The following is a 102,658-nucleotide window of genomic DNA, read 5'->3' on the forward strand; positions in this document are numbered from 1 at the left end:
GGGGTAAAACTATTAATAGAATATTAAACAATCTGCTCTTGTGTGATGCATGAAGGTGGGAGTGAAGCTGGCGGTACCTGGATGACCTGCACAGCTGCCTCCTGGTCCAGACAAACACCCCAACATTACCTTGCCAGTGCAGAGGGGAGAGTGGCAAGGATTGCTGTAACTAATTGTGAGCTGTGCCAGGAGAGGGGAGGGTGGCATCCATCAGGGAGTGGAGTTATTGATGGACTCCAAGGCTGCTATTACCTGCCAGCCCTGCTATTACACACACCATCACTCAGTGCGTGGCTGCGGCCGCCACGCCAGCCCCTTGGTGGTGCCTTGCACTGTGCTGGCCGGGAAAACCACTGCAAACAGATATAATTACACAGACAGTGCCCACCAGGAGTGTTTTTCAGCTGAAGCTCCACTACCTGTGCTGCTGACTATGCATTGCACTGATGCTGTTCAGTGCTGCCTGATTTTTCCTCTAGGTCTTGTGTCCCCAGCCCCACAACAGCACTGTGCAAACCCCATTGCACATATCTGCCCCCCCACAGTGCCTTCTCCACCTTCTGCAACCAGGTTGGCCCCACACAGCCTGGCTGAGCCAGGAAGGAGGCAGCTCCTGCCATCCTGGAGTGGGGAGCTGGCCTTCACCACCCGCAGGTGATGCCCTTGGGACGCACCGTGCTGTGACCATGAGAGCCCACCGCAGCCTGACTCATTCTGGGAGGATTAGTCCCTGATCCCCCCCTGCCCGGACCCAGGGAGGGCAGCTCTAGGAAGCGAGGAAGTGAAATCAGGGAGATTAACCCTGCTCCCCAGTGGGATGGAAAATGGAGGCACATCTGCTCATCCGAATGGAAGGAACAGCCGCACTATGGGGGAGCAGATAAAAATAGGTTGACATTTACCTGGCAGCCCCAAGCAGGGTGGGTGGAGGGCACCATGACCAGCCTGTGTCCACAGAGGGATGCAGGCATCCACTCGAGTGCCAAGCACTCATCCCCTGCTCTGCTGCTCAGGCTGCAGAGACAGTGTGAGGCATGCAGCAGCGTGGCTGTGTGACGGCAGGACGGTGTCCCAGGGCAGCACCAGTGATGGGGAGTCCTGCCAAGGCAGGGATGTCTTCTGGGCCCACACAAGCATGGATGCTGGGGCAGTGGCACAGCAAGTGTGTGTGAAAGTGGTTTGGTGTATTCAGGGCTGCCTGTGCATGGAGGTGGGCAGCCAGGTGGCTGGCAGTGAGGTGAGAAGCTGTGGCATGGGAAGGGTAGTGAGCTCAGATTGGTGCCTGAGTCGGTTGGGGTACTATTGCTCCTAGGAGGGAGGTAGAGAGAAGAGCAGGCAGAGCTGAGATCTGCAGTAGAGGTGCTCAGGTAGATGCTCACAGATGTCAAAAGAAAACTTTTACCTGGGCATGTTTCCCTGCAACCAGCGGAAATAAACCTCATCACCTACCCAAAGTCCTGCAGTCTGGGCTGCCAAGAGGGGCTGATGGCACTCTCTGCTCTGCTAAGAAGCCAGAGGATGCTACAGGAGCTATTATCACCTCTGCACTTGCCTGTAGCAGCCCTGCTTTCCCATGCACAGACCAGATCTGGGCATCCTCCTACAACGGCTTTAACAAGCTTTTCCTTGGGATGACACTTGCCTCTTCACAGCCATCTCCATGCAGCAGGGGCCAGCCACCCCACAGTCATAGAGGTCAGGATGCCTCCTCCAGTATTGCCAGCTTGGCATCACACCTCTGACAGGCACTCACCTTGATGTGTGCCCAGAGGCTCAGAGTGCCTGCCCAAGTCAAGGCACAGCATCATCCAGCCCAGCCACAGGGAGTCCAAGCCGAGGCACCAAGAAGGCAGCACATGGGTGGGAAGGGTTAACTGCTGTGAGAGCACAGCCTCCCCTTCCTCCCCCTGCACTGTGTTTTACAGGCCGGAGCTATTACCAGGAAATGTTCCCATCAGCACCATTGATCCCCTTGTTTACAGCCCAGTAATCCTCCACTGTTGACTCAGGAGCAAAAAGGGAAGAAGGGAGGGGATGGCTCCCACTTGGGCATTGCCTCTGCCCTGCATGCATCCCACCCAAATCCGCCTGATGCACTGGGGTGACCCTGCCACACCTGGCTGGGCACTGGAGTCCCTGCAGCCAGTGGGAAGGCTGTGGAGGGTGACACAGTGGCAGGAGCCCGACTGTGAGAGCAGCCATGGCCCTGCAAGGGCTGGCTGACACAGGTCCCCCCGGCCAGCACTGTCCTCCTGGCACACAGCTGTGCCCCCCACTCACTGCCTGACACCTGGTGGAAGAGCCCCGTGTGACAACCCCACTTTGTCCTCATTAGGGTGATGAGCAGAGGCGTCATGCTAGATTAGAGACCCTCCCAACTCACAGCTCTGCATATGCCGAGCTGGGGCAGCTGCCAGCTGGGACAGCCAGTGGCAGTGGGCATTCACACACTGCCCGGGGAGGCTGCAGTCCACAAGGCTGCCCACCAGGCAGCAGGGCTGGCAGGTGTCTTGGTGTGGTGTGCTGGCCTTGCACAGTCCTGCCTGCTTCTCCCCCTGTGTGTCAGCTCTCCCCAGTCCAGGAGGGCTCAGAGCACTAGGCCAGGGCTGTAGCTCTCCCTCACCCTTGGACCAACAGAGATCCCACAAACCTGTGCTGAGCATCTGAGTCCAGAGCACTAGTGCAGTCTTCTGTGAGCTTTTTACTTCTTCTGGCTCTGATAATACCAGGGGCTCAGCCACCTCCCTGTGCCCATGTCCCAGGCACTTCCCCATGCTGACTAGAAGGGCAGGATTGTGCCTTCCTCTGCTCACTTGCACTACTGCCTGGATTCAACCCATCTCCTGATACCTGCTCTGCTAGGATGGGATATGTTTGCTCCCTTTTAAAACCCTCCAGGCCCGGATTTACCTTCCCTCCCTCTGCAAGCCCTCAGGAGCCTGGCTTTCCCCCAGAGCCCAAGGTAGAGGTAAGGAGCCAGGCTTCCCAGTACAAGGCTGCAGGTCACAGCCTGCCTCTGCTGGGGCTGATCCAATCTGGGCAAATCCCAAGGCTGGGCCCCCAGACTAGCCTTTCTCTGTGCCTCCCAGCCCAGCTTCACAGCACAAGCACTGCCACAGCTCCCCCCAGCTCAGCCCAGTGCACTCCAGCTCTGCATGAGGCTCTGCCCCAGCCCTAAAAAACCCGAGGCCTTACAACCACCAAAACTGGTGGCTGACATCTGTCCCCTTCCCTGACCCTTGGTCACTGGGGACTAGGATCTCCTTATCAGCACCACAGCAGTGCACTAGGCTGTGGATGCCAGCCCAGGGCCATGCCTAGCCCTCCTTGTCCCCTGAAATGTCCCCTGGCCACTCACTGTCTGGAAGTCGCTGCTGTTGCAGTCCTCCTTGGCGTATGTGCAGCGGACAAGCATCTCGCCCAGATCCAGCTGGTGGCCTGCACGCTCATAAAACTCCTCCAGGTCGAAGGGACGGCTCTTCTCCTCCTCATTCACAGCCAATGTCCCCAGCAGAGCCTCCAACCTGCTCCTCTCGGGGCTTTCCGGCACCAGGGGCCGGCCAGCACTGTCCAGGATCCCCAGCATCTCCCCTGCCCAGTACAGATCGTGGCTGGAGAGCTGGGAGAAGCGAGCAGGGTTGAAGTTGCAGATGGTAACGGCGGGGAAGATCTTGTTGTGCTCCGTCTCCTCCTCCAGCTGGGTGCTGTGGGGGTACTGGAAGTACAAGCCCACACACTTGGCATAGGCATGGATGAGGAGGGCCAGAGAGCCCAGGAAGGCCAGCAGCCACAGCAAGTTGCGGAGGGTGTAGCGGCGGTGCCGGAAGATGTGATGGATGCCGTGCAGGGTGGTACGGCTGGCAAACTCCTCCAGGCTGAGGGGACTCTGCCGTGGGGCCGGGACACTGCGGGCTGGGTGCCCTTCAGCGCGCTCCCCCGCAGGAGGGGCTGCAGACGGCCAGGGGGAACCCCAGGTGCGAGGGGGAGACCTCTGAGCTTCCTCCAGCCACATGCTGCCGGCCGGCTCTGCCTCTCCCCGCCGAGTCCCAGGTGCCGGGAGAGGTTTGAGGGGTGGGTGAGGTGCCAGCACCGGCCGGGCTGTGCGGTGAGCGATGCGCAGCGGAGCGGGGCGGGACCGGGGCGGCTGTGCGCCCGCACCCTGCCCCGAGCGGGAAGCTCGCTGAGTGCCGGCATCACACAGCTACTTAGCGATCACCACATCCTGCAGGAGCTGGAGCCAGAGCCTGACATATCCTGGAAAGCTCAGGGCACTCTCACTGCCTGTCCCCCGGGGTTGTGGGCAATTACTTGGATTCCTGCTCACTTCCATGCTCTCTGTGCACTTAGTGTGGGCTCCCCAGGGAGGGGGAGACAGGCAAATTCCTCATTTTCCCCTGCCAGGACATTCAGATGCCACCTAGGCAGGGCTGCATGGCCCTGGGCTCAGGAGAGATTGGGGATCAACCCGTGTTTGGCCATGGAGATGCGGGGGAGCCCCAAGCTCTGCACCAGCGTTGCAGAAGCACAGCTCTGGAGCACAGCTCATCAGGCTGGCCAAGGAGTCAAGATGTCAGGTGTCACTCTTGCCACAGCTCCTGCACTCTTGGACTCAAACATCTCCTCTGGGATCCCCAAAAGCTGCAAGGGGTCAGATTGTCATAAGCACAGGGAAGAGTGAGGGGTGGCAGAGCACATGGGGGACAGTGACACAGACCTCAGGGGAGTGCCAGGTGCTGGCACTGCCTACATGCCACCACAGGGATGATGCCGGGCTCTCTAGTATGGTGCTGCCCCGAGGCCAGGACATCTGACATGGTGGAGGAGCCAGCACCACTCACATCCCTCAACTTCACACTGCACAGGAAGATGCAAAACCTTTTATGAGGCCAGTGTTGAAGATGAAAGAAACAGTTGCTTGTGAGTGGTAAGAAGCACTTGTGTACACGAGAGCTTGTGTCCCTTTCTGAACAATCTCAGTTGGTCTAGTAAAAGATTCTGCTTTTTCTTTCCAGGCTCACCACTCATGAATGTGTCTGAGCAGGTCCCACAGCAGCAGCTTGCTGACAGTGGAAGCAGAGCAGAGGCACAGAGCAGAGCTGTGGCTGTGAAGCCAGGGAGGGCACACAAGCTGGGATAGCAGGCTGTGCTCTCCAGCCTCCCAGGAGAGATGATGGGGAAATGAGAGCTAGGAATGCTCAGGCACAGGGAAGAGGTGTTTCCCAGGCCCAGTGGGGAACAAGAGGACTGGGCTCCCTCCTGCAGAGTTCTGCCCTTGCTGGGCACCCAGAGGGCCTCAGAGTGCAGCAAAAGGCACAGCAAGGCTCTGGTGGTGTCTGTAGCCAGGGGCTGGCGACACTGGCCCTGCCCAGCTGTGCTCCCCTGGCCTGTGCTCCCCAGCACAGCTTTAAATCCATTAGCTTTGCATAATTAGATTTTTCTCAATTACCAGATTATGATAATTAACAGCTCATTTGTAGGAGGCAGTGCCTAATCCCGGCATCACGCCTGGCTTGATGCCAGCCTGGCTCTTGGCTGCTGGTGCTGGGACAGTGGGCAGCAAAGCAAACACCAGGACAGAGGAGCCTCAAGAATGCTCCCAGGACCCCCCCAAAACCTCTCAACCACTGCTAACCTAGATCTCCCCTTCACGGTCTGGCCAACACAGCCTGCATGGACAGGTTGGTCTGCAAAAACAAGGAGAATGAGAGCCCAGGGAAGAACAGCATCCTCTGGCAAAGGGAGCCAGCAGGGTTTTAGAAATGGCTCAGTCACCCACATGGCTCCAAAGATTCAGAAAACATCCTGCAATGCCTCTTCCTACAAACAGCCACCAAGGCAAAAAACATGGGAGAGGTTAGCATTGTGGGTTGGGCTGGCACGGCTGCAGTCATTAGGAGTCTCATTAATGAACTTTCCTAGTCAATAATGTTGTGATGAAGGACAGGAGAGCAGAGAGGCAGCTGCTGGTAAGGTACCAATCTTCATCACGGGAAGGCAGGGCAGTTCAGGCAATTACTGCCCATCAACAGAGCTTCATCCCGGGTAACATAATAGAGCAAATATTAAGAGAAAAATGCTTCTGAGGACCTCGAGGGCAAGGGAACAGGGAGCAATAAAGATATGCTTGGAGCTCACACAGAATAAATCTACCCAGTCCAGCTTCGTAGCATTTTTTGGGGTAAAATTGCTAAAATAAATTGATGGTGAAAAGACAAGAGGTATGAAATATTAGGCTTTTATTAAAGCATTTGATATAGCATCTCAAGGAGCTAATTCCAATTGTTGGGACAGAAATTCCCCACTTGGGCTGGGTGCAGCTGAGGAGGCAAGGGAGATAGGGCAGCCCTGGGCACAAGGGGAGCATGGTGGCATCCTGTGACACCAGTGATTGCACTGCCAGCAGGGCAGCCCCTCTTCTCCCACCCAGGTGAATGTGCTGCAGCCTCTGCAGCCCGAGGTGGCTGTGATAGGAGCACCAGTGTTGCATCTGGATAATCTGGATGGATCCATATGGGACAGTGCCCACAGTCAGCCCAGTGCCCCTATTGCGCTTGTTTGGGGCCACCATCTCCACACAACTGAGGCTGATTCAGGGCTCTCCTGCCCCTGCCATGGGCTCTGCTTGCAGAGCTCTAGCTGGGAGGAGGCACTGAGCATGGGTAGCAGTCATGCCCAGCCAGGCATGACTGGATGGGATGTCTCAAGCTGTTCCCATGCGTCGACTATGCGTGGCATTTCTGCTGCTCCGCCATGAGCATCTCTAGGCAGGGGATCTGGTCCTGCCTCTCCCCCCAGCATGGGCTGTAATTTCGGCTCATGCAGGCAATAAATCAGCCTGCTTGCCCTGAGGTGGCTATGTGGCCCCTGCTGCTCCAGCTCACATTTCCCAGCCTCAAATTACCCCAGGCTGCCAGAGAGTTGGATGATTTTGTGCCGCTCCTTCAAACACCCCCTGCTCTGTTTTTGTTGCCAGATTTTGCCTAAGCCCCTCGAGTGTCTGCGTGCCCAGGCACAGCATATTCCAGCACATGGTTCTGATGGGCAGCCCTTCTGGGGAGCAGAGCTGCAGCAGCCCTGACTGCTCAACATCATGGGGAGTCAGACAAGCCTCGGAAAGGCAGCTTCACTCAACCACAACAGCATTTGCTCCTCAACTACATCAGGGTCAGAGGTCCCCTGACAACTTTTGACATGTTTTTCTCAGTGGGGGAGCAGCCCAGAGCATGGTTTTTGCTGGAAACCACCTAGGGCTTTTCTTCTTTAAAACAGTTTTTCTCAATAGGGTTCCTTTGATGCTCACACTGGGAGCACCACATGCAGCAGTTACGCTCTCAGCTAGAGTCTCCTTTCCCCTCACTGACAAGTCCCTCTTCCTGTCCCCTTCAGCCCTTCCCCTGTCCCAGCAGTGCCAAGCAGACAAAGACTTGAGGGGCTGGAGGTGATGGCAAGTCTCTGATGCAAACAGCCCTGCCACAGGGGAGTGGGTGAGGGAATCCTTCTGCTGGTAGCACTCACAAAGTGTTGGGGATCATGATGCTGAGGGAAGCTCGTGGAGAAGGGGCTCACAATGGCACAGTTCACCCTGGTGTCAGGCCAGCCAAGATACCCCATAAGAAAAGCACTAAATCCATGAGACTACTCAGACAACCCAAGTCGGTGTGATGCACAAAGCACAGCGATTCAGGGGCCAAGCAGAGAGATCTGTGTTTATGCAGCATCAGCAGATTTCCTCACAGCCCCCACTTTTGGGGCAACAGGGGAAGCTATTAAATGAGGCACATCCACAGTGGTCCCAGCAGGATCCTCTCCCCTGCATGTTATCTCCTGTGTCCCTGCAGCCTGGCTTCCTCTCACACCAGCCTCTTTCCAGCTCCTTGCACTGGTGCTAATCCCCTAATCTGTGCAAAGCAATAATTTTCTGCATGGCACAGCAGCTGCTTTCAGATCTGCCTCCCTCCTCCTCCAACAGCCAGTTCTGTTATCAGCAGCAGGTATCAGGTGAGCCAGGCACCATCTACTTCTGATAAACCGTGTTTTATTTTGCCCTATTTCCATTTATCTCCAAGCTTGTAATTATCCCTCATCTCACAAGGCACTGTGCTGCCTTGCGTGGCGAGGCGCGGAGGCGACGCGTGCTTTTCCGGGCAGCCCTGAACCAGAGCCTCCTGCCTGCGGGGTGCAAGGGCCCAGTGGGGTGATACAGGGGGATGGGTCCTGCCCACCACGCTGGCTGCAGAGCTCTGCTTCCCTCTCTCCACACCCGAGCCGCGTTCCCTTTAATCTCGCACAGCGGTGGAGATGGATTTTCTCCCTGTGAGCCAGATGTGTTGCACGGAGCATAAACACCCGCGACAGTTGTTGTGCTCCTCAGTGTGAAGGCATCAGATGTCTGCATTAAAACAAAGCTCTCCACTTAATTACTCAGGCTGATAATTCAGCGCGTGGAGGCGGCTCTGGCTGAGAGCAGAGGGCTGGATCACAGCTGGGACTGGAGAGCCTTGGAGTGCACATTAATCCCGGCTCTCGCAGCCCTGATTAACGGTGCTGGAAAGCTGCCCACCCCATTCATTCCCAGGGGAAGGGTCTGTTACTGCCCCACCAGAGTGGGCCCAGAGTGGTGCCCAAGAGGCCCTGCTGACCCCTTGCTGGGCCGAGACACTGCCTTCCCAGTATGAGGTGTGATGTACCATTGCCCTGAAGGTCCTGTGCTGCCCTGGGAACACCCACCCACTGCATCTGAAGGCCGAAGGAGCTGGGTCCAGACACTGAAGTTCAGGTAGGACCCAAGGATCACCTCATGCAGGGACCTGCTGCCAGAGCACAGCTGGAGAGAGCTGGAGACAGACCACAGCTGGTCTTAGAGTAAGACCGCTCAAGGCTTTCTCTTTGGGGCCAAGGCTGCTTGCTCCTGCTAAACTGAATTTCTCCTTCTAGGAGCAGCAAACACCTTCTGCAAGTTATCTTTGCTCCTCGCAATGATCACCAGGACCTAGGGGGACTCCTGGGAAAGTCCCTCACTCTGCCATGTGCCCTTGGCCCATGAGCACCCACCTGGCTCTGCCAGTCTGTCTGGATGTGATGCTCCCTTGGACCTCTCTCCCTCCTGCCTATTCCCCAACCCAGAGCCTCCCTCCTTTCTTCTCATCATCCCTCTCTCTCAGTGCCTCAGCATCCCTGGAACCAGGGCATCCCTCTCCCAGCAGAGCCCCAGTCACAGAGCACCCAGTAGATCTGCCTGTGGGGTCCTGTCTGTCCAGGGAGACTGATTTCTTCCAGCCCAGCTCCAGCCCTCTTATCTCTCCTCCCCGGTCTGCACACTTTGCTCGGTGGCTGTGGTGAGTGGGAGCGACAGACTGCATCCTGCCTGGGCTGAGCACCCACACTAGTGCTGGGCACGCAGGACAGAGGAGCCCAAAACAGGCAGCAGGCAGCAGGCAGCTGCAGGCAGCATATCCCAGTGGGACCTCAAGAGTTAAATTGTCATGTATTCAGGGCCATGCGCTGGCCAGGAATTACACTTTTATCGGCATGCGGTGCTGCCGCCACTTGAATTGGGACTGGGAACTCTATTTCCGAGCTCACCCAAATTATTCTCGAAGAGATAAAGCGCGGTGCAGAGCAGCGCCGGCGCTTCATTAACATTCCCCAGCCCATTCAGCTTTAAACGAAGATTGCCTGCCTCGGAAAATGATAAAATTGAACATGTGAAGCAGGGCATTATGTTCCATCAGCCGATATTATTTCCCACGCAGGGGCCGAGTGGAGACACAAACAGCTATTTATGCAGTACCTGGCCAAGCCAGGGTGGCTTGGGAGGGGGGAGCAGGCAGCAGCGGGGAAACAGGATGGGTGGCAAGTGCCCCCCACCCATCCCTGGGCATAGGAGGGGCTGCCTGCATGTTGCCAGGGCCACACTGTCCTCCTTGGGGTTGCCAGGCTTGTGCCTAGTGGGCAAGATGGGTCCAGGACCACATACCTGCTCCATGCATTGGGTGTGGAAAGGGATTCAGGGGTGTGTGTGTATTCCCATGGGCAGCATTGGCAAGGCTGGGGCATCTCCATCTGCTGCCCTGCTCCAGGAATGCATGTCCCCTGCTAGGGCTGACCAAGTAGGGTGCTGGCTCCATATGCAGGATGGGGTCCACCCTCTGTGGATGGGTGCTGGGTCAGTGTGACTGAGGAGCATCCACAGAGAGGGAGCACATGCCCCCCCAGAGGCAGGCAGGGAGGGTTGAGTGGGCAGGGAGGGCTGAGCAGGCAGGCCCCCGGGGCTGCAATTGAATTTTGCTTGGCCATGCTGAGCCTATCGATCCAGTAGTAATTAAAGTCGCTCCAAAACCTGACTCATATTCAACCTTGGGAGGAAGGAGCTTCGCTGAGAAACACCCTCTGTTCCCCATGGTCTGACACAAGATGGAGCAAAGCCTTGCCAGGGTGCTTCCAGCCTGTCACAGCCCCTGATGACTCTGTCCCAAAGGGGGAGCATGCCTTGGCACTATCTGGGGCCCAGGCAGCAGCACCCATCAGGCAGCATCCCAGCCAGTGTCCCTGGTACCACACAACCTTGGTTGCAATTGCTGATTAGGTTCAGCCCTTGGAGTGACACAAACCTTATAGCTATTTTATGGATCCTGGCTATTTTGTCACCAAGTGCCTGAGACACATCTCTGGCATGCAGTAGTACTCTCCCATACCTTTTTCTTGTCACTGTCTAGGGTCTGATTGGGCGACTGGCACAGCGAGGGGAGCCAAGAGTCACCAAGGTGTTGGGATAGACCCGGTGCTGTGTGTCCATAGGGTGCAAAACCTCTTCTCCAGGTCAGTGTCAGCCGAGGAGGTGTGAAGGCCCGCGAGGATTCTGCGAGCTGTTCGTGCATATTTTTATATGTGTGTGTGTATGTCTGTGTGTGCAGGGACTTGCACGCCCAGCCCTGCCGCCAGCCCCGCTGCTATTCCCGGTATTTGTAGCAGGTCGGGACAGGCACCGGGGAGAGGGAGCTGCCTTTCGCCGGCGCCCCCCGCACCCTGCCCGGACCCTCCCGAGGGAAGGCAGGGCCGCCAGGGCCCGGGCTGCGGCAAGGAGGGGGTCCGGGGCCGGGGGCAGCCCCGGGAACCCTCCGGGCAAGGGACCCGGGGGCAGAGTACGGGCAACGCGGGCAGCGGCGGGGCTTTGCGGCGGGAAGGTGGCTCCATCTGCAGGACACGGACCAGGCGGGAGAGCCGGTGCGGGGCATCCCCGCCGCCCCCGCCCGGTACGCGGGACAGCGCTGGGGACAGCGGACAAGGACATCGGCTCCTCCAGCCCCTCCCGCGCCGTTCCCGGGATGCGGCCGTGGGAAAGCGGTGCCCCTGCAGCACCCCTGCACCCGCAGCGCCTCCTGCGCCCGGTGGTGCTCCCGATGCCCCCTCACGCCCTGAGCACCCCGCACCCACTGCCCCTGCACCCCTTAAGCGCTCTCATCGGGTACACCAAGTGCCTGGGCATCCCTCGTCCCCAAAGGCACCCTTCACCCTTCTCCGCATCCTTGCAGCCAGTGCTGCCACCCGCATCCCGGGGCATCCCACGCCCTGGGATCCCGGCAATACTCCACCGCCCTGGGATCCCGGCAATGCTCCAGCGCCGGGCCGGCGGGTCGGACCCCGGTGGCGGCGGGAGGCGGAGGCGGGGCCGGGACGGGCTCCACCCCGGCCCCCGGCCCACATAGGCCGGCCGGGAGGGCCCCTCGCCCCCGAGCCTGCGCCGTCCCGGGGCCCTACGGAGCGTCCCGGCGGTCGGAGGAAAGCGTGGGGCAGGAGCTGCGGGCGGGTACGTGGGAAGGGGGTGTCTGGCTGCGGGGGCCCGGCCCAAACCGTCCCGGACGGCGGGATGCTGCGGCAGCGTTGCGGGCGGCTCCTGGTCCGGCTGGAGCGGGGGCTGCAGCTCCTGGAGCTCAGCAATGTGGAGGAAGGTGGGTGTGTGTAACCCTTCGGCATCCTCGCCTCTGCCGCCGGCATGGTCCGGGGAAGCGGGAGGCTGGCCCCCCGTCCCGGCTGAGCACCCGCTGCTGTTTTCCCCAGACTACATCCGGACAGTTCGGTGCTTTGAGGCGATGCGCCAGAGATACTGCAGGCTGGAGCAGGATGGGCGTCGTGCCCGCGAGCAGCTGGCCCGTGTGGAGGCCGAGCGGGCAGCACTGGAGGTGAAGCTCAAGCACGCCCGAAACCAAGTGGAGGTGGAGATGAAGAAGCGGCACCGGGCAGAGGCTGAGCTGGAGAAGCAGGTCGGGGGCTGGCCGCAGGGGTACCTTGTGGGGCTGGCTGCGGGGCACTCAACCTGCTCACCACCACCCTGTTCCACTTGCAGGAGCGCAAACTGCAGCTAGTTCTTGAGTTGCTGATGCGGGAACCGTGGGGCAGCGAGGCACTGAGCAGGGAGCAGTGCTCTGTTCTCAGCAGCCTGGCTGGCTGGCGCCTTGGGGCAGCCTTGGCACCCATCAGGAGGTGAGCAGGGGTGGTGTTCCTCACCCCAACCCTCGGGCAGCCCTGGGGGTGGGGTCGGCTGTGCCCCTCTCCCCATCACCTGGGGCTGGGCTGAGCAAGGAGGTGCTTGGGCTCTGCAGAAGCATCAGCTGTGAGCTCCCAAGAGTAGCTGCACAAGTAGGTGCTGGCTGAGGGGGAAATTGCTCCAGCTGAGCTCACTCTGCAGGTCATCTGCAGCAGAAGAGTCGTGCCAGTCCCTCCTGTCCCACTCGGATATCAGCTATGACCGCACTGAGGATGACATGGTAAGAAGTGTTCTGCTCTGAGTCTCAGGGTTTACCCCAATAATGAGCAGGTAGTTTTGCCCCACTTCTGCAGTGGCCCCTTTATATATCTGTGGTAAGGGGTGGGCTGCTATCACAGCTGGACATAAATGTTGGGGATGCCCCTGGCCTGATGTAGCCTCAGATTCCCTGCTGCCTTTCAGGATGTTGATATGATGGTGGTGCAGACCCTGAAGCGCAAAGTTCCCGACAGGCAGGTATGAGGAAATGCTGGGATGTGGCAGTTTTGGGGGCTGGTGTTGAGGCAGTCTGTGCCCCTCTGTGGCTGAGGATCCCCCAACTCTGATCACACTCCTTCAATGTGCCCTTTGGGTCCCTTTGCCCACACAGGTCCCAGTGTGCATCCCAGGCTGGGGTGCTGGCTCTGTGCCATGCAAGGTGAGGGCTCCCAGATACTTCTCCATCCCAGTACAGGAGGCTGCAAGGAGCCTGGAAGGGAATTTAATTTATTGATGCTGGGCTGGGAGCATCGTCTCTCGGCAAACCTCCCACGATCAATAGAAACTCCATTACGCTCCACCGTGGCCCAGCTGGGCTCCTCAATAATTCATCACCATGTGTGGGCATCCCACACCCCGCTCTGCTTGCACCTCTGCATTGCAGGCCTGACCTGGCTTCCCCCAGCCCCAGGGGCTGGCTCTGACCCAGTGGGGAAGCCTGGGTCCCCATGATTCCTGATGTGAGGCAGGCAGAGCTGGAGGAGTAGGGTGAGACGGGGGCATTTTGTTGGGCTGAGGTCACTTGGCTTGGGTACTCTGGGATGTGGGGAAAAGTCAGGGAGGGAAGTCTCTTCCTGCTCTTCACGCTGTCTTCTGTTTCCAGCGTGTGTCCCTGGCCCCTCAGGTTGGCCCTGTGATGATGGCAAAGCGGCACCGTTCTTCTGTGGTACCCCATAATGCTGTGAGTAGAGACCCCAGCGTGCCCTGGGCAGGGATGGGGTGCATGGGTTTTCCCAGTGCCAGAAGGCAATGCTGCAGCCCTCACTCCTGTGGATGCTGTGAGAACAGTGCTCAGCTGTCTCCTGTGGGTGCCTGTGTCCTTCAGCCTGTATCACCTTGGTCCCCAGCATCCCTGGCTATGCCAGATCACTGCCCTGAAGCCTGCATCCCCCTGTACCCATGGTGGTAGCATCCCTGGCTGTGCAGGACCACAGGGATGGCAATCAGGTGGCCCAGAGATCATGTGGGAGACGTTGGAGAACTGTGGGGCTGCAGTCACATATCTTACTGGTCTCCCATTTTGTCAGGTGAGTGTCCCCTCTATGCCCCCTCCTGCTGAAGTCCCAGACCCTGCTGAGAACCTCATGCCTGCTGTTCTAGTGCCTCAACGCCGCTCTCGCCAGGGACATCGTGTCTCCACACGTGCAGGTCACAGGAAGGGCTGAGAAGGGGGTTGAGGGGTGGTGTGGGGCTAGTCTCAAGGTGCTACTGTCACAAGGGAGGGGGGGAATCTGTTGGGGGATGCTTGTCCCTGCCATGGAGGTACCGGGGCCCTCTGGACATGCCGAATTCCACTGTCTCATGCAGAGACTCCCTGGGAGGTGGGAAGGCTCCAGATGATGAAGTGGCTTACCTTTCAGGTGTCCCTCCATGGCATCCTCCCTCTGCAGAGATAACCACGGTGTGGGGCACCAGTGAAGATCGAGGCTGCTGTACTGTGGGGCAGGACAGCCATGCTGAGGGCAGCTCAGTGGGACAACCAGCACCAGCCCCCTTCCCCTCCCCTCCACAGAGTCTCCCACCAGTCCAGCACAAGTTCACCTCCAAAACGGTGCGTGAGCCCAGCTCTCTTTCCCCTGGGGAGTTGGTCAGGTGAGAGAGTTATGAGATTGGGGGCCAGGCTGTCATTCATTTCCCAACCCCTTAGCTCTGCAAGGGGAATGGATAGAGACAGTGGGACCTGGCCGGGAGAAGATAAAGGATACCAGATAAAAGATAAAGGTATTGGATATCTGCAAGAAGGGGGGCCCCTGATCCCGTTCCCCCTCTCCAGATTATCCGCCCTGAGCCATGTCATGTGTGTGGCTCCCGCATCCGCTTTGGGAAGACTGCCATCAAGTGCTGCCTGTGCCAGCTGCTGCTGCACACCAAGTGCCGGGAGCAGTGCCCCAGCCTCTGCACACCCAAGCCTCACCACCACGCCTGGCCCCGCGAGGTGAGGGGGGCACAGCAGTGCTTGGGGGGACTCTCCATGTCCCCCTGAGGCTTCAGGGCTACTGGCCCTAGAATGCTGGGCCTCTGCCCACCCTGGCTGCAGGGCTGGGCGGTGGGAACAACGTATGTTGGCATTGTTCTCCCCAGGGTGTGCTGGCTGACTTTGCGCCCTCTACGCCGCCCCTGGTGCCCACACTGGTGGTGCAGTGTGTGACAGAGGTGGAGGCACGAGGCTTGACAGAGGTAGGGGCTAGGATGGTGCAGGTGGCAATGCTGTGGCTCCCACAGGGCTGAGCCCCTTTCCCTGTGCCCCAGACAGGGCTGTACCGGGTGCCAGGCGCGGAGCAGCTGGTGCGGGAGTGGAAGCGGAAGCTGCTGCGGGCCGGGGGTGCGCTGCCTGCCCTCAGCAGCGTGGCCGACATCCATGTGGTGTGTGGGGTGCTCAAGGACTTTCTGCGGGGGCTCAAGGAACCACTGGTCACCTTCAGCCTCCACCCTGCCTTCCTGAGGGCTGCTGGTGAGCAGGGGGTCCCAAGGTGAGGGAGGGAGAAGGGATTGCTTCTCCCCTAACAGTGCTCCCTGGCACTGCCACAGACATCCCCGATGATGCTGCCAGTGACACAGCCCTGCGCCATGTGGTGAGCAAGCTGCCCCCAGCCAACAGGGATACCCTGGCCTTCCTCATGCTGCACCTGCTCAGGTGAGTGGCTCATCTGTCACCATCTCCTGGCTCTCTGTCCCTCACCCAGGCTTTCTGCCCTAGAGCAGGGAAGCTGTGGATGAGGAGCCCCTGGACTGGACAGCATGCTCACACCCCCTGTCCCCCCTCACAGGGTGTCACACAGCCCTGACTGCAAGATGGATGTGCTCAACCTGTCCCGTGTGTTTGGCCCTACACTGGTGGGACACAGCTCAGCTAATCCCACACCACTTGCCATCATGGAGGATACGCCCCGGCAGTGCAAGGTGAGGGGTCCCTGAGGTGTGGGGTGTACCCTGGGCACTGCCAGTGTCCCCATCCTACAACTCTCACTGCCCAGGTGGTGGCTCGGCTCCTTTCGCTGCCACCTGACTTCTGGAGAGGCTTTGTGGAGACAGAGCAGGAGAACCTGGTGCCAGCGCCAGCCCCAAAACGTGAATGTGGTGAGCACAGGAGGTCCAGCCCCAACCCACCCTGGCCTTTGGCTTCTTTGAAGGGTCCTGGTTGTCCATGGCTGGGGGTGATAGCTGTCCCCACTCTGTCCTGCAGAATTGTTCTTCCAGCCCGTTGCCTCTCTGGAGCCCAAGGCAGGCCAGCTGAGCCCGGCTGGTACCTGCTGCCTCCCCAGCAGCCTGCGGAGCTGCGTGGGCACTGCCACCCGGCCCCCGTGAGTGTTGTTGGGTGTGGGTGGGGGCCCAGGGGAGCTCACTTTGTACCCCTGACTCATCTCTCCCCACGCAGGCAGGGGCTGGCCCCAAAGAAGGTGGGCCGGTTCTTCCCTTCTCCTGTGTAGCCTGCAGCAGTGGCTCCCTAGGGACAAGGAGCTGGAACTAGAGGAGGAGCAAAGACTGCAGGACCAGGCAGCTGCCTCTGGAGTGACAGGGCGAGCTCAAAGCTCTGCTCTGCTTCCCTGGGGACGGGGGAGCAGAGCTGGCTCTGTCTAGCTGTGGTGGCAGGGACGGTACCCTAGTGCTTGTACTTTGAATCAAGTTTAAAAGTTGTAATAAATGTTTGCAGCAAAACACACCTGGCTGTGGCTGCTGTATGACCTGCCCTGCTGCTGCCAGGGGTTGGGGCTCATTCGAGCCTGGCTGGGCAGCAGACAGGAGCTGAGCAATGTTCCACAGAACCTCTGCTTTGGGAAGGCAGGCAGAGCCCCCTCCCACCCAAGCTGAAGCCCTATTCTTCTGCTCTGGAGCCTCTGATGTGGGAGGCCCCTCTTGGAGCCCAGATGTTGGAAGTAATTGGAGCCGTTGCTGCTCAGGGCAGGACAACCTTAAAGTGTTTCCAGACTTCCTGGCACCTCAGTGGAGGCCTCTTTAACTCTTTCCTCCCTCCAGCCCGGGCAGTGCTAGTGGTGCACAAAGCCCAAGCAGGGCTGAGATGTACAGCTCTTTCCCTCCAAGAGGGGGAAGCAGAATCATGCTGTAATGGAGCAATGTCCCAGGAAGGGCTTGTCCCCCAGATAACTCTGTAGAAGGGGCAAGCAGTGCAGAGGGAATTTAGAGAAAAGATGCATTACACAACAGGGATAAGAACTGCCTCTATGCCCCATCGAGCAGCCAATAAACCTTTGTCCCTATTAAAAGCCAAACCAGATAGGACACATGAGAGAACTCATATGCAATCCTGAAAGCCAAGTACCTTGGCTCAGTTTTCCCCAGCACAGGAGTGTACACCAGAGGGCAAGGAAATTAACACATCCAAGGCAGAGGCAAAACTGAAGGAGTTTAATGTGCTTAAAGCTAGGGAACAGCTAATCCCTGCCCAGGACCACAGGAGAACTGGCACAGGAAGGCACAGGGCTGGGAGCAAGGATTTACTCCAAATCCATCAAACTGGGATGGTACTGGATGGATGAAGAATACCTAATACAGGGCCTTGCTGAAAATGAGAGATGTGATGAGGCCCTTGGTGGAGTGCAGGGCTTTAGCACAGAGTTTAAAACTAGGGAGGTAAAAGGATAAAGGGCAGCATTTGTTACTGCAGACAATCTATGCCATGCTCAGAGGAAACTGGCTTCCATAAAATCAAGTTTTTGAGGTAAAGTGAGGTGCTAAATCTCTTACTTGCACACGTGTAAATTGATTGCTCTGGTGCCCCGTGGATGTGGCTGGTGACAGGGGGAGATATACAGTGAGCCCCCCAAGCTCCAGCCATGCTGCTGTGAAGGAGGCTGTTGGCCCACCAGTGTAGCAGGGGCTTGCTGCCCTCACTCTGAGCCCTGCCTAGGGAGCAGGCACAGGTCTCAACCTGACAGGAGCAGGATTGGTAGGGCTGGCAGAGGTGGTACTGGGGGAAGGGGTGTTCTTGCAGCTCTCTCCAGGGCCAGCAGGCCACTAGTCTGACCCAGCCCTCATGTGTGTGCCAGTGCCTTTAGGACAGCCTGGCACTGCTGTTTTCCCAGAACAGCTCAGGCTGTTGCAATCATGCTGAAATCAAGAGCCTCAATCTACTGTGGGGTGAGCTGCCTACACATGACAGGCACATTCAAAACTCCCAGGTCTTGGAGATGGGCCAAGACCTTCCAGGGAGTTGAAGATAGAAAATGGTGCAGGGAGAGCCTGGTGAGGAGTGGCAAGGTGGTACTGGTAGTGTCCTTTAGTGGAGAAACACGAAGTTGGATTCAAGACACTGCAGGCAGCAAGTGCTCCCTGCATACAGCCGCAGGCTGGTACCAGAGCCACGTACTGTCCCCAGAGCCTTCACCCTGGCCCAGGGCTGTCCCTGGGCTGCAAGAGAAGCAGCATGCAAGGCTGATGCTCATCAGCTTTAATGTCTGTCTGGAGCAGTAGTCAGGCACTTGCAGGGCTCCTGGCCTGCACCCACCCCTCTGGGGGTACTGGGAACCTCCCAGGATGTGAGGTCTCAGTGCAGGCTCTTGTTGTAGGGCACAGCAGGGAGGTGGCAGGTGCTGCCCGTGACTCACAGGATAATCTGGTTTTTGTAGCTTCGGCTCAGCTCCTTGTGAGGAAGGACAATGGAGTTGAGAATAACGACCTCAGCAGGAATAGTGACACTGCAGCCTGAGGGGAGAACACAAAGGGTTTAGCTGGAGGGGGGAAGAAGTTTAGTGGCAGGGCCAGGGTGATTCCATACAGCAGAGACATACCCAGAATTGTGATGGATGGTGTGAGGCGCCCATCCCGGAAAAGGGTCTCGCTGTCGATCTTGGCATAGGGATCATTGGGGTTGGGGTCACTGGGTGTTCCTTCAACCCGGGCCCAGCGCCCAATTGTGCTGTCCCAGCCCACAATGGTATTGAGGACACAGGTGTGGTCCTGGGGTGAAAGAGAGGGGAATTCAGGGTGCTGCTGCCCCCCTGCAAGGGGTGGAGGTTGACACCTACTCCCTCAGGCAAACCCCACTTACATGGAGTGAGGCGCCGTGCAGGACGATGGACTCTCGCACACGCACACCGGCGCCCACTGTCACACCCTCCCCAATGGAGACGTTGGGGCCCAGCTGTGAGGACAGAGGGAGGTGATGAGGACAAGGACAGTGATGGCCTCAGCACCCCTGAGCATGTCCCTCCCCCAGCCTGCACTCACCACTGCAGTGCTGTCGATGGAGGCTGTCGGGTGGATGTACACGTTCCCTGCAAAACAAGGCAGTGGATTCAGGGGAGGCAACTTACAGGAGCACCTGCCTCTCAGATGGGCAGGTCTCATTTGTGGGTGCCACTGCCTCCCTGGGCAGCCCCAAATGCATTAGGGTGTCAGAATGGTACCTCGGATGACAGGGCCTCCAGGTTTGTTCTGGGCCAGTCTCTCTGGGTGGCTTTTGCTGTACTGGTTCAGGTAAAGGCGGCTGGCATAGATAGCAGAGCTGGAGGAGGAAAAGCAGAAGACTGTTATTGTCACTCTGGCACTACCAGGGCAGAGGAGGATCCAAAATCAGCACCGCTCACCCACCCCCAGGCCTCTGCCTGAGCACCCTCCACTCCCAGCCATGATATAGATCACTCCCATCCTTGGTACAGATCACTTGATGTTCCTGCTACACCAACTTTAGCTCCAGCACTTACCCAGCTGACTTTATCTGGCTCCAAAAGCCATCAGTTTTGTAGACATAGAGTTTGCCACTCCCAGCCAGGGCGGTGAAAACATCCTGCTCTAGCCGAATCACTTCTGCACGCTGCCAGCCATTGGAGCTGTCCTCTCTGAAAGCAAGAGTCCTGTTAGACACCCACCCTCATGTCATGGCCTCAGCCGAGGACTCCAGCAGACCTACCCTCCCCTAATTCAGGGACTCTGACAATCCCAGATTCCTACCTAGCCATGCACTTCTCCCCAAAAGTAGAGACAGCGCCAGCTGTCAGGCTAGGTTGGAACAGCCCCACTGAGCCCCAGAGCAGCAGAGGGACAGCCAAAATAAGCTCTGAGCCAGAAGCTGATGGTGCAAGAGCCCCACCTAGTCCAGGTGGGTGTATGATCCTGTCCCCCAGTCCAGAGCCTGTACAGCTGGATTTTAGCTTGGGTGGTGGCAGAGATGTGAGGTGACAGGCTGGTGCAAAGAGCTGGAGAGGGGAGGAGAGCATTCCCAGGTGAAAGGCTTGCTCAGCCTCTTATTGAGAGCTGAATGAGAATGGGGTGGGAAGAGAGGAAGGGAGACAGAAAGTCTCAAGCTGACTATGAACAGAGGAAACAGCAGCTTGGACAAGGGAGGGAAAGCATGCATTACCATTAGGATCAATCCAGCCCAGAGAGAAGCAAGTGCAGACACAGAGGGAGACTTACCCAAGGTAAGGACAGCTGGTGCAGGACCAGGAAACAAGTGAGTGATGGCAAAGGAGAAGAAAAGATAGAGAAAGAATGGAGGATGAGCGTGCTGCTGCAGCCCTGGGAAGCAGGGGGGTGGGAGGGATACAGAGCAGAGTGAGGTACTCACAGTGCTAGCTCCTGTTGGTTCCTCTGGAAGACCTCACCAATATGCTGGAAGATGGCAGGTGTGAAGAGGTAGATGCCACAGTTAATGATCTCACTGACAAACGTACTGGGCTTCTCCACATAGTGCTGAACCTGGAGGTGAAGGAAGAGACATGAATCCTGGGCTGCAGAGCATCACACCCTCTGCGGCACACTGGGACCACAGACCCACGCAGGCAGCACAGCACCTGCCACCCACACTGTGCTTGACTCCCCAAGGCCCTCCAGTACCTCCTGTGTCCCTGCATTTGCCACGATACAGCCATAATTCAGTGCCTGTGTCCTGTTGGCCTAAGAAACAAGGACAGTATTAGCAATGGTGGAGCAGTAGGCACTGGGAGGCAGAGCAGATGAAACCCGGACCTCACAGTTTGGCACCCACCCACCACAGGAGCTGCTGGCTTCTAACCCCACAGCCCTGCACTGCAGCTCTTCTGCTCCCCAGCACTGCCACTCACTGTGGTACCCAGAATGACAAAGCTGTGCATGTCCCCATGCTGCTGACGAAACTCCAGCATCTCCTGTAAGGGGAACTCTGAGCACACGTCTGCGTTGAGGACAAAGAAGGCCTCAGCACCACCTGACAGGATCTGGTCTCGGAAGTGGTAGATGCCACCACCCGTGCCCAGGGCTGCGTACTCCTGAAGATACCTACAAGCCAAGCAGGAAAAAGGGAGGGCTGAAGGAAGCAGGTGTCTAGTGGCACCAACTGGCAGCAGGGTTTGGAAGGACTAGAGAGACATAATCCTGCCAAACAGTGATGGGTTTCATGCAGGCATTGCACAGCAGGAGGCTGTGGCAGCTTAGAGCTGTGCTAGAGAGGCATCTCTGGAGCAGGACCGATCCAGAGCAGGGCCCAAGGCAAAGGAAAGGTGGTGGAACTGACGGGGTAACCAGGCTGTGCCCATCCACGGTGGGACAGAGCCCACCTGCCCAGTGCCAGAGCGCTGACTGGGAGCTGCCAGGTCAGGGGCTGAGCCAAGCTGTGCCCCAGGGCTGAGAGAGCTCCTGCCCACCTGATGGGAACCTTGAACTCCTGCTGCGCCGATACGAGAAAGCGGCTGAGGGCCTCGTTGGGCTGGTAGAAACCCATCAGCAGGATCTCCTTCATGCCGGGCACCTGGGGAGGGTCGGAGGACGGGGTCAGAAAGGAAAGGAATGGCACTTCTCCCTTGGCCCCACGGCCCCAGCCCCCCGGCTGCCGTACCTTGGCGCAGGCCTCAATGTGGTGCTGCACCATGGGCACTCCGGCCACGGGGAACAGCGGCTTGGGCACCTCGAAGGAGAGCGGCCGGAACCGGGTCCCTGCGGAGCAGAGCGGGTCGGCGGGGCACCGCGCAGGCGGGACACCCCGCGGGCGGGCGCGGCGCACTTACCCTTCTGCGGGCCACCGATGAGGATGACGGCTTTGAGCGGCATCGCGGCTCGGCTCCGCTGCGGCGGTTCCGCACCAAGCCCCGGCTGCGCTACCGAGCCCCGCAGCCCGGCCCGGCCCGGCCCCGCCGCCACTTCCGCGCACGTGGCTGGGACACGTCAGCGCCGCGCGGGCCCTTCCACCGCCAGGGGGCGCTGCGGGGCCCCGGGAGCCTGAGGCGGCGCCTGTGGCCGTGAGGGGGCGATGGTCAGTGCGAGGGCGATGGGCAGTGCGGGGGCCATGGTCAGTGCGGGCAGCAATGGTCACCACGGGGGTGCGATTGTCTCTTTGGGTGTGCGGGGAGCGGCTGTGGCCGTGTGGGTCTGCGCAGGGCAACGTGAGCATGCAGGGGAGGTGCTGTGGCTGTGTGTGTGCTTTAGTGCTTCAGAGCGCCGTGCGGCGGCACCGTGGGCTCGGACACGCCCCTGGGCACACGGGCGGGCGACAGGCACAGGTCTGTAGCATGCGTGTGTGTGTGGGGAAGCGTGTGACTGCCCGGTGTGGCCCTGCCCACGGGGGAAGGCACAGCTCGGGGTGGCTGAGGGGCCAGCGGGGTGTAACCGGAGCGGTCCCTGCCGGCACGGCCCAGCCTCATATGGGTAGCGGATATTTATAGCCAAGCATCAGGTCCCTCACCGGCACCTGCTATGCCCGCAGCAGGAGCCCTGCTCTGCTGTCCCGCTGTCCCAGCCACCATCGGGCCCTTTGGCACTCCATATTTTTGGTACTCCATGACGTGAGGGCCATGTGAATCAGCCCCGCTGCGCTCGGCCTAGTGTTTGATGGCTTCTCTGACTTTGTTACCAGGTTTCCAACATGAAAGCCCAGCCTCACATGGAACCCTTTCTGGACTCGGGTCCCTAGGTTTTGGGGCGAGGACCCCCCCGAGATACCAGGGGCTGCACTTCATACTCACACAATCTCCTCCCAGCAAGGCACTGAAACTGGAGGGCTGCTCAGGGTCTTTATTGCTGCTCTGGCATGTTACTTGCTCCAAACCATGGGGACATTGGCAACTCCAGAGCCCGGCAGAGAGGAGGGAACAGGAATGGGGACCGGAATGAGCAGACGCCTTCTCCCCAAAGTCAATAAATAAAGCCCTATCTCTACAGCAGCATGAGGAAGGTGAGTGCCCAGCCGCTGTTCCTGTCCCCCTACTCAGGGCACCCCGCATCATGCCACCAGCTGGGGAGGGCTGAGGAGGGGGCACAGGGCAGGGCAAGGCACCTCAGGGTCAGGTGGATGGTGTGAGGGGTCTGGGACAGGCGGCCAGGCTGGTAGTGGGTACACAGCAAGGTCCAGAGCTGGGTGGGCAGAGCACGAGCAGCATAAGCCTGAGCAGACACAGGAGGTGTGCATGGCACCTGGGTGCCCCCCTGCAGAGAGGCGGTGCCTGGCAGTCCCCCACCCTGGCACAGGGCGCAGCCGACAGCCCCAGGAAAGGCACCGGCATCGGTCCTGGAGCCACAAACCCACTTGCCAGGACCACAGCTGGGAGGAGCAGAAGGTGGGGGGCTGGCAGCGCCCCCTCCCAGCTGTAAGGACTGGGGCTGTGCTGGCTGGCAGGGGATTGTGAGCAAGGCCCTCTCTGCAGAAACCACTGGAGCAACCTCAGTCTTCTGGTGCTGGTGTGCAAACCAGGGGGAGCAGAAGGACTGCAACACCGTGGCCAGGGGCAGCTGCAGGCTGCAGTGTAAGGCACACGGCTGATGAGACCCATGTGGCCAGGGCTGGCTGGCAAACTGGCAGCTCTTTGCCTCCCACCTGGGGCTTCCCTTGTCCCTCTGTCTGCATCCCTTTCTTCCCCCAACCATCTGCCACATTCTCTGTTCCTTGCAGCAAGGCTTCCCACCACCCTCCCACTGCCGGACTCTGCTGCTGGTCTGGCTGCGGCAGCACCTCCTCTTCATCGGCACTGCCGTCATCCCTGACAGCAGCACTTGAGGTCCATGGACTCATCCTGGCGCGTCCCAGCTCCTCCTCAGCCGCCCCATACTGCGGCCCATGGAATGTTCCTCTGGCTCCCCGGCCCCTCGTGGCCGTGGCCAAGGCACCAGTTACTGTGGCCCTGGTGGCTGGCCACCCTGGTAGGAGCGGAGTAAGACCTTGTGCTTTGTGACAGCCTCGCCGCGGCGCCTTTGGTGATCCACCAGGAATTCCTTGAGGCGGTTGGTGGTGAAAGTCAAGGTCTGGCGGCGCAGCTTCATCAGGTAGGCGTCCTGGAGCCAGGCATTGGCGAAGCAGTCCTTCACTGTGGGGCGGCTCCTGAGGCAGAGACAGCTCTGCATCAGGGACTGCCAGGGGTGCCCACTGCTGCTCCACCCCCAAAATCCAGCCACCACCACTGCCCTGCAAGACCCAGGGGGTCCCAGTCGTCTCCAAGAGCAGTGATGGACTCCAGGCTCCCACTGATGATATCTAGAGGGGTCCCATGTGGCAGAGAGCTGGCTCAGTCACAGGCACATGTATCCTCCCTGGCTAGGCTGGACACTCACCAGGGGTGGACAGTGAGGACCTTGCGGATGAAGAGAGCAGCAGTCTGCGAGACGTTGGGGTACAGCTTGAAGGCATCAAAGCGTCCTGCCAGGATGCGGTTCTCTGTCTCAATGGGGTCCAGTTCAAAGAATGGTGACCGCCCGCTGAGCCTGTGGTGGTGGAAGAGGGAACAGGGCTGAGGGGACAGCAGTGGGAGGGTACTTGCTGTCCCACTACCCCACATCCCTGGTTTGAAAAGCCACAGCTTCCCAGGGTGTCTTCACCTCCCCATGTCCAACTGGGAAGGGTCTGCCAGGCTACAGCATCCCTCAACCCACCATCAGCTTGGTGTCCTCCATGGCACCGAGCCCTGGGTGGGGCTGACTACACTGCAACGTTCTCATCCCCCTGACCCCTTCTCTTACATGATGTAGGTGAGGACGCCAACACCCCAGACATCTGCTGCGGAGCCCACCGGGTCCCCCTTCACCACCTCTGGTGCTGTGGGCAGGAGAGCAGGTATGTCATATAGATAGAGACATCAGTCCCACGTCTGCAGCAGCCCCAGCTCACACAGCATCCACAGTATCCCCAGCACCTGCAGAAATCCCAGGATCCCCAACACCCACAGCATTTCCAACACCCATAGCAGCCAAGCACCCACAGCACTCTACTACTGCACCCTCCAAAACCCCTCCCTGACATTGCAGCACCCTGACAGAGCCCAGCCAGCCTCCAGGATAACCCAGCTGCCCCACAGCACCGAGTCTCCCAGTGATGACCCCAGTCATGCTATAGAAATTCGCAAACACACCCAGCACCCCAAAGGCCTTCCATCTTCCCCAAAGACACAATTCCTCCCCATTCCCAAGTTCCCCAGAGCATAGGCGTACATGCACACCTCTGGGAATAAGCATGCCCCAGTTCTATCCCTGTCCCCTTCCTCATGCCATTGCACTCCTGGTGCCCCACTCACACATGTACTCCAGGGTGCCAGCACGCCGCCCCAGTTGCCGCAACACAAGTGGGTTGTAGGTCTGGGCACTGCCAAAATCGATGATCTTGAGGGCATTTGTGCCTGAGACGATGATGTTGTCTGGCTTGATGTCTAGGTGCACAATGCGGCGGCCGTGCAGGTACTCGAGGCCCTGCAGCAGCTGCAGTACGTAGCTCACCACATCATCCTCCGAGTAGCGAAACCTGGGGGCAAGTGACATCAGCAGGTAGCCACATACCAGCAACTGGCCCCATTGGCCCTGTGCCCACCTGTACCTGTCCACAATGCTGTAGAGGATCTCCTTGCCAGCACAGTTCTCACAGATGAGCACCAGGTAGCGGGGGGTGATGTACGCCTCATGCAGGGCCATGATGCGCTCATGGTGCAGTGCCTTGAGGATCTCATACTCCTGCAGCACACTCTGCTTCCGCTCTGCCTCGTAGGGTACAATCTTGGCCATAAAGTGCTTCCCTGTGGCATTCTCCTTGCAGAGTCGGATCACCCCAAAACGGCCTCTGCAGAGCAGGGCAGGATTCAGCATCCCTGGTGTGGACTGCTGCAAGAACACCCCTGACAGAGCATCTTGTCCTACTGCTACTCACCTTGCTTTCTCGTCCAAGAAGGTGTATGGCTTCTGGGGGACACCCTGCCGCAGTGCTGTGCTGTCTTTTGCCCCTTGGACTCCACCAGCAGCTGGAGGCTCCTTGGAGGAAGGGGGAGTGGTGGTGGACTCCAGCGTAGGGGGTGATGTGGGGGGCATGGAGATGAAGGAGGTTACCATGTAGGGAGGCATCTTCCGTGCAGGTGTGGTGTTGGTGGTTGGAGATGGTGTGGGGGCTGAGCTGGGCGTGGTTGACACTGGGGAAGTGGTGGGGGACTTGGAAGGAGACGGAGTCTGGGGTGGAGGGGAAGTGTCCGTGGGGATTACGGGGGAGCCCTGAGTGGGGGTGTCTGTATGAGGAGGGGCAACAGTCCGAGGAGGGGTGAACATCAGCTCAGGGGGCACGTAGACAGTGATGTTGGGTGGAAGCTCAGGATCTGGTGGCACACCCTCTTCATGGGGCGCAGGTGGTGGAAGGACCCCTGTGGGGGCACCCTCCTGCTCTGCTCCAGCTGCCTTGTGTACCACTCCCTTGTGCTTGCGTGGTGGTGTGGTGGGAGGGGCCACTGCAGCCACCGGCACCGGCTGCTCCTCTGGTGTCTGGGTTGACCGGCTGGAAGCCACCTTCTCAGGAATGGGGACAGCAACATCCTTGGCTGGGGCAGCTTGGGCATCTGAAGGGAGCAAAGGGAGGTGTGAGCCAGGTGGGGGTATGCTAGGACTGGACTGTAAGTGGCACCTCATTTTTAAGTGGCACCATAGCCCTAGGGGAAGATGCTTGGGACTCAAGGATCCCCAAAGCACCCCAGAGGCCACAAGTGGCCCCATGGCCATCCCACACCCACGGGATAGGGCTTGCTCACCTGCTGCCTCAAGATGCACCTTTACTGAGGGGTTGCTGTAGGGTCCCTGTCCAGCCTTGTTGACACAGGCCACACGAAACTTTGCAGTGCTGCCAGGAGGCAGCTCGGTCACGTTGAAGTAGCAGTCAGTGATACCAGTGCTGACAATCTTCCACTCATGCTCCCCTGCCAAAGCAGAAGTAAGGTAAGGTGAGGGCAACCCAGGGACAGGGGCAGCCCACTGTCCCCTGTCCTTGATTCTGCCAAGCCACAGAGAACAGCACTTTGGGCATTTTTTCCTGGCTAGATGCCCCTCTGAGAGCCCATATTCCTGGCTGTGGCTCCCAGGGGATGGGAGGCAGCACCACATACCATCCAGTCTGCGTTCCAGTGTATAGGTGCAGGGGGCTTTGCTCTCAGCAGGCTTCCACAGCACCAGCACTGTGTTCTTGTACTTCTGGGGGATCTCCGGCGTGCCTGGCCGTCCAGGGAGTCCTGCAAGGGTACAGACAGGGTGGGCTGGGTGTTCTGCCAGGGGCAGAGCAGGACTGCTGCAGTGAGAGGGCATAACAAACCATGGGTTCAGAGATGCAGGAAATGTTCATGCAAAACCAGCCAGTCCTCTTTCAAAAGCCCCAGTCTCTTGTAGATGTGGAGAGCAGTACTCAAGTACTCAGCTAGTCCCCAGCCATGCACCTGATTTGTGCCCTTCCTGTCTCCTGAGGTTCCCCCTAGCCTCCTTACGTGCCACAGCCAGCGTGCAGGAGCTGATGGCTGTGCCCAGGATGTTGGCGGCTGCACACTCGTACAGCCCTGCATCCTTCCTGGAGACCTTGGCAATGGTGAGCATCTGACGTCCGTCCTTGCAGGAGACAACGTTCAGCCCACTGTCCGGCTGCAGGGACCTCTTGTCTGTAGAGGAAAAAGGAGAGGGATGATACGGTGCCCTGTCAGAGCCCACCCACTGAGGCAGTGCAGGCAGCCCCCCACCTTTCATCCAGAGGATCCGTGGGGTTGGGCTGCCAGCAGGAAGGCAGCAAAGGGTCAGCGCCTCGCCCTCCAGCAGCACCTGGTCCTTCAGCTTGATGTGGAAAACAGGGGGGAAATCTGGAAAGCAGAGTGGGAGGTTAGGCTGGGGTGGGGATACACACCCACCGTGTCGTTCTGGGGCTGCACCTACCCGATTCACTGGGAGTGTGTGGCCGGCCGGCGGCGAGTTCCTCCTCCCGCAGAATGCTGGAGGGGATGCTTGGCTGTGAGGACATCTTCTCCTTCTTGCCCCGGGAGAGCCCCCAGCGCTCCCAGCGGGACCTCTTCTGACTGTCACCCGCACCTGTGGGCACCCAGGGCAGGTGAGAGCGGGGCCAGGCCATGGCGGCCGTGCCTGCCGTGCCCACAGCGACGGGGCCATGAGTTGCCAACAGGAGTCCCCTGCGGGATCCCGCCGTCATCCCTCACCTTTGGTAGAGGAGCCTGTGCTGGCCTCGGAGCGCAGGGACTCGGAGGAGGGGGCAGGGGCGGGGGCGGGCCCTGGTCTCAAGCTCTCACCCTCGGAGCTGGTGCGACGGAGTTCCCGGGGCCCCTCGCCCTCCGGCCGTTCATCCGACACGCTGCGTAGCCGCGCCGAGACCCGCTCCATTGTGGCACTGATCTTCCTCCGCACAGCCACCGCCGGTGACTCGCTCACTCCACCGCCCCCCGGCTCTGACTTGAGGCTCTCCGAGTCCCTCCGCTCCCTGGAGTTGGCCAGAGCCATGCTCCAGGAGAAGCGGCGCCCACCAGATGGGGTCTCACTGCCTCCCTCCTCCCCCATGCTCTTCTTCCTCTCAGCAGGCGGGGTCCGCTTGAGGAGTATGGACATCCTCCGGAAGAAGCCCCCATCCTTCTCCACCTCATGCAGGTCCTGCACCGACTTGGACTTGGTTGCCAGCCCGGTGGGCCGGTCCCTGCGCAGCTCCAGGGGCACGCCGGCTGGTGTAGGACGGTAGATGCCCTCGTCAGAGACTGGGGGCCCGGCCAGGTGCCGGTCCTCGGAACGGGAGCGGGTGAGGAGCTTCAGCCCCCGGGTGAGGGATGATTCACGGCCCCGCTTGAACTTGGCCTCAAAGACCTCCTCCGAATCGATGTCCTGGATGACCAAGGAGCTGGAGGAGCCGGTGGGTTTCACCTCCCTCCTTGATGCTGGTGCTGGCGTAGGGGGCTTTGCAGGGCTGGCTGGTGGGGTCTCCTTGATGTTTGGTGGGGGCTCATTGGTGGTTGGTGGGGACTCCTCGGTGGCTGGCTCCCCACCTTGAATAGCTCCCATGGCTTGCATCATCTTGGCATAGGAAGACTTTATGTGGGTTTGGGGAACAGGGGTTGTGGACTTCGGTGGAGTGGGAGCTCCTGTCCTGGCAGCCCCCTCCCCACTGGCTCCAGCAGCCTTGGTGGGTGTCTTCTCTTCCTGACCCCTGTCCGTGGGCTTCTTCCCTGTGGCGGTGGCAGCCTTACTGGCCCCAGGTGGGCCATGTTCCTCAGGGATACGCCTCCTCCCTGAGGCAGCCTTTGCAGGGGGGGCCTGGGGAACAGTGATCTCTACTGGAGGGGGTGTTGGTGTGCTTGGGGTGTCTGGTGACACTGTGGGCCGAGCATCAGAGAGGGCAGAGAGAGAGGGGGACTCTTTGAGCCGTTGGGCCTCCAGGCAGGCCATTGGGATCTCCAGGGGTGCACCGGAGCGTCGGTGCCGGACAACAGGCTCAGCGTCCCCATGGCTGAAGGAGCTGCTCTTCTGCAGCCGGCTCTCAGTGGGGGGGAGGCGTGGTGAGGTGGCTTCACTGGAGGCTGCCCGCACCAGCCGTGGCACTGCTGGTGCTTCCAGCCGGGTTGACCGTGAGACTTTCTTGTCAGGGCTGACACCCAGGGTCTCCAGGAGGGGACCCCGCAGGCCACTGACCTTGCTGTCCCCAGAGCTGCCTCGCAGCAGCCGCTGGCGCATCAGCTCCAGGCGCTGGGCATGATCATCCTCCCCCCAGACCACCTTTCGCCTTGGCAGCTCCATGGAGGCTGCCTTGGCCAGCACCCGGCGGGGATCCCGGGCTGCCTCAGCCCCCTCCTCAGTCCCTGGGAGCTGTTGGAGCAGCAGGGCACTGTCTGCAGAGCTGCCCCTCTTCAGCTCTCCCCGACGGGCACTCCCTGGGGACTCCAGGCTGGAACCTTTCCTCATGGCTTTGCGAGGATACTCTGGCCGCTTCTGGGCTTCGGGGGCTTCCTCATCAGAGGAGCCAGGCGCCTCCACCTCTGCACATGGTCGCCGTGGCCCAGCACTCCTTGGCCGCTTCCCCAGGGCCACCCCGGGCTTCCCAGTGCCCTGGCTCTGCCATTCCATGGCTGAAGAATCCCCCTCCGGCTGCAGCCCCTCGGATATCCCAACGGTCTCATCATCTGTGGGGATCTCATTGAGTGACATGCGGGAGCCAGAGAACTCCACCTGATGTGGCATGGGGATGAAGGGCAACTCATCCAGGTCATCTGAGTCTGAGGAGGATGACAGAGCTGGTGACTCCTTGAGATGCCGGGGCACGGCAATGGAAAGGTGGTTGGACGTGTCCTCCAGCAGCTCTGGGATTGGCCGCAGCACCATGTTGCACTTGTAGCTGATCTGTGAACGCTGCAGCCAGCAGAGAGGGCTGGATCAGATCAAGGTGCATGACATGGCATCATCCTGCCATTACACATCTTCCTATCCCGGCCAAATCACAATCCCACCTGCCCCCTCCCTCCCCAGCCCCTGCCTTCACCTGCCATTTACGACGAGAGATGAAGAGCTTGAGGTGGTCGGTGCTGATGACCTTCCCCTTGGCCAGTGTCTGTGGGGTGGGGGAACAATGGTGTCCCTTGAAGCCTGCAGCAGGCTCAGGGAACCCTGTGGCGTCTTGACGTTGGGTCTGAGCCCAGGCTCACCTTGAACCAGGGATGCTCCAGGGTCTGTTCCGCATTGGGTCTCCTGTGAACCGACACCACTGGGTGAGAACCACCCAGGCTCAGGGGCTTTGGCCAGGGGAAAAAGGGCTGCAGGTTCTGGCTGCACCCATGCAGCTAGCCTTGCCCTGGGGTACCCCAATGCATGGGGATCTCCACCCTCCCTTGAGCACAAAGCTCATGGTGAAGGGACAGGGGATAGGGAAGGGGACCCTACTCACAGCTTGTCATTGACCAGCACTTTGATGACAAAGCCCTTGGCTTCCCGGGTGAGCCCCTGGAACATCCTCTCCTCAAACGCCACATTGTAGTTGCGGATGTTCATCAGCGTTGTCTTGTCATTCTCCCCCACAAAGGGGGAGATGCCTGTCAGGCTGCCAAGAAGAAGACACTGTCACTGTGCCCTGAGGCCATGAAAAACAGCATGGCAAATACAGAGAACTGAAGACAGGACCCCAGACCCCATCTCTGGGGCCATGGAGGCATGGAAAACAGCATGGCAAGTACAGAAGACTGAGGACAGGACCTCAGACCTCAGCCTTGGTGCTATGAGAAGGGCAGAGGTAGGAGCAGCTAGGAAGGAGGCTGAGTCTGTAAGGAGTCATGGGCATGGTCACAGCCTCAGCTCTGGAACTGGTGAGGGGGTGGAAAGGGTGTCCCTCCTGTGAAGACACACCAGGGCACTTACCAGAGGTATGCGATAACCCCCACAGGCCTGCAGAGAGGAGAACACAGTTACTGCACTTCACAAGCCTTTCAGGGTGCCCAGTCAGTCTCTCCCGGCATGGGAGGGAGCCCACTGACCACTCAAGGGCCACCCTTACCAGATGTCAGTGACGCTGGAGACAGGGGTCTGGTTGACAATCTCAGGGCCCACGAACTCAGGGGTGCCATACTTGCAGTACTGTGGCTCCTCAGACGTCAGCTCTTGTGCATTGCCGAAGTCACAGATCCGGATCTGCTCGCTGCTCAAATCTGCCATCAGGAGGTTTTCTGGCTACAGGACAGTGCAGAGCAAAGGGGAGCTTGGCAGGAGGCAGGGGGTTTTCAGGGAATGAATATTCCCTGTCAGCAAGACCACTCCCCGCCCAGTGCCAGAAGCCTTTCAGTGGAGGCACCAGGCAGGACAAATCTGCACTCACTTTGATGTCCAGGTGCAGGACACTGTGCTGATGCAGGTAGCAGATCCCTTCCAGGACCTGCCGCATGTACGACCGGACCTGCAAGAGATGGAGTGAGGAGAATGGGCAGCCCGAGCATGAGTCAGCTGCACACTGGCCCTGTACAGAGGACAACGTGGGCTGTGGCCCCCTTAGTAGCCTGATACAATGAGCATTGCGCATATCTAGGCTGGAACAGACCCCACTGTCCCTAGGATCCCTCCCTTCCACATCACTTTGTTCCCACAGCATTCACTTACCTCCGACTCACACACTGAGGGCTTCCTCACCATTCTGTCCAGCAGCTCTTCTTCAGAGCAGCTGGGCCCTAGTCAAGGAGCACAGAAATTCCATGCTCCATTGTACCCCATACCCAGCTCCTCTGCGCCCACTCTGCCTGCCTGTTCCCCCCAAAAGTCTCCCTTCCTCCCTTGCTGTGCCTCCATAGAGTAGTGCCCAAAGGATACAGCTCCATGACCATGATGACGGCGTTCTTCTTCTCAAAGGCATCGTGGAAGAAGACAATGCGCTCGTGGTCCAGCTGAGAGAGAATGTGCATCTCCCGCCGCGCTGACTGCTTGGCCTTGGTCCTCCCAGGGATGAACTTGGCAGCAAAGTCCAGCCTGGTGCTCTTCTCTGTCACCCTCCGCAGATAAGAGAAAGCTCCCCTGCAATTCAGTAGTAGGGGTAAGGGAGGATAAGAAGGTGGTGAGCAGGAGACCTCCACCTCCCCTGAGAATCTGGCACAGGCATTCACTCTGCAGGGAGCTGCTTGCAGCCTCAGCAGCTCTCTATTACAATCCACTGGTCACAGAGACCCCAAGCTTGGCTTTTCTCTGACCATGCCAGGTCCCCACCCTTAACTGGCACAGGAGCATCCACTGACAGCTGAAAGGAGCCCCAGCACACCAGAATCTGGCATATAATGGAGCTTAGTCCCCTATGTCAGAACCCCAGGGTGCAGCCTGGTTCCATTACCCCAGTTCCTGCAGTGCCCCAGGATGCCAGCAGCCACCTACCTCCCAATCTCCTCATGCACGTCATAGTAGTCGGTCAGGCGGCGTGCCTTGTGCAGTGCATCCTCCTCCATGGCAGCATCAGCAGTGGGCTGGGCTGGAAGAAGGAAAGGCGCTTGCAAGGGGCAAGCCAGATACCCAGGCTCTACCCTCAGGGGCTGGGAAGCCAGTCAGCCATACCTGCCCGCACCACCAGCTCTGCTTTGCAGGAGACCTCCCCAGCCAGGTTCTTGGCTGTGCAGGTGTAGACACCACTGTCAGGTTCGGCAGCACCCAGCACCACCAACGAGCACTCATTGTCCTCATACACGAAGCTCAGGTGGCTGCTCTCCTCCAGCAGCTCCCCATCCTGAGGGTGGCAGGGGTGTTGGAGGCATCCTGTCCCATCCCTGACCAACTCCCACCACCCTTTCCCTATGGGTAAGGCATGGGACACATCCACCAGTGCAGCAACCCAGGAGAGGCAGTGAAGTGTGTGGGTCTAGTGGGAATATGGTTCAGGAAAGGGTTGAGGGCTCCCAGCCCACCTTGTACCACATGATATCCGGCAGCGGTTTCCCCTCCACCACCACAGCGAATCGTGGTGTCTCCCCTTCCTGGGCATCAATGTCCTCCATGATGGACTCAAAACGTGGTGCCTCTGCCAAGAGATGGGGCATGGGGCACTGTGGGGCAGTGTCAGCCCCCTGCCACTGGCACAGTGTGTATAGTTGCGAAGCACTGCAAGTAGGGGTAGGGACATGGAGTGACATGGGGTAGTGTCACTCCAATGCACGTGGAAGTGGGACACCTCTACAGGGCAAACCACCAATGGCATTTAGAACAGCATTTGGCAGTTCCCCACTGGAGTGGGGCACTGTGGGAGAGTGCCACTCTCAGCACACAGGCATGGGGCACTGTGGTAATGCATCTCATATTACATACAGATGTGGGGCATTGTTAGAGGTGTCTCCTATGGTTCTTGGCTACGAGGCACTGGGACCAGTGCCTCCCAATTATACTCAGGGGTGGGACACCCTGCAGCACTGCCACTCATGGCATATTACTAAAGGACACCGTGAGGCACTGCCTCCCCATGTGCACAGTCATGGGACTCATGGGACACTTCTGCCCAGGTCAGATAGGGGTATGAGACACCAGGCAGCAGTGCCAACACATGGTTCATGGTTTTTCATCCCCATGATTACCACCCTATAGATAGGCATACCCATAACATGTGAGTGTGAAGCACTGAGGAGCAGTGTCGTGCTATCGGGCTGTGCCCCCATGGCACATGGGCACCGTGGGGCAATGTCACCCTGCAGGGCAATGCCTGCTCCCCCAGAATACAGGCTGGGAGCACCATAGGGTGACACCCCCCAGCAGAGGGACACTGGCCCCCAGTGCAGGGGCACCTACCTGCGAGGCGGAGGCGGAGGGTGCAGTGGGCAGTGCCATGGCGGTTGCTCACCTCACAGGCCAGCAGCCCCCCAGCCCCCCGGCCCACACGCAGCAGCCGCAGGCAGTGCTGGTCATCATCTGGCATCATCATCTCACATGTGCCCTCCAGTTCCCCCAGCACCTGCCCGGCCCTGCAGGCACACCAGCTGTCACATCTCAGCTCCACACGCAGACCCACTGCCCCACTGATGAATCCTGCCCCACAGCACCATGGCCACCTCCTTACTCACAGCCAGCCCAAGTTCCCACCCTGCAGCCCCCACAAAGTGCTCACATCCCATTACTAGCTCTGCCTCCTCAATGGCCCTTGCCTTTTAATATCCCACAGATAGCACCCCACAACCCCTTCCCACAACTCTTCAGAGCCCTGGACAATCACTCTTGTGTGCACACCCAGACCAGCCCCAGGCAAGGAGTCCCATGCACACACACAGTGGTCTGCATGGAGAGGTGGAAGTCCCTCTATATACATCCTGTGGGGTGCATATGGAAGGGGTAGGCAGCAAGGTGCAGTGCCATGTCCTACCTCTTCCAGGTGACCGTAGCCTCCACATGGTTGATGGTGATGGTGATGGAGACTGGCTGGCCTTCTACCACATATACTACATCTGGCTTGTCCAGGATCACTGGGGCCTCCTCCAGGTAGGGACCTGCAAATGCCTTTTAACCAACCCCTGCCCAATCCACGCCACCCGGCCCTGGGCAGTTTACCACCCAACAAAGGACAGAGACCTCTACCCCAGCTACCCAATCCCTCCCCACTGCCCTTCTCACCCCGATCCAGAAGCTGCACGGGCCCCACAGGCGGGGAGGGCTTGCTGTTGGTCTTGGGAGTGGCAGTGATGACACGGAAGAGGTACTGGGCACCCTTGGTCAGCCTGTGCACTGTGTAGGTGGTGTCCTGCACACCGGTCACCAGCACCACCCACTGCATCGTGCCCAGCACTTGCATTTGCACCACATAGGTCACCGAGTTGGGGTCTGCAAGGGGAGAGGGTCAGTGCAGAGCCCCTGGCGTGGAGCTACCCCTATGTGCCCTATCATGGCATTGCCCACCCCCTGCCATCTTCCTGCCCATACCCTGCCCCCTTACCTATGGCAGCGTCCAGCCACTTGGGCTTGTTCCAGGTCAGTGTGATGGCTCTTCCGGTCACTGAGGCCACAGTGGGGGGCCCGTCTGGGGGGGTTGGCACCACATCTGCATGGGGAGGTGGGCAAGGATATAAGCATAGCCACGGCCCCAGCTCAAGAGGGCATCTGCCTCATGGTCTGGGAGATACTGGGTGAGGGGATGGATGAGGCCATCAATTGTTTCTGGTTTTCTGGTGGGGCTCAGGCTGCCAGCGCCTGTGGGAGTGATACTGCCAGCAAACTTCATGCATGACCTAGTGGTCCATCCCACAAGATGAGAAATGAACTGTTGGCCCCACTTTTAGGTTAGACTAGAGACTTCCTAAGGTCCCCTCCAACCTAAACTGCTCTGTGATCCTATTTCCCTAGGACCTCCCAACAATACTGGGGAACAGTCTGGCTGGGTGGCTGTGGGTGGCCACACATTCCAAGTGGTGTCTGCGGCTGCTTACCGGTGACATAGAGGTGTGCATAGCACGTGGCCTTCCCCACTTTGTTGGCAATGACGCTTTTGTAGACACCAGCATGTGCGTGGCTGACAGCCGTGAATACCAGGCGATGGATGTCTTTATCTAGTGGAGAACAGGGGGACACAGGTAAGACCCCACCAGCAAAGGCAGCAGAGAGCTCCCCTTCCTGCCTCATGGATGTAAAGGTCTGGGGGGTGATGCCTCCTCCAAGGGTGTTCCCCCTTCTCCCACCCCATGTAGAGGAGCCCCAGGGGGTTGGGAAGGCAACGAGGAGTCCTACATTGCATCATCTTGCGGTCATCAGTGCTGTCAATTCGGGAGCCATTGTGGTACCAGGTGATGGAGGGGTAGGGCATCCCGGCCACCTGGCACTCCAGCACGGCCTCCTTTGACTCCACCACGTCCAAGTTGTGCAGTGGCTTCAGGAAATCAGGCATGGTGAAGCACTCTGTTTCTGTCTCCGCCTGCTCTGGCTCCTCCGGGATGGATGGCATCTTCTCCAGCTTAGAGCTGCAAGAGCCCACATATGCTCATGATGGGAGCATGGTGTGGTGCCCTCAGTTCAGCCCCGGCCCTAGACTGTGCATAAGCCTGTTGTATACCAAGTCCCAGAGGGGAGTAAGCAGGGGGAAGTGACTGTCCAACTCTTACATCTGGGAGGCTGCAGATGGCCGTGGCTCTTCCACATAGAGCTCAGCAGAGCACTCCACTTGACCATGGGTGTTCCTGGCGGTTGCCTTGTACTGCCCTTCATCTTCACTGCCCACGTGCACGATCACCAATGAGTGCAGCCCTCCATCCTGCTGAATCCGCACGTTCTCCCCCTCCTGCACTGGCAGGCCTGTGCAGAGACACATACTGCATCAGCTGCAGCATCCCCTCCAGTCCCAGCCAGGTGCAGCCTTTGGGTGCAGCCCCCAAGGAGATGAGGTCTCCCTGCAGGGCTCTTGGCAAGCTCTCTGAGCTTGGGGGTTACCAAAGTGAGTCCAGGTAACTGTCGGAGGGGGAGTCCCACTGATCATGCAGACAAAACGCGCTGTCCGCCCTTCCACCACGTCCACATCCTCCAACTTGCGAGTGAAGAGGGGCAGCACAGAGGGCTGCACTGTCAGCCGGGCGCTGCAGGTCAGCTCATCTGCGAGGAGAGCGGGCACTGGTGAGTCCCCATAGCACATGCTTGTGCAGGGCAGGAGGCAGCCTGTGACACCACCCCAGCTGCAACCCAGCAACCAGTGTGGCTGTGGGTGAGCATCCCCCATACATGGTGGGGGCTGAGCCCATACATGGTGTGTGAGGTTCCAGGCTCTGTCCCTGTGCAGGGCAGCAGGGTGCAAATGTGTGCGAGGTCCCATGCTCAGGGCTGGGATTCTGATGGCAGCAGGCACCTCTTTCCTCTCTGCACAGCAGTACAGGTGGCAGCAGCAAGCTGGGGTGGGAGGATGCCCTGTCCTCCCCATAGGGCAGGAGATCACAGCTAGCCTATCCCCCTGGGGACAGGGCAGCCATGCTTAAGCGAGTAGTTCCAGCACATGCAGCATCCAAGGAGCAGTATAGGGGCACGAGCACGCTGGGTGCTCCAGGTGACAGGATTTCCAGCAGGGACCACTTTACAACAACAGTGTTATTACCCACCCTGAGTAAGGATGGGCAACACCATTCTCAGGCACACCCTCACTTCCCTGAGCCCCAAACTGCTGCCACCTTCAAAGCCCCACAGGCATACAGCCTCCTTCATAACAGATTGCATAGGCACCAGCTGCAGGGTGCAGGGAATGCTTCTCTTCCTGCAACACCTCTGCCAGCCCTGCTGCCTAGGTGGGCAGGAGAGTGGACTCTGTGTGGGACAGTGTTGTGGGCAGCATGCACAGGCAGAGGTGTGTCAGAGCCATGGGAGGGAGGCCTATGCAAATTTTGCTGAACTGCCACCAGTAATGGTTTGGTGGAAAAGGCTGGGAAGCCCTGACTCCCTGCCCATTTCCCCACCACCTCCCAAACCAGCAGAGACACATCAGTACTGGAGCAGGATAGCCAGAAGCTGTGAAGCTGGAGTACAGGGACAGCTGGACTCCAGGCCCGCATCCACATGGTGCAGCCATGGAGCAAATGCATCCTATGTTTCAGAGAGTCATATACATGCTGGAAGAGGAGCTGAGTGGAGTGGGGTGGGACAGAGCTGCAGGGCTCAGGGTGCTGGAGCCCAAGAACTGATGTACACCAGGTTTTCCCAGAGAAATCTTCCTAGCGCTTGGGGCACCAACCACTCCCTATACCCCACCTCCATTACTCACAGCTGCATCCCTGGGGACAAGAACCCTGAGCCCAGGGTAGGGGGGTCAATCCACCCCCCTAGGGCCAAGCCCTGGGCAAGAATCCCCCTGGAGGACCTGCATGGCCACCGCTTACCTTTGGCAGTGCTGAGCTTGCAGGTGTAGATTCCGCTGTCATCTTCATGCACAGAGGTAAGCAGCAGCTTGCACTTGCGCCCATCAAAATGCATCTTGCATTTGAGCAGGGCAGGCTGGAGCAGCCGGCCCCGGGACAGCCAGTCTACGTCCATGTCTGGCGGGCCGGCCACCATGCACTCAAACACCGCCAGCTCCCCCGCCCCGACCACCAAGTCCTGCAGGGGAACCACGATGGCCAGGGACTGGCACTCAGGGCGAGCTGCCCAGGGAGGGGGGAGAGAGAGAAAGAAAGAGAGAGACGCATCTCAGCAACTGAAAAGCAACCATGAGAGGTAGCAGGGATGGATGGGAGGACATGCAGGGCAGTGGTTCATGCAGGGAGGGGGCCTGGTGCAGCGGGCAGGGAGTGCAGCAGGGAAGGGTGGGATGGGAGGTGAGATGTGGAAAGCAGAGCTGAGCCAGGGGGCTGGGGGTGAAGGGAGGTGTCCGTGCCAGGAACACACCACACAGCGCTTTACCAAACAGATTTTATTAGAGCTACAAAAAAAAAGGGTCACGGCCTCGCAGCCCACCCCCCCATCAAGCCCCCTCCCTGGGCAGAAGAGACCCACAGCCAGGGATGCTCTTGAGGGACCCAAGCCCTGGGGCTACAAAGGGACATGTCTTGGTGGCCAAGCTGGGACCTGAGTGGCCATCGTGAAGCCAAAGGGGCCAATCCTCTCCCTCCCCCCTGCACCTCACTCAGGGTGTTCCCTTTTGGGCTCCTGGGGTCTCCTGTCTCCCGTGCTCAAGGTGACTGTCACAGAGCTACCACCGCACTGCAGCCCCTTCCCTACAGCCCTGGCCAGCACAGCGGCAACTGTGGGCTCAGCTCCCTGCTCCCTTTCCCTGGGCAGCAAGAAAGAGGCAGCAGAACACGGAGACAGGGACAAACGGATGGAGCAAGAGACAAGACAGCATCATATGGGCACCCTGGCCCGGCTGAGGGGGCACCTGCTGCTCCCCTGCTGCTTCCCCCGCCCCGCCTCAGTGACGCCTGCCCCGGCCATCTGGCGAGCCCCTGCCCGCAGTCGAGGGCCCGCGCGTCCCCGCGGTGCATCCAGGACGAGGCGGCGGATGGAGAAGGAGGTAATAACACAAGGTGAGGTCCACTGCCTAAGAGGTGTCCAACTAAGAGCCCCGCAGCTGCGGCTCTGAGAGATGCACCCCCTTATCGTACTCCCCCTGCGTACAGACAAAAACCGCAGTCAGCAAGCAGAAGGGTTAGTGCAGCAGCGACGGGACCGGCACGGACACACATGCCAGCGCCGGCACGAGGGGTGCAAGTGGGCAACAAGGCACGGAGCCATCTGCTGAGCCCCCCAGGAGGGGCTGGGGTAAGGCCATCACCCCTGCAGCCCAGCTCCTGCCAGTTGTGGGACACTGGGATAGCTTCTGCTCCCACCCCCGTGCCGCCACGCTTTGCTGTAGGCTGGGAGCATCATCCCGGCAGCGTACAAGCAGTGCAGCCAAGGCCGGGGTGGGATCGGCACAGCTCAGGGAGGCTCAGGCAGCCATCAGCAGGGAGGGCTGGGGAGAGCAGGGCGCACACAGCAAAGGGCAAGAGGAGGGAGGCAGCATCACTCATCCCCACAGGCCCCTTCCCTGGCCTTGGGGATACCAGGCAGAGCCTGGCTATCAGTCCCAACTATCCCCTCACCCCCTCAAAACTGCACACTTACTTTGGGGTCCTAGGAGGACCACAGCAGGGCTGGGGAGCAATAGCAAGGAAAGGGGACTGGACAAATCCCATGCGTATGGGACATTGCTGGAAATGGGCAGGGAGGGACCCCTGCAAGTTGCCCTGTGCCTGGCACAGAGCTTGCAGGCAGCCTGAGACAAGGAGGTTGCAAGCTGCAGGGCATGAGGACATGTTTCCTACAGAGCCCCCAAGGCGAAAAGCCCCTGCCAGAGGCAGCACTTCACCCCATAAGTGGGTGTGTGCGGGCATGTGGGGTAAAGTTGGGCTGTGAGAAGCAGCTGGGTCTGGGTCAGATCAGTGGGGCTCTGGAACAGCAGGCAATAGGTGGAACCCAGGACTGCACATCTGGATGAGACAGCAAGGCAGCCTGCCTTCTGCTGCAGGGCCAGCCTCTGTGGACAGCCCCAGGCACGCAGCTCCACATTCCTGTTCCTTGCCTGGGCCACCACAGAGTGGGCTGGCTTGTCCCCTGCTTATGTCGCACCACTGGGGAGGTCTGCAGTGGCCCCTTCCCCACAGCTCATGCAGGGCACTAGAGCCAGCTGGCCCCTCAGGTTCTGGGGTGATATACTCAGAGAGTTTTACCTCTGACCTCCAGCTTGGCCTCACACTGCTTGGTGCCATATTCATTGACGGCCTTGCAGGTGTAGAAGCCAGTGTCACTGTGCTCCGCTGCCAGGATGTGCAGTGTGAAGAGCCCCCGCACTCCCTCTGCCTCCTCTGCATGGTGCCGGCGGCCATACTTCACTGGCTGCCTATTTCTCAGCCTGCTCCAGACAGAGGCAGAACATCATGGTCATATCTGGCCCTGCACACCCAGCCTGGGTGTCCCCAAAAAAACCTTCTCCAACACTCCCTGCTTAGGATGAGAGCTCCATGCTAATCATCCCCAAACTGAGAGGTCACTGTGCCTATCCGCTCCTTTTCTGCCCAGCTGTGACTCCAGAGAGCGGCAGGACTCACCAGTAAATGATGGGCTTGGGCTCCCCACGGACACGAACACTCATGCTAACATCCTGCCCCTCCAGCACCGACTGGTCCGACAAAGATACCTGGGGAGAGAGGGGTCAGAGAGCAGCGAGAACCACCTGCACACAGGACCATGCACCCCCACCACTGCACCCAGCGCTGTCTGTCCACTATCACAACAGGAATACCAGGGAAGCTGGTGGAGTGGAGCCTGCCCAGGTGCTGGAAGGACCCCACATCAGATCAAGGAGTAGGAAGACCTGACCCAGCACCTCCTGGCACTGACGACCACAGCACTGCAGTCACAGGGCACTGTATCCCTCTATCAAGTCCTGGGGGATTTGTTATCTTACCTCAAAGGTGGGTGAAGTCTTGAAGGTGCTCTCTGGGGAACCACGGGCAGCCCCATGCTCGGCTCTTGGCTGCAACTTCATGGCTGGTCGGTGCTGGGGGGTGCCGGACTCGGGGAACTCTTCCAGGGGGCTCAGGTACTCCTCGTCCGATGTGATGGGGCTGACCTGGCCGACGGTGGGGGGCAAGTTCCCATGCCGCTCCACGACAGGTGCTAGCACAGAAGAGGCTGGATAAGGAGCTGACAGCAACCGGAGCCGGGCAGGCGGGTTAAGGCACCCCTTTCCACCACCCTGCATTACAGGGGTGGACGGACACCCACCCCGCAGCACATCCCGGCTCGGCAATGGCCGGCAGCGAAGGGGTGCGTGGCCGTGCCGGGGGAGGGGGTGAACAGCACGCCGCGGGATGATAAGGGGACGCGATATTCCGCAAGGCGACAGCAGGGCTCAAGTGGCTCTTACGCAGCAGCCCGCGCTCCCATCCTTAAGCCGCCCGGATTCCCGGGATGGCTGTCCCTGCCCGGGCCGGCACGGCTGAAGGTGACATTGGCAGCTGCGCTCCCCCCTGCAGCCCGCCCGCCCGCCGGTCCGCGCCATCGGGGGCCGGACTGGGGGACTCGCGGGGTGCGGGATACAGGGGCCGGCGGGGGACGGGATGGGGAGCGGCGAGCGGCACGGGAGACTGATAGAGCCCGGTCGCCACGGTGCCGGCCCCCCTTAGTGCGGCCGTCGGACTCTCAAGCTCCCTGCCCCGTGCCGCGGGAGGCGAGCGGCCTGCCCGCTCCTGGGCAAGGGCTGTGCCCCCGCGTCTCACGCCCTCGGGCAGTTTCCAGCAAAGTGCTGGGAGCCTGAGCCCAACCTCCCCCTGTCCGCACCCCCCCCGAAGCACCCCGCACTCACCGGGGCCACGGCAGCCCCGCGACCGACCCGCGCCACTCCGCCGAGCCGCCGTCGGTGCCCGCGGGGCTGCCGGTGCCGGGCGCCGCCAGCTCGCAGCGCCGCCGGCCCGCAGAGCCCGCCCCAGCGCCGGCCGGCCCCCGGGGCTGGGCCAGCAGCTCGGGGGAGGGCCCGCGGCGGGCAGGGGTCTGCCGGGGCCCTGCCCGGCCCCCACCGCTATGCCCTGCCGGGCCGGGCCGGGCCAGCCTGGCCGCGGCTGGCCCTGCGTGTACAGTCCCGCCTAACCACGGAGCGGGGAGGTTTTGGGTGCCTCCAGCCCTCGGGGCAGCTCTGAGCCTCTGCCTGCTGCCCAGAGACATTCTCTTGGAATGCGGAGAGCTTTAGGTACCCCCGTAGCCAGGGGCGTGGGGATCCAGTGGGGTTCTCCCCGGCTAGCAGCTTGGTGGGCAGGCGGGGTATCCCCACAGCTAATAGTTTGTGGGGCGGGGGTCTCCAGGCTAGCAGAGTGGAGCGCAGGGATACACCCACAATTTACGGGTTGGGGAGCAGGCTGGGATATCCCCACGGTTCACATGCTGGAGGTGGGAGTACCCGCATGGTTTTCAGGCTGAGGGCAGGGGTACCCACGTGGTCTGCGGGTTGTAGGGCAGGCTGGTGTACCCCCATGTCTAGCGGGACACGGGGCAGTTGTGGGGGCCGGACAATGGGCTGTTTTCTGGGCGCCAGGGGATGCTCACAGCCTGACCTCGCTCCCCCCACGGTAGGATCCTTCCATGGCTGCCGGGAGCACGTCAGCTGCTTTGGTTCAGACAGAGCCTTGTAGGGTAAGGAAGCCGGTTTCTTCCCAGTGACAGCAGCGGCAGAGCTGGCAGCCAGCCTGCCGCGGCGCCAGCCCTCGCTCCCTCCCTGTCTGCCCCCCTCCTTGCCTTCCTCCTTCCCTCCCGGCCTCCCTCCATCCGCCGGGCCGGCACTCACCGGGCCTCACGCTGAGGATGGCACTGCAGCAGGTGGCCCCCACCTCGTTGGTAGCGGTGACAGTGTACAGCCCGGCATCGGCCACCCGGGCGCTACGCACCAGCAGCGTGTGCCGCTCGCCCTCCGCCTTGATGGGGCGCGTCGTGCTGCTCCGGAGAGGGACCCCGTCCTTCCTCCAGGACACTGCCGGCAGAGGGGAGGGTCACGCGTGGGCAGGCGACTCCGAGCTTTCCCGGGGTGTGTGCAGGATCCCGGGGAGGCCAGGCACTCCCTTGCCTGGCCTGAGGACCCATTTGCTATGGGGAGCAGCCCTGCGATCCCACAGCCCTCGGACGGAGAGACCGTGGCTGGTCCCTATCTGCTTCCTGACATCCTCCTGCCCTCCAGTGGAGGCTGGAAGAGGGAATGAAAGGGACTTGGTTTCTGCCTGGCTTTGGCGACTGGCAGCGGCCCTGGATGCCCAGCTGCCCCTGCGCACATCCTGGATACAGAGTGCCTGCAGGCCATCAGCCCCAAGCTTCTGGCCCCGGGAAACCACCTGAGCTGTCCCAACAGCAGCCCAGAGCATCAGAGAATCATAGAATGGTTTGGGTTGGAAGGCACCCTGATGATCATCTAGTTCCAGCAACACCTCCCCCGCCATGGGTAGGGACGGCACCCACTAGATCAAGTTGCATCACCCTTCCCTGCCTGTGCAGTGCTCATAGCCCTTCTCCCACTTTCCCAACAGCCCGGCCCCAGCACTGGGGAACAGCAGGCGTCCTGTCCTCTGCACCATGTCCTAGCAGGCAGTATCCAAGCACTTTGCTCCTGTCTGAGGTGAGGAAGGGCAGAGGGGTGTATCTCTCCCCTGAAATACCCAGCTCAGCGCTAGGTGTCCCACTCATTGTGCAGGTGGGACATGGACATGCACAGAGTCCCTCTGCCATGCTCGTGCCCCTGACACCCAGCCCCAGGGTGGCTCACCTTCTGGCTGGGGGTTGGCTGTGACAATGCACTTGAGCAGCACCTCTGCCCCCACGACCACTGCCATGTCCTGGATGGGAATCTCAAAGATGGGGGCTTCCAGAGGGTCTTCACCCGCTGAGACATAGGAGTCATCGGAGGACTCTGCACAGGGAGAGAGGGGCCCCGTGGCTGTCAGCAGGGTGAAGTATGTGCATACATGCTGGGCTGCATGCAGGCAGAGCATGGGTCTCTCTCTCACTGCTCAACCCTCGCTGGGCCATTAGCAGGTAGTCAGGCCATCCAGTGGAGGAAAAGGCCACATCAGGATCCACCACAGTATGGAGAAGGCAGCAGGGAAAAGGCGGGGACCATGGCGCAGGAAGCATACAGCTTGTTGTACATCCCCATAGGACATAAGAGATGAAGTGGCAGTGGGATATGGAAGAAGGAGGGCTGTATAGCCTGCTGTACCCCCCTCCCTGAACTTCCCTCAGTCCTTCATGGGATGCTGGCTGCTGCACCCCAGTACATCAGCAAGTCCCTCCCAGCTCCCTCTCCTCTCATGGCCCCAGCACATGGACAGAAGTCCTGGGGCTGTGCCAGGAGCCTCAGACATGTGGGCCTGGCATTTCTCTGGCTAGAGCAGAGCCTAGAAAAAGCTCCCAGCTCAGGTATAGTCTGGTCTAACTGCTGCATGCTGGGATGGGCAGGATACCTCTCCTTCAGCCAAGCCACCTTCCCCTGGGGAAGCTTGGGCTGCATGCCCTGCCTGGACCACTGAACATGGCCCAAACAGGACAAGTTCCAGTGGGTGCCCTGTGCCCCAGACCAGGCTCTATGCCACAGGTCAGCACACTGTATCTTTCTTGTGCCAGGCAAGAGGTATGGAGAAGATAGCAAGTGTTGTAACCTCAAGGCCCAGCAAACTGGCAGCCAGGCTGGTCTGTCTTACAGCACTGCTTGGTGCCAATTAGCCCAGCTTCCAGAGTCATGTACCTCCACTCCAGCCCTGGGCTCCCCATGCCTCCCAGGGGCAGGCTGGAGGTCCCCCAACCCACCCAGGGACTGGCCAGGCCAGCTCTGTGCCTGCAGGCGGGCAGAAAGACATGCCCCTACCTAGCTCTGGAGAGGTGGGCCTGGCTCGGCGTCCCTTCCCCTTGCTCCGTGTGCTCCTGCCTTCTTGAGCCATCCGGCCACTCTCTTTCTTCTCAGACACTTTCATCTGCTTTCTCTCCACATCTCTGCCCACAACATGCTGACCTGCCCAGCTTCGTTCCAGACGAGCTTCCTGCTCCATCCCTGGCTTTGCCCAAGGCAGGAACCGCACTTCTGTGGGCGTCTCCGGCCGCCGGTACAGTCCGTGGGGCACAGCCAGTCGGGCAGCCAGAGCTTCGCTCACTGCCCCAGGGCCACGGGCGGGGCCTCCATCTGGGAACGGGCTGCCTTCGGCGGGACCCGCCTGCGAGAGGGCCACCCTTCCCTGCGGGCTGGCTTGTGCCAGCGGCCACTGCTCCTTCTTCTTCACTTCCCCGGTGCCTTCTTGCTGCAGACCCTTCCTGGCACCTGCATCCTCTGCTGAGCCGGGTTGTCCAGCCGCCCCACCTCCCCCCACTGGGGCTCTCTTCCCGCGCTGCCCCCCTGGCAGTGGCTCCCCATCAGGTCCCACCAACGCCACGCTGGAAAGTGCCAGGTGCTGGATGACGTGTGTGCTCTCTGCCGGCGGGCAGCTCTTGGGTGGCAGTGCCTTGCGTCCGCCGGCGCCCTGAGAGGAGGAGGAGGTGCGGGGGGCACGGGGTGCAGGGGGCTCACTGGCCGCTGGGGGCGAGGGTGCCGGGGGCAACCCGGCTTTGCACAGCTCCTGGGAGCGCCGCAGCTGCTGTTTGGAGACGGTCCGCTTGATGCGGGTCAGCTCCTCTGCGAATTTGTGCTCGATGGCGTAGACGCGGTTGGCAAACTTGCCCCGCTCGTCAAAGGACGCGGCTTTCTGCCGGAAGGCCAAACGCCGGCACGCTGCCGTGCTGCCCGGCTCCCAGTGGCCGCCTTCCCGCAGGTCCTCCCGCGAGCCACCTGGAGTGCTGGCCCGGCGAGAGCCAGTGCCAGGCTGGTCGAAGGAGCGCGTCTTGCGCAGCGGCAGGTTGGAGCACGCGGGAAAGGGACTGTCCGGCTCCAGGCTCCTCTGCCGCTCCTCAAAGTACTGCAGCCTCTCAAAGATCCTGGAGCCAGCACGCACCAGCTTGGGGGATGCCCGGACAGAGATGCGGCCCGAGGCGTCGCTCATGGGTGTCTGCGGACGGGACTCTTGTGTGCTACCCTGTGAGTATCCAGAGGACTTGGGCTTCTTGATCTTCTCCTCGTACTCCTCAGGAACGATGTCCTGGTACTCTACAGGCACCGAGGACTTCTTGCGAGGGGTCACGGGTGTGAAGGAGGGGACGCCAGGGCCACGGGCAGCAGGCTGGGACACGATGCCAGTGGGTGGCTGCAGGCCTGTGCCAGCACGAGGAGATGGTGAGCGGACGATGGGTGGCTTGGCAGTCAGCGGCAGGGCGGCGGGGGATTTTGGGGGCTCTGCACCAGGCTTTGGAGATACAGGGCCTCTGTGGAGGTCATCTCTCCGGTAGCCTCCCTGGGGGATGCTGCTGCAAGGGCAGAGACAGAGGAGTATGGCTTAGAGACCACCCTTGTACCTGCTTGGCTGCATCCCAGCTTCCTGTCTGGGTTAGGTGTGAGTCCTGGGCTGCTGAGATCCCCTGCCCAGGGCTACGCATGTGGAGCAGCAGAGTGGTGCTGTGATGCTGGGATACCCAGTGAGAACCCTCCCCAGGGCCACCATGCAGACAGGACCAGGGGCTGGAGGGTGCTGGTCTGCTGAGGTAGTGCAGCCTGCCCAGAGCGGGGGCCCCAATGCTGCAAGCCCTGCCCATGCACATGCTGTTGTGGGCACATCTTCCTATTGCACTGCCCCCAGAGGGGCTCAGCAAACGCAGTGTGGAAATCATAAGGTGGAGATGAGTTTCTGGTGGAAGAAGCAGCCTTAAACAAAAGAAAGAGCGAGATGGAGGTCAAAGGAGCAGGCCTGCAGGCATGGGAACCAAAGGTGGCAGGGAGGACGAGGGCTCTGAGCACATCAGCAGGATCTGAGGAGGCAGCATGTCCCTGGACCCTGCTGCTACCCCTGTACCGTGGGCAGACACTTGCCAGTGTGTGTCCCAGGCTACTGTGCACCTCCAGTTCCCACACTGTGAGCTACACAGAGCACCATGGTGGGGCAGAATGGGAAAATACCCATGGCATAATCTGTGGGTGGGGTACTGCAGCTCAAGAAGTGGCACAGGGGATACCCCCAGCCTCAACCTGGCCACAGCAGAAAGGAACCCCACTCTACATCACCCCCAGGCCGCGTTGCTCCCACCTTCTTACCGAGAACAGGCTGCCTACTGCTCAGAGTCCCCACTCCTCATCTGGGAAGGTGAAGGCAAAGAAAGCCCAGGTGGAGGGAAGGAGATGGCTGCAGGGGTTGGAAGGAGATGGCCCCAGCACGATGTCCCTTCCGTGTGCTTCCCCTAGCTACTTACACATGGAGAGAGAGCGCCCGTCCTCGGTACAGGCTGAAGGCGCTGCCGTACGGGTCGCTGGCCACCGAAAGGCTATCCTCTGACCCCCAGCTCGTGCCCACCAGATTAGCCCGTGATGCCCGCACCAGCGGCTCCACGCCCAGGTGCCGCACCTCGGCGCCGCGTGGGGCCGGCGTGTTTGCTTGCCTTGGGGTTCCCTGCGGCTGCGGCCAGGCAGCGGGACGGAGGTAGGGTCCCCGTGCAGAGAGGCTGGCATCCGTCTCCTTCTCCACCACGGTCTGCTGGCTGCCTGACCAGCTGGAGCGCTCCTCTGCCTGGGACAGGGCCAGCACCGAGGTTGGCGTTGTGTTCATGGAGGCGTCCACGAGGGTATCAGACCCACCTGAGAGAAGAGGCATGAGCCAAGACTGGGTGCCTGTGGGGACAAGCTCAGCACACTCCTTGGAGAGGGCTGAACCACCACACGGTGTCCCAGCATGTCCTGAGCACACCCTGATGTCTCAAGCTCTCTCCCCTTTGTATGGGTGGATCACAGCTCCCTCTCCATGGACACCCTCAAAGCTTGGCCAGCAGAGGCCTTGTGAGAAGCCATGGCCAGCAGCCAGTGTCAGGGCTCAGTGCCAGGCAGGTGTCCCCACTCACCCGTGGGGGTGCTGAAGGCTGTCTCATCCTGGAGATCACTGCGCTGTGTCACCTGGGGGTCGCTGGATTCATCCTCACCTGTCTCCGAGTCTGGGGTGGGAGGGAAGAGTAGGGAGTGAGTGCACAGAGAGACAGCAGACCACACTGGTACTGCCTGTTGCAGACCCATTGGCTCCAGGAGCAGGAGAGCAGTGGCCAGGCAGCTCCAGGGCAAGAGGCATGACTGTGACCTGCAGGGACAAGCTGCCAGTAGGGAAAGGCTGGGAGTGGGAAAGTCCAGCAGGGCAAGGGCAGGCAGGAACAGTGTTAGATGATGGGAGGAAGGGAGGCAGTGCCAGCAGTGGGAATACAGCTGGCAGAGGTGGCACAGAGACAAAAAAGCAGGGCAAGGGGAAAGTGGAAGTCACAGAGCAGGGTGGCAGGCTGGGGCACAGGGTCCACTATGGGGATAGGGACGGCATTGGGAAGGGGTCTTCATACCGTAACTTTGTTTCCTGCAGGAGCGGAAAACTTCGCTTCCATAGGGGCAGCAAGAGAGAGAGAGACATCAACACCCGGTTATCGGCCCGGCCTGCGGAGACGCGGGGGCAGCAGGGGGGCCTCATCCCCAGCACCTCCCCACCATGTCTCCACTCTGCACCACATTGACTGCACACCACTCCAGGGCTGCACAGACCCTCTCCTCGCACACACTCCCACCTGTGCTGCGCACAGCACCATTCCCTCCTCTGCCACAGCCACATCCTGCTCAGCAGGACAGCCACCCCCTACCCCTGGAGCTGCTGGCCTCACCACTGCATCCACACATCCCTCTGTGCTCTGCACAGCATCTCAGTCTGTGACCAGAGAATCTGAGACCCTCCCAGTCTGTGCCCCAGCTGGGCGCTCCTGGGAGTGCTAGAGCACACGGACATGTGTCCATGTGCACACAGCCTCCTCCTGGCATGTACAAGTCCATCCTCTGCCCCACCAATGCAAGTGCTGTACAATACAGCTGTGCTCCACAGCACAGCTGTGGTTGATAAAGCCAAAATTCTCAGGGCAAGGCATCACTAAGAGCTGCTCCCCACCGGGCAGGATGTGGCAAGGCCATTTCAGTATCACCCTAATGTACCATTTCCAGGAAAGCTAGTGCCATGCTGCCAGGGAAGGATTAACTTTCTTCCTTGCCACTGCCTGAGCCCTCACAAGCTGCAGCAACAACTCCTGCAGTAAGGAACATGTCCCCTGCCCCAACACAGCTCCCTCCATTGCACTCTTAAGGTGTGCAGGGGGCCACCTTGAAATGTTTCCCTCCATTTCAAGCCACCCTTCTGCAGCCCAGCACACAATCTTGCACTGCTAGTCCATCAGATTCCCAAACCAGGCCACAACAGTCTGGCAGTCCCTGAGCAAGCAGAGCTGCAGGGCCAGGAGCAGATCAGCTGCATGGGGGACACTGTGAGCTGGCTGGGACCCTATTTTGTGGCTGCCAAGATGCCATACAGCCCTGCCCAGCCTCTGCTCACTGCCCCTTGCAGCATGGTGGTGGACCCCATCCCGGCACACTTGGGGCGGCGGGGGGAGTCGGGTCCTGGTAACTCAACGCACCATGCGTGAAGCGCCCGAAGCGCCGCGAGTGGCCGGTCTTCTGCAAAGGAAAAGAGAACAGAGCATTACCCATGGCATGGCGATACGTACCTGCCCTGCACACACACACACACACACACACACACACATCCCATCCTAGCACACACAGCACCACTCACACCTGCAACTGCTCACACACATGTCGTGCCACTCACTGGCAGGGCACACCTGGCACTGCTCACACGTGCCCTCGCTGCACACCCACGGGTACCCACAGGCACACGCCCCCGCACACACAGAGATGGATGGGTGTGGGTGGGCACGTGTGGCGCATGCCCAGCCGCGCACACTCTCACACACCTGTGCGCACGCGCGCACAGAGTCCCCTCCTGATGGCACTGTGCACCCTGGCACTGTGCACCCCAGCCCTGTCTTGCAGCCCAAGCCCAAGAGTGGCAGTCCTGGGCATCCCAGATGCCTCAGAACTGCTGCCTGCAGCTGGCATAGCCTGCAGCGAAGTCTTTGTCTGGGCTGCTGCCCAAGTGCTCTGCAGCCCCTTTAAAGCCACCCAGCCAGCACTGGGGATTTGGCCAGCAAAATATCTTCCAGGCACTGACCCAGACTCCACCATGGCCACAGTCCCAGCACAGGGACAGCATCCTCCATCCCCTGTAGAGGCCATGCCAGTTGAGAGAGAGGCTGCCTGGCAGCATGGGACTGGCCTCTTGGTGCCGAGTTGGAGGCACAGGGGCTGCATTCACCCAGGCCGTCTGGGAAGGCAGGTGGGACCCGAGCATGGGGTGGAAGCATCAGGAGCTCTCTGCCAACTTGGCTGCCCTCTGCGCTGCAGCCCAGGGCTGGGCACTTGCGTGCCAGGGCAGGGACCAGCTGAGGGCAGCCTGTCTGCCAGACCCAGTGTGCACTGACGCCATATCCAAGGAAAGCAGAGGGATGGGGTGATCTCCAAGGCAGGCAGGAGTGGGAATGTGAAGTGCAGACAGGCAGGGTTGGGCTGCCAGGACTGAGCATCCTTCCCAGCCAGTCTGGGTGACAGGGTCTCCCCAGGACACTGATGGCCCAGGCCCTGTCTCCCCAGTGTGGAGCCCAGAGCGGGACACCCAGCTGTCTTGAGGCCCTTCGCTCCACCAGTCCCTCCTGTCCCACCACCCCTCCAGCTGCCAAGCAGGTCACGGACAGCCAGACCCCAGGGACAGCCAGCCACCAGGGATGGACAGCTAGTTGCCCTTGAAGGGCAGCAGGTTGCAGTATGCCACTGCAGTGGCATAACCTGCACGTGGGCAGCACTCAGGGGTTCCCACCAAGCCCCTGCCTGCATGCAGTGCTGGCCAGAGGGCAGTGGCTGCACGAGACACATTTGTATTCAGGCTGAGCCAGGCGTCACCTCCCCTTCTCGGCTGACTGTGCTGGTTCTGGCTGGCAGCCCGTCTTCCAGGCCAGGGAAAGATGAGTGATTAACTGCACCATCGGCGGATAATTCCCCCATTAAAAAATGAAAATGCAATTGAGTGCCATTATCGGGTACTCTTGTGGCTTCCCCAGGGACAGGCGCCATCAGCTCCCCATCAAATATGGTGACTGCACCCAGTGGGCCTAGGCTGGGCCCCATTGCCCAGAGCCACAGAGGGGCTAAGCCCCCTCCCCTTCACCTCTCAACAGGTCCCTACAGGATCAAGGCACCTTGTAGGATCAGGGCACCCTGCAGACTGGACCCACCTCAAGCACAGCACCCACCTGCAGCCCATTAGGGAGCAAGTGCTGGGTGATGCAGGGTCAGCCCCCTGCCAGGAGATGGAAAGGGGGCAGGAGCAGCTCAGAGCTTGGTGTGGGGTCAGAGTCTGCACAAAGGGGACAGACAGAGAGTGGGGCTAATCCTCCTGTATGGGATTTCATTTGCATCTTGGAAAATGGGGTGGAGGAGCCCCAGGAGCACACTCTGTGCCTACCCAGCCAGGAGTAGAGAGAAAAGCTGGCTGGGATCCACACCCAACTTCAACCCTGCACTACAAGGCAGCTGGGTGAGACCTGGAGCTGTTTCCTTCCCGTGCCAGGCATGGATCCACCTGCCCAGGCTAGGGTCCTGCGCTGGCCCAGGCATGGGGCATCCTTCACTGTGGCCATGGGGCCAACGGGGAGTGAAGGATCTCCTGAGACCATGGAGCTTGCCACCACCTAGCACGTGGAGCCCAGCACCACATGGCACTGCTGCCTATTGTGTGAAACGGGCAGACAGGGAGCAGGGATGGAATGAGGTGGGGAGGGAGGGAATGACTTGCCTGGTGCAGAGAGACAGCCACTGTGGCGGTTCTGAAACCCCTCCCGTGCTCAGCCAGCAGTGCAGGACCCTGCCCTACCACACGGTCAAGCCCCTGGACTTGCTGCCCCCAAATGCAGTTGGGGCAGCCAGGCTGTGCATTCCACCCTGCCCCAGAGAGACCCTTCTCTCTCTGGGGACCTGTGTCCCATTCTGCATCTTCCACCCATGGGAAGGTGCTGTGCATGACAGCCGCTTCCCAGCCCCTTCCCAGCCCCTTCCCAGTCCCTTCTGGGCCACCAGCAGTGACAGCGGGGAGGCAATGTGCCCGCATTGGGTTCGCGTGCCCCCGGGAATTGGGGGCGGGGGGCTTCCTGGAAAGATGTTCCCCATCCTCCCCCCCCCCCCGCCGAGGCCAAGTGACGTCCTTGTTCCCTTCTCGGCAGCGGAGCGTGCGGCGGGCCCGCGAAGGAGCCTTGCCTGTGCCAGGCATGCTCCTGACGCGGAGGGGATGACGCATGCAAAGCCTCCTCTCCAGCTCCGTGACCACCGGCACTGGGGCCAGGGGAGCCATGCAGCAGCCTCCATTTGCTGCCCCGACCCCAGAGGGCGGAGAGGGGCGTGGGGAAAGCCCCCGCGGGGGTCGCAGCCCGGGTGTTGGCACAGGAGGGGCTGAGCCCCTGCCCTCTGCCCCTCCTGCCCGGGCTGGTGAGGCCAGGCAAGCAGCTGGCAGCTCTGCAAGCGGGGCTGAGGCTGGTGCTGTGCAAAACCCTGGGGAGCCCCGGGGGGCAGCGGAAGGGCTGGAGGGACGCTCCCATCCTCATCCTTATTCGCATCCCCATTCCCGTCTCCAACAGCATCCATTCCCATCCCCAGCCGCTCTCGGCACTGCCCCCTTCTCCCGGCACCCGCCGGCACGGCAGCCTGGAGCCCTTACCTGGAAACGCTTCTTCACCCAGATCTTCTTCATGCTTCTGCAGAGCCCTGCTGGCCCGGTGACACGGACTCAGGCCCGGCAGGACGGCAGCCCGCTCCCGGCGGGGTCCCTGCTGTCAGCACGTCGCGGCAGCGAGCGATGCTCCGAGCATCCTTCACCGCCGGCAGCCGGGAGCGGTGGAGGGAGAGAAAGGGGCTCGCCAGGTTGGGCTCTCGGGAGGGCTGGAGCTGTGAGCATGAAGCATCACTGGAGTGCTCCTCCCTCCATCCTTCCCCCGCCTGCCTCCGCCTCCGCCTCCCCGCCAGCCCTGGCACACAGTGACAGCGGTGGGGGACAGGCAGGGCACAGGTGGTGGGGGGCGACGGCCGCCGCCGTAGAGGGGAGGGAGGGGGCGTGTCTGAGGCGGATACATGGTCTCTCCACCTCTGGCTTTGTCTACATGGCAGCCAGGGGTCCGAGCCCCCTGCCAGGCAGTGCAGCTGTACCACTGCTCCCTCTCACCTGTCCATCCTGCCCCACTGCCCAGGACAGGGGTTGCACTTCTCTGTTAGGACACAGCCCCCCATTACAGCCCCCACACGCAGACCAACTGGGACAGAAACAACACAACACAGCAGCACTGTGTGCTGTCCCCAAGGTGTTCCCAAACAGGGCAGCCCCAGTGCCACCATCTGCCACAACCCTGCACCCAGCAGCACATTTGCAGTGCACCATTGCACTGCCCAGCCAAGATATAGGCTCACCATCACTCTGCCAGCCTCTGCTCAGTCCCCCACATTCTCCAATCATTAGTAATGCAGAAAGACCTCCTTGCCAAGACACAGGTGTGGGTCACAGCACAGCTGTACATGGACAGGAGCCAATATGGGCACAGTGCTTCACATCAATTCCCCTTGCAGACCACACAGCCTCCAGTCCCAGTGCTGGTGCCAAGGCAAACCTTGTACCCTGGCCCCCAGATGCCTCAGGACCCACATGGATTTGCAGGGCTGGACTTCTCAGCCCTGGCATAGCATCACTGCTCTGTGACTGATGGGGAGACAAACTTGACCTGGAAAGGTAGGCTGCTGTCCCTCTCCATGTAGCTTGACACACACAAGACCTCCCTTCGTGCTGGGCTGAGGGCCAGCTCAGAGCAGGACTCCGTGCTCCATGCTCAGCTGTGATGGGGCTCCTGGCGTGTGGACAGAATCTGTGGGTGGGAGTCCCCAGTGAGGCTGATCAGGGACATTAAGACCACTAAGTGCTCCTGGGGTGCTGGCACAACCCAGGCACACCTTCCCCAGCTGACCATCCCGAGCCCTGCTGGCCTGTCACTGTTTTCTGGGTGATGCTACAAGCCAGAGGGGCAGTCCCAGCCCCACAGCCTCAGCAGGTGCTGTCTTGCATGCCATGCTCCCCGTAGTTCTTGATTCCTTGCCTTATCAACTCACCAAGCCCTGCAGCATCTATCAGCCCCCTTTCCAAACCCTTGGAGAGGCTGCCAAGGTCCTGGCCTCACCATCTGTTAGAGCTGCCCCTTCCCACTGCAGAGCATCCATAGGGACCTTGCTGGAGGCCTTCCCACTCAGGGCTTGTCCCCATGCTGCTCACCTGTCCCCTGGGGAGCCAGCTGCTCCACAAGGAGCTGCTCACAGGCATCACGCTCCCCATGATGCTTGGCAGCTCTGGTAGCTTTTCTCTGCTTCCCCTCCCCGCTCATGACTCCAAACGTGAGGCTTTTCATGGCTCCATAATAACTTGCAAATTACCCAGTACAAAAGGAGCTGTTTATACAACATTTCTGTCAGTCCCACAATTCGAGTGATGCTGCGGGGTTTCCGTGGAGACCCTGCACGTCAGACAAGTCCTACAAATGCTACAGCTGGCATTAAGGGAATCTCCTGTCAGAGGTCTCTGCTGCCCTCCCCCAGCCCTGGGAGGGGACAGAAATGGGTACCCTCGAGCCATAGCTAGGTTAGGAGGTAAACTGCGGGGCTCATGTATGTCAGGGTACCTGCACACAGGGATTCCCTGCCAGGTACACTCACCCTGTATGTGTCTGCCTGTGGTCCTGCTGTAGACACACAGCTTGTGCCTTCCTTTCACGCTCAAGTGGGGTTAAAAAGACTCATCAGGGATGCTGGGAAGAAGCACCAAGGCTTGGATTTGTCACACAGTGATGCCACAGTGAGGGTGCTGGGTCACCTCCAAGAGGCTGTGCCTGTTGTAGGCACCAAAAGTCCTTTTCAGTGGCAGCAGCATCTGCAAATTCCCCTCCAGGGCAAGAAGTTGTCCTGCAGGAGGTGAACCAGCAGCCAGGGCTGCCCTCTGCCCTGCCCAGCCCAGGAGCAGCTCTGACAATGCCCTGCTCCTCTGCAGGTCAGGGACAGAGAACAGCAGCCAGTGCACCTGTGGCATGGACAAGAAGCAGACCTGGAGCAGGTGGCCCCACTGCCACCAAGCTCCAGCTTTGCCTGCTGGACACACCTCAGCCCCAAGCAAAGCAGACAGCAAACCCTTGCTCAAAATGCAGCATTGATTCCACTGTTCCAAAAACCACAGCCCTCCACACCTTGCTGGGCCTCCCAGCTGCTCTGCACAGATCCTGACTTGGTACCACAGCTCTGGCTGGCACCAGCCCCCTGCCCCTGGTCCCAGCCAGCAGCCCCTTGTCTCAGTGCTTGAATAATTGATGGAAGTGCGTACATGCGGCATCTCGAGTAGGAGGAGGTCTGGGCATGAATCTTTCATGCGTTTGCACCTCCTGGAGCTGCTGGGGATGGTCGGCAGGAGGTGGGGATGTGCTGGGAGCCTGGGTAGGTGGGGACCTTCCGTAGCTCTGTCCTCAGGGAAAACAAATACAGCAGCAGAACGTCCCTTGTCACCGAGCAGGGCAGCGCCACAGCATCTTTCTGTCCCTGTACAGGAGCAGTGCTGTGCTGTCCCAGCTCTCCCAAGGGCTGGGATGCCCCAGTGCCATCTCCAGCTTCACCTCCCTTGCTGCCACAAGAAGGATACCTGAGCACACAGTGCTCACTGTAGGCGGAGAACACAGGGATGCAAAACAGCAATGTGACCTTGGCTCTGGGCATGAGGCATTACATCCCTGCCCTGTCAAGGTCTGGCATAGCCCCCAACTGGGAGTAAGGGGCTGCATGCTGTGGAGGAAAGCAGGCAAGGGTGCAGGCAGCTGGCTGGAAGCAGCCAGCCCCTTCCCAGTGCTACCATGCCATGGTACAAGCCTGGTGTCAGGAGGCAGGAAGGGCAAGGGGACTGATGGGCAGCCCTGGAAGGAGGAAGAGGCTGTTGTCCCCTCATGCAGTCTCGAATATTGGTGCTATATTTACCCAACTGCAGGCCTGGGTTTCAGCCTCTTGCCTGTAACACAAGCCCTGCAGCCTGCCAGAATCCGAGGGGATGGCACATTCCTCAGCAAAAATAACCCTCCAGCAGCAGGCGAGAGGGCAGGGGTGGAGGTGACTGACTGGACAGCTGCACTCGCCACCCCGCTCACTGGGAGCAGACGTCTCGCTCTGACAGACCCTGGGATGGGAATCTGGCACACGTGGCCACCACACCAGCCCCCTGCCCAGGTGGATGGGGGCAGAGGTGGGAGCCACTCTGGGGCAGCTGGCATTAAACATGGGCACGGTGCTGCAAATTATGGGACTAAAATTAGGCGCTGAGATAAATGGCCAGAGATGCTGGGCCGCCAGGGACACTGTCAGCACAGCCAAACCCAGTGGGCTCCATTGCCACTGTCATGCACCATCAGCTGGAAATATATGCCAATGTTGCCCCACTGTAACTCCTCACACAGGAAGGGCTCTTGCAGGGCCATCACACATAGGAAGTTTCTGCCCCCTTTCCTGCCCCCAAATCCAGGCAGTGCTGGCTGTTTCCTGGGCAGAGGAAAGGCTCCAAGACTGTTTGATTGCTGAGTGCAGGTGGAGGCGAATGGAGCAGACCCTGCACTGGGAGCCCAAGATGGGCACATCCAACCTTGAAATGAGAGGCAGCCTGGATGGGGAGGATCAGGCAGTGTTGGCACAGTGGACGAGGGCTAGACTCTAAAAGGAGATTAGCTCAGGTTCTTAAGAGGTGATTTAATCCAGTTTACAGGGAAAAAATTCAGGAGATGCAGCTGAGAGGTGATAAAGGCTTTAGAAAATCTAGGAGCAATAGAGCTATGGTAGAGGCCAGGGCTGCCTGGAAGGATCTGGATGTTCCCTGGGTGGATCTGGGAAGCCCATGGACCAGCCTGGTGCGGGTGTGAGAAGGGTCAATGCACTCCACCTGCACCCACGGAGGTGAGGCATTAGGGAGAACCTGCAGCAGGAGAGGGGCAGTGCATTGGGGTACAGGGGGACAGTGGGGATGGTGTGCCTCTGGTAGCCCCTGCACTTGGCTGCCTGCCCAGCCCCACACATGCTCTCCCCACTCCCCACAGTGAGCACTGACGCACTCAGGGAACCTGGGAGAAGAGCAGGAGAAAATCATTAGTGGGGTGGAGCGACAGATTCAGGGCAAGAGATTAGAGGAGCTAAATCGGGCTTGTGAGAGCAAGGGGGACTGCTGAGCTGGTGCAGGAGGAGCTTCTCAGGCTGAGTACAGAGATGGGCAACATGAAGCTCCCCCAGGCCACCAGCAGGGACCTGAGCCACCTTGGAGAGAGCTAGTGCTGGCCCCACAGAGATCTTCAGCTTGGCAATGCACCAGGGAGAAGAGGGGCTATGTGCCCACCAGAGACCACTACCCGTCAGAGGCAGATGGAGCAAGGACACCTCCAGACACAGAGGACCAGGACCCCAAATCTAGAGAAAGAGCTGATCTTGCCAAGGAAGCAAGGGCATTCCAATACCTCCAGACACAGGGGCCTGGGGTGTTGAGTCCAGAGAAAGACTTTATCCTGCCTGGGGACCCTGCAGACATCCCTCTTGCCCTGTAAGTGGCTGATGACCTAGCTCACAGAGTGCCCCAGGAAACCGGGATGGAGTTTCCCTTCCCCGTACAAGGATGGCAGAGCTATGAATGAAACTTCCATGGTCCCTGGAGATCTGTCCGATGGCAGAACGTGGCACTCTCTTGGCACTGCCACAGTGACAAAGCCACACTGGGGGCTGCCCTGCTCCTTGCTCAACTCAGTGCCCCAGAGCCTGCACAGCTCCAGAGGTGTCTCTGGTCCAGGGATGCCTTCACAGGTGTCTGTTTGCTCAATGGTAGTGCATCCATGGCTAGGAGCCTGCAGGGAGGAGTGCCCAAGGCAGGGTGACATTCACACTGCAGGTTAGGCAATCCTGTCTGCTCTGTCCCTCCCTCAGCTGCCCCAGAAAGGCGGTGGTGAGGGCTGGTGTCTGGGAATTGGGAGCAGGGAGGAGTGCGTCAGCACAACGGGAACGGGCACCTGGGGAAATCAGACTGTGCTGTGCTGCTGGCCAGCAGCAGTGGGGCCAGACTGGTGTGGCCATGGAGAGGGGCAGCTGCACACTGGGGCATGGAAACAGGGTGACTCCCCTGCTATCCACCCAGGACGGGCTGCCCCTCCCCCAGGGCAGTGCACGTCTCCCATTCTGCACACACTTCACCCCAAATCCAATGGCTCCGAGCCATGGTACCCAAAAGTGTGATGCACAGTGACTCCACACATACTCACTGCATGGCAGAACCCCCCCTGCTGCCCACCTTCTCTGCTCCTCCTCCTACCCCACCAGGCTCTTGACCCGCACATAAACCTTTCTCCACCCTCTGAACACCACTTCTCCAGACTCCTGGGTCAGTGCTCCCCTTCAGCTTTGTGAAGGCTCCTTCTGACCTTCCACACTCATCCAGTCCCCTGCTCAAGGTGCAGCATGTCTGGTGTGCCTCCTGCGCTGCAGAGTCCCAGGTGCAGCTCTTTCCCTGGAGCCTCAGGGCTCAGTGTTGCTTCCCTCACTCCCTGCCCTCACTGTCCCCATGTAGACAGCACATCTCACATCCCAGAGCAGTGCCCCCACCTCCATCCTCCCCAACACTCAGGCCTTCAATGTCCTAGGGAGGCAGCATCCATCCTCCATGAGGAAGAATTTGTTCACCAAAAGTGCTGTCAGGTACTGGAACAGAATGGCCAGGGAAGTGGTGAAGTCACCATCCTTGGAGGCATTCAGAAAATACGTAAATGTGGCACGCAGGGAAATTGTTTAACAGCAAATGGGTTAATGTCTTGGGAATGATGATCTTATAGGCCTTTTCCAACATACATAATTCTATGATTCTATGATTCATGATTCCATGATGAGGGGGCAGAGGGGGTTGAGCCCCAAACCTGCAGGATGAAGCCCACCCATGCAAGGGCAGCAGTCCCCATGCACTCCCTCTCTGACAGCTACACCCAGGGGTGGTGGTGATGAGCAGAGGGGCTGCCACAGGGATGAGTAAATGCTTGTTAATTTTCCTTGGCTAATTAACCACCAGGTCTCGCCCACAGCAGGGCACAGGCTCCACCTACTTGTCAGCCCCGCCTCTCACATGTTGGGCTCCTCCTGCTAGCCCCATTAGCGTTCTAGTGCATTTCCAATGCCTGGTAAAGCTATGGTGATGAGCCTACGGGATTTCTCTCTTCTCTCTCTCTCTCCTCCTGCCCCGAGCAGGTTTGGCATCACATGCTCCCAACACCTCTGTGCCCAGTCCTGGCACCCAGCCTGGCCTGGCAGCGGGTACTGCGGCCACATGCTCGCTCCAGGCTGGAGAGCCGCCCCAGTGCTGCCGGCACCGGGCAGCAGCCTGCGGCAGAGCGGGCACAGCAAAGCTCAGCAGCCCTGTCCGGCCCCAGGACACGCACCAGCAAGAGTCTGCAAAGCGCTGCTGCCACCCTCGGCAAAGCCGTGCCAAGGTCTGTGGCACGGCCGTGCTGGTGGCCACTCACCCTTACCTTCCATGTCAATGATGGCCAGCACAGCACTGGTCATGGCCTCTCCCTGCTCATTCTCAGCGACGCACGTGTACACACCGGCATCCTCCTTCTTGCTGTCCCGGATCCAGAGGGTGCCGTACTCGTCCCCACCCTGGGCCAGCTGCTCCTCGTTTCGGTACCAGCGGAGGCTGGGCCGGGGGTTGCCCACCACCACCACCCGCAGCCGGATGTCACAGCCGGTGCCGATCGCCGCATTCTTCAGTTTCCTCACAAAACACGGTGCTGCCAGGCTGAGCTGAGCCCTCCTGGGCCGGCCCGGTTCTGCTGTGACCTTGGCGCGTTTCGGGGGATGCCGGGGCTCGGCGGGGCTGCCCGGGGCTCCCCCCCAGCCCTACTCGTGCCGCTGCGTCCCCTGTGCTCGGTGCATGGTCTGCAGCTCCCCCACCACCGCCGCGACCCCTGTCACCCCAAACCAGCGCGTTGTTGCCCTTCTTCTCTTCCCCTGCCTGCACTCTGGGGGTGCTGGGTGCCTGACTGTGGCGCTGGGGCAGTGCGACCCCCCCCCAGTCCAAATGCAGCCCCAAAGGTCGCCAGCACTGTGGGCAATCAGGGGACTATATTTAGGCTGAGACTCGGGTTCCTGCTCGCCCAGCCGCCGCTCACCAAGCGCCCGGTGCATGCGGCCGCTGACACCCCGTGCTCTGCTGCCACCCCCCACGCCCGCCCAGCGCCTCGGCACCTGCTCCTCGCCGGCCCGGTGCGAGTCCCCGGGTGCTGCCGCTCGCCGAGCCTCCCCGCGCCGGGGCCGTGGCGTCCCCCCCCCTCCCCCGGCCCGTCCCGTCCCCGCAGCCCCCGGCGAGCTGCGCTCCCATCTGCCCCCTCTCCTCAAGTGGCAGCTGCCTCTGATATGTCACATTCCTTGGCTGGGCTCCCCCTCTTTGCGCCTGCTGCCCCGTCCCATGCAGCCCAGCTCCACTTGCAAAAGATAGAAAAGGGCCAGCACCTTTCCATATTAGCTGAGAGGCTCGGGGGGGACCCAGCCTTCCTCCCCCGCTTCCCCTTCTCCGGCAGTGTCATTGGATCGGGTCAGCGAGAGACCCTGGCGGCATGTGGAGGGAAAGGACACCGTCATGCTTCCTGCAGCGCAGGAGCCCGGGCAGGAGCCAGCCCTTCCCTTCAGAGCCCCTGAGCTCCGTTCTCAGCCGACAGCAGAGCTGGGGATCCCAGCATCCCTGATCCCCGCAAATCTTCCCTGCCCAGAAGGCTGCAAACACGTCAGGACTCCATTTCTCTCACTGGGCGCCTGCCTCTGCCCAGGGCAGTGCGGCTCCCGGCCAGCCCTGCTGGAGCTGTTCAGCTTTGGGGCGCCTTGTGGGAGCTGCCACACGCCAGGCTCCAGGCAGCGAGCAGTCAGGGATGGTCTGTGCCAGATGCTGCCTGGCCATCCCTGGGTAAGGCAGGGCTTCCCCATCTCCTGGAGCCGTGGCAACCCCTCGGCACCCGGCCCTAGCCACTCTCGCCAGGGGCTGTAAATCTGCGTGAGCAGGACGCCAGCGACACGACACGGTGCTTCCCAGCTGCAGGCCAGCCCCAACAGCTTTGGCACAGCCCAGTGCCACCAGCCTAAGGGTGCCAGCATCAGTGGAGCATCATTAGACAGGAGGAAATCCCAGGATTTCCCAGCTTAGATGGCTGGGACACAGTGAAGTGGGATGCCTTGCTAGACCCAAGGTGCAGCTGAGCCAGCCCCAAAAGAGGCCTGGGGGCCTCTTCCCTGCCCTGCAGGCGAAGGAATGCTTTGTCCTGAACCTGCTATGGGGCTGAACTCTGGCACAGCCAGCCTGTGCCGGCAGGGAGGGAGGTGTCATCCCAAGCCAAGGCAACCTGGGGACTGTCCTCGATGTCACAGGGCCACCTGCTGGAGATATCCCTTGAGATCCAGCACTTCACAGCTGGGGCTTGCCTTTCCACACTGGCCTCTCCATCAGGGACATGCCTAGCCCATTCCCCACTGCTGGCAGTAGCACATGCCTTTCCCTAGAACATTAGCCCTGCCAAGCCAAACTCTGTGTTCCACTGCAGCATCCCCCGTTGCTGGGATGAAGGAGCTGAAGCCAAGATGCCCATAACCTGACCACAGGGAGAGAGGCATGTGTGTTGGAAGGAAGAGAGCATATGGTGTTGGCAGGCTGAGGCCAGAGGTCGAGCCTGGGATGCAAGCATAGGGTGGTGGGTATGATGCTCAGAGGGTGCAGAGGAAGAGGTTGCTTAGGGATGAGGATGGCTTTGCTTGCGGGTTGGTGGGGCTTGAAAAAGTCCTTGGCAGATGTGAATTTGGGTAGGTCCCAGGCGAGGGTAAAAGGAGGTGGCTGAGAGCTGAAAGCCACCAGGACCGTGACCTGGTATGTGACTCTGGGTGTGTGTGGAAGGTATAGGACCATCATCCAGCGTCGCTTTGAATCTGCTCAGGGCTTAGCTGTCACTGTTCCCTGTCCCAGCAAGACTTTGCCACCCAGTGCAACTGGGAAACCCACCACGTCAGGCAGCAAAATGCTCAAGAACCTTCAGTGTGAAAGACATGACTTTAGGGAGGAGCCTAGGGAGGAGACAACCCAAAGCAGCCTAGGGAGGAGACAGCCCAAAGAGCTGCTGGCGCATCCATCTACCTGGCCCTTGTGCTGCCTCCCCGAGGTGCTGCCTCCCCACCACCCTATCCCCTCTCTGCCCCAGAGATGCACTGAGACGACAGGGTGATGCTCCGCTGTTTATTTCAGCCGCCTGAAGAGTCTCATACACGTGGTGGGGTGGGGGTGCATTGGGGCGAGGGTTGGGGATGCCTGCCCTGGCCCCCCGGGCCTCTCTCCGGCTCTTCTCATTCTCTCCCCCCTCTCTCCCTTTCTCTCACTGCTCCTCTCTCCTGTGTCCACCTACGGGTACCCTCTCGGCTGATGAGCCTGGCCCCGTGCAGCTCCTGCTGCTGGGGGTCCCTGCCACGGGGAGGGGCGGGCACTGCCCTCCTCTGCCCCACGGGGCTGCCTCTGGGGCCGGGGGGAGCCCCCCTGGGCTGGGGGGACACGCAGGCTGGGCCCCCTCGCTCTGAGCTGGGCAGAGAAGAGGGGGCTCAGCCCAGGCCATGCCTAGCTGCTCCCCGTCCCTAGCATCGCCGCCATGCACCCGGAGAAGTGCCAGCTCCAGGGGGGCCGGCGGTGCTGGGGAAGGGAATGGGTCCCCACTCGTGTGGGATGAACCCCAAGCTTGTGCCCAGCGTGGGAAGTGGCCTGTGGGGGGATCCAGAACCTGCTGCTGGGACCGTCCGGCTCTCCGTGGAGCTGGCCCAGGCCACCACCTGCTCCCCCCAGCCCTTCCCACCTGTCCCGTCCCTCCCTCTGCCGCCCCCCCCGGCCCCGGCCTGATCCTGACGCTGGCGTTGCCGCTGCGAAGCTGCAAAAGCAGAAGCGAGCCTTTTGAAGCCGGAGGAGAGAGCCTAGGGGGTGTGGGGGGCCCAGAGGCAGCTGCATGGGGGAGACTCCTCAGGCAGTGCGGGGGGAGCGCCGAGAGGCGAGCTGGGGGCAGGAGGGGGGCACGGCGGAGGGACGGGGGCAGGGACACAAGGTGCCAGTGGACTGCTGGAGCCGCCTCCTCTACAGCACTTCATGCTGCTGCTGAGTCGCCTCGCTCACCACCTGCGGGAGAGAGGCACCGTGAGCGCCGTGCCGCGCCGCACCCGAGCCGCGAGTGCGGGAACCGGCGCTGTCCTCGGTGCCCGGGCTCGCAGCCACCCTCCAGGGCCACCCTGCGCTCACCTCCCCATCGCGGGTTTCGATGGTTTTGATCATCACGGTCTTTTTGGTGTGCACCTCGGAGCCCCGCTGCTCTGGGCTGGTCTCTGCAGAGGGAGGACACAGGATGGGATCACAGGGACGTGTGGTATGGGGACACAGCCGTGGGGCTGGGGTCACTGAGGAGCTTCTGCAGCCTTGATTTAACCCCCCCTCAGCTCACAGCAACACCCAAACAGGTGCCCCCATACCAGAGGCTCTGTGTGGCACCTGTGTGTCCCCAGTCTGCCAACCTGGCTACAACCCCCCAGGAGGGACATTTCCCCATAAGTGGGGAACCCAAGAGACTCAATCCCCTCCCCATGGAGTGAGGCTCACCTCGGAAATTGAGTGCAGAGGCGAAGGTCTGGTGCATGGGGATGCTGATCCTGTGGGAACAGACAGGGGACAGCTTAGTGCCAGCCAGCCCCAGCCCTCAGGTGTGTCCTCACAAAGCTGGACCCCCAAAAAACCACTGATCCTTCTGGTTCCCCCCAGCTTGTCCTGCCCCCCTTCTACTCACCGGTTCTCCTCGCCCTCCAGCAGCTTGCGGTATGTGGCGATCTCCACATCCAGGGCCATCTTGACATTGAGCAGGTCCTGGTACTCACGCAGGTGCCGAGCCATCTCATCCTTCAGGTGCCGGATCTCCTCCTCCAGGCGGGCAATGGTGTCCTGGTAGCCGCCGGCCTCCCCCGCAAAGCGCTCCTCCATCTCCCGCATCTGGCGCATCAGCGAGTCGTTCTGGAGAGACGGGGGGTACTCAGTGAGGGGGGAACCCAGAGGAGCCAGGGATCACCTGGGGTGGGAGCTGGGGATACCAGTGCATCCTGGCGAGAGCTGTGGTCAGCCCTGGGCTGGGTTCAGCTGGTGTGGGACCATGATGAGTGACTGTAACCCTCCATCTGCCCAGCAGGGCAGCAGGGTCTCACAGGGGCAAGCTGGGCATGTATTCAGCAACCCCAGCACCCCGGTCCTGCAGCAAAGCCATTCCACCCTAGCAAGAGGGCACAGAGAGCTGCAGAAGCACTGAATGGCTGCCTGGGGGTGGCACTGGTGTCTGCTGGTTGACTCCTGTGACCATGACTATGCCAGAATAGGACTGTTGTGCCCTGTTTGTTTGCAACCACGTTGCCAGCCTGCAACAAGACACCCTGAGCCCTGTGCCCGCCTGCCTGGAGCCTCCCAGGCTGGGTCACATTTTACAATCTGTGCTTTGATGCCAGGACTCTGCCAAAACACTTTTCAGGAGCCCAGGCCACTGCTGGGGGAGGTCCAGCCTACATGTGGGGTACAAGGTCCCCTGAGGCAGCAAGTCAGAGACCTGGGAAGAGCCCCCCACACCAGAGATGTCCCCAGGTCACTGAGAAGCCTCAGAGCAGCAGGACCCTGCAGGGAAGCTGGGGATTTTCCCAATGCTGCCTTTAGCTCACCGTGCCCTTGAGGGCGTCAATCTCGCAGGTGTAGGACTGGATCTGGTGCCGGTACTCCAGCATCTCCTGCTTGGCCTGCCTTAGCGCGTCGTTGTTCTTGTTGGCTGCCTGCGTCAGGTCAGACACCTGCGGAGAGACCATGGTCAGTGGCCATGGCCACCGAGACACAGCCCGCTGCCAGGGCCAGCCCAGAGCCCGCTGCCTCCCGCACCTTGGACTTGTACCACTCCTCGGCCTCGGCGATGTTCTTGGCAGCAATGCTCTCGTACTGAGCACGGATGTCCCGCAGCGCAGCCGTCAGATCGGGCTTGGAGATGTCCATCTCCACCTGGATGTGCTGCTCCTGCAACTGTGCCTGCAGCTCCCGGATTTCCTGCATGGACAAGGTGACATCTCAGGGCACTCGCTCCATTCTCCCTGCCCCTGAGTGCCATTGGGAAAAGGTGCCAGTTCTGACCTACCTCTTCATGCACCTTCTTGAGGAAGGCGATTTCCTCCTGCAGGGACTCGATACGTCTTTCCAGGTCAATGCGTGCTAGTGTGGCTGCATCCACATCCTGGGAGGAACACAGAGGGGCAGAATGAGGGATAGTAGGGGGTTGCAGGGAGAGCACAAGGGCTGGAAGGTGCAAAGCTGTGTCTGGGACCATGTCCTGGTGCTGGGGGAAATGAGGATGGGAAGGAGGGTAGGGTTCCCATGCCACACCAAGGGGATGGGTACTCACAGCTCTGAATGCAGCAAGGTTGTTCTCAGCCTCCTCCTTCAGCTGGATCTCCTCTTGCAGCCTGTAGGCAGAGAAGAGAGGCTAGGGGGGTCTGGGGGAAGCTCTGTCCCTCTGTGGTGATGTCCCCCCAAGCAGTTCTTAAGCCCAGGGTGGCCCAGTAGGAAGAAAACAGATTGTCCTGTATTCCCAGCAGGCAGCAGAGGACTGGCAGGGGGCCAGGGGCTCTTCCTCCCATTCCCTATTATAGTCATTGCCGGAGAGATCACAAAGACATGAGGTCAGCTCAGTGCCACGCGCACTGCCCCAGCCCTTATAGGGCAGAGTGACCAGCAGCTGGGGGGACAGGGTGAAGAGATGGCCACCAGCTGAGCTATCCCAGGGATAGCAGGAACACAGATAGGTTTCAGCAGTGTTGTGGGGTGAGATGTGAAGTGGGCACTGCTGTGAGGAAGGCTCAGGTTAGGGCTGAAGATCCAGCCTTGTGGCCAGGAAGAGACAGTACCACAGGATGCATGTCAGTGGAAAGGCAGTGAGGAGGAGATGGAGGCGCCCAGGTGGTGTTGGCACATGGGGTGGCAGAAACCCAACACCTGTTTGTTCTGGGCCCTGCTCCTCCCATGTCACTGAGAGTTCCTTCATGCCACCACCCCCAGCTCCCCAGCATCAGGGAGAACCTCAGCACTGGCTGGAGGAGGATGTGCCACCCCAAGGGAATGGCATCCCCAGGGCACAGGGTCCATGAGGGAAGGCGCAGACCATCATCAGAACATACAGCTCCCCTTGAGTATCTTCCCCTACTTCCAGGTTCCCCACACTCGTCTCTCCCTGGGGGTTCCCTCAGCCTGGACACCCTTGTGGATAATCCCCCCTCTCTTCCCCAGCACCAGCCAGGTCCACAGCATCTCTGGAGTGTCCCACTGCTCACAGGGCACCATGGACACTCATGGAAGGCCTGGAGAATCTCTGGCCTGTGGAAATTCAGCTGTTTCCTCCCCTCCCCACTTAATGTCTGGAGCTGATGGAGCTCTGGGTTACCCCATGGGCCCAGCAGCCTTCCCCAATGTGAGCAGAGATGGGGACCCCGGGGTGAGGTGCAGTCTAATCTCCCAGCTCTGGGTGTCCTGTGATGTTACAGCCTAGTCTCAGCCTAACTGCAAGGGAGGGCATAGGGGACACCACTCCTATGGGAGCCACTCTAACCTAGGTGCTGCCTAAGCAACCAGAAAGTAAGACAGACTACTGGGGTCATGATGGGCTCTGAGCACGAGGCACGAGGATAGCAGTAAGCACCCCAGGGGCTGCCAGGCTGAGCTCTGCCCCCACCCACCCCTCGAGATGGAAATACACGGATGGATGCCCACAGGGACTCTCCAGCCCCCCCGCCACTCACTTCTGCTTGAGCTTCTGCAGGTCATCGAGCAGGTTGTCACGCTCAACCTCCACACGAGCCCGCTGGTTGGTGAGCAGGTCCACCTGACGCCGGAGCTCCCGCAGCTCCTCCTCGTACATCTCGGCCACGCGAGTGGGCTCCTTGCCCCGCAGGCGGTTCACCTCGGCCACCATCAGGGCGTTCTGCTGCTCCAAGAAGCGCACCTTCTCGATGTAGTTGGCGAAACGGTCATTGAGCTCCTGCAGCTCCACCTTCTCGTTGGTGCGGGTCTGGAGGAACTCCTGGTTCATGGCGTCGGCCAGGCTGAAGTCCAGCAGCTCGCCGGCACCCTGGTAGGCGCTTTGGTAGGAGCGCAGGGGCGTCACGCGTGTGGTGCGGAAGGTGGACACGCTGGGCACGGCCGAGGTGCGCGACACCTGGTAGACGCGGGAGGTGACGGAGCTGCCGCTGCTGCCCTTGCCCCGAAGGAGGCACGGGAGAAGACGGGGAGCCGCCGAAGGTGCGCGGTAGGAAGAGACCCGCTGGCTGAGGAGTAGGACTGGCTCATGGTGGCGGCGGGGGAGCGAGGCCGGAGCAGGGAGCAGGCGGAGGGCTGGCGAGCGGCCGGCACAGCTCGGAGAGGCGCCGGGCAGGGACTGCGCGCCGCTATTTGTATCCTGCTGACATCACCGCCCCTCCTGCTGCCGGGCAGCCCGGGATGCTGCCGGGGGGGACGGCCGGCAGCCCCGCCCACTGCCCCGCACCTGCCCGCACCCCCCGGCACTGGGACCGCTGAGCGCCCCCAGAGTTCCCTGGAGAGGCCTCGGCACCGGCCCCCACTGCCCTGCCCCGTCCCTGGGGCTGCGAGGGGAAGAAGTGGGGCACACTGGTGGTGAACCCCTATCAGGATGTAGTGCCACCCACGGGGGGCCCGGACAGACAGCCTAGGCTGACGCCATGAAGGGAAAGAAGGGAACTTTCAGAGTGTCATTTGACCCCCTTGAGACAAACTGTATGCCATGTAGCCGTGGTCCCCAAGTTGGTTTTGAGCACCCCAAACAGCCCCTGATGATGCCCTGGCTCACTCCGTGGCAAGAGCACCAGGCTCAGATCTCTATGTGGGGCCAGACTCCAGCCCCCCTTCCTAAAGTGAGCAAGGAAGGGCCCTGGAGAGGGGTTGTATAGGGGGACACCTCTCCTGAGAGTGCTTGTACTGACCCAGCGCCCAAACTCTCTTTCTGACATGGGGGGCAGAGCACTGGCCAGGGTGTGGGCACTTCTGGGGTGCTGCTGAGTGACCCCGAGCAGGTGCTGGGTCCGAGACCCGGTGACGGTGACGTCAGCCCCTGTCCTCGCTCCGGCACATTCCCAAAGCAGCAGGCACTCAACCAAAATAGCCTTCCCAGCTCATACTCGTGGGGTGTGGGACATACATACGTGGTATTTATAGTGGGGGAGGCACTCTGTTAACCCTTCTTGTTCCAGGCATGTAGACAGCACAGCTGGATGATGTCCCTGCCTGAAGCAGCCCTAGCCCCTCTCTGAACTCTATCACCCTGAGAGCAGAACGTGGTCCCCAGGTTATCCTGAGGCACAGAAGGCTCTGCCCTGTCTCCTCAGTCTCCCCCTTGGCCAGGAAGCACACTCGGGATCAGAAAGCCCAGCCCAGCTCCCCAGAAACTCCCAGAATAGAGTATTTCTAAGTCTGTCTGAAAACCCCATTACAGCTTCCTGGACAAGTGGTGGGTGAGGTCAGGGACCCTCTGGGCCTTGCACAAACCCATGATGGCTGAAAAGGACATCCTGAGGGAGAGCACCTGTGCTGAGGGGACCCCTCATGAAGGTTCCCCTTTCCTGGACTGCACCCCCTCCTCCCCAGACTCCCCAGCACACCTGGTGATCCCCAGCTCTGTCCAAGCTGGGCTGTTTTGGCTGATGCCAGCTGGCTTGGCCCCAGTCCCTTTGTCCCTGGAGGGCCTGGTGGACAGGACCGCTGTGCCACAGGGCACAGGGTGACTCAGCAGCGGGGCAGCACTCAGCCTTGCCTGGCCCTGCACCTCACAGCCTTCTGTCCTGACTGTAACACAGAATCCAGGCAATGCCATGGCTCACCCATGGCAGCACCAGCATCAGCAAAGGTTGGGGATTGTTCATGGAAGCATTCTTTACTGCCTTGGATCTGGGAAGAACTCCTCCCTGCTGCCTCCCTTCTCCATGTCACTTGGGGAGCCAGCTAAAGTCTAGGTCCCACAGACATGCAGGTGGGCAGAACTCAATGCCTTGCATCCCTTTTGCTCCTCCAAGCCCCTGTCCCTGGAGCCTCTCCCAGCCACCCAGTTGCAGAGTGATGTAGTGTCTTTTACAAGCTGCCTGGAGGAGCCTGCCTTTAAAAGGGAAGGTATTTCCAGATGAGGTTGTTTCATCCCAGCACACAGAGAGAATGGAAGAAAGGGGGGCTTGTGGGGAGAGAGTAGATGGAAAAACAGACAGCATCCTTCCTCCTTCTGGCCCCATTCCGAGTATGCCCTGCACATCCCAGAGCCCCGCACGTGTGCCCTGCCTGTGCCGCAAGCACCAGCCAAGCTGGCCCTTAGCTGGTGTGCAGAGGGGCAGGTGGGTGCCCCATGAGGGGCACTCAGGGAATCTGGGACAGCACCCCACCAGGAACAGAGTTCCGCCATCCCTTTCCATAACCCCACCCCACTGCTGTGCCAGCTGGGGACTGTGGGGAGGATGGACTCCTCAGGGATGCTGTGTCCAGAAGTGCTGGGCACCCTGCCCTGGTGTTTCAGGTGGTTGATGCAAATCCCATCTCAGGCCTGGGTCACCCTTGTTCCCATCCTCATCCCACAGAGCAGGGGTTGTGGGGTTGGGGTGCTCCAGGGAGGGGAAATGCACTCTTGGGCACTGCTGCTTGGAGGGGAAGCAGCTCAGAGGGGTTAATCAGGAGCATCCTCTTGACCCTGCTCTAGGGCAAACTGTTTTAAGTGGCCTTTCCTTAGCTGTGGTGACAGCCTTCCGGTAAGGCTCTGAGCAAGAAGGGGCCCCACGTCTTGCAGAGGGTGGACAAGCCTCTTAGGAAATCCCTGTCTGCTTGGAGGACCCAGCACGACAGGAAGGAGGGATGAAGTGCAGGACCCAGAGACCCTGCCTGAGTCCCATCCCAGGGACAAGATTCCAAACACTCTGTGCCAACTAAAGACCCAGAAGCTGCAGAAAGGGAGGAGGCTGCAGAGGCCAGAAGTTCAGAGCTGCCTCCTGTCCTGTCCAGGCCCGTGCAGCCTCCCCACAGCTCCATCCCAGACCGGGCTGACCCAGACCGATGGAGCCTGGGAAGTGGCTCCTGAACCCCCGCACTGGCCTGGTCCCAGTTTCCATCAAATCTTGGATGAGACTGCTGCCGGGAAGGCGTTTGGAGCTGGAATGTCAAACAACTCCCTCTGGTCATGACATCCCTGTGAGCAAAGCCAGCTGCATCCTGCAGCTGCCCCTCCTTCCTGGCCCTCCCTCCCTGCTGCTCCCCAGGATTTAAACCCAGCACAGCTTCCTTGGGCTGTGGGCATCTTGGGGCTTGAAGCTAGACAGGATGTGGGGACATGGTGCTGGCCCTTCCTTGTCCCTATACCCTGCCACCAGGACTCAGTGCTCCCTCATGCCTGGCCTTAGCTCAAGGGTGAGTTGAAGAATGGGAATGAAGCAGCGGGGGTGTCTATCCCCCTCCCTCCTGACCCTGGCTGTCTTCCTTCATCGCGCTCCTTTTACAGCCATGAGCCTCCCAGACGCCTTTACCCTAAGAGGGAAGGACTGTGTGGTCCATTCCCCAGTGCTGACGGATCCAGGGCGCATGCTATTGTCTAAATAGGAGGTGGCTCTCCCTCCCTTCCTGGACCAAGGTTTCTCCTGGCCTCATGGGGTCTCAGGAGCTGGTGGGTAAAGTCTCCAGTCCCCCCATGCCTGCTGTTCATCCCAGCTGCCCCCATGTCTTTTCCCACTCCAGAGATCAGGAGTAGGGGGTGCACAGACTGTCTGGTCCCCACCGCCATATCCCCAGGTGATGGGGATGCTGAGAACTTTGTCCTGTCTGTGAGTGGCACAGAATGCTGGGGGTGCCTGGATGTCCCCACAGCAAGCATGGATGCCAGAGGTGTCCAGATGCAACCTGTATAGATGCTGGGAGGTGTTTGCTCACCTCCCTCCATCTTTGTATGTCTTTTAGGTGAGTTGCTGCCTCCACATTTCATGACCATGCTGGAGGTGAGCTGTTGCCCTGGGTTGTGCAGATGATGGGCGAGATCAACTACTTCCATGTCCATGAGGATGCTTGAAGCATACACCTGCCCCATCACCCACAGCTGGCCGTGGTCCATGGGGATATTGGGGATGTTCCCCATCCCTGCTGCCTAGGGACAGGCTAAAGGATGTCCACTTGGGGACATGGGGACATCCAGCTGCCCCAGTGGTGTGAAGGCACTAAAGATGCCCAGCTGCCCTTGTAATCTGTGTGGATGTGGGGATGACTGAGTGGCTGAGTGGTCCATTAGGATGCTGCAGGCCTCCAGAGCATCACCCATGCCAGTGAGATGAGGTAGCATTACCCTCTGCATCGCTGATGGCTCACGTAAGACATGGTGGCCATTCACCCAGCCTCCAGCAATTCCTGGGCAGTGATTTCACTTTCCCATGCTCAGACACGTGGGCCGGGATGCGGGGGACCGCCTCGATGGATGCCATCCCTTTGCTCATCCTGGCAAGGGGGGGTCCAGGCAGCCTGGCAGGCAGTGGGAGAAGGGGGTGGCACTTCCTGCATCTCTGCTGTGTTTACAGTCTTTGTCCTGGGCCATCTTTCCATTAACCCCTTCCAGCAGGGAGGGCTGAGCACTGTCTGCCCATCCCCAGAGCTGCCAGTACGGAACACTTCTTGCAGCAAAGCTTGCCCAGAAGCCCTCCAGAGCTGCCACGAGACATAGCAAGGACCATGTTGCCCTGTCCCTTCTGGTCCCGTCCCTGCCAGGCGCCCCGGGCACACACACGAGCCCAGCAGCAGGGTGCATACAGGCAGAGGAGGAGCCAATGCCGTTTTGGAAGGGCTGCCTGTGGCTCCCTGCTGCACTGGGTGATCCACGGGGCAGAGTGGGATGGGGATAGAAGCACTGTCTGCCCAGGAGCACGGTGATGTGGTAGGGGGCAACCATGGCAGGTGTTGTGCAGCCCCTGGCACCCAGCCAGGGGTGAGTCAGAGCCCACCCGGATATAGCCATCGGGAGCTTTTTCTGGAAGTCCTGCTGTGCCGGGAATAGCTGTGGCACGCCAAGGCACTGCCCTTTGCTCACAGCAGCGGGGCTGGACAAAGGCCACACCCGGCCCTGCCACTCACTCCTGCTCTGACACCCCAGATCCAGGCACACCCTGCTCCTGCACACACACCCCCCGGGAACCATGCGCCCTGAGTTCCCGCTGGGCACCCACCCGCTCTGGACATCCACCGGCTCTAAATGTCCTCAGATGTCCCTCAGGCACAGCCTGGGTGCCATCCAAGAGCACCTGGTCCTGAGCTGGGCTCTGGCAGCACAGGGGGGTGATGCTGGCAGGAGGAGTGTGCGGATGGCTGCCTGGCACACAGGTCCCTTTGACACACGTATCCCAGCTCCGGGCTGGAGTGCCGGGTGCTCCTAGCCTGGTCCCAGCCTGGGGGGGGGCCTGGCCCTGTGTTGTGCTGTGGTTGACATGGAGACCCTCCAGCTGTCTGTTCGCAGGGTGCCAGGCAGTGGCAGCGCTCGTTCCCATTTGGTGGGGAGAGGCAGGTGCTGGGGGCTGGGAGCATAAATCCAGAGCTGTCAGGAGCTCTCAGCACGACAGGTCACAGGGTCAGGGGCAACAAGACCACCAGTTTCCAGTCCTCAGAACATGGACAGTGTCTCAAACTAACAGGGTGCCCACACGGGTGACTCAGGAGCTGGGAATCCAGCTGGCACCCAACACCTGGGCCCCATGCAGCACTCACAGGCTGCCACGTCCATCTCCCAGGGCCACACACTCATTGCTAGGAAGAAAGGATCCTGCTGGGAAATGATGCATGAGGACTGACTGAAACTCAAAACCCCATTGCTGCCCATGAAAGGAACTCAGCCAAGGGCAGGAGGCACCCTAATCCATGCAAGGCCAAGGGGTCCTATCCCTTGGGAGTGCTCCTGGGGCTGACAGGCAGCTTGGGTGCTGCTCTGCCAACGTGCCAGCTCATTGCATTGCTGTCACTCAGAGACATTTTTCTCCAGCATGGCACCAAGGATTTGTGCCTGTGAGGGCCAGGCAGTGCCAAGGCAGGGGAGCAACAATGATGGGGGGCTGCAGCTTGGCTGTGCCCCAGTCCAATTATACCCAGCCTTGGGGAAGCAGGTGTTTTCCTGCACCCCACTGCAGGCAGGCCAAGGCCCATTTCAGGGCAGGTCCTGCTCTCCCCAGTTAGAATTGGGGCACACTAGGGCAGGATGGGTGTACACTGTGGAGCCTGTCCCTGCCCCTTGCTTCCCACCTCAACCCCTCCTGGCTTCATCCCTCTTCCACCCACCCTTAATTCAGCTCTACCCTAGCCTTGTCAGGCACTGTGTTCACCTGGTCTGGACCAGGGTGTGGGATGCAGGGTGCATGGTGCAGAGTGCACGGTGTGGGATGCAGGGTGAGAGTGCGATGTGCATGGCAGTGGGTGCAGTGTGGGACGTGCAGGGTGTGGCTCGTGGGTCCCAGGTCACGGATGCAGGGTGCACATTGCCGATTGCAGGGTGTGCATTGCGGGTGTAGGGTGTGCATTGCGGGGTCTAGGGTTGGATGAAGGGTGTGCATTGCTGGGGGTGCATTGAGAGGTGTAGACTCGGGCACAGATTGAGCGCAGATTGCAGGGTGTAGGATTGGGTGCAGGGTGTGCATCGAGGGGTGTAGGCTCGGGCGCAGATTGCAGAGTGTGCATTGCGAGGTGTAGTCTCGGGCGCAGATTGCCGGGTGCAGGGTGCAGATTGCCGGGTGTGCATTGCGGATGTAGTCTCGGGCGCAGATTGCCGGGTGCAGGGTGCAGGGTGTTCATTGCGGGTGTAGGTTCGGGCACAGATTGCCGGGTGCAGATTGCCGGGTGTGCATTGCGGATGTAGTCTCGGGCGCAGATTGCCGGGTGCAGATTGCAGGGTGTTCATTGCGGGTGTGGGCTCCAGTGCAGATTGTCGGGTGCAGATTGCAGGGTGTTCATTGCGGGTGTGGGCTCCAGTGCAGATTGCCGGCTGCAGGGTGCAGATTGCAGGGTGTTCATTGCGGGTGTGGGCTCCAGTGCAGATTGCCGGGTGCAGGGTTCGCGGTTCGGGGCGCAGGCTGCATTCCTCCGCGCCAGCAGGGGGCGCGTGCGGCGGCGCGGGCGGTGGCGGCCATGCAGGTACCGGGCGGGCGGCGGGCGCGGGACGGGGTCGGGCGGGTGCCGCCGGGGCGGGGGTCCCCGGTGCCGCGGGGGTCGCGGCCCGGGGCGGGGTGTTGCCGGCGCTGTGCGGTGACGGCGATGCCCGCAGGCGGCGGCGCAGGGCTCGAAGGCGGCGGCGCAGGAGCTGGTGAAGTTCGTGAACCGCAGTCCCTCGCCGTACCATGGTGAGCGCCGCCCGCTCCCCTCCCCGGCCCGCTTCCTCTTCCCCGCGGGCCGCCCTGACGGCTCTTCTTTCCCCCGCAGTGGTGGCCGAATGCCGCAGCCGGCTGCTGCAGGCCGGCTTCCAGGAGCTGAAGGAGACGGAGCACTGGGACGTGCGGCCGGCGCACAAGGTGGGCCCGGCGGGACGGGGCAGCGGGACCGGGGGTGGACGGGGCGCCTCACCCTCACTCTACCCTTCTGCTTCCAGTACTTCATCACCAGGAACTACTCCACCCTCATCGCCTTTGCCGTCGGCGGCCAATTCCAGCCCGGGAATGGGTTCAGCCTGCTAGGAGCCCACACCGACAGCCCCTGTCTCAGGGTAAGGTAGCCCGGCCGGGTGCTGAGTCCTTCTTTGGGATCCTCCAGTTTCACGGCATAAGCAAAAACTATCCTGAATACCCCTGTACTCTGCAGCATCGTTTTTGGTTCTCTACACCCATTGTTGGCTCCCTACACCTCCCAAATCTGTCCTCCAAAGCAGCCCTTGCTTTTCTCTGCCTGCTGCTGTCTCCTCTGTGTCCCCTGTCCTACAAAGCCCCTCTGAGGGTGCTGTGAAGCTTCAGCTTCACAGTTGTGCACAGCTGTGGTGTGTGCTGTGCTGACAGCATCAGCAATGGGGCTCTGGGCATGTGCTGCCCAGTTCCCACCATCTGCCCGGTCCCCAGCGCTTCATGGTGCCAGCAGTGACACCTCTGCTGTTGGCCAGGTGAAGCGTCGCTCTAAGCGAGGACAGGTGGGCATAGTGCAAGTTGGAGTGGAGACCTATGGAGGGGGCATCTGGAACACCTGGTTTGACCGTGACCTCACCGTGGCCGGGAGGGTGATCATAAAGGTGAGTCTGGTTTGGGGCATGCACGGTTGGATAGCTGTGTGTCTCTGGCACTGGGTCTGTGACCCCCACACAGAGTGGAACCTGCTGCAGCCTCTCAGCTCTGCAGGCCTGGCCCCAGAGGTGCTCCTTGTGTTTCAGGACCCAGCCACGGGGCGCTTGGAGCAGCGCCTGGTGCGCGTGGAGCGGCCCGTCCTCCGTATTCCTCACCTGGCCATCCATCTGCAGCGCAACATCAATGAGAGCTTTGGGCCCAACACCGAGCACCACCTGTAAGGCCTGGCTCAGCCCTGACCCCTCACCAGCCCTTGGGAGGGCTGGGACCCAGCTAGAGCAAAGCCCCGCCTCAGCTCTCCCTTTGCCAGCCACTCGTTGCCGTGGGGAGATCTGCAGTGGCTTTTAGCACCATAGAGTCCTTCCAGGAGATGCTTTCAAGCATAAGTTTTGGGAAAGGACACTGGGGAGTCCTGAGGTGGCACAACAGATTTGTGTTTAAAATGTACATTCTTGCTCCATCCGGCATAGCGGTCACTCCCTGGAGGGGTTGGTGGTGTGTGACCCAAGCAGGTGAGGTGAGCAAAGCTCTGGGAGCTCATGTTGCTGACCCCCACAGGGTTCCCATTCTGGCCACTGCAGTGCAGGAGGAACTGGAAAAGGAGGTGCTTATGGAGTCCACACCTTGCAGTGCTGCGGCCCAGGTGAGCTGTATGCCAGGGATCAGCAGGGACGCTTGCAAAGACGTCATACTTGTCAACTTTGCTTTTGAGTCCTCAGGGACCTGCCACCAGGTTCCCCTTCTCCCTGTGGAGAAGCTGGTAACCTTCCATTCTGCCTCACAGCTGTGTGCACGGCATATCTGTTCAGCCGTCTCTCTTCTCACCCTTGCCTGCAGCCAGTGTGGAAGGGATGCACCTCCCTGAGGAGGCAGGGCAGGGAGGGGGACTAGCACAGGGGCATAGAACTGTTCTGGATGAGGCGGGGGCTTAAATAGACATTTTAATAGGAGAGAAGACTCTGCCTACATAAGCAGGGTCAGGGACAGCTTTACAAAGGGAAGCCAGGAGTTTCTCCTGCCATCCATTGCCTGCCCTGCCTGCAGCTCTGCTTTCTTCACAGGCAGAGCGGCACAGCCCTGTTCTGCTTTCACTGATCTGCCCCCAGCTGGGGGTGAAACCAGAGCAGATTGTGGAGCTGGAGCTATGCCTGGCAGATACTCAGCCAGCGGTGAGTAAGGGCAGCAGCCTCCCTCTGTCTGTGCACAGCCTACAGGCTGGCACTGCACAGGTGTTACCTGGCTCACATCGTCTGCCTGGGGCATGCCAGGTCTGGGAGCTGAATGGAATGAGAGGAAGCTGCTCCTGAAGGGCAGAGATAAGGGTACTGGAATGGGGAGCCAGTGGCAGGTACTTTTTGGTGACCCAGAGTGTGTCCCACTCCTCTTGGCTCTCTGCAGACGCTGGGTGGTGCCTTCGATGAGTTCATCTTCTCTCCACGTCTGGACAACCTGCACAGCTGCTACTGCGCCTTGCAGGTGAGAGGGGAAAGAACCTGGAGGCTGCAGCATGGCCTCCATGCACCCAAGCTCGGCTTTGGGCTGGCCAAAGGCAGGGAGTTCTGTTCTTGTGGAATGGGTCTAGGTTGTTGGAGGACCTGGGGTTGGATGCCTCGTTTGCTGGGTGTGTGGGATTCCTAGCTGTTCCCAGGGGTGACTCCTGCTGTTGTTGGGCAATGTGTGTGCCCACAGCTCTCTTCCTCCATGCTTTGGGATCTCCTGGGGGATTTCCTGATGGCTCAGCCCTGAGATTCCCAGGATGGAGTGGCACTCAGGCTGGTGTCCATTCCCCCTAACCCTGCAGGCCTTGATTGACTCCTGTGCATCACCCTCGTCCCTCTCCCAGGAGCCCAATGTGCGTCTCATCGCGCTCTATGACAACGAGGAGGTGAGCGAGGGGCACAGACATGGGGGGTCTGGTGCCAGAAGGGGCTCTGTGTTCTCTGCTCTTCCCCTGCCATGCCTCCATGCAGGAGGGAGATCCCACACTCCAGTGGAGGAAGCGGGGGTTTGCTTACACCCACATGGAGCATGGCCCAGGCAGGGGTAGGAAGCACTGGTGTGGTAGGAAGCTGCTTTGCTGGCTTTAGGGAGCGCCCTGTCACTGGTCTGGTGCTGCAGGGTAGTGCTGATGGTGATCCTTGGCAGGTAGGGTCAGAGAGTGCACAGGGAGCAGAGTCCTTGCTAACGGAGCTGGTGCTGCGCCGGATCTCGGCATCGCCACACAACCTGACAGCCTTCGAGGAGGCGGTGGCCAAGTCCTACATGATCAGTGCTGATATGGCCCACGCTGTGCACCCCAATTATGTGTGAGTAGTCTGAGCCATGCCACAGGCAAGGGCAGCCTGCCTTGCCACCTGTGGGATGTATCCCCATCACTCCCCAGGTAGTACAGACAGAACAGTCCTTGTTGCTTCAGGGAGGGATGGCTATAGTGTGAAACTCTTCCTTCTCTTTTGCAGGGACAAGCATGAGGAGAATCATCGTCCAGCCTTTCACAAGGTGAGAGCAGCCCTGTTCTTTGGTCTAGGATGGTTGCTGTCTGTCTGTCCTGCAGCACTGTGGATTGCCCAGCTGCTCCCAGGGCACAACTCGGGTGCATTCAAATGGAAAACATTTGTCCTGGAGTGGGATTTGACTATTCCTCATGTCTGGTGTTAGTTATTTGGGATCCCAGTCTTTTCTGTAGAGCACCTTCCTGCTCTGAACTGGGGCTGTTCCCTGGTAATGCTGTCTCCATCCCCATGGGCTCACCCAGGAAAGGGAGAATGGACAGATATGTTGGAGTGGTATAGCATTGCCTGGGTTTCCAGGGCCACTGACTATTCCTGGGTTCCATTGTGGGCCTGCTGTGCCTTCCCCTGTGCAGGGTCCTGTCATCAAAGTGAATAGCAACCAGCGCTACGCCTCCACAGCTGTCACGGAAGCCGTAATCCGGGACATTGCCGCCCGTGTGGGTGTCCCTCTGCAGGTGAGCAGGGCAGGGCTAGGCTTCAACTCCTTTGAACATCAGGAGTTTGGGCTGCAGCCCTGCCCCTAAGTTTATCAGAGGGGGCCTGTGCCAAAGTTCAACCCGTGTTAGCATGTCTGACCCCACTGGGTGTCTCTGCTGCCTGCTGCTCTGGGGCTCCAGCTCCAGGATTGCCTCAGGGGGCATGCTGGTGAACAGAATGGGAACCTGGCCTGAGTGTGTGCAGTCTGGTGCATTTTTTGAACCCTGGTGTGGGTTGGTGCTGCTTCCCTGTCCCAGGTCTTTTCCCTTCAGGGCTGAAGGCCCTTGTGGGAGGCCATAGGGCAGCACATGGAGCTGCTGAGGTCTTGCCCCCATGCAGGAGTTCATGGTGCGGAATGACACACCCTGTGGCACCACCATCGGCCCCATTCTGGCCTCCCGCCTGGGGCTGCGTGTGCTGGACATCGGCTGCCCGCAGCTGGCCATGCATTCCATCCGGGAGATGTGCTGCACCTCGGGGGTGCTTCAGAGCATCACCCTCTTCAAGGTGAGGTCTGAAGCTAAAGCATCCTCCCTGCTGCTCTGCATCTCCCACATCCCAGTGTCCCTATCTGATCCCTGCTTTGGGGCTGAGCCCAGCTGTCCCACAGAACTCCCCAGCTCTCTAGAGCAACTCAGGTACTGGCTGCTTCTGGAGGTGCCCCCTCTCATCCCAGCTTTCCCCAGTGACTGCCATCCCTAAGTAGTTCCTATGGCAACCAGTGCTAGCCTTGAGTCAGCGATGGGTTACTATGGCGACGTGGTCCTGCTCTCTGCAAGGAGCTGCCTGCTGTGACGCTGTGACAGGGAGCTGCTGCCTGTGCCCCCACCCCGCACCGCCCTGCTCAGCCCACCCTGACAGCCCCTCTTCTTACAGGGCTTCTTCGAGCTCCTGCCGACGGTCAGCAGCAGCCTGGTGGTCGACTGAACATGGCAAGCAAGGATTAGCAGTGGGTTTAATCCTGGGGCCATTAAAGCATTTCTGTCTCACCAGCGAGTAGTCCATGACTGTGGCTGGGGCTGACGTATGTGGCTTCCCCTTGGGGACTCCCATGGCTCCCACCTGTGCTCTCCCCTGGAACTGTGAGCAAGACTATTCACCCATCAACAATTCCTTGTCCAGGGTTGCTGAGGGCCTCAGCTAAGGGGCAGAACAGGACTCAGCTCCTATCCAGGGACAGCTGGCGAGAGGAGGTCCCATGTCTCGTGCAGCTCTGGGGCCGCCCCTTTCCCCAGGAATGAGTCTGCCGTGTGCGCAGGGATGAGCCGGCACCAGACGTGAAGCTGCTCGCCGGGGCCGGGACAGGGGGTCCCTACCCGGGCCGGGGCTGCGCTCCCACCGCGGCCGGTGCCGCCCTCACCCCGCTGCCGGTGCCCGGGCGGTGCCGCCGGGCGGGGCACGAGGGTGCGGCTCCGCGCTCGCCGCTCATTGGGCGGCTCTCAGGGGCGTGTCCCACGCGGGAGCTAGTGCGGCCGCAGGGCTGGGAAGGGCCGGGCGCTGATTGGCGGGGGCGCTGCTGGCGCTGCGGCACACCCCCGGGAGGCGTGGCTCGCCCCCGGGGACGCTGCGATTGGCGCAGCGCTGAGCCGCCTCTCCCCGGAGTGAGGTGTGATTGGCCCCGCTGGACAGCGGGGGGCAGCCGCGCAGGGCTCCGATTGGCCGCGACAGAGCGCAGCGCGCCATTGGCGGGGCGGCGGCGGCGGGCGGGGCGCGCGGCGCGGCGGGGCGCGGGTTGGCGGCGGCGGCGGGGGCGCGGCCGGCGGGTGCGCCATGGTGCGGCCGTGAGCGGAGCATGGGGCGGCGGCTCCTCCGGGCGCTCCTCTGCCTCCTCCTTCTGGCCGGCCGCGGGCAGCTGCGTGACGGCGCCGCCGCTGCCACCGCCGCACATGGTGAGACCGCGACCCCGGGCGGGGCGGCTTTGCCCCGGGCTGCGCGAGGGCCGGAAGGAAATTCCCGGGGAGTGGCGGGGCACGGGACTCCGCGGCCGGTGCGGTCGCCGCCTCTGTAGGGTGCTGTCACTGCGTGCAGCGGCGAGTCCGGCCCTTGGCGGATAGCGGGACAGGGCGGCCCGGGACCGGCACCGCGAGTGCGCCATTGGCACCGGGGGCGCCCCTCTCCCGGGGCTGCCGGGCCGGTGGGTGTGCTAATCCCCGGGGCACCCCGCCGGCTGTAGAGTTGCCGCCCCCCGGGCCCGAGAGCTACGGGAGCAGAGCGATGCTTGCTCATGCCCGGGGCTAAGCCGGTATCTGGGGCTGCCGCAGGGATGGGGAGCCCGGGCCAGCGGCCCTAAGCGTGGCTTCCTCCGAGACCATGCCGCCCTTTAGCTGCCCTCCGCCTGTTCGTGCGGCCCGCCCGGGCCGGTGCACCCGCTCTTCTCCAGATCGGTCCGTGCTTGAGGCTCCCGGGGCCCGAGTGTCGCTGTCGATATAAGGGCTGCAGCATCCCGGCACGGCACAGCACGGCCCCGGCTCCGCTGACTCACTACCGGGCGCCCGAGGCTGCTGCGCTCCTCGTCATCTAGCGGCCCGGGAGTGCCGGGACGGATCCGGCTGAACCGCGGGGCCCCGCTGTCCCCGCCAGCGAGCAAGGAATGGTTCCGGTTCGGCTGCGGCCGAACACCGTGCTGGCCGGGGAAGCCTCCCGGAGCTGCGGCCACCGCCCCTCCCGGCGGAGCGGGGCGGCTCGGCGGAGAGCGGTGCGCCGCTCCAGCACCGCGGACAGCGCCGGCCCTGCCGCCCGGCCCGGCCCCCTCCCGGCTGCCGCCGTCCCCGGGGTCTCCCCGGCACTCGGGTCCTGTGCGCCGCACCTGCGTGGCCTCTGCCCCGGGCGACGCTGGCCCGTGGGTGCCGGGGTTTCGAGGACCCTCATCCCTACTAGCCCCTTCCCCCGCGGCGGGCTTGACGGGCCCCTCCCTCCCCTCCCCCCGGTTGTTTTCTCGTTCCTTCCTTGCCATCCGGGGCTGAGTCATCGCCTGCTGCCGTCTCGCTGCTGACGGTCTTGGACCGAAACGGGGGGGGAGAGAAAGGGGGAAGCCGCCCCCTGCCCAAGTGCTGCCCGCCGAAGGGGTTGGAGCGGTACACACCCCACACCCCCAACACCACTACATCCATGCTTTGGGGTCTGCCTTGCAGGGAAAGTGGATTCCGGTGTCACTGGGTTGCATCTCTTCCTCGTAGTACCACATGTAGGAGGGCAGCAGATGTGGTTTTGCACGTCTCTGCTGCTTCAGTCTTACCTTCCTTACTGCCAGCACCCCAAAAAAACTCCAGGCCTTCCCCACTCTCCAGAGCTAAGGGCATACTTTCCATACAGCCCCCATCTTGTCTCCGAGGGGCAGAAAAGACTAGCACCTAGCCTCTGCCATGGGCTACAAAGCTGTGTCCCCTCCCACCGTCACCACATTGCGTCCCTGTGCTGCTTTTCTGGAGCATAGGGGTCCCTCAAGCAGCTGGTGATGAGTAAATTCCACTGGAGTCCCTCTTGGGTGCTGACTTGCCTGCCTGTCTGTCTGTCCCAGGCTGCCTGTTTGACCGAAGGCTGTGCTCCCCGCAGGAGGTGTGTGTGCAGGGTAAGTGGCTGGCAGGGGTGCAGGGATCCCCTCTCCCTTCCCAAGTGTGTGTGAAAGGTGCAGGGATGCCTTGCAGTGGAGCCTAGGGTGCAATGCAGGGGGGCAGGGCAGGAGAAAGGTGGGGCTGTGCCTGCAGATCCTCATATCGGGGTGTTTGTTCATCTGCTGTCTCCCTTCTCTTGCAGATGGGCTGTTTGGGCAGTGCCAGGTGGGCTCCGTGCAAGACAGACCCTACTTCCAGGTCACGTCTCCCGTGCTCCAGCGGCTGCAGGATGTCTTGCGGCATCTCATGGCACAAGGTGAATGGGGAAGCATGGGGAAAGTTGCTGTGGCTCTGCAGGCAGGGAATGTCAGGTAGAATTGCCTTGTGGGTCTAGAATGGTCTGCGGTCCTGCTGGCCCAGAGGCCAGGGTGGGCTAAGGAAGAGTGGGGTCAAACCCAGGCATGGGACACAAGGTCAGAATATCAGGATGGCATCCCATGCACTCACACGTAGTTCCCAGGCTGCCTCTGTGTCTCACAGCCTCCTCCCATGGCAGGGCTCTCATGGCAGGATGGCATCACCCAGTATGTGATCTCTCAGGAGATGGAGCGCATCCCCCGCCTCCGCCTGCCACCCTCACTGGAGCCAGTGGCCAGGGACAGGTAGGACAGTGCCAGGAGAGCTCAGTGGAGCAGCAAGGGCTTTGGCCCCCAAATGGGGCTTAGGGGAGGGACTTCCCCCTTTACTCAGGTGAGTTTTTATATGCTGTTTGCCTTCGAGGTTCCTGCCTCTCCGCACCGAGCACCGGCGAGCCCCGCTAGCCCCAGACCCTGGTCTGCCAGCAGCTCAGCATTTGGAGCAGCCCCCACAACTGCTGCTCTCCCCTCTGGTGCAGCGGTACCTGGAGCACGTCCTGCTGCCTGCCCCACCCCAGCTGGGGTACGAGGAGGCTCTGCTCAATCCCTACACTTACCACAAGGTAAGCTGGGGCATAAGCGCCTTCCTCTGGGCAGAAAAGTAGAGATTGGCAGGGAGCTGCTGCACTCCCAGCACCTTTCTGCTGGTGCTGGGGTACTCCTGCCTGCAGCACGTGGTGAGAGGGAGCTGTGGGGTTTGACCTGTGTTTTGGTTGCAGTTCGGCTATCAGGATGGTGCTCACCAGCATCCCAGCGGCTCAGCCAGGCAGAGCTCTGAGACCTCCTCTCTGCTGGGCCGGGTCCCTGCCCAGACCCTTTTTGGGGCAGGCCCCGTGCCCTCCTATGGCGGGCAGCCAGGAGTGGATGGGGGGCATCTTTTCCAGGACTTGGGCATGCTTTCCCTGCCCAGAGAGAAAGCTGGCCACCTGGACCCTGCCAGCCCCAGGCTTCAGCACAGCTTGCGGCTCCCCAGTGACTACAGAAACATGGAGGAGAGGGAGCAGCAAGCACCCCTGGCTGCCCAGCCACCCTCTGCACAGACGGGTACCTTGTTCTCCAGCCAGGCACCAACCCTTGTCCCTATCCTGTACCCACAGCCATGAGTTCCTCACACTTTCCCTCCTCTTTGGGTTTATGCCCATGGGCAAAATATACCTGTAACCCCACCTGTTCCATCTGCTTCATCCCTGGCCCCTGATCCCCATGTGGATGCTGAGCATCCAACCTGATGCTACATCCTCTTGCAGATGCTTCCCTGAAGAGACTGGCTTCTCTCCTGGCCAGCTATGGCCTGGGACTGCCAGAACTGAGTCCCCAGCAGATAAGCAGCCTATCCACCCTCCTCCAGCTGCTCCAGAGCTCTGGTGAGCTGGGTGCAGGGATGGGACTGACAGCAGCAGGTGCTAGCATGCCCTGTTTCAGAGTAGGGAGTGTTGCCTTTTGGGGTGGGTGCTGCAGGACCTCTGTCTCTCTCCTTTCCAGGTGTTGCTGGCCCTGAAGTGCCCACAGCGAAACGGGTGGGTTTGCAGCAGGGTGATGCTGGAGGAGGTGCTATGCCACAGGTGGGATGAGGGAGAGGAGACATTTCCCCAAGGCTTTCCTCAGAGATTCCAGCTTCTCCCTTTTTCTCCCTTCAGGTGATGGAGGGGGACATGCAGCATGGAGAGGAGCCAGTGCCCCCTTCTTCAACAGTGCCACCCCCTAAAATCCCAGCCAGCAGCTCCCCAGGGGACAGAACGAAGAGTAGGGCAGCATCCTCACCAGCTCCCCAGGCTGAGCCACAGCAGGGACACAGTGGGAATGCACTCAGCCCTGGAGAGCACATTGTGGTGGAGAAAAAGAGCTACAAAGAGATGAAGGACGGTGGGGCACAGCAGGGCATGCGGCCGCTAGACGAGTATGGCTACATCATCACAGACCAGAAGTGAGAGCTGGGGGTCAGGCAGGGGGGTCTGCATGTGTGAAGGGTCTGTATCCCCCCACCAACAGCTGTCATGGCTTCGCATCCTTGACTGGACCTGTTGGGTCTTTGATAGGTTTAGGTTTCTATAGGATGAACTCCCCTGATCCATTCTCTACCCACAGCTATTGTTCCACCCCAAAGCCTTCCTTTCCCAGCCCACTCCAAGGCCAGAGCTCAATATGTCAGAATGGAAGGCTGGGAGTGTGTGAGCACACTCCTGTGCAAGGGGGGTCAGCTCACCCTGCCACCACACATACCAACACTCCTGCCCACCCTGACACTCTTGCTGTGTGCTTGGGGCTCTCTGAGCCTGCCTGTCCCTGTTCCCTGACTGTGGGGAGCACAGGACTGTCCCCTCGCCCCTGCCACCCCCTCCTCACCCTGACACTGTCCCCACAGGCCCCTGGGGCTGGCTGCTGGCGTGCGGCTGCTGGAGCTCCTGGCCAAGCACCTCCACCTCTCCACTGCCAGCTTCATCAACATCAGGTGAAGGGACTGGGGCCATGGGGTGCTGCTGCCTCAGCATAGCCATGCTCAGCACTCCCAGGCAGGGGCACAGGAGGGACTGGGCTGTGGTGAGAGTGGGTAGGGATTCTGCATTTCCACATCTCACACTGTCCCCCCTCTCCCTGGCAGCGTTGTGGGTCCTGCTCTTACCTTCCGCATCCGGCAGAACCCCCAGAACTTCTCACTGGCAGATGTGGCCAGCCAGACTGGTAAGTTGGGCTGTGTCCCCCATCTGGTTCCTCTCTTCCCCTCCCAGTTGTGGGGTGCCTCTTCCCAGGGACCAGGAAGAGAGGGTTCCTGCCATACATCCCTCTGCCCTTGGCTGAACTGGGGTGCTGGTGGGCAGCTGTCAGAGCTGTCCCCTGGCTCTGTTTCTGGGGGGTCTTTCTGTGGAGGGGAAGCATGCCTGACCATCTCCTCCCTGTCCACAGAGCAAGTGAAGGGAGAGCTGGAGCATGAGCTGGGCCTGAAGATTGTGCAAACAGGAGTGGGAGAGGTAGGAGTGAGCAAGGATTCTGTCCCTTGGGGCTGGGGTGGCCAGGGATAGGGGAGTGGGCATGCTGCCACTGGGTACAAGCCAGGAGCCCCCCACCCTGGAGTACAAGGGTCTTTGTGAGTGAGCTGTCCCTGCAGGTCTGCAGGTTTAACTTAAGATAGAAGAGACTGGGGAGTATTTGGGATGCTGTGTTGGAGATAGACTCCAGTCCTGTGTAGGAGCACTCATGTTGTAGACTGCTCCAGTCCTGTCTGTCCATGATCCCCCTCCACTGCCTGGCAGCATGATCCTGCCCAGGGCTCTTGGCTCTTTCAAAACAAAAGCTCTGCAGTGTTTGAAGGTGGTTGCAGAGGGACTCACAGAGGTTTTTCTTCCTCCCAATACTGGGGACTGCAGGCTGTACCCCTCAAGGCTCATCCTCATCCTTGCCTCCGTCCAGCCTACACACCCATCTCAGCTATGGCCTGAGCACCTGAGCACTGAGATGTTCCCAGAGCACTCCACAAACTGTAGCTAGGCAAAATGCCATCATGTCCCCAGAGAATGGCAAAGCAACTGGAGGCAGAGATGGAACAGGCACCATCTGTTTAGAGAGGGGTTACCCCTCCCCGTGCTCCTCTAGGGAGCCACAGGAACAGTCTCCTGGGGCAGGGAGCAGAGGTTGGAGATAGGGACCAAGCCTGGCTCCATGTTTGCAGCCTGAGGAGGAAAAATGGTGTAGCATATCCCCAGCCCAGTGTCCCCATTTCTCACTTCTTGTCATGTGGCTGTAGTTGTGAGCAGGGAGAAAGGAAGGAAGGGGGAACTTTGGAGGAGGCCATGAAGAAGGCATGGCCTGACCACTGAGGCAACCTCTCTCCCTATCAGCAATATGCAGAGTGTGTCTATGGCAATGCCTTTTGATGAGGCAGGTGGCAGGAACTGGGAGAGATGTCAGAGATGACAGAGATGGAGCTCAGAGGAAGCTGAGGCAGCTTTACAAGCCCCCTTCTGCACTGACCTTCCCAGTTCTAGCCAGCTTGTGCTTTTCCTTCATTCCCTCCTGGCTTTGGACTTGGTGGGACTGGTGCAAGATTTCAGGAAGAGGGATGTAGGGAGACAGGGAGACAGCAGGGCCTGGGCAGGCCTTGGGAGAGAAATCCCTTCTGCCCACCCCCAGCTCTGCTGAACCTCCAGAGGCTGCAGGGCTGCTCCTGCTTGGGTGTCCTGGTGATCTGGGAGGTGCTGGGTGGGTGGGTGCTCTGGCTGCAGGACTGGCTGGACCCTGACAGCAGTCTGGTGCTGGGGGGCAGGTGGCAGCAGGGACACCTCGGCTGGGGACATCCCCAGGCAATGATGATGATGTAGTTGATGATGGTGCAGTGTTCCCTCGGTAACCTCATCAGGCTCATAGCCAATGGGAGGCTGTGGCAGTGAGGTAATGCAGGGCTCTGGCAGCTCATTGGGCACAGGGTGTTTGAATTGGTGATACCCCGGCATCCCTGTGCTGCTCTAGCTGGACCTAGGCAGTCATGGCACTGACAGGTCTTGTCCAGCAAGGCCTGAGCAACGTCCTGTTCCAGCATGGGACTGGCATGTACTGGGGTGTCTCCCACAATCACATGGAAGGAGCCCTAGAGACACTATCTGCAAGGTGGCAGGGGCTCTGTGTCCTAACTGTATAGGGCAACAGGGAGGACTTGTCCCCTAGGTGCTACAGCTGGGATGCTACCAGCAGTGCTGGCATATTCCCCACCCTGCCTCCCTCAATGTTCTGCTGTGGAGCAGGGGAGAGCCAGCCTCAGCTGGGAAAGTCCCCTGGGAACAGCACACCCAATGCTGCAGTTGCCTATCCTACACCATTAACTCATTGGGCTGAATTCAGCCCTTGTTGATCTCCAGCTGGGCAGAAGAAGGTCATGGAACCAAAGTTCTAGGGGGCTACTGCCTGCCCTGTAGAAGGGCAGTCCAGGCTGAGTCTGCCTCAGCAGCAGCCCTGAGTGCTGGAAGCAGGGAAGGAATAAGTCACTGCTACCTGGGCTTGGCCAAGCTGCTCCAGCTCCAGGCACACCATGGTAGCAGTGCCCCACATGACACATAGATGGGTGCGCCTGCCTCACCCAGTGACACTAGCTCTGCCCTGGCCAAGGGTGCTGGGAGAATCAGCACCCTCAGGAAGGAGAAAGAGGAGCCCTTGCTCTGTTTTAACCCCCAGCAACCCCAAAGTGCAGCAGAATAGGATCTCTTCCCCCCAGCCCTGTGCTAACCCTACTTGGCTTGATCCCCAGCGAAACGAGGCTGCTGCCTACTCACGGCCATCGCGCTTTGGCTACGGCTTCCACTCGGTGCTGCTGACCTTCATCGCGCTGGCCTGCGTGGCGGTCATCGCCATCGCCGTGTCGGCCGCCTTCTGCCTCCGGCGCCACGCCAGGCAGCGCGAGAAGGAGCGCCTGGCTGCCCTGGGGCCCGAGGGTGCAGCTGACACCACCTTCGAGTACCAGGTAGGACCCTGCGGGATGCGGGACCCTGCGGGATGCGGGACCCCGCGGGATGCGTCACCGCCGTGTGGCAGCACCGCTCGGGGCGCATGGAGCTGCCCTGTGGCAGGGCTGTGGCCGAGGGACAGGGCTCTTGTTGGGCTTCCCCAGGAGCTGTGCCGCCAGCACATGGCTGCCAAGTCTCTCTTTGGCCGCACTGAGGCACCGGCAGCACCAGCGGAGACTTCGAGGGTCAGCAGCGTCTCGTCCCAGTTCAGCGACGCGCCGCAGCCCAGCCCCAGCTCCCACAGCAGCACGCCCTCCTGGTGTGAGGAGCCCGTCCAGTCCAACATGGACATCTCCACCGGACACATGATCCTGGTCAGCCAGCCTGCAGGGCTGCCAGCCCCCTCCCCAGCCCTGCATCTGCCCCTCTGCCGCTCGGCTGACTCCTGCCCCTCTGCCCCAGGCCTACATGGAGGACCACCTGCGCAACCGGGACCGGCTGGCCAAGGAGTGGCAGGCGCTCTGTGCCTACCAAGCTGAGCCCAGCAGCTGCTCCATTGCCCAGAGCGAAGCCAACCTGAAGAAGAACCGAAATCCCGACTATGTGCCCTGTGAGCATTCCAGTCACCCTGCCCCAGGGACCAGCAGAGCAGGGTGTGGGGCATGAGGACCCTCAGGGCCGTGGCTCCTTGCAGCATTAGTGTGCCTGCAGCTCCTCTAGCCACTCACCAAGCCTCCTGGTCTGTTCCCCCAGATGATCATGCGCGGATCAAGCTGAAAGCCGAGAGCAACCCATCCCGCAGTGACTTCATCAATGCCAGTCCAATCGTGAGTGATCACTGGGGGCTCCTGCCCTGCCACCCTGCTCCTTGATGTGCCCAGGGTTTCACTCTGGGATAGAGCTGGGCTGAAGTTATATCCATGAGAGCTATAGATGTGAGATCTGTACCTGTCCCGTTGCTCAAACAATTGTTAAATCCCATTTTCCTCCTGGTTGGAGCACCTGAATCTCCCTTCCCAACCCTATTCCTATCACCCCTGGGCTATCCTCCTACTCCTTCAAGTGTCACCAACCCCTGGCTGAAGAGCATGAAGTCAGATACCCCCTTTCCTGCTCCAGATTGAGCATGACCCACGGATGCCAGCGTACATTGCCACACAGGGGCCACTGTCCCACACTATTGCTGACTTCTGGCAGGTGAGTGTCACACAGCAGTGCCAGCCCATTGGGGTCTCTTTGTGTGCTGCCCACCAAATGGGTCACAGGGGCTGGCCTGCCCTCCCACCTGGGCTGTCCCTCAGCAGTGAAACTCCCCTTGCCTTGCCCACAGATGGTGTGGGAACATGGCTGCACTGTCATTGTCATGCTGAGCCCCCTGGCCGAGGACAGTGTCAAGCAGTGTGACCGCTACTGGCCGGATGAAGGCTCCTCTCTTTACCACATTTACGAGGCAAGTGTGGCAGGTGGCCTGCGGCATGGAGCAGGCTGTCCATGTCCCCCCTGAGTGCAGCTCCATGTCCAGCCCCTGTCCCCCTGCGTGCAGCCCCCTTGCCTGGCACTGATGCCCACGGTCTGCCTCACTTGGGCAGGTGAACCTGGTGTCAGAGCACATCTGGTGTGAGGATTTCCTGGTGCGCAGCTTCTACCTGAAAAATGTGCAGTCACAGGAGACCCGCACCCTGACGCAGTTCCACTTCCTCAGCTGGCCGGCCGACGGCATCCCCACCACCACCCGGCCCCTCCTTGACTTCCGCAGGTGAGCACCCACCTGGCACTGCGCCAGCCCTTGGGGAGCCAGCGGTGATCCCAAATGCAGGCCACTGATGGGCAAGGACATCGCTGCCATGATGATGAGGGTCGGGGCCGTGGCATGGACCAGGTGCAAGGGCTAGGAGCTGCCATGGATGGGAGGGAGCAGAAAAAACAGGTTTTAGCCAAATTGGGATGAGGCTCAACAGGGTTTGGTGGGCAAGAAACCTCTGGCTGAGATTGCCAGGGCTCTCCAGCCTTCACAGTGAGGGTGGGAAAGTGCTCTTCCCCAGAGTTGGCATGGAGGGCAGCACTGACTGGTGCCTTCCCCAGCCATTGGTGCAACAAGAAATCCCCACCCTTGAACTGGCTGTGACCCATTACTCCCACTGCCCTACAGCCAGTGGTGGATCCCCAGCTAGCCCAGGGCAAGAGCTGCAGGACTGGGATTGCTCCCAGGACGCTTGCCTGCCGAGGTCTTTAGGTCCTTGGGTGGTGGTGGGCTCTTGCCAGGCACAGGCTGCTCACTGTCCCTAGGTTGTGTGGGGCAAGAGACCCAGCCTAGGGCAGTGGGGGGGGTCTCTGAGCATGTCGCCCTCCTCTCAGTCCCGCTCACGCTCTCTCTCTCTCTGTCTGTCTGTCTCTGTCTCTCTCTCGCAGCTGCCGGCGTCATTTTTGTGATTTGCAGCTAGTAATCTGGCTCCAGTTGCATAGTCACAAAAGTGATCGTTGGCAGCCGTGCCTGCTGCATGGAGCATGCCAGGAGCCCCACCGGCGCCTGGCCCCCAGCTTCACGCCCCACCGGACCAGAGCCGCTCCCTGGGGGTCCTGCCACTGCTCCCCTCCCCAGGCTGGGCACCTGAGGAACTGAGCTCCTCTCCCTGCCCCAGCTCTTTCCACTCCTGGTCCCCATCCCATGCCCAGTACCATTATGGAGACAGGAGGAGCCATAAGCAGGACCCCCAGGGCCACATCATGGTGTGCTGCTGCCCTGCCCCACTGAGCACAGCAAGGGACACCTAGCACAGCCTTGATCCTGGCATAGCAGGGCACTGATCTGTTCCCTCTTATCCTTGCAGGAAGGTCAACAAGTGCTACCGGGGTCGCTCCTGCCCTATCATCGTGCACTGCAGGTACTGCAGGGGATGAAGGGGCATTAGGGCTCCAGGGTGACTGAAGGCTGGGACCTGCTGCCCAGGACCAGTCCCATTGGAACCAGCTTCCCTGGACCAAGCATCTGTGTTTTGCAGTGATGGTGCAGGCAGGACTGGGACATACATCCTTGTAGACATGGTCCTGAACCGAATGGCCAAAGGTAGGTGCAGGGACGCACCATTTCTGCCCTGTCCATGAGCTTGGCCTGTGCACTCCTCTCCTAGCACCCCTCTCTCCCTCTGCCCCAGGGGTGAAGGAGATAGACATAGCTGCTACGCTGGAGCACATCCGAGATCAGCGGCCTGGTATGGTGCAGACCAAGGTATGCCCCAAACTGGGGATCTTCTCCCTCTACATTAGCATGCATAGCCCCTGGGGCTGGGCTGGCGGGGAACCTCATGCCTCCTGCTGTGTTCCTGCAGGACCAGTTTGAGTTTGCACTGACAGCTGTGGCCGAGGAAGTGAACGCCATCCTGAAGGCACTGCCGCAGTGATGGCGAGGAGCCCTCCCTCCCCCCTCTTGTCTGCCTCCCGCCCTGCGCTTCGCACTCTCCTCACCAGCCTCTGGGGCTGCTCTCCCTGTAAAATGGTGTCTGTGCTTCTGGTTCTGTTGCTCCTGCCCCCAGGCACCCCTTCCCATCTCCCCAAGGACACTGACCTCAGGCTTTCAGTGTGCAGGAACCCCATCACACCCACTGTCACCTCAGAGGGGACAGGGCTCATGGCCCCTAAGCCCTGAGGAGGGGGACACCAGGTGGTGCTGCCTGGAGCTGGCAGGGGGAGTCCCCAGCCTGTCAGTTCTGTGTTAGCCCTCTTCCTGTACCCATGTGGGGGGGCAGAAGTGGGGGCAGGGGTCCTCCACAGCTGGGGGAGCATGGGGAGCATGGGGTGCAGGGGGGCTTGGCCCAGCTCCACTCCAGGTCCCCTTTGTGTGCTCCCTGCCTAGACACTCGAGCAGAAAAAAAATTTCTAGAGAACTATAATTTTGTATCTTGATGTGAATAAAGTTCTTGTGTCACGTTCGTGCAGCTGCAGCCGGGCCTGGCCTCTGACTGTGTGTATTGGGATGGCACATGGAGGAAATGTCACATTTGTCCATTTCTATCTCTGCACTCTGCAACTGCCAGACAACTACAGCTCAGCTGCTGGCAAACATGAGAACCCTGCATCCCCAGCCCAGAAAGACCCCACAGGCAGAAGCTACTGCAAACAGGTTTATTGACAGCTGTTAGCAGAAGGGGGTTAGAGAGGGGGGGCTACAGCGAGGAGGGGGGCAGAGCCCAGCCCTGCTGGCTGAGCCCAGCCATGCTGCCCCTCGCTGTGTACAGCCAGCATCCCCCAGCAGCCTAATCTACAGCAACCCCCATCACCCCCCTCTCCACCACCCTGTGGTGCCCAGGGCCTCTCCCCCCAGCCCCAGGAATTGCTCGGCCATAAGCCCTGTCATGTCCCCCCCCTCACCGCGTCCCACGGAGCCAGAGGGTGCTGGGGGAAGGGGGTGGCAGGGGATGGCCGTGCAGGGAGAAAGCGGAGTCCTGCCTGGGAGAGCTTCCGTGGGCGAGTGGGCGTGCGCGGTCGCCGGGCGCAGCAGCCTCAGAACACACCTGGGGAGACAAGCGGAGGGGGGTACACAACAGCACCTGTGAAATCCTCCTCGGCCAAGGGCTGGGGAGAGGCAGGGATGGAGGGAGGAAGGTCCCAGGTGGAGGAGAAAGACAGCCAAGGCAGAACTATGGGCAATGGAGAGGGTAGAAACACTTGTGAATATCACAGAGGGTGACTGCTGCAGTGGGAAGCAAGGAGAGACAGTGCACTGGAGGGTGTGCAAGGCATACGGAAGGGACTGACCAGGCAGAGTCTGCAAGGAGACACAGAAGGAGGGAGTACAGGCAGGAACAACAGCATCCAGAGGGAAGAGACAAGGCACCAAGCAGAGGCTATGTGCACAGCCCTCCTTGCAAGGAGGGAAGCTCAACTCAGCACTCCCAGCAGCCTGGGCAGGGGCAGGCTGCAGCCAGGGAGGCACCTGCTGGAGACCCTGCCTACCTGCAGGGCTGGCAGGGAGAGAAGGGCAGGCACAGTCAGAGTATGCCTGCCCATTGGGCCCCTCACACTTCCAAATCCAGGGCAGGGAGCTGCCCCTCTTCTCGGGACCCCATCAAGGGGGCTCCTCTTCAAGCCACTGCCTCCAAGTCTGGGAGCTCCAACACTGGGATGCCACTAGCCATCCACTCACCTGAGCAAGGAGGCAGGGCAGAAGAGACCCCCTACCTTGCTAGGGGAGGCAGGAGCTGAGTTCCAAGCAGTGAGACTCCACCCCTGCTTTCCTCTCCCTGCGCCACGCTCAGAGCAGGGGGCAGTGCCACAGCTTCACTTTGGGAGCAGGTTCATGCCCCTCTGTAGCAGAACTGCTGGCCCCCAGTGGCTCCTGCTCCAGCCTCCCCCGGGCACCACGGGCTCTGCGGGTGGAGGACGGGCTGCTGTGGCTGCCCCCCGGTGCCGACAGGGAGCCGGGGCTGTGCCCACCTGCTTGGTGGTGCCCCGCAGCTTCCATCTCAGACAGGCTGTAGGCCATGGCCAGCTGCAAGTCCTCATCCTCATCCTCGCTATCCGTGTAGAGGCAGACAGGTGAGGATCTCGAGGGCTGCTGTGGGGCCGCTGCTGGTGGTGAGGGGGGCCGTGGCCTGGAGATGGCTTGCTGCTCCCGCCGGCTCAGCTCCAGCCCCAGCGCCATGTCATCAGGAACACCTGTGGGGACAGGGGTAGGGCTTGGGGGACTCATCCACTCCAGCTCCCCAAAGCTGGTGTGGGCCCTTGGCACTTCCAACCCACCCCACCAATCCTTCAGAGCAGAGCTCCAAACCAGGGCCATCCAAGGCTCAGTCCAAAACAAAGCCTGGATGCAGCACCTCTCGGACATCCCAAAGGGAAAGGCTGCAGATCTCAACAACTCAGACTGCAGTGCCACTTCTCACCATCAATGTGGATTGACTTCAGCTCCCCATCCTCCTCCACTTCCACCCGCTCCCGCCCGTTCTCAATAATCCTGCAGACAGACAGACAAACACATGCATGGTCAAGGGCCATGCAGCCAGTGCACCACAGCAGGAAGTTGCAAGGTCAGAGGCCTGCTGATGGAGGGAAGTCTGTGGGAGCAAGGTGAACTGGCACTGCCCTCACCTTTTGGTGGTGATACGCCTGCCATTAACAAACGTTGTGGAGGTGGAAACAGAGCGGAAACCCAGTCCTGCATCTGCACCCGAGCTGAAGGACGAGGCAAAGAAATCTAGAGAAGGGAGAAACAAGGTTGGTGCCAGGGTGGGTGGCAAAAGGAGGGCAGGGGACAGACTCTGCACAGGGGAACATGGTGTTCTAGGACTCCACCGCTGGGAGGAATGGCAGTGTCTCCTACCTGAGGATCCTGGGAAGGGGGAAAAGAAGTGGCCTCCCCCATGGTGCCGGGATCCAGGTCCTCGCAGCTCAGAGAAGGGCATCATGTCATCTAAAAGTCAGGGGCCTCCCATCAGCTTGGTGAACCAGAAGCAGGGCACTGATGTGGGGACCCTCTGCCAGGGCCAGCTGTGAGCTCTATCCCCAAGCTCAGCAGCTGCCCCACAAGACAGAGAGATGCCCAAGAGTCAGCCTCCCCTGCCCCACACGCACCAAAGAATTCAGCAAAGGGGTCTCGTCCGCCAAAGAACTCCCGGAAAACATCATGAGCGCTGCGGAACGTGAAGGTGAATTCGGGGGCCCCAGCACTGGCCCTGGAGCCTCCTGGTCCTGCTGGAGGGAAGACACTCAGTGTTAAATGGAGCCCCGGGTGACATCTCCCCTGAAGGCTGGGGAGCCCTGGTGTCACTGACCCACGCCAGGTCTTCAGACAGGGATGTATCCAGAGGTGCACCAACCCCCAGGGCCCTACTCACCTGCTCCCATGAGTCCATCCTTGCCATAGCGGTCATACACATCGCGCTTCTGCTCTGGAAGAAGAAACAGGGCTGCAGGGAATCTGGCTCCCAGGTGGCAACAGGAGCACTGGCACTTCTCCCAACTAAGGGAGAACAGCAGAGAGCAAGAGGAGGTGGTTGGCACAAGCCTCCGCCACCTCAGCACTGCACCCAAACTCAAGTAAGACCACCGGGCAAGAATGCAAAAGCTTCCGCCCCACTGGGGAGAGGAAGTAACCAAGTCCCACAGATTGTGTGGTAAAGCTGTAGGGACTCACTGCCTCCTGGGGACAGCCAGGGATGCAACCTGGGTGAGCCTAGAAGCAGGACATCCCAGTGTGCACAGACCCAAGGGAGGACACACACACACAAGACATCACTGTGGCCTCTTACTGTCCGACAGCACTTCGTACGCCTCGGCGATCTCCTTGAACCTCTGCTCAGCATACTCCTTGTTGTCTGGGTTTTTATCCGGGTGCCATTTCAGTGCAGCCTTCCTGTACCTGCACAGACAGGCAGTGATGGGCACACAGCAGCCTCTTGGGCCAGCAAGCCCCATCTGAACATGCAGCTCCCAGGCTGCAGGCAAGCCCACTTCACCCAGCACCCTACAGTCTCAGGCACAGAACAGGAGCTTCCTGGATTAGTTCTGCCCCCCCTGAGAAAAGTATGTGTTTTCATAGATAAATATTTATTTATGCATACACACAGAGACTAAATCAACAAAACAGAAATTACCCCAGAATGGCAGCACAACCACAGCAGTGTGCCCACCTCAGCTGCTTCATCAATGGTTCTGAACAATGCTCACAGGTTTGTTCTGGAGCCTTCATGGGCTCCACTGTGAGTGTGCATGGACCAGGGGTTGCTAGGGGGCCCCTGGGGCCAGGAGAGCACCAGCAGCCCTCTCCTCCCCACTGCAGCTAGCTAGGGTTAACCCAAGCTTCCCAGCTTCTCCCACTCACTCTTGGGAAGCCTCTCATGGAGACCTCTGCCACCTCTTGGCAAGCCAGCAACCCGCTGGCATTCCCCCCAGGCAATGCCTCACCCCAGTGTGAGCAGCAACACCTCTGCAGGGCACCAGGCAGGAGTTGTAAAGACTCGGAAGCTCTGTCAGCTCCCCAGTACTACCTGGGGCACAGCACTAACCTGCCCACAGAGCCTAAAATGGGACATGCTGCTCTTCACCCTGTGACCTCCAGTCCCCTGACTTTGATGCCAGCAGAGTCCCTGTGCCCCAACCATCTGCCATCCCTGCATCCTCTAGCAGTGAGAAAGAGGGGAGCCTCCAAACACCACTGAGACTCACATCCAGCCCCAGGCTGACAGCAGGGTGAAAGGGACCAAACCCCACCAAAAGATGCCTTTGTACAGCAGCAAAGCCCAACCCCACTCTGGCATTCATACAAAGGAAACAAAAGCTGAATTGTCACCTCTGGAGCTGGGCCCTGTCCCCACTGGCCTGAAGGGAGCCTTTGCCTCACTGGCACCAGATGGGGATGGCTTGAGGACTGCCCCGCAGGCAGAGGCACGCTGCCATACACTTACGCCTTCTTGATGTCCTCAGCCGTGGCATTGCGGCTCACACCCAGCGCTTCGTAGTAGTCGACCATGATGTGAGCTGTCCCACGGGCTCACTACAGGGCAAGAAAGCAAAGTCAGGGGTCCACAGGCACAGCCTGGTAGCACCAGGTGTGGGACAGCAAGGGCAGGCTGCTCATCCCCTCCAGCGTCCCGGCCACCGATCTGCCTCCCGAGCGCAACTCAGTGTCACGCCATGCCCAGCTCCCCAGCACCCTGCCCACACCTGGGGCACCCACAGCCTCGGTGAGGGGCCGCCGGCTGCTGCCGCACCGCCGTCCCGCCGGGTCACCCCAACTAGCCCAGGCAGGGGAAGGGGGTCCCCGCTGCCGGCGCCGCTCCGTGCCCGCTCCGGCCGGGGCTCAGCTGCGGGGCGGGGGGGCGGCGGGAGGGCACAGCCCGCTAAGGTGCTTAGCGGCTGGAGCGGATTAAGGGCTCAGCGGGGACCCTCCCCGTCCCCGGGCACTTCCACCGGCCGTGGAAAAGAGCGCGGCCGCTGCAGCCCCCCGCGACCCCCCGGGCTACCGCCCCGGCCCCGGTACTCGCCCCCGGCCCGCGAGTCCCAGCTGACGGGAGGGCGGTGCTGGCGCTGGCACCGGCACCAGTACGGCGGGTCTGGCACCGCCCCCCGGCCCGGCCGTAAACACGGCGCTCCCGGGGCCACCCGCTGCTGCTGGAAGTTTCCGCACCCCGCCCCGCCGCCACCGGCGGGCGGCCCTGGCCCGCGGCCAACGGATCTGGGGCACCGGGAGGGGCGGCGGTGGCAGCGCGGCGAGAGACAGCACCGGCCCCGTTCCCCCCGTGCGCCGCCGCCCCCCGCCGGCCCCTTGCGCCCGGCTCTCGCCGTCCCGCCCCGGTGCCCACCTGAGCGCCGCCGCCGAGCCCGCCCGGGCCGCCCGCGGCCGGTGTCGCGCGTCCCCCCGCGGCCGGGCCACCGCGGGGCTGGAGGCGGCGCCGCTGCGTGACGGGCGGCGGCTGCGCCCAACCGCGGCGCCTGACGTCACGGCCGTGCCGCTCGCGGGTGACGTAATGGAGGCGGGTGGGCCGGAGCGCGGCTGTTCCGCCGCTCGCCCCTTCCAGCGCCCCTCAGCCCGGTCTGCGTGCCCGCGGCCGCTCCGCCGCTCCGCCGCTCGCCCCTTCCAGCGCCCCTCAGCCCCTGCCCGCTCCCCGGTCTGCGTCGCCGACCCTGGGCCCCGGACAGCCCAGCAAGGTGCGCGTGTGGCGGCACCGCCGGTGCCGGTGCTGACACCGCACCGCACGGGGCGCGGCGGCACCCGGGGCAGCTCCCGGCGCCGCTGGCTGCCCGCCGAGTCAGCTGCCCGGCCGGTCCCGCCGGCAAGGAGGAGCCGGCCGCGGGGACAGCTGAGGTGACTCAGCGCTTTGTCGGGGCGGGGGACGTGACGGGGCTCAGCTTGCCGGACTGGCCGGCACAGGGGCCGCCTGGCACCGCTCTGGCACCGGCAGCCCGGAGCTCCAGGGTGCCCCAGGTCCCCCGGAAAACCGGGACCATGCCCTACGAGCTGCGTTGTTGGCTTTTGTCGTTCGTGGCCCCTGCCCGGACAGCTGCTGCAGAGGGCCTGTGCTCACTCAGAGTCCTGGGCGGTCTTGCTCACTTGCACCTCTGAATGTGTCCTCACCACGGAGATTTGTGATTCCCTCTTGTGGTCTGGATGGGAGAAGGAGGGAGATTGATCTCCCTGCAGATCCACTGCTGTATCTACACCACAGCTGGAATCTTCCTCGCCTCACATAAATTCCTAGCTGGGAAGCCTGGCAGAATGACGAAGCCCGAGTCTGAGACAGGCTATTTCCAGTACTCCATAGGGACAAGTTTCAGGACAGATATCCTCGAGAAAAGCTTTCCCCTGCCCTAAGTCGTGCGCCTGGGGTGGATGAAATGCCAAGGGCATCATCTCTTGTGCCAAAGGCATTTCTCTCTCCAAGGGATGGGAGACCCGTCCCCTGTCATCAGACAGCAACTTGATTATTTCCTTGAGCAACAGCTTGAAGTATTTCCTACCACTGGGGATTTTTTTCCAGGATGCCATTGCAGCACTGTCCTCCTGTACCTGTTTGCCCACGAGCAGGGAGGGGCTCCCTGGGGGCTGTCTGTAGCCAGGGCATCCTCCCCGGCTGCCCGGGGCTCTGATTTGGCCCGTCTGCCCAGCAATGGGTCAGAGCCGGCACGGGCACTAGATGGAGCCACAGGCTGCTTCACAGGGACCCATCCTGCTGCCGGGAAGATGAGGAGCAGCCACCAGGACCTAGCCGAATCTTGGCACCTTGCTTCCCTTGCCTTGGGTTTTGCAGCTGATGTGAGGACAAAGAGGCCTCCGATATGGCCCTCAGGTCACTCTGTGCTGGGATAGGAGAGAACTCCACACGCTGGCTGTGAGACTGGAGCTGGGGAAGCACATTGCTGATGCCTTCATGGCAAGTTTCCCTCACCCTTGAGATGAGGATATGGAGTGAGGAGGATTGACTCCTCCCCGGTATTCTTAGGAGGGGCAGTGGAGAGTCGGGCAGTAGCCCACCACAGCACTGGTAGGAGAGAAGAGGTATCAACCTCGTCCAAGACCTACACAGTCACTCTCCTACTCAAACCTGGCAGCAGACAAATAAAAGTAGCCCACTGGTGCCTCACACCTTCAGCTGCAGCACCCTACCCTCTTTACCTGCCCTTTCCTCCTAGGGCTGCCTGAAGTTCTGGTGCACCAACCTGGCTCACATCAGCTTCAAATCAAGCACAGGCACCTTGAGTGTGTTTCAAGAAGACCCTTATTTCTTAACAAATTCCAGGGATTGCTGTGTTGTAAGCTTGTTTTCAGCATTTTTCAAAAATGCTCATGAAATGCTTTGAGGCTTTCTGAGGAAAGAGGTTTTAGATGGGCAAAGCAGGACCCCAATAGACCAAATGTTTTTATGCTGGTTACCCAATCTCTCAGGAAGCCAACAGAATTGCATCATAAACCCGTGCTATATTGTTATGCAAACCACAAATTAAGAGATATCTTTTTTTCAGCACTGCACAACATTTCAGCTTTTGATTTGTAGAGAAAACATAAGCTCTGTCACAGCCTCAACAAAACTGGCAATTATGTACTGAAAAATCATATTCTTGGCAATTTTTGAGCTATGAAGTGCTCAGCAAGTTCTGTGCCTGTTGCTCCCCTCTTCACATGCTGCTGACTCCCTCTTCTCCCCATTCCCCAAGAGAAGGTCCCCATTCCTTGCAGTGAAGCTGCAGCAGGGAAGGAGCAGGAGCCAGAGCCACTGAGATGGAATGAGAGGGTTTGAGCAGAGTGAGACAGGCTCCTGGATGCCATTTCTGTGCCATCTTCCTCTGCCTGCCTGCTTCTAGGGTAGGTAGCAATGGTGGCCATCTCTTGGCTTGGACACAGCACCGGTGCAGCCCCCAGAAAAGGGGAGCACCTGGCCATCTCCTCCTTGTCCACTCTGTTCCCATCTCATCTGGCTGTTTTAGAATTGTTCTTCTAGAGACTGGGGAGAATCCAGGGAGGCAAAGTCAAGCAGCTGCTTTTAGTTTGCATAGCAGAACAGAGAAGTGAGAAACAGCAGAGTCAGGGTGACTTTCATTCAAGCAGGGCAATGACTTTGAGGCAGATTTAGCAATGTGACAGACCCAGGCTGTGCGTCCCAGGCTCTGCCTTGCAGGGATGCTTGTGTGTGCTGACAGTGGGGCTGCTGCCCCGGCCAAAACCCAGACAAAACTGAGGTGCTTGCAGATTTTAAATCAACAGAGTCAGAGGCTGGCAGAGGTGGCAGGAGACCATGACTAAATAGGTTATCCATGATGAGCAGACACACAGGCCAGGGAGCAGCTGAGCCCCATGGCACCAGGGTTTTGCTCTCATGCCTGGCAAATGGTTAGTAACAGGTTGGGCTGGATAACCCTGTGGTGCACAGGAAGAGAACACCAAACTCATCCACGGTGAAGCTGGGAGCTGCATGGCCTGGATCAGATCCCAAGGGAAGGGAGATGAAAGATAATAAACTGGTACCACACACCCCCTCCATATGCTAGGGAAGCAGAAGCTGCAGCTGACACTGGACAGGAAGGGATTCTATTGTGAAGGAAAAACCTGTTTTTGCTCATGCACATTAACATGTCCATGCCCACACTCTCCCAAGCTTCACAACTCCCATGTTCACCTGGCTTGGTCAGGATTTTCTGCAGTGCTTGGTAGGACTGGGGTCACAGGCTGTCTGGTCCTCACTGTTCCCTCCAGCTACATGCCCAGCCTTGGCTCATTGTCTTCACTTAGGCATGGCTCAAAGGCAAACAATGAGACAAGCAGGAACAAATAAAAAAGGACGTGAAGCAAATACATTTGTGTGAGGAGAAAACAAGAAAAAAGGAAAAAAAGAATGCCAAAAAGCATCTTTCTGTGGTATACCATAGCCTTCAGTGTCTCACTAGCAGTGCAAGAGTGGAACTTTGGAGAGTGAGTTCTGTGGAGTGCTGTGGATGCAAAGAGAAGACTGCAGTTTGGATGCCATCTGTAAAAAACCAATATCACATTACCTGCTAAAATCGACATTTGCAGTTCATCAGGCCTACATTGGGAGCATTAGTGACCCTAACTGAGGGTCTTCCCGAGCTGCTGGTGGCAATTTTTAACAGAGCTGGGAAAACTGGAGTAATTCCAAAGGACTGAAGAGCAGAAATCACTGCAGTCATTAAGAAAATAAACTGGTTGACCCAGAAAATTCTAGATTACTGATTATGCCAGAAAGAAATAATTAAATGCCAAAAAATGTATTTACTACTGATATGCTTGTCTCAGGTAAGGAAGCTATTGCTCTGCAAACTTGTCATCACCTTCAGCACGATTACATCTGGCTGATTCAGATCAATGCCGCTGGTATGACATCCTCACTTGGAAGCTGGCAGGAGATAATGATAACAGTATTTGCATAAATCACGACATTGCTGCAAAGAGGGGTGGGACAATTGGTTTTCTGCATTTATATATGAAGGAAGCTCAGAACTGCCACCCATGGTCTTTACTGATCTAGTTTTCATGTTACCCCTGACTATTTATCTTGGCATGCCAAGCCAGCCTGTTTTGCACCAGAGGCTCCAATAGCAGGGGTGTGCTTGTTAGCCAGGAGCTGTCCTGCTGAAGGCCTTTGCAGAGGAGATCCCCAGGGCTGATTGCAAGGCCCACTGTGATCAGAAATGTTTACTAAGAATAATTTGGGATAATGCTAAGCTTGGTAGAATAGTAACTATCAAAGGGGACAATTACATCTCAGATATGGTTTAGAATTTTCTGATGAATTACAGCAAAATTACTTGAAGTAATTAATTTGAGAATTTTAGGAAGGGGCAATCTTGTAACTCTGTACATCCTCTAGCCACCCTCACACTTTATCAGCAGCAGTATGGGATTCATTTCAAGACCATTGATCAAACCACGGAAGCCAGCGGTGTCTGGCAGGAATCCCTGCAGGAGCCCAGCAGCACTTTGCTGATGATTCACTGTTGCCAACCAGCACTCGGGTTCCCCGGCTGCCTATCCGGGCACCACACCCTCCTCAGGGCAAGCCAGATACATCCCTGCCCTTTTTCCTGAGCAGACCTGTCATCTCAATAACTGAAACCAAGATTGTTTGGCAAGTGGGTCTTCCCTGTTAATCAGCACCCAATAAGGATGCTGAGCGTGCCCCAACATATGCAGGAGTG

At 60.2% G+C, this 102,658-nt stretch overlaps 7 protein-coding genes across 13 annotated transcripts; 3 read left to right on the forward strand and 4 right to left on the reverse strand.

Moving 5' to 3' along the window:
• The first annotated feature begins 11,732 nt into the window (after positions 1–11,732).
• On the forward strand, positions 11,733–16,680 carry LOC306804178 (rac GTPase-activating protein 1-like). The gene is made up of 16 exons (XM_079310453.1): positions 11,733–11,948; positions 12,058–12,260; positions 12,344–12,480; positions 12,686–12,764; positions 12,947–13,000; positions 13,626–13,703; positions 14,050–14,164; positions 14,383–14,573; positions 14,796–14,957; positions 15,104–15,199; positions 15,272–15,473; positions 15,551–15,656; positions 15,790–15,922; positions 15,997–16,099; positions 16,206–16,323; positions 16,398–16,680. The coding sequence occupies exons 1-16, from the start codon at positions 11,867–11,869 to the stop codon at positions 16,447–16,449; spliced, it is 1,911 nt and encodes a 636-aa protein (XP_079166579.1). The 5' UTR covers positions 11,733–11,866; the 3' UTR covers positions 16,450–16,680.
• Positions 16,681–17,364: 684 nt separating this feature from the next.
• GMPPA (GDP-mannose pyrophosphorylase A) lies at positions 17,365–22,104 on the reverse strand. 2 transcript variants are annotated; one of them, XM_079310791.1, is made up of 13 exons: positions 21,961–22,102; positions 21,792–21,889; positions 21,601–21,704; positions 21,043–21,235; positions 20,816–20,875; positions 20,547–20,677; positions 20,396–20,410; positions 19,684–19,818; positions 19,387–19,484; positions 19,208–19,254; positions 19,029–19,121; positions 18,769–18,937; positions 17,365–18,682 (listed from the first exon to the last, which is right to left on the reverse strand). In XM_079310791.1, the coding sequence occupies exons 1-13, from the start codon at positions 22,001–22,003 to the stop codon at positions 18,582–18,584; spliced, it is 1,287 nt and encodes a 428-aa protein (XP_079166917.1). In that variant the 5' UTR covers positions 22,004–22,102; the 3' UTR covers positions 17,365–18,581. The 2 variants fall into 2 exon arrangements, with proteins under 2 accessions (XP_079166917.1, XP_079166918.1); XM_079310792.1 differs by lacking the exon at positions 20,396–20,410 and having other exon boundaries at positions 21,961–22,104.
• Positions 22,105–22,948: 844 nt separating this feature from the next.
• Positions 22,949–61,105, reverse strand: SPEG (striated muscle enriched protein kinase). Its single transcript, XM_079311602.1, is given in 43 exon segments — positions 22,949–24,263; positions 24,494–24,643; positions 24,899–24,974; positions 25,450–25,673; positions 25,746–25,985; positions 26,073–26,745; positions 26,935–27,099; positions 27,286–27,408; positions 27,658–27,825; positions 27,904–28,020; positions 28,094–28,246; positions 28,372–30,559; positions 30,690–30,758; positions 30,853–30,895; positions 31,092–31,244; positions 31,559–31,585; positions 31,695–31,867; positions 32,013–32,090; positions 32,291–32,351; positions 32,498–32,698; positions 33,050–33,143; positions 33,227–33,395; positions 33,574–33,686; positions 34,445–34,617; positions 35,013–35,136; positions 35,261–35,467; positions 35,580–35,684; positions 36,070–36,189; positions 36,368–36,597; positions 36,739–36,928; positions 37,064–37,222; positions 38,491–38,751; positions 40,819–41,000; positions 41,197–41,285; positions 41,556–41,767; positions 43,428–43,610; positions 44,394–44,537; positions 45,492–47,014; positions 48,137–48,332; positions 48,593–48,682; positions 60,260–60,592; positions 60,595–60,652; positions 60,654–61,105. Coding segments are annotated over 43 exon segments (10,512 nt in total). The 5' UTR covers positions 60,921–61,105; the 3' UTR covers positions 22,949–24,055.
• A 2,635-nt stretch (positions 61,106–63,740) lies between these two features.
• On the reverse strand, positions 63,741–68,169 carry DES (desmin). Its single transcript, XM_079311690.1, is given in 12 exon segments — positions 63,741–63,924; positions 64,045–64,127; positions 64,399–64,448; positions 64,583–64,803; positions 65,493–65,618; positions 65,704–65,865; positions 65,954–66,049; positions 66,218–66,278; positions 67,608–68,072; positions 68,074–68,113; positions 68,116–68,136; positions 68,139–68,169. Coding segments are annotated over 12 exon segments (1,383 nt in total). The 5' UTR covers positions 68,155–68,169; the 3' UTR covers positions 63,741–63,882.
• A 6,775-nt stretch (positions 68,170–74,944) lies between these two features.
• Positions 74,945–80,112, forward strand: DNPEP (aspartyl aminopeptidase). Its single transcript, XM_079310796.1, has 15 exons — positions 74,945–75,000; positions 75,131–75,206; positions 75,286–75,374; positions 75,452–75,565; positions 75,953–76,078; positions 76,217–76,347; positions 76,689–76,773; positions 77,192–77,299; positions 77,529–77,606; positions 77,932–78,015; positions 78,276–78,436; positions 78,590–78,629; positions 78,997–79,098; positions 79,460–79,627; positions 79,997–80,112. The coding sequence occupies exons 1-15, from the start codon at positions 74,995–74,997 to the stop codon at positions 80,045–80,047; spliced, it is 1,419 nt and encodes a 472-aa protein (XP_079166922.1). The 5' UTR covers positions 74,945–74,994; the 3' UTR covers positions 80,048–80,112.
• A 732-nt stretch (positions 80,113–80,844) lies between these two features.
• On the forward strand, positions 80,845–92,454 carry PTPRN (protein tyrosine phosphatase receptor type N). 3 transcript variants are annotated; one of them, XM_079311001.1, is made up of 23 exons: positions 80,845–81,009; positions 82,638–82,675; positions 82,930–82,987; positions 83,228–83,333; positions 83,452–83,650; positions 83,807–84,131; positions 84,335–84,451; positions 84,570–84,649; positions 84,725–85,011; positions 85,450–85,536; positions 85,687–85,766; positions 85,989–86,053; positions 88,321–88,533; positions 88,681–88,890; positions 88,979–89,126; positions 89,270–89,343; positions 89,636–89,713; positions 89,847–89,966; positions 90,106–90,272; positions 91,345–91,398; positions 91,516–91,580; positions 91,669–91,742; positions 91,843–92,454. In XM_079311001.1, the coding sequence occupies exons 1-23, from the start codon at positions 80,913–80,915 to the stop codon at positions 91,912–91,914; spliced, it is 2,814 nt and encodes a 937-aa protein (XP_079167127.1). In that variant the 5' UTR covers positions 80,845–80,912; the 3' UTR covers positions 91,915–92,454. The 3 variants fall into 3 exon arrangements, with proteins under 3 accessions (XP_079167127.1, XP_079167125.1, XP_079167126.1); XM_079310999.1 differs by having other exon boundaries at positions 80,846–81,009; positions 82,638–82,688; positions 82,874–82,987; XM_079311000.1 differs by having other exon boundaries at positions 80,846–81,009; positions 82,638–82,688; positions 82,874–82,987; positions 84,570–84,604.
• A 167-nt stretch (positions 92,455–92,621) lies between these two features.
• Positions 92,622–97,955, reverse strand: DNAJB2 (DnaJ heat shock protein family (Hsp40) member B2). 4 transcript variants are annotated; one of them, XM_079311007.1, is made up of 10 exons: positions 97,813–97,955; positions 96,916–97,004; positions 95,761–95,870; positions 95,347–95,400; positions 95,084–95,203; positions 94,833–94,922; positions 94,601–94,706; positions 94,396–94,466; positions 93,947–94,168; positions 92,622–93,024 (listed from the first exon to the last, which is right to left on the reverse strand). In XM_079311007.1, exons 2-10 carry the CDS (start codon positions 96,978–96,980, stop codon positions 93,014–93,016), a joined length of 849 nt encoding a protein of 282 aa, XP_079167133.1. In that variant the 5' UTR covers positions 96,981–97,004; positions 97,813–97,955; the 3' UTR covers positions 92,622–93,013. The 4 variants fall into 4 exon arrangements, with proteins under 4 accessions (XP_079167133.1, XP_079167132.1, XP_079167130.1 ...); XM_079311006.1 differs by lacking the exon at positions 92,622–93,024 and having other exon boundaries at positions 93,630–94,168; positions 95,084–95,200; XM_079311004.1 differs by lacking the exon at positions 92,622–93,024 and having other exon boundaries at positions 93,630–94,168.
• Positions 97,956–102,658: the final 4,703 nt, after the last annotated feature.

Source organism: Erithacus rubecula, assembly GCF_903797595.1.
Source record: "Erithacus rubecula genome assembly, chromosome: 8".
In the NCBI taxonomy this organism is placed as follows: Eukaryota; Metazoa; Chordata; class Aves; order Passeriformes; family Muscicapidae; genus Erithacus; species Erithacus rubecula.

Coding starts and splice junctions, on each gene's coding strand:
- LOC306804178 (XM_079310453.1), top strand. CDS start 11,867: ATGCTGCGGCAGCGTTGCGGGCGGCTCCTGGTCCGGCTGGAGCGGGGG. Junction 12,765..12,946: donor ACCGCACTGAGGATGACATG/GTAAGAAGTGTT, acceptor GCTGCCTTTCAG/GATGTTGATATGATGGTGGT. Junction 16,100..16,205: donor AGCCCCAAAACGTGAATGTG/GTGAGCACAGGA, acceptor TCTGTCCTGCAG/AATTGTTCTTCCAGCCCGTT.
- GMPPA (XM_079310791.1), bottom strand. CDS start 22,003: ATGCCGCTCAAAGCCGTCATCCTCATCGGTGGCCCGCAGAAGG. Junction 21,705..21,791: donor ACATTGAGGCCTGCGCCAAG/GTACGGCAGCCG, acceptor GACCCTCCCCAG/GTGCCCGGCATGAAGGAGAT. Junction 18,938..19,028: donor TGCACGGCGCCTCACTCCAT/GTAAGTGGGGTT, acceptor CTTTCACCCCAG/GACCACACCTGTGTCCTCAA.
- DNPEP (XM_079310796.1), top strand. Junction 75,566..75,952: donor CCGACAGCCCCTGTCTCAGG/GTAAGGTAGCCC, acceptor GCTGTTGGCCAG/GTGAAGCGTCGCTCTAAGCG. Junction 79,628..79,996: donor AGAGCATCACCCTCTTCAAG/GTGAGGTCTGAA, acceptor CTCTTCTTACAG/GGCTTCTTCGAGCTCCTGCC.
- PTPRN (XM_079310999.1), top strand. CDS start 80,913: ATGGGGCGGCGGCTCCTCCGGGCGCTCCTCTGCCTCCTCCTTCTGGCC. Junction 82,689..82,873: donor GCAGGAGGTGTGTGTGCAGG/GTAAGTGGCTGG, acceptor CTTCTCTTGCAG/ATGGGCTGTTTGGGCAGTGC. Junction 88,534..88,680: donor ACACCACCTTCGAGTACCAG/GTAGGACCCTGC, acceptor GGGCTTCCCCAG/GAGCTGTGCCGCCAGCACAT.
- DNAJB2 (XM_079311004.1), bottom strand. CDS start 96,980: ATGGTCGACTACTACGAAGCGCTGGGTGTGAGCCGCAATGCCACGGCT. Junction 94,467..94,600: donor AGGCGTATCACCACCAAAAG/GTGAGGGCAGTG, acceptor GTCTGTCTGCAG/GATTATTGAGAACGGGCGGG. Junction 94,169..94,395: donor GAAGTCAATCCACATTGATG/GTGAGAAGTGGC, acceptor CTGTCCCCACAG/GTGTTCCTGATGACATGGCG.